Source organism: Diadema antillarum, unplaced genomic scaffold (genome assembly GCF_040938485.1).
Source record: "Diadema antillarum isolate AM-2024a unplaced genomic scaffold, OU_Dant_1.0 scf00000035, whole genome shotgun sequence".
NCBI lineage: Eukaryota > Metazoa > Echinodermata > Echinoidea > Diadematoida > Diadematidae > Diadema > Diadema antillarum.
Genome location: NW_027270924.1, coordinates 2,200 through 146,378, shown reverse-complemented (window position 1 = coordinate 146,378; position 144,179 = coordinate 2,200). Strand labels below are relative to the sequence as shown.

The window sequence follows — 144,179 nt, the reverse complement described above, 5'->3', positions numbered from 1 at the left end:
TTCAAACAGCAATTGTTACATTATACATCACATGAGTCCTGATCTGATCCCTATTATCTAAACTTTGCTGTTAACTCTTCAAGTCTGGGGGAATAGTGTTGCAGAAATTACCTCCTAGTCATCATCAAATTGGCAACTCTGAACTTTACTGTATATCTTGCGTTGGAAAGAGAATAAATAAGTTATGCTGTAAATCATAACTGTGAAAAAATTGAAGGAAAGTTACAACAATTTCCCATTTAAGAGAAAAACAGGAACCCTAATTTTTGAAAATGTGTTGCCAAACTAAGAATCAATCATATCTTTAGCGCACTAAGAGGCTTTTGGAAATTCTGGAACCCTAATAAAATTCATAACTGACTTTAATACACAGGGTTAAAATTAAACTTTACTTTTTCTTTCATAAGTCTAGCTTATGAAGCAGATATGAATAAGTGACTACTGAATAGTAGGGATTATATATGATAAAATGGTTAAACATCAAACCACAGAAAAGTGGGTTTGTGGGACTACATGGATTAAATCAGCATGGAGTACTTCTTACCGTTGGACATTCTTGTGACTTTGGCCATCTTCTTCATCACTGAGTCTAGCCGCGACTCCGTATTTTCCATCTCAGTTGAAAAGTCATCCAGCATTCTGTAAAGAGTGGGAGTGGAGAGACATTGGTCAGCCTTCTTATTGCTGCATACTTAAAGGGATGATATAGTATTGGTTGAGGTGAGGACTCAGCTTTTAATTTTTTTTTCTCAAAATACTTGGAAACCAGACATGAAATGTCAAAGACTATATCATTCTGAGAGGAATTCAAAGTTTATTTGATGAAAATTGTTTTTGAAATGGCTGAGATATCCAAAAACAGAGTAAAACAAAGGGATCCTAACAAAAGGTGGGTCCCACCATTTATTAGGATTGCTTTGTTTTGGACATCTCAGCCATTTCAAAACTGATTTTCATCAAATAAACTTTGAATTCCCCTTAGAATTATATGTCCTTTCATATTTCTTAAGGGGTTTCTCATTATCTCACAAAAAAAAGTTGGAAACTTGAAGCCTCATCTCAACCAACACTATACCATCCCTTTAAAGGGGAATGAAACCCAAATGTATACATGGATTGAGTGAATGCAGCAATATTAGTAGAACTCATCAGTGAAGTTTGAGAATCATAAAAGTTATACATTTCATGTCATACATAAGTTTTGGCACTTTTTTTTTTGTATAATTGTCCATGTTAACGTCACCAAACGTTGCAGTCTTCTTGTTCAGCAATGGCAGCACAGAAACTTCAAAAACTCAAATTGTCTGATTTTCCTCTCACTTTACTGATGTACATGTAGATATATTCTCCTAATATTGCTGCATTCACTCAATCCACATACATGTATAGCTGGGTTCAATTCTCTTTTAATGAAACTCAGACTCTTTTAGAAGAGTCTGACTTAGCAATAACAAAGCGCCACACAATATAATGTTTGGTCCTGTTTTGCCCCCCTAAAAACAACAACAAACAAATAAAACCTAACAAACCCAAATGCAACAAACACAGCAAAAACCAGATTTGTTTGTCTGTATACAAAAGAGACATTCAGCAAAGCACAGAAACCTTTCATGATTTACATTACATTAAACCAGAAGCTTTCAATCAGCCCAATTTGACTATTAAACCTGTCTATAGCGGCCACCCAAGGGAGACGGAAAAAGTGGCCGTTATAGACAGGTGGCCGCTATAGACAGGTAATCCAACTTTGTGTGCATTGTTTACATACCAACACGTATCATCGTTGTATCCTTACATGTACATGTCTGTGTGTACGTATGCACACGTGTGTTTCATGCATTAAACCATGCCATTGTATATGAAATGATTATTGCACAGTAGTATGTGTACTATCTTGAAGAAAGCTTAACACTAGTGCGTTATTATGACTGAATGAGGGATGAATGCAGCGGTGGCGATCACTGAACGTTGCCCGCACGGCTACAAAGCAGAAAAACATATTGAATTATCGGCTCGGCTATGGCTCCATTGGGTTTTTGGCTGCTTTAGACAGGTTAAAATCTACTGTGGGAAGCAAAATTTGTGGCCGCTGACTGCGTTAGACAAGTGGCCGCTGTACACAGGGTCTTTAACAGGGCTTTTCTCTTGGGGGGATTGTTCAGTGGCCGCTATAGACAGGTGGTCGCTATAGACAGGTGGCCGCTAAGGCAGGTTTGACCGTATTACATTTCACACCTTTCTTCAAACAACGATATAATTCCTCAATACTTCCTGTGTATTCACTTAAACTGCTTGGTCTCACAATTGGCTCATCATGAAGTGAGTGTATTTGCCCTTTAATATGCATTTAATGAATATTTGATTTTAAATACACATCTCTTTTAAGCCCATTTTGTAAGTGAAAACACTAGACTTTTAATAACCTCTGATCCCTTGAACCTTCAACTCTGACCCATCAGCTGTTATTTGATTTGTGCAGGTCTGAAAATAAACTGCTCTGTAATGAACACATCACCATGCTACAAAAAGTTTGATGACCCGGAGCATAATTTCCTGCCTGGGCATTTTAAAGTACTTATAGACAATTGCATAATTGCATAAACAGTTACTAAAAATATTGCTGTGTTCCCAATATTCTGCAGTCAACACAATAAGAGCTTTGTCAACATTCAAGGACAACAGAGAGAATTGTGAGACTAAATACACTGGATACTGTTATATCCAGGGAAGTGCACCTCCCTGGTTATATGGAATATTTCCTTCATGGAGCATTGTAATCCATACAGTATATTGCTTTCCTTTCTTGATGAAATAATTAAAAAAAATGATAAAAGTTCTTCTTAACCAATTTCATCATGTATTCTACACCCGAGAATTTCTGTAGTAAAATGCTGGGGCTCTATGAAAAAAAGAAAAAAGAAAAAAGAAAAAAGGGGTGGAATTCAACACATACGCTCCTAGATCTTTAATGAGAAGTCCCTAAATTGAATCTACTCCTGGTAGCATTACAATGACGAGACGTCTTGGGAATTACATAGTAACATTCAATTCACGGTCATCTTGCGACATCATAGCCGCATGCCAGAAATCCCCTAACGTCACATTGCTATCACGCATACGCCGAGAACCTAAACGGAAATATGAAAAAAAAACATATCTTCTCACTTCCCTGCAAAACAAAATCAACTAGAAATGTCGCTCTGGCGACTGGTATGCCTCCGCCATAATGCATGATTTTCCCAATAGGTCTAGATAGTACATGTGGACAATGTGTGATTACATTTTCACAAAATTGGCAAAATATTGAAATGACAAGTTTGTCACAAATGTGTTGAATGTTCACCTTCCTTGACCTAGGTTTAATTGGATGAATAGGAGAACATGTATCTAGGGATTTAAGGACTTTAACTTGACTTTGACCCATTCATACATTTAGGCATTGAGTAATTTTCAAGGTACAGGTGTGGAGAAAAAGTGCAATTTCTGAATTGAATAGTAAATTGTTACCATTTTCATCTGGCCCTTCACCCTAAAATTCATAAGATAATCACTTTCAGGTAGAACATACATAATATGTACTAAGTTTCAAGATAACTTGAGCCACTTCCGAGATATGGAGGATAAAGTTAGTTCAGCACTTTCACTTGATCTTTGACCTTTTGACCTTTGAGGCAAAAAAGAAGGAAAAAAAAAACTTCCAGAGAATTTCTATTAGGTTACACATGCATACACCAAGTGTAAAAAAAAAATAACCCTGCTGGCATTGCATAAATATGAAGGAAATAGTAAAATTTTGAAGTGTTGCACTTGACCTTTGACCCCTGACCTTTGACCCCATGAACTCTACATTCTCTAGATAATCACTTCCAGTCAGTACATGTATATACTATATTCCATAAAGATACCTTGAACAATTTTCCAAGGTACGGAGAAAAAAAAAAGTTTTAATATTCTTACTTGACCTTTTGACCTTTGACCTTTGACCTCATGACCCAAACTTTTACCAGAGAATCTTAATTGGGTAATACATGTATACACTAAGTTTCAAGAAAATATCTTCAGGTATTCAATAGATATGGTGGAAATAGTGAAATTTTATGTATTTGACCCTGACCTTTTGACCTTTGACCTTTGACTTCATGACCCAAACTTTCAATAGAGAATCTTAATTGGGTAATACATGTATACACTAAGTTTCAAGAAAATATCTTCAGGCATTCAATAGATATGGTGGAAATAGTGAAATTTGATGTATTTGACCCTGACCTTTTGACCTTTGACCTTTGACCTCATGACCCAAACTTTCACCAGAGAATCTTAATTGGGTAATACATGTATACACTAAGTTTCAAGAAAATATCTTCAGGCATTCAATAGATATGGTGGAAATAGTGAAATTTTATGTATTTGACCTTGACCTTTTGACCTTTGACCTTGAGCATGTGCACCCAAAAGTTGATAGGCACAACTTCACTCCCTAATACACATACATGCCAAGTTTCATTAGGATACCTCAACAGGTTTTGATAGTTACCTTGTCCACAAAATTCATTACGGACGGACGGAAGGACGGACGGACGGACGGACGGACGGAAGGACGGACGGACGGACAACCCGAAAACATAATGCCTCCGGCACCACTTCGTGGCGGAGGTATAAAAAACTAAAACCTGACAGGAAGTTTCATATAAAGCTTGAGAGGTTTGTTTCGATTACAAATCAAGTGTCGTCTGTTAAAGGAGAGTTTTTGGAATCTGAGAACGTCTGAAAGGGAGTGAGCTTTGCATCGACTCTGCCGTAACCCTGGCGTACTTACACTGCCTGTTCGTCCAGCTCTTTTCCTATCGTGTGGCTCATGTTCTTGAGAATTCCCACGCTGTCTGCCACTCTGTCTATCTGGTCGTCCTGGGCTTCCATTATGATCTGCAGTGGAGTCAACGTATGTTAAAACGAGCAGCGATTAAACAGTTGGGTTCCACCATTCTAACAATACATGCTGAGCTAGTCTCTGGCAACTTGTGATCTGTATACCAGAGCCTCTTAACCTAATGGTATGTTGTTATCCTTTTTCCACTTGTACCATTTTATGTAGAATAAGTACAGAGAAATCTAGAAAACAGAATCACTCTATCATATTTGCCCAATTTCACTACTGTAAACTAGAAATTTTTGCGTGCATTACAATTCGTGAATTTTGCGAGAGCCAAATTCATGAAATTAAATGGACATGAAAGTTCTTGTCCAACTATTATGCATTGGATGCCAATGGCAGTTTGCAAAAATTTCATGCCGCGAATATTTCTTGCTTTCCGTGTATAGTATATTTTACGTCAAATCATATTCAATGTCACTCCAAAGTTCTTAAAACCATAAAATCATCAAAACATCAGAGTTAAATCAACATCTATGATAAAAAGTATTTCAATTAAAGTCATTGTCAGAATCATAGGAATCAGGTTCATTTGCAAACACATTTTTTTTCTTCTGTTTTTTTAAAGGGCAAGGATGAACATCCTAAGACACTAGTGTTCTCACACTGAATAGCAATGACATCATTACATCAAGATTGCTATCCTTGACGAATAAGAAGGGCCTTAAGCTATGACATCAAAGGTCTATGTAAATGTGGGGTGAAAAAAAAAAATCAATATTGAAGTTAATCATCTGGTATTGCCATATATCTCCCGAAGCATGCACACTATAGTGACTGGTACTAGACTACCCCGACTTTGAGACTGATACTCAACGGCATGTCATGCTACATTGATCACAATATGAAAGGTCGCCATACATGTAAAAATTATGACACACACAGAGAAGAGGCGGCGGTCTAGATTTTGTCATAAATAATGCACTATACGTTAATCTCCGGTCAGTAAGTAATGAGTAAATAAATGAATACAGACAAAAGAAAATGATCCTGACATGTATTCTCACACTTCATCCTTTTTTTCCCTGACAGGCATTTCAAGTGAAAAATACCATCACATATGGACTACACTAAGTTTTCTGTAACAATAATAACAGCTGAGATTCTAGAGATCTATTCTAATGCACCATCACCACCACTGCAACAATAAATTATTTACACACAACTCAATGGCCCGAATTCACAAAGGTGGTGCAATTGAAACCATTGACAATTGAAAACAAAGACTGTAGTTTTGTATGGGGCGCCAAGTGTCACATGACCTATTTCGTTACGAAATCAGTCATTTCGTTGACGAAATGTTAACATTACGTCGACGAAATTATCATTTCGTTAACGAAATGGTCATTTCGTCAATGAAATGACTGATTTCATAACGAAATAGGCCCTGCGACACTTGGCACCCCACAAAAGCGGATGGTCTTTGTCCATGATTTAAACCATGGTTTCAATTGTACCACCTTAGTGAGTCCTGGCCATAGGAGAGAGAGCATGAATCTGAACAAATGCAAGACTAAATAACCACTGAGAATTGCAAGAGCACAATAGTTTGAAAAACCATGTGCAAAGAACAATACACAGGATGTTGCACTCTCTGGCTTCCTGCCCACACAAAATTTGTCAACATTGAAAACAAAATGATTGCCGGTAGAGGCTTGTGCTTCAATCAAGCTGATCGGAAAAACATCAATATCCATGCATCTACAAAAACGCAGCTTGTCATTCACAGTATAGAAGATTACGATCATCCTTGATTTCAGATTTGCATCTATGCAAGTGTCATCATTGTGCCGTTTAGTCATGGGATAACAATTTCTGATCAAGATGAGAGATCTTGTCTTTAAAAACAGCTGTCATAAAACAATCTCAGAATCATTTGCTCTTCTCTGTCTGGTCACATATTGCATCTGTCTATTTACACTGAAAATCGCACACAGCTAGTTTTGTTATTACTTACTAAAGAATGTTTTGGTTTTTTTTTTTTTTTTTGGGGGGGGGGGGTAGGTCATCATCCATGGCAATAGATGATATAACATTTTGTTTTAAGAATCAGATCTATTCTAGAATGATAGAAGTTCTTGTGAGCTGAGAAGTATGCTCTATTCAGCAGGCAAAATGGAAACAAAAACTGCAATGATCACTGGATCCACTTAAAGGTGCCTTATCCTGAATTACAAGAAGCAAAACTACATGAACATACATATATGCTATCTAAATCCTTGGATCAAAACATGAAGAGAATGTTTGCTGCCTGCTCACCATATGGTGACAAACATAATGCAAGGAGCATGGTAACTTTTGTACACTACATAATTTGAGAGCACTTTCTAAGAATCTATAAAAGCTTTTGTAAACATCATTAAAAGTCTAGAATGCTTGATGTATATGGCTCTCTTTCTCTCTCTTTCTTTTTTTTTTTCTTTTTGGACAAAAGATTTGTGTGTCATGCCAATGAGAGACTTCAGAGACATTCGAACATGTAAATGTGATTGCACTCCCAAAAGCAATATGTCTCATTAAATTACACAAAACATTAACATTTCATAACATTGCAATTTTGACTCAATGTTTTAGTTCACTGTTACTCTAAAAGTAAAACCTTTTCAGCGTTCTCTTTTTTTTCCTAATGCGACAGCAAGCAAGTTTAATGTCAGATGTATTTCAGCTTCACTGAGAATTGACATGTCAAAGGTAACAGTAGTGAAGTACGTGGACAAGATGCAGTTTACAAAATTATGGCATATTTTTAATTTCTTGCTGATATTCAAAATTGATATTCCTCATCTACGGTAACTTTATTTTTGTGTGTGTATGTGTCCTATTGTTCTACTCAGATTGACTTCAGTCAATTTTAACGTAGAGTGAAGTTTTTATTTTCTTCTTCGCCCAGAAGAGGTAACTGGAAGAAAACCAACCTGTTGCTGCTGGGAGTTGTCATTGATGAATCTCTGGTTGTCATCCTCAGCCTCCTGTTCCAGCCTGCTGTATTTGTGCTTCGGCCGACCCGGTCCATTTGATAGAAGGCTCTGCAATTAGAGAGAAAGAGAGAGAATAAAGAGATATACAGATAGAGAGATAAAGAGACCAAGAGATAGAACAATAGAAAGACAGACAGAGAGAAAGAGACAGAGAGGAAGGTACAAAGTTGTACTGTAAAAGTGGATATTTTCGCGCTCAGTCGGGTAAAGAAGAGTTTCGTGTGTTTTTTAATTCCACAGAATCAAGAATCAACCACTGGAACACATGGCAGGCAAAAATATTCATGTGCTTTTATTTTTACGCTAGTTTGTGGTTGTGCGAAATGCGCAAAAATTTCCACGCTGCGAAAATTTCCACGTTTACAGTAATCGCAATATATGGAAATATTTTCAGTATATTGCAATGTAAAATAAAACTAGAAATGTCGCTACAGGTATGGCGACTGATGCCTCCGCCATAATGCATGAGTCTCCCAATAGGTGTATAGTACAATGTCTTCACAATGTGTGATGACAGTTTCACATAACTGGCAAAATATTGAAATGACAGGTTTGTCAGAATGTTCATTTTCCTTGAACTGGGTTTGCTATAATTGTCTAAGAGTGCAGGTACACATATTTGGGGAATTGAGAATTTTTACTTGAATTCTGATGGACCCTTTTATAAGTTTATGCATTGAGTAATTTCCAAAGTATGAAGAAAGAGTGTAATTACAGTACAATATATATATATATATATATATATATATATATTTTTTTTTTTTTTTTTTTTTTTTTTTTTGGGGGGGGGCATTGAAACCTGGCCTTTAACCCTTAACCTTTGACCTTTGACCTTCTGGCAGGAAATTTCCCGGAGAATCTCCATTAGGTAATGCATGTATATATAAGTTTTAAAACTAATAATGCAAGCATTGCATATACTAGTATATGAGGGAAATAGTAAAATTTTGAGGAGTTGACCTTGACCTTTGACCCCTGACTATTGACCCATGACCCCTAAATTCCCTAGATAATCCCTGCCAGTCAGTTCATGCGTATGTACCAAGTTCCATAAAGATACATTGAACCATTTGCGAGAAAAGTAATATTGCAACATTTCCATCTAACCTTTGACCTTTAGACCTTTGACCTTATGACATGAAACTCTCTCTGGAGAATCTTTACGCAGTAGTACATGTCTACACCAAGTTTCAAGAAAATACCTTCGGGCATTGCATAGATATGGCGAAAATAGCAACATTTTTAGCATTTGACCTTGACCTTTGACCTCTTGCCAATGTCACTAAAATTTCCTCAACTAATTGTCCCATCATACATCATCCTTGGACCGAGTTTGGTGAAAGCTGCTTCATCCAGTTTTGAGTTATCACGTAAACAGATAAATTTTAGGATTTGTCCTTGAACTTTGACCTTTGACCTCTGTCCGATTTCACTAAAAAACTAATCAAGTAATTGTCCTATCATACATCATCCTCAGACAAAGTTTGGTGAAATTTGCTCTATCCAGTCTTGCGTTATCGCGAAAATGGATACAATTTCATGATTTGACCTTGACCTTTGACCTTTGGCCGATTTCACCCTAAAACTTATCAAATAATTGCCCCATCATACTTTATACTTGGACCAAGTTTGGTAAAATTCCAGTCAATATTACTCAAGTTATCGCGTAAACGAAAGCGGACGTACGTATGTACGGACGTACGGACAACCCGAAAACATAATGCCTCCGGCACCACTTCGTGGCGGAGGCATTAAAAAAGTTTCACTCACTAAGTTTACCTTGTTGCCTGATGAATATTTATCCAGGCTTTTTCATGGAGGACTACTAAAATAGAGTATAATGTCCATAAAGTGTGTTACTATCCCACTTGATCAATATGGGGATTTTGTAATGTTTTCAAACTCTACAAATAAACTGAAAACCCAAAATTATCCTTTACAACCATAAAGTTTTTCCTCCCATGTCCTTGGCAAAAACTAATGCATGCAAGCTGGGCCAGACAAAGGTTTCCAATTAAAGATTCACAAGAGGTATATAAACAATGAGTTGAAATTATCTGCATAACTTGAAAGAAGAATCTAGAAAATTGAATAAGATACAAATTCCTGTATTGTATATACCGTAGTGGTCCTGGGCCACTGTAAATATCGAGCCCTGGTATAGCTATGGCAGGGTTGTGGATAAGGCAACTTCCTGTATGGATGGTACTAAAATTCAGCGCTGCTGAATACAATATGTACCTGTCTGGTCTTTTTGTCCTCTCGGGACCTGGTCCCGGGACTGCTCATGTGGTCTTTCATTTCCTGCACCCTGTCCTTGGTCCTTTTCACGAAGAGTTTCCTCCCATCTAGCTCATGGGGCTCGATCTTGAACTTGCGTGGGTTTGCTTCGACAATGCGTGGAGATAACAGAGGGTTAAGGATGCATAGGATTACAATGATATGATATCACTGTGCTCTCTAGCACAGCTCTGACTGCAGACTATAGAGAACATTGAACAGTTCGTTTCATAAAAACACCTAGTTTAAAGGGAACCCAAACCCAAAGAGCAATGTTGGATTGAGTGAAAGCAGCAATATTAGTAAAACACATCAGTGAAAGTTTGAGGAAAATCGGACAATCTATGCAAAAGTTAATGAATTTTTAAAGTTTTTGTGTTGGAACTGCTGGATGAGGAGACTACTAGAGGTTATGACGTATGAGTGGACAACAATATAAAGAAAATCTAAATAAAATTCCACAAAAATTCACTTTTCTAGCATTATGAAAGAGCACTTGACTAACCACTTTCAAAAAGCAGGGGGAATAATTATTACCCTTAACATATGTCAGCATCAAGTTGATGGAATGTGTAATTTTCATGAAAAATGAATTTCTGTGGAATTTTCTCTTTATTTTCTTTATATTGTTGTCTACACATACATCATAACCTCTAGTATTCTCCTCATCCAGTGGTTCCAACACCAAAACTTTAAAAAATCATAACTTTTGCATAGATTGTCCGATTTTCCTCAAACCTTCACTGATGTGTTCTACTAATAATGCTGTTTTCACTCAATCCACATTGCTCTTTGGGTTTGGGTTCCCTTTAATGTTGATTATAAGTCTACTGCAATGGGCATGTAGAATGCATGAATTTTAGCTTAAACATAGACGACAGCCAACAAATACCCATCACTCAAACAAATAATCACAGAAACAGGGAAATAAAAAAACCACCACACGCATGTAAGCCCCTATACTACTCACTTCAACTTGATCCATTTAACAATTGACAGAACATTCAATTTGGGATGCTTCTTTGCTGCATATTCATATCATTCTTCGTTCACATTGGGGATTTTCCTGTTCCTACCCAAGTCTGTAGCATAGTTACATCATCTTTCATGATATGTATGTACAAAGCAGTTGTCGCATTTTGTTTCCCCCGGAGGTGACATTGAAACAGCCAAACCAAAAGTAAACAAATCAAAGCATTACATGTTTTCCTCGGGAAGTCAATAGTCTGCATAAAAGAGAAAAGAACATCTTGCATTCTGTCAAGGATGTTCTGGACTGCTTCTTGCTATGGCCTTAGCTCCCTGCTCAAATAACTTCCGCCATCTGCCCAAATTGTGATTCCTATACTACTGGAGGCTGCTTCCCTACCTCTCCCCTGCCCATGCTTTAGTTTCTGTTGAAGCGGAAAGCTGGGAAAGCACCCAAATATTCTGGTACAGTGCACATATTGGTTCAAGAAAATAGACCAAGTATTTTGATGTTTATAATCCATTTCTTCAAAGTTGCAATTAAATCTATAGTTCTTTTTTTTTTAATATTAGCAAGCTACATTACAGCATGTCACATCTTCACATTTAAGTTGCCAGCCTTATGAGTAGAAAACAAACCCCACACAACAACAAATAAATCTTTACAGCAACTGTTATAGTTTTTCATCCCCCCCCCCCTTCCCGGTTGCTCCAGCTGCATGTTTCAACTTTTATAAAACAGTCATTGAGGGCAAGTTTTAAAGTTATCACTCTAATACCTATCAATGCCTAGCGGTCCTCCCCCTCCCCCCCCCCCCCCCCCCCCAAAAAAAAAAAAAAAAACACCCCACAATAACAACAACAACAAACAAACCCAAAAAATATTGTTCAAGTTAACTATTCAAATAACCCATATTTCACTGAAAGAAACTCACATCCAAGCTCCAAAACAGACAATCCTTTTAACCACAGCGAATGTTTTAGAAAGGACCCCCAGTGAAGCATCGCTACCTCCCTTCCTTTCAGACTACAGAACCCCAAAGTATCCATATGGTCTCTTCAAGAGAGTGCACTGTATAACCATCACACATTCCTACTCTTACAGTATCACAAATTTCCTATTTGCATGGTACATTACAGTATGCAGCTAGAAAATGAAATTTTATGAGTGAATTGACCAAAAGCAGCAGTATTAGTAGAACATACAAACTACAAACAAACTCCAAATTTTATTGTCCAAGAATGGAAATTCATATTGCCCAATTGATCGTGGGCCCGGCAGCCACTGAGCAGCGCCAGATCGACGTTGCTCTAACCTTTTCAACTGTTGAACGGAAACAAGGTAGCAGCAACTCCCATCTTTTAACGTCTTTTGGTATGACGCGGCCGGGGTTTGAACCCACGACCTCCTGATTGTGAGGGCAGCCGCTCTACTCACTGAGCCAGATAACACATAACTGTATCAACAAAGTTTGAGGGATATCGATAATCTGTTCAAAAATTATGAATTTCTAGTTTTGGTGCAGCCATTGCTGGATGAGAACACTACAATACTCTGTGACATTACGTTACCAACTGTAGCAGTCTTCTCATCCAGCGATGGCTGCAACAAAAATTTGACACTTCATACTGGCGTAACTTTTGAACGGATTGTCTGATTTTCCTGATGTGTTTATCCACATATGCATTTTGGGTTTCATTCCAATTTAATCCCCCCCCCCCCAGCACCAATGAGCTAAAAAATCTTATTGACATGCTATACAGACCGACATGTCTCAAATGGGACTGAAAGAATTATAAAATGGGATGGAGGTTAAAAAATTGAGTTATCAGTACTCCACATAAATTTCAATACATGGACCTATACATCCACAGCATCAACCTGAACACACTTTAATGTCACTGACGAGATTGGACTGTGTAAATTACCCGCATAGCACGCACTTTAAAGACAAGCTTTACCATCAGTGTTGACAGCGTATTATGTTTAATAAACTTGCATCAGGGATTGATATGCACTATCAAATGTGCATAACAGCATATTTCATGAAGGGGCAAAGCTGGGATAAGCGTGCCAGTGAACTTAACTACACATTAGATGGCCAAGCAATCAATATTCAGCTCCTCTTGAGTGTTGGTACTCTTTCATACAACTATGTTGTTGTTTCTATTCCCACAAAACTGCTGTTAAACACCTTTTTTTTTTTTTCCTTGCATTTCTATTAAATCTTCCTTTATGAAGATGTACATTGTATTTAGGCTTCGCTTCTCACCAGCATATGATTAAAAAGAAAAAAACAGAGAGCATCTCATTCTAACCTTTGCTGTTCCTTTTTATGTGATAAAACAAAAAATGAAATAACATGCCTTGGAAATGCTGCCATGATATTGTGCCATTAAATAGAGTTCCTGTTTATCAGAGCCCCAATTCAACAGCTGCTACTGTGCAAATTCATTTTTTCCCCCATTCGTTTCCTGTCATGTGGGTTGATATATGATAGAATAATATGTTATCTTCAAACACTGTGTGCACAGCTTCACAGCTCACGAAATACATGACACATTCTCAAACACTGATGTCAGCCACATACGTACAATACATCTTATGGGTACCCTTAATTTTTGCAACACTTCCATGACGTATGCGACGGTCATTATTAAAAAGATGGGCAACGCATTGTATTCCACCAGAAGAGCAATTAACTGTGAAACAGAGTTTATGCAGAACCATGCACATTCTTGCATAGACAGGCAACTATGGCTTTTGTCGTCTTCTCATATGCAGTACATCGAAAAGCCGGAGAAACTCATATCGTGTTTTCAACTCCGCACATTTTTAATTTCGGGCACAATCATTTCTCTCCAAGGCTAAATCTATTTTATTTGAAACCAGTCCTGATTAGTGAAACCATCCAAAATTGAGATCTGTGTTTCGGTCGTACTCACCAGTGAATGAGCAAACACACACACACAGAGTCTTGCCATGTACAAATGTATGGTGGGCAAAGATGAAATTGTGTCTGTGCATAAATCAAACTGCTTTCTACTTCATTCAATCAATTTTTTTTTAAACTAAAGAAGAAAATTAGCCATTTCAGTTTCAATAATAGTCTCCCGAGTCCTACATATCCAGAAAGATACTGTTTGTTGCAAGACATGCAATGTGGATCCAAATCATACAATCCCATAAAAAAGAGGATATTTGTGAATGGGCACTGACTTTCAAAATGCTACATCCTTCACCTCCAAATAGAACACTAATTGTATGGACACTGAGACGGTTGTTCTTTATTTGCGATTAATATTTATCCCCACAAAAGCACTATGATTTAGCCATACTGCCAAACATATGAACTTAATCTCTCTCCTGTCTACATTTCATGCCTGCAGCTGTCCTTCTATCCAAGGGTTGCAAATAACTCATTGGTAGGATATTTTTATTGTTCTATGCTCAACAATCTGTATCTGACTAAATACTTTTATCCTTAAAGGACAAGTTCACCTTCATAAACATAAGGATTGAGAGAATGCAGCAATATTGGTAGAACACATCAGTGAAAGTTTGAGGAAAATTGGACATTTGATGCAAAAGTTATGAATTTTTAACATTTTTGTGTTGGCACCGCTGGATGAGGAGACTACTATAGCTTATGAGTCATATGCGTACAACAGTATAAAGAAAATGTAAAGAAAATTCAACATATTTTCACTTTTTTCACATAATACAAGAGCACTTGACTTGCCTCTTTCTAAGGGCAGGGGGAATAATATTACCCATAACATATATCGGTAACGAGTCAAGGGAATGTGTACTTTTTTCAAAAGATTAAATTTTGTAAATTCTCTTTATATTTTCCTTATATTGTTGTACGCATGTGACATCTAAGTTATTCATACACTGCAGTAGTCTTCTCATCCAGCGGTTACTGCAGAAAAACTTCAAAAATTCATAACTTTTGAACGGATTGTCCGATTTTCCTCAAACTTTCGATGATGTGTTCTTCTAATATTGCTACATTCTCTCAATCCTTATGTTTATGAAGGTGAACTTGTCCTTTAATTGCTTAGGTGTACTCATATTCCAAGCAATTAATTTTTATATCATTTTACCCTCCTATCTAGACATTTTTGGATCACCTGAAATATAACTACATGTAGCCCCCTGATTTTCCTACTCACAAAAATTCTATTTTCCTCGTTCCATTTCCCATCCAACACCATACACTGACATGGAATATTTCATCATGATATAAAATAGAAAGATTAAATGAGAACTTACCTGTTTGAAATTTGATCTTTATTTTACGAGGGAGTTGTAGGAAGAGAATACATTGAGAGACCCGCTTTGCGCACGCGCAGTCATTTTTCGAAGCATCAAATGTGGCTGCTGGATATCTGAAAGATTATGGAGAACTTAGCTTCAAGTTAGAAACTTTGGGAGGGAGAGGAGGGAATGTATTCTCTTCCTACAACTCCCTCGTAAAATAAAGATCAAATTTCAAACAGGTAAGTTCTCATTTAATCTTTCTATTTTACTTCTGGAGTCTCCGAAAGAGACTACATTGAGATTTTGAAGCCCAGCAGCCATATTTGTAAGAAAGATAACAGAAATGACTATGAATTGTCATTTACCAAAAAGGGTAAATTGTTTACCTCGTCTGGTCATTTCTTTAGTAGAGCAGTTGTGAGACACTTGCTCCCATCATCGAGCAAGGGTTTGCTGTAGAACTTTCTGAAAGTCTTTTCATTCGTCCAGCCTGCCTTCTCAAGGATAAACGAAACTGGTAAGTCTGCTCTGTGTGCAGCTGACGTCGCAGCTGCTCTTGTTGAGTGAGCCTTATATTTTGAAGTGTCGATTCCTGCCGCTGTCATAACATCTTTGATCCACCTGGAGATGGTTTGTGACGTAACTTTTGCATGGGGTCTGCGAAAACTAATAAAGAGCCGACGCTCTTGACCTCGAATTTCCTCAGTCCTCCGTATGTAGGCTTTGATGTAGTTGACAACGCACAATCGACGATCTGGAGGGTAGGCTCTCATGCTCAGTGTGTAGCCAGCGTTTCCCGGTCTATTTTGTTTCAGTAACTCGCTGAAATGAAATGTAACTGATGATCCCTTGAGTATCATGTTGTCCAAATTCAGGAGCTGCAACGACTGTGCTCGCTGTGTTGAGATGAGAGCCATGAGCATGCATAGTTTTTTGGTGAGATCTCGTAGGCTCAGTGCATTTGCCGGTGACAGCTTTCTGAGATAACAAAACACAATATTTACATCCCAAGTATCTACATAGCGAGGTCTTGGGGTTCGGAGATGGAAAACTCCCTTCATAAATCTTGATATCAAAATGTTGTTCCCAACTGTAGAGGCACCATCCTCAAGAACTAGGAATGATGCGAGCGCACTTCTTGCTGTGTTGAGTGCATTGTATCCAAGACCTCCTACATGAAAAAGCTCACTAAGAAATTCTAAAACAAACTGAACACTAGAGTGAAGATGGCTTTTCTTCTTACTCTTGCAAAAGTCTTTCCACTTCTTTATGTACACACAATATTGCTTCTGGGTAGAGGCTCTCCAAGAAGCGGCCAAAATGTCCACAATTTCCTTCTTTAGTCCTGTCCTTTCGAAGGGCTGCCGCATAACCTGCAACAGAGAAGATCAATTCGATCATACAAGGGATGTGGTTCATGCGTTACAGGTTGCGTTAATAGGTTCCTACTCCTTGTAATTAGCACTGCTTCACCCTTTAACATCCTTTTCAGCTTAGGAAACCATGCCTGTGTGGGCCAATTTGGCACTACCATTATGCCTTCAGCTCTATCTGTCCTAATTTTTTGAAGACATCTTGGGATGAGACAGAATGGGGGAAAGGCATAGAATTTGAATTCTCCCCAATCCAACGTAAATGCATCTACGGCTTCTGCATTTGGATCTGGCAACCAAGTGACATATCTCTCAAGTTGGTTGTTTAGTCTGGACGCAAAGAGATCAATGTCTGGAAGCCCAAAAACTGAAACTAGTTTGTTAAAGGCTTGCTTGTTAAGCATCCATTCATTTCGGTCACTGAACTTTCTAGACCTGCTGTCTGCCTCAGTGTTCTCACTCCCTGGAAGGTGTGCTGCAGTAACCCAAATATTACGTTCCATGCACCACCTCCAGATGTCTCTAGCTGCACTGTCACAGTCCTTGGACTTAATACCCCCCATGTTATTCAAATAAGCAACTGCTGTTGTGTTGTCTGACCTAAGGAGGACATGAACATCATGTAAAGAAGAGCAAAAGGACTTCAGTCCAAACCCGGCTGCCAATGTTTCCAGGTAATTGATATCATTCTTTCTAGCTCTTTCCATTTCAAGATCGTTCCATCTGCCTCCCGTTTCAATGGACAGATTTGTGGCTCCCCAACCAAGCCCACTAGCGTCTGTACGCAGCTCAAGTGTAGGTCTGTTACGCTTAATTGGTGCACACTCCTCAAAGACATGATTAAACCACCATTTGAGCTCTTCTTTCCCTTCTAATGACAGCTTCATAGGTCTGTCAAAATGGCCTTTGTTAGCTTTAAGGGCGGCAATTTTGTCACGTTCTAGGCATCTGTAGAAAAGAGGGCCATGTTGGACTCCAGGGAAAGTAGCTATTATCTTCCCGATAACATGTGACACCTGCCTGATTGTGGGTCTAGTATTGTCAAGCAAGTCTGAACAGACTGTGATAATGTCCTGCATTTTCTCTTCTGGCAGGGAGATAGTCATATCACCAGTGTGCAGCTTAAACCCTAGGAAAGTGAGCTCTTGTTGGGGTTCTAGCATAGATTTCTCCTCGTGGACTACGAAACCTAGTTCAGACAGGAGATTTGTGGTTGCACGTACAGCCTCCTTTGCTTGTTCTACTGACTCACCGATAATGAGAGTATCATCAAGGTAGCCTAGTACTATGTGCCCCATTTCTCTCAGTGTAGCGAAAACAGGTTTCATGAGCTTGGTGAAAAGTCTGGGCGCTGTGCTGAGCCCATTTGGTAGGACTTTGAACCTGTAAAATTTCCCTTGCCATGGAAATTTCAAGAATTTTCTGTGTTCAGTGTCAATTGGGATGGAGTAGTAAGCATCTCGGAGGTCGACTGAGGCTAGGAAATCTCCTGGGGAGATTAAAAGGGCAGCTGTATGAATGTTATCCATTTTGAAGTGTTGTACGCTCACACACTTGTTCAAATCTGTCAAATCAAGTATTAGTCGTACACCCCCATTTTTCTTGGGTCGTGTGAAAATGTTTGAGAGAAATTCTCCTTCTTCATGACCACATTCTTCGATAACATTCTTAGTCAGTAAGCTTGCGATCTCTCTGTCAATACAAGCTGAATTGTGCTGGTTTGGTTTGTATTGAATGAAGGGCTTATCCCTCCTAGGGGGCATACATGCTTCTCCAAATTCAATTTTGTAACCCCTGATTGCTGCCAAAATAAATGGATCAGCTGTGATTTGGCACCATCGCCTGTAAAAAAGCCTCACTCGACCTCCGACTGCCACTGGAGCTTTCTTTGGAATACATTGCACACACGTACAAATACATTGGGGAAAGCAGGTATGATGATGATGTGAATCGAAACTACCTACCTCTTTGGGTATGCTGGTAGTTATTTCTTGCGCTGCATTGGAGGCCTGTGCTGTGGAGCCTGTTGTGGGGGGCGGCTCGCTGTGCGGGGTGGTGGCTGCTTGCTGTGACCCCACTGTGGGCGCTGACCTAAAAAAGGCCTGCTACTACCGCCGGCTGTTGGTCTGTGTGTTGAGGCAGCTGAACTTGCAGTCCAGCCAGCACTTCTGTATTGTCGCTTGGAGAAAGCAGCTCCCCTGTACGGGTGGTACGTGCTAGACTGTGGCCGCGAAATTGGGTTTCTCATCACTCCTGATGCAGCTTTCTGCTCCTCTTTGAGATCTTTCATTCTCTTTCCCAATTCATCTCCGAATAGGAATTTAGTGACGGGAGTGGAAGGTTTGCAAAGATGAGAGTAAGTGGCTGCCATGTCCGGCTTGATAAGCTCTTTCCTCAACGAATTGAGTTCAAAATTGGCATTGCACAGCAACGCCAATGCGTCCTGCTGTGTGTCAGTCAGCCGAGGTGATGGGAAGGACTGTATTAGCGCGCTCAGGCCCTTCGTCAGCGACTTCTGCACACGCTGTAACTTGGCATCTCTACTGCGTGTGTGTTGCGGTAGGTTATCCCAGATCGGGCCGTTCACCTTCGGTGTAGCGAGGTAAACACAGTTGCTTGGGGCTGGATACTTAGATGCCGTCTCTTCCAACACTTTTTCTTCTAGCGGGTGGCTTATGAGGTAAGTAGTAGAGCTGGCTAAGTCCTCGTCTACCGGTAGTCCTGTATCACCCGGCTTGGCAAATTTTGCTGCGAGAACGGGAATTTCTTGCACGTCTGCCGCGTCTGACGCAAAATCGCCTTCTTCTCTGTTGGCTTCGCCCGTGTCACGCACGTGCGGCTCCCCGCACTGTTGAAAATCAGTTTCCATAGGAATTTCACACTGTCCGGCGCTGTGCGCCTCATCGTACGCCACAAAATGGCGCGATGCCGGTTTCGGCGGCGTGGAGTTTACACTGGGCAGCGCGTCGACCACTTTACTCAGAAGACTTTCCAGTCTCGATAGTCTGTCCTCGACATCCGAGGATTTTTCGGCCGTCTTTGGGCCCTGCTTCGCTTGCGGCACTTTACCCGCCATGTTAGTACCGGAAACCGTGTCCGACTTAACTAGTTTCTTTTTTGGCTTGACTTTTTTGTCTGTCGGAGGGGAACGTTCTTCGCAAACAACGTTGATGCTTCCCACTGCGCCGGGCTTAGCCGGATGATGCAGCTGTTCTTTGAGCTGTTGTGCCTCCATCACCGTAGCCACCGCGTGACTTTCGTGGAATGAGGCCGCTAGAAAAGGTTGTGCTTGCCGCCTTGCTAAGCACCGAATATTCGTTGTACGATATAGGAAGATTGCGGAATCTAATTCCACTAACTGCTGGTTTCTAGAACCGTTAGTACCGCGAAAATGCGATAAAAGATCAGAATTTTCGACTGCGATAAGGGAACTACGTTCGAATACTCGTGCGTAGAAAAGCGATATGACTGCGCGTGCGCAAAGCGGGTCTCTCAATGTAGTCTCTTTCGGAGACTCCAGAAGTAAAATGAATCATTTACTGTCTACCTTTATATAGATGTTGTATTATGGAATCATAAAAAAAAGAGGACTTTAATTAACTAGGGCGGTATCAAACTGCATTCTTGTTATCTGGACCAGTATTGGAATGTGTTACTCACCCACTGTGCAAACACAAATTGCTGCACAGTGAAATTTTCTGGCTAGGCTTACGGGATTATACTTTTAATTTACGATCAGTTTGAACGACTAATTGGCAAGGTCATAATCGCCAGCAACTGGGCTTCACATATAAATCATCTGATTGATCATGACTATACCTAGCATAATTATATGACAAGACTTAAAGGCATAACCATACTGCAGCCCCACACCAAGTTTTCTCTAACCACCTGCATGATACATTCATTACCTGGCCACAGGTTTGTGTGTGTATGAAATTTGCGCACATTTGACTCACTGGCAGAGAAGGGGTTAGCCTTCATTCCTGTGTGAAAAATGAGATGGCCCTGGGGGCATTTTATGAAGCATTTTATGAAGCATTTTGTTGATTTTTTTTTCTTCTGACAAACTGTTATAAGCTACTGAAATCCTTGCATCTGATTGGCTGAGAGCAAGTTCGTCAGAAAAAAATATCTGACATACATTGTAATGCTTCATGAAATGCCCCCCCCCCTTTAATGTGATAGGTTACTGAAAGTATACAGACCATTATCTATGACGTACATAAGAATATGTGAAAATATTAAATGCAAGGAAATGCATACTTGCCAACATTTTCATTTGAGAAAGCGGTAGAATCCAGGATGCCTATGCGAGCAGCGCTAGCTTGAATGCTAATGAAATCTTTCAAAAGCGGTAGTCTACCGCCAAATGCGGTAGAGTTGGCAAGTATGGAAATGTGCTACAGACTTTATAATGCCACATTATATTTTAGTAATTGGGATACCCTGTTAACATTCGACTAGCATTACAATGTATACTCATATTGAACACATAAGGAAATTTAGATAAAAGAGAGAAGAGACCGAGGGAAAGAGAAAAAGAGATGGAAAACTTTTGTAACCTACAATGTATTGTTATCCACCACATCTTCTGTGACGTATCAATCGCATACAAATGGAATTCTGTCAAAAGAGTTACTTGAAATTGCTTTCTTTATTGAACAGAAATTACATATCATATTACAATTTATACTCCTTTCTAAAAATCACTTTGTTTTCCATGATTTTGAAGAAATAAGGAAAGAGAAAGAAAATGATTAGAATTCCTTTGCACTATCAAACACGATGAAAATAAACTGGACATGGCCCAACATGCTCAAAGGATGAATACCCCAAGTTGCACCTGTACAATAATTACGTGAAAGCTGATCAGCCCTCAATGATTAACGCTTCTGGGATCACAACACTACATTCCAAGAGAGCAGAATTTGTATACTAGTGGCAGAATCACAAACGCAGTGTACGAAATGACAGGAAACAAAAGGAAAGAAACGAAATACACTGTATATGAGCTAGCAATGCCGAGAAAGGATATTGATCGTCTCTTCCAGGTCCTCCAGATCCCACTCGATGCTGCGGAGGCTGTTCCGTACCTCATTGGTGGTCCAGTCGTACTCCTCCTTGCTCACGCTGCTGGTGTCCTCCAGCAGCTTGCACCAGCGCTGGTAGAGACCCTCCGACGTCGTCACCGCCTTCTCCACCTCCCTGCCGCGTTTCAAGAAAACAAACAAACAAATAAAACAAAAAAATGAACTGAAACATCAGTGATGTGGTCATAATCATGTAAATAGACTGGTTTCCTCACATATTCAAATTTATGGATGTTCATTCCATCCTGACATAGTAATGAACTATTCTATTAACCTGTATCTCAAAAACACTTTTCAATACTTGGAATCCAGTTTGCATATTTTATACCTAGTTATTGCTACATAGGGTAAACCTCGGGCAAGCTTTCTGGTTGTCAAGAAGAACCATTGTCAGAAAGGTATGCAGAAAATTTGAATATGTCAGTAAACCAGTCTATTGAGATGAAGCGATGATGTAATCATCTCATTAAATTCTTTGAGGGACTTGAACAATTACCTTAAATTTCTTCTTTGAAAAAAAAAAATGAACTGATATGTATTTTTTGCTTTTTGTTTTTGATCACGTCTTTAACGAGAGAGTTGTGAGCTGATGACATAATTTGCATCAAGAGTGCCGCTGATGAACATGCAACCCTGGAGGCAAGTAATTTATGCTTTAACAATGAAGCTACTACCATGCAATCAGTTGTGAAGGTGGAGGCACAACTGGTTTAACATGAGCTATACCTCATTGGACTAATTTTCAATTAACTCTCAATCCTCGGAGCAAGCTCCCAGGGTCATGGCATGAAGATGAGTTCCCTCGGGGGCAATAATATCAACAATGTCCCGAAAGGCAGTCCGTGTCTGTATAATAGTGCAGTTCATGGCCTGTCCAGTTTAAAGGCACAACAGGCAGCAGCTAGGCAGGCAAATAACCAACGACTGGACCTGACCTGACCTGACCGTGGCACCCATTTGTTCTACTGACTTGAAACCGCTATGCCATGATAATGCCCATGTCTGGTGGCAAACCGGAGGCACTCCTAGAAATGTTTGCAGGGTACAAGCACATGTATGTGTGTGTGTGTGTGTGTGTGTGTTTACTCCAAATGTCAACAGGGGATGCAATATGGGTGTGATTCTAGGGGTACAGTAGGTGGGAGGTACACATCAGACACACAATATTTTTGATGTCTGTTTGTCAGAACTGTCAGATTTGCTCAGTCATCAGCAAACTTCAACAATTTACGCAGCGTGCCTTCTTTGCAAAAATGGTACATCTGCTTTGATTCATGGCTAGGCATATCATGCACAGACAAAAGTCTGAGGCAGGACAAAAGAAGGGAATAGGTTTAAATATTGTTTTTTTTTTTTGTCCACCACATTTTGCCTAAGTTGTCGTTCGAGAGCCCCAAGAGATGAGGCAGTAAATTGTACAGTGTACCATGGACCTACCACCAGAGACTCCAACTCTCCCGTTTTCGACGGGAGATCTCCCGCCGAAAACCCATTTTTGCAAAATCTCCCGTTCTCCCGTTTGAGATTTAATTTCTCCCGCCCTGGCTCTTTGTCTCCCGTTTGAAAGGATTTCTTACATATTTCTATCGTACGTTGAAAAAAACAAGCCTTAATAGATAGCACCAGAGAGCATCTAGAACCGTGGGAATTTCGCGCTTCGCACACATCAACTTGGAGTCTCCCGTTTGCTAGGGGTTTCAGGCGGGAGAATCTCCAGATCAGAAGGTACTTTGGGTTGGAGTCTCTGTTCTGCCTACCACTGGTTGTACAAGCACAGTCTCTTAAAGGGATGGTACAGTATTGGTGGAGATGAGAATTTGGCTTTTAACTTTTTGTGAGATACCAAGAAAACACTAGGATTAAATGATATAGCACAGAGCATACCATTTTAAGAGGAATTCAAAGTTTATGTGATGAAAATCGGGTTTTGAATGACTGATGCATCCCAAAACAAAGTAAAACAAAGCAATCGTAATAAAGTGTGAGTCCCACACTTTATTAGAATTGCTCTTTTTTGGATATCTCAGCCATTTCAAAACCAATTTTCTTCAAATAAACTTTGAATTCCTCATACAATTACATGCTCTTTCATATTTCAGAAGAGGTTTCTCATTATCTCACCAAAAAATGTTAGAAACCTGAAATTAGGTCTCAACTAAAACTATACGATCCCTTTAAATTCTGCATCCTGCCTCACTTCTGTCCTGAAATGAAAGCCTCCCGAACAGTATTGACGCAGAGGACTTAAAAGTAGTAAGCATTGGTTGATGTATGAAAATGCACAGACTTTGTATGTCTATAAATTCATAAAATACATTTGTAGACTTCATAAATACTCCACAAATTCCATAAACGCCATCAATTGTCCATTGGATTTCTCTTCACAGAAATCATAGCCATGCTGAAAATATTTCATTATAATATGTGCTATTCAAAGCAAAAACAGATACAAAAACAAAAGTCTTCCTTAGCCTAGAGGTCCCCCTTAAAATGCATTCTTTCCTGGGCAGTTTAAAGGGATCATACAGTTTTGGTTGAGACCTAATTTCAGGTTTCTAACATTTTTTGGTGAAATAATGAGAAACCTCTAATGAAATATGAAAGAGCATGTAATTCTATGAGGAATTCAACATTTATTTGATGAAAATTGGTTTTGAAATGGCTGATATCCAAAAAAGAGTGATTCTAATAAAGTGTGGGACCCACACTTTATTACGATCGCTTTGTTTTACTTTGTTTTTGGATGTTTCAGTCATTCCAAACCCGATTTTCATCAAATAAACTTTGAATTCCTCTTAAAATGGTATGCTCTGTACTATGTGTATATCATAAGTGTTTTTTTTGTATCTCGCAAAAAGTTTAAAGCCCAATTCTCATCTCCACCAATACTGTACCATCCCTTTAAACTCAGCCTCGGCCAATTTCACCCCCACATGCATGCTTGAACACCTAATCAGTCCCTGAACGCTTCTATCCTCTCCTTTCTCTATCCGTAATCAGAGATTGTTGGGGCGCTAGATGGAAAAAGTTGTTATCCAGATTTCTCCGCTCCCCTCGCTTCTCTGAATTCTTCATTGCGTCATTCGAGCCTGTCCACACCCAAATGTTGTCTTCAAGTCTCTTTCCAACACAAACATACCTGTGTAATGTACAGAAAGTACCATACAGTACTTCTGACATTATTTTTAGACTACTTTGAATTATCATAACACTAGTGCATTGTACTGCATCAAAACACAAAGGCATACACGCGCACACAACCCTACACCCCACCCCCACACACATTAACACTGCTCTTTCATGATTGAGAATATTTTTTGAATAGCAGCACATTCCATGTGTACCTACATGTATAGAAGTGATATAAAGGTATACATGTACCCCACACAGCGCAGCAGAGGCTCTAGTGCCTTGCCTACTCTGCATAATGTCTTGCTATAAATAGTGGCCATCTGGCACTTACTGTACCACTAGCAGTTCCTAGCTGGCAATACCATAGGGACAACATGAGGGTTTTTACATGCCTCAAATGGTGTGATGGATTACATACTGGTGTGACTCACAAGTAGTGTTAATACCCACAAGAGCACAGGAATTTCAGTGTTTCTACGCATATTTTTCAGCAAACAGTAGATGGATAAAAAAGAAATATATGAAATTCCTCAAAAATACTTTTTAGATATACAGTGTAAGGAAGAAGTTACAATGTTTAGTGTATACAGTTCAGTAAGTTACATTCATGATTACAATATTATGACATTTAAAACACAAACATGAACACTACGCTGTTAAGTCAAAGTGACACAAATAACTTTGAAACTTATAAATATTCGCTTCAAATAACGGGTAGCTCTGATTTAATGCATGCAGTACTTATTTCATTCAGTCATGACTTTTAAAAAAAAGTTTTTCAGAATAGTCAGATTTTAGTGGAGTCATTTCATACTGACAGTGCACAGTGAATACATGTACCACTTAGTAATCATAATTTGTACATCAGTGTATTTGTGCCATACAGAAAATTAACTATTCTCTTCCCATGTCATTCCACCCTCTACCCCTCAACCACCCCTTTCATTGCACCTTCATATTTCCATGGAAACCATGAAAAGAATACACAGAAAAAACAGGAACAAAAGCAGTAAAATTTTGAGCGTTAACAGGAGATACTATGAAGTTAAGATCACTCTGAAATCATATTGTCATATTTATCTGCTAATATGATGTTTGATGTACTTTTCAAATGCATCATTTTGGCTACATTACCCTTTTACTTTTCTAACACAATATTCCTCAATCCGATTCCCCCCCTTTTTTTTTGCTTGCATGAAATGTCACTGAAATGCCATAATCACCTTGGGGGCATTATCAATGACGTACTGTACATACGTACGGTTGTACAGCTGTAACTTATTCATAATACATTTATCAAGGATATTAAGTTATCAAACATGATCTTTGTCAACAACAAAAAAGTGACAAAAATTCCTACAAACAACTCACAGTAAACAATTTGTACCCGGTTAAAAAAAAAAAAAAATCAATCTATCCATGGAGTATACTCACATTTAAGAAATCTGATAATTTGGTTTCACTTTCTAAATTTTCCAGGATATGAACATGTCTTTCAAAAGGTGTTTTTCTTTCATGATGCCTACAATGTAGCAGCTTGCATTCATTTTTTCTTAATCAGTTATATAACAGGGCATGATGATTATCAAGCTGGCTAATACATTAAAAAAAATGCATAACATATCAGTTGATGAACACTAGTCTTTATCTTTGGGATGAACTGTATTACACATTTTAAAATAATTCTTAAAGGTAGAATTACTGTCCATTGCCTCAAGAACACCAACACGAAAGCCTTAGAGGGTCCCTGCCTGTCAGAATCACAGAAGGCTAAGATAACGAGAGTGTGGAGTCTCTGTCATTCAGGGATAATGTTCCACATGATGTGTAGCTGAATGTCTCAAAATCTTCTTTGCTGGTTTGAAGGAGCACTGGAAGCTTTCTACAATACATGTAGCTCTCTTCTTGGCATGAACCTGTTTGAGTAAACACTTCAATCAAAGTCCAATGCAATCTTCAGGCTGAACTTAACAGATATATCTGGAAATAGCTTAAAAGATCTTGAGTAAAACTAAGGGCTATAACCCTTTGTTTTGTATGATATATAGTGATGCCAGAAATATCACATATTACCTACAAATGTGGTGAATATTCTACCAAGCACAACAAAAAATATCTGCCACACTGTGTTGGTTCCCATGATATTCTTGTGTAATATGATTGTGCCATAAACCAGTACAGACATCAGTAGTGTCAACAATAAACTTCCCCCTCACTATTAGAGTTGGGGGTCTGTTGATATTAATTACGGTACCAAAACTGATCATACACTTCAAGCACTTAAATGTAAAGACTAAGAAGAGAGGTCCGTGGCAACATCATCAGTCCTTTAAAAGGACTTGTTTGGCCAAAGAAGATGGAAAAAGAGGAGAGGGAAGAATGGAGGTGACATAGGGAGGGTGTAAGGGAGGCAAATAGTAACAGTTGAGGGGCAGCTGGAAGTTGAAGTAGCACTACATGTACATGTAGTGGAGATGAGAGAATACGAGACAGGGACAGGTTGTAAGGACGAACAAAGTGAAAAATCAGGTAAAGGGTTCGGAAATTGGTAGAAAGAGAAAGCTGAACCAGGAAGGGGGTGGGGGGGGGGGGGGGAGGAAATTGAAATATCATGGAGATAAGAGCGAGATGCGAAGAAGGATCTTTCATTTACATCACCACATAAACTTACAAACAACACATGAAATGACTACTTTTAAATTGCTATGACTTGAAAATGGAAAGAGGCAGAAATCCATCAGATGCAAAGGATGTCAGCGTTATTTGTATGAGTATCAAGCAATGTCAATGACCTACAAACAGGTAGAGTTTGAACCTCAAAAGGGGTATTCTTTGTAGTGGCTCTGAAGATTTATCTAGCGAGGCAGGATGGTTGGTGAAGGAGGTGGGGTTCTCTGGTTGGCGTCTTTGAGTCACTGGCCCACAGTGAGTGTGACTGGGTGAATTTGAAGGGTGCTATTTCTTCGCACAATATGAGACAGAGAAGGTAGAAGTAAAAACAGGACTTCTGCTGGGCCCTGTTTCATAAAAAGTTGATATGATAGCAACTCTTGCTGGAATGGCAATTGTCATGGTAACAATGAGAATCCAGCTTCCTGATTGGCTGTTGCTATTGGAAGTTGCCATTCCAGCAAGAGTTGCCATCCTAACATCTTTTATGAAACAGGGCCCTGGAATGACAGCATTCAGGACCCTCTGCTGGGGGCGGGGTATCACCCTTATAGGGAACGCAAACCCAAAGAGCAATGTGGATTGAGTAACATTAGTAGAACACATCAGTGAAAGTTTGAGGAAAATCGGACAATCGATGCAAAAGTTATGAATTTTTAAAGTTTTGGTGTTGGAACTGCTGGATGAGGAGACTACTAGAGGTTATGACGTATGAGTGGACAACAACATAAAGAAAATATAAAAGGAATTCCACAAAAATTTACTTTTCTAGCAAAATGAAAGAGTCCTTGACTAACCGTTTTCAGAAAGCAGGGGGAATAATTGCTACCCCTACAGTTTGTATACAGGTACATGTCAGTATCAAGTTGATGGAATGTGTAATTTTCATGAAAAATGAATTTTTATTGAATTCTCTGTATATTTTCCTTATATTGTAGTCCACTCATACATCATAACCTCTAGTACCGGTAGTCTCTTTACCAAGCAGTTCCAACACCCAAATTTCTAAAATTCATAGCTTTTGCATCGATTGCCCGATTTTCCTCAAACTTTCACTGATGTGTTCTAGATACTAATGTTACTGCTTTCACTCAATCCACATTGCTCTTTGGGTTTGCGTTCCCTTTAATGCTGGTAGATCAGCCCTCTGAAACATGATGGTGGTCGGTGCATATGACAACAGTGGAAGGTGAACGACTCCACAGCCAAAATGAATTCGCGGGAAGGATGGCATTTCATACATTGTAGGTTAATTCCAGCCTCTGGAACTGCATATTGGAGATGATGATGATGACACACGCAGGTGCTACATGCATTCCTTGATCAGTGTATTAAAATCTGTTAAATTCTCTTTGTCTTGTATACTGTATATGATGTGCCATCACAAACTGTATAGTCTCCTCATCAAATGATGGCTGCATAGAAACTTTAAAAATTCATAACTTTTGAATAGATTGCCAGATTTTCCTCAAACTCTCAGTGGTTTTCCTCAAACTTTCAGTGCTGTGTTCTATTAATATTGCTGCATTCACTCAATCCACATATACTATATTGTACTACATGTATGTAGTCTATATGGGTAAACTCGTCCTTTATTAAAATACTTACATGTCTTTAATGGAAGCTAAAATGGGATTGATAGCTTAAAATCCCATCAGCGAAGGCTCACGAGGATGACAATGATGAATTGACAGCAAGACTTCCTTACAATGTGTACAAGTCGTATGTCCCCCTCCCATATCTCACCACTTGCCTTCAATTATGTGTGTGGGACTGTCAAAGTACGTGCATCTGTGCTTGTGAACTAGCGAGGGTAGGGTAGAGTAGAGTGGTATGGCAAAAATAGTGGGGTGGGGGGGTGGGGAAGGTACATAAAGTCTTTCGGAAGTGAATTGTCTTAGGGCACAACTACTGCTGCCAGCAGAATTGCAGCAAAATTAGAATCTAATCTTTGGAGCCACAATGACTCGCTCTGCTAACTAGTAACTGTAGATTTATAAAAACAAAACAAAAAACAAAAACAAAAAACCCACAAAAAATAGTCTGCAGCATAAACAATATTTACAAATCATACATGTTATGTGTATGTATGGCTTCCTGGAGACTGCTTTGTATAAAAAAGGAACAACTCATTTGGTGTAGAATCTACTGGTAATTTAATCATACTACAGTGTACACGTAGCAAGTTTGCCACACAATGTTCCCTCCTGGTCACCAAATACTGTATACATTGCATATTTTGCGAGGTTCTTATTTTTGTCAATTTTGCGAGCTGAGTGGTATTTGCAAGTTTAAAAACATGAGAAAATATTAATTCTGATCACGACCTGAATGTGACATGCACCAATACATTTCTCTCGCTACTAGAGAGTTACTGCTTTACTCCACTGTTGTCTAGTATTTAACGTTAGACTATTAATTGTGAATTTAACACTTACAAAATTGTCTGGAAATCTCGTTCGCATACACTTGCTACAGTGTAAATATAACTTATAAGGCATGTACAGTTCTCAAAATCCAGACTCGTTAATACATAATTAATCATTGATCTGCTACATTTAGTGGTGAAAAGCTTTCCATTGACCTGTAGTGAAAGGTTTACAATAGTACTAGTATGGTAGGAGATCTATCTACAAAAAGTACAACGCAAGGTAACTGCGACCAGCCCCAACACGCAGTGTTGGGGCTGCGCATTGTAGCAGACATGATCATGACAGGCGAAGTATAGCGCCTAAAAATCAATATGAAATCGCAAAAATTCCGCAATATGAAGACTTACAGGTGAAGATGTAATGTTGAACACTGACTGCGTTCAACTTTTGGTTCTGGTAATAGTCCCTTTCTGCTCGGTTTGATGAGTTAAATGCGACTCGGTCGAGAGGAACTCGGGAGAACTACATCTTATACAGTAAATGGATTTGAGATTTGTGCGCATGCGCTGGCCATCAAGTCGTGTAGCTTTGTGGCAAGGCCTTATCATAATGTTGGCAAACCCTCTCGCTGTATATTGCGTTGCTTTCTGGGTGGGTGCGCGCGCGCACGCCTTGTCAGAAGGCTAAACGCATTGCGACTCCGCTAGCACATGAATATTTACGTGCGCAGTGTACTGCATACTGATTTCGAAAATGGTGAATGGGATGGGGAGCTAGGACTACGGACCCGTATATGGCCGTGAAAAAAACGTTTTTTCAAGATCATTGGACCAATGTGAACAAGAACAAGGTGAACGTAGGGTATTAATTAGATAAGAATCTTATGTATAGTATAAAAGTACGTTTTTTCCTCGTGATATTCGAAACCTACGGAGGTGCGAAAATCTGTGACAGACTGTGTATGTTTTTCAAGCTTACCGATATAGCACTCTATTGACTCAGGACGCTCCCACAGTGTGTAACTGTGTATACGGAGCGTCCCGGGGTTAAACGCAAGGCAACTCGAGATGAATGTTTCCACAATGGGACAAACTGGCAACTTACTCTTTCACAACAAAAAATGGATCTTCCAGTGACATCTTCACCTTCGGTGTAGACCAATGTCCTCTCCAGTCAGGTGTGTGAAGGGTATGGCTTGGAAGAATCTTCCACGTTAGTTCTATGGGAAATTCAGAAATGCGTCCTTTTATTTTTACCCTTTAGTTCCAGCAGGCTTTCCGTCAGTTCATCAGTGCCAGTGCAGTGGACATCACTCATTAGGATGTCTCAGCAACTCTCCTCCTGGCTGCACTAATCTAAATTTAATGAAAGCGAAAGCTAACATTTACAGTCACAGAAGTACTCAAATTAAGGCTTAAAGTCAATCAACACATCTCATCTCATAAAGATACATAAACGTGATATTTTCTTCAGTTTCGCTGCAGATAACAGAACCCTAAATCGGTGGAACGGACGGAACGATGCTATATGTTGTTGTGCCCTTATCGCAGCATCAATGTCGCCTAAGCTGCCCCGCTGTGTTCCTATGAATTTACGGTCACCGATCCACTCATAAGGACAGCAAACGCCGACAAGAGGATCTGCTTCGTGCCCCTTTCTTTTTGAGATATTACGTCGATCTTCCAACAATAACATCAGTGTATGACCAGATCCATAATTAGTGAGTGACTGTATCCTGGGGAACAAAAATAAAGTTGGAATTCCCCTAAATTTCCCAATGCTTTCCGGTGCGCCAGGCAGTAGTCATGACCTTTGCGATCGAGTACCGTGCGTGACGTATCCGTACATTGATGTACATATCGTACATACATGCACACAATATATCATACGTAGAAATGTAGGTACGTGTAACGTGTTCAGCGTTGAGCTAGTAGCTCGATGTGTCCGAAGATCGCAGATGGCGCTGTTCATCGCAATACGACACACACTAGCATGCAGTGAGTGCAGTAGGATCGACCCTCGACCCTTTCTCGCAGCTCAATCCCAACTGAAACACACAGAATTTTACATACCGAATAAGGCCAGCCCGTGAACCAGTGCAGGATCAATGTGCAATCTCAATGAGCCGGCGAATTAGTGAAATATCGTCATCTTTTGAGAGAACATAACGCTTGATGAGGTGAGATCATTGTTTGCATCGTCTCGTGATCCACAGTTTGTTATCTAACAAGTTAACGAAAATCATGATAAAGTGCTAAATTTACTGGATAGGAATCTAGAGAAGTAAGACAACTCCAGCAAGTCTAAACTAACGTGTTACACTGTTGTAACTGTGAAGACGAAGTGTTATTTACTGTGATCATTGTGACTGTCTGTGAGTGTGAGTGTTATTCCAAAAATCCAAGTATGAACGTTAGACAGTGTCAATCATAACATATCTAAATTTTACACTTGTAGTAGTACTAGTACAGTGACGGACAGTGTAGTGGAAAGTTGGGCAATCATTAGACAGAAAGATCCGTCTGTCAGGAGGAGTCTTTTATTTTTTTTGACGTTGTCACTCTCCGGAGGAGACAATCCCTTACTTGCCAACTCTAACTTGTTACCGCATTTGAATGATTTCATTAGCATTCCAGCTAGCGCTGCTCGCATAGGCATCCTGGATTCTACCGCTTTCTCAAATGAAAATGTTGGCAAGTACTGTATGCAATCCGTGAAGCCAGACGCAGTCTCTGCGGAACATATCCCCGACGACCAGATACAGACCGATTTTCGGTCAAGGCAATCATGCACTTTACGCCTACGGTTATACGGCCCTTTAATTAGGTCTATTGGTAGACGTTTCTACCTGTGACGTGTGCCAAGGTGATATCCCATGAACCACCACGCACTGAGCAGCCGGCGCGGCAAGCTAGTTGTTCTTGTTGTAATGGAAAGCCGTTTGACAAGTAATATTACAATGTCACTAAAGCCCTCCTCGCCCTATGATTTTGACACATCAAACACTGCGTGTTATTGCATGTCTTTGCTCTCTGCTGCAGGATTATCGAGCTACAATTTGCAATGTTACCTCGCTGAAAATTGCCATGGTCGTGGCGCAAAGTTTGAAGAAGTCAGCGATACAATACTTCCATTTTTGAACATCCTAGCTAGATAGCCACATCGATTAGATGTGCAAATATGCTATGTTAATGTCTCCTTCATCCATCTGCTGCCACCACAATTCGCGAGGCTTGTGTGTGTGTGTGTGTGTGTGTGCGTGTACAATGACAATGTAGTGGCTAGGCTGTTCATAAATCGGTAACTGTGCAGGTAGTGGACAGTAAGAGACTGGCGGATCAGTATATAAGCTTTTTGTGGATTCTTTTTTTGTCGAATGTATTTCACAGAATAATTTTACCAAGCTAAGGACAGTGGACATGTGCCCTCTGCAATAGGTTAATTAGTGATCCCCTGCTTGAGATAAAATACAGTATCCAATTTAAAATCATGAATGAAGGATGAAACTTTACAACTGTTGAGTTGCATGGCATGCCATGCATGCACAGCATCTTGTACTCTCTGATTGTGCATGCCACGCAGGGGGGAAGGGAATTAGAGCAAAGGTGGCGTACCATAAGTGCTTTCATTACGCACACACATCGACATGTATACATTGTATGCACACACATCCAACACCAGATCCCACACACCCACCTGCACACAGTACCGGAGCGGAACACATGCTCTCGACCTGCAGTGCCTGATAGGTACTTGAATTCGCATACACTGCTCGATTAGGGGACAATCTTGCACCGATAATAATAGGGCCGTAAAGTGCACGATTGCCGAAAGTTGGGCTTAACTGCAGAAAACATGTGACTGTACTGTAGTTTGTCAACCAACGGCCTATGAAGAGAAGTGCCTGTGACGTCATTTGGTCAGACTAAATCGTATTCGTAGGTTCATTGCTTCATTGGTTTGTAAGCCAGAGACTTCCCCACCGCAGGAAGGTGGTGTAGCAATATCAGAAATAGCCCCAATCGTAGGCTTTTTGGTTCATTGGTTCGTTGACCAGAGACTTTGGCAAAATCGAAAATTTGGCCCCACTGCAGGGCACGTGCATCCAAGCGTAAGCAAGCAAGGTTAGGGTAGTATAGGCTTGTATCTGCTTTTAAAATCTTTTAAAAGTCTTTTCAAGAATAAAAGAAAGAAAGAAAGAAAAATAGAAGGAAAGAAAAAAAAAAGAAAAAGAAAGAAGGAAGATATAGATACGGTAAGAAAGATTGTCGGTTTGTCGGTACGTTGGCCAGAGACTTCACAGTGTAATTTCAAGTAGCTTTACCACCTACTACCCCAGTTTGTAGGTTGTTGGCCAACCTACTGTCATGTATACACTTCGCGTGACGTGGTATTCTACAGACTGTTGTTCCAAAAGTTGAGTCTTGTCAAACTGTTGGATTGTGCATTAGAAACTGTACATTTACAGCATTTGTAAGAGGCTTGCTACAGACAGTGTACTGTAATCAATTTAAAGTACTAGTACATAGCAGAGCCTTGCCCATGCATGGTTCTGACGTCAGCAGTTAGGGGAGGTGTATGTCTATGAGCATGAGACTATGGACGTTGTTGCTTGCAATTTAGTGTAGTTCTAGTGATTTCTAATTCATTATTTTTCCTTAGTAAACTTATACGTGTATTAATACAGACATGGATGAATCAGATGTATTGTGCAGATGATATGGCATAACGAACATGTCATCTCCTTTTCTCACTTTAATGTACCGGTACATTGTATGGTAGTGTCGAGACTGGTGAGAGTTTTAGTCAAGACATACATCCATGGGTAATCTGTAGCATGGTGTAGTTGGATGTACATCAGTACCTCGAAATTGATTCATATAAACATACAATAAATGACAAGTTTTAAATCCAGTGCTCATTACTATGTTGTTAAGTATTGTATTATTATGTATGATGATAAAAAAAAAGATCCTTGTCTATCTCTAGGACTAGATAATCTGTTCTTTCTACAACAATTTGCAAAACTCTGTTCACAATTCCAAAAGGCACATTTCCAACATACACTGTAGGTCATAATTTATCAGAGCTTGCAATGTGCCTCTATTCTGACAATGATGTCAAAATTCTTTTCCTCTGTAACTTGGAATTAAGATTGTAAACAGCAATCCTCTCACAGATTATTGCATGCAGATGTTTTCATGAATTTACTGTCTTCATATATTTTTACACTGTATATCATATGACCTATCATATAAATGTACAAGTAGTTTACTGTGCTTTTTTCTGTGTATCCTCTGCTTTGTTTTTTGTCACATCCAGGTAAAATCTATCTTGTTACGAGCGAGGAGGAAGATGGCCTTGTCGATATTATCCACCTGAGGAATATCCTATCAGTTGCATAAAATAAGTGAGAATCAACAGGTTTTGTTTTAATTGTTGGGACTAAACTTGAGAATCACAGAGGTACCACAATGCCGGCTCCTGTGAATGTGACTGTGAAAGAGAGTGAAGTGGTCAAACTCGTTCTTGACTTCCTCCATTCGAGGGAGCTGTACCTGTCGATGCGATCATTGGAGCGGGAGAGCGGCATCGTGAACGGGCTCTTCTCCGATGACGCGCTGTTCCTGCGCCAGCTCATCCTGGACGGGCAGTGGGACGATGCCCTGGAGTTCATCCAGCCCCTGGAGAGCATCGAGAGCTTCGACTCCAAGACATTCCACTACATCATCCTCAAGCACAAATTCCTGGAGATGCTGTGCATGAAGAGCGAGGACTTCCAGCACCTGCAGATGGAGTTTTCTAGCGAGGAGGTGGTCAACTGCCTCAGTGAACTCGAGCCGTACTGCCCAGCTAAGGAGGACTACAGCTCCTTCTGCTTGCTGCTGACACTGCCACGCCTGACGGACCACCAGATGTACAAGGACTGGAGTCCCAGCAGCGCACGGGTGCAGTGCTTTCAGAGTGTGTACCCCTTGGTGAGCAGGTTTCTGCCCGTCGACAAGTCGCTGGCTGAGAACGAGAGCACAGCGAGCAAGGACCGCCTCGTGCAGCTCGTCCTGAAGGGACTGCTGTTTGAAAACTGCGTTGAGTTCTGCCAGCAGAAGGCCATCAACCGCGATGCCAAGAACAGCCAGATTGTCCTGCGGAGCATGATGACGGGGACCCCGGCCGACGACGCTGACCTCAGCCTGCTGTCATGGCTGCAGAGCCTGCCCCACGACACTTTCGCGACCCCCTTTGAGCAGCGGACGCTGCAGGTGTCCATGAACAAGATCATCAAGCCGAGCACATCCTTCTCGGAGCAGATCATGACCCCGATGACCCCCACCCCGGGCAGCAAGACGAGGATGTACCCGTCGCCCTCGCCCTCCACGCCCACGCTATACAGGGGGCGCCCCTTTTCGGCCACCTCCCGGGCACTATCGCAGTCACTCACACCAAACCTTGAGAGCTTACTCAATCAAGCAAAGAAAAAGGATGACAATGGAACAACTGACCCTGGAGTGCTGTCCAGATCGTTAATGGAGTTCAAGTTATCAGGTAAGGATATATATCAGACAGGTTGTTTTTGCTTTTAAAAGCCCTCTTAGACTGCGTTTATCTAACTTGAAAGAGAATCACACTTCAAAATGCTTTTCGAATGGTGTAACCTCCGAACGTGGTTTAAAACGCGATTCTCAGGGTACCTCAAGAAAACAAACACCATAAATCATTATTGCTATTTTATTTTGTTCTTCAGAATATGCTTATCAAATTCTTTGTTTTGTTATGTTGTGTCTTGATATTTGTATCACCTTAATGTTTGAACTGATTTTGTTTCGTTTCTGCATCTTTGATTTGTTCTGTTTATATATTAGCTTATGTTCCCTCCAGCTTCTCTGAAAAACAGCCTCTTGGCTGATAGAAATCTTGTGCTTGCTGTTTGATATGTTTTCACAAGGAAAGTATCACTGAACGTACTGACAGTGTTTGGTGTAAATTCTTAGTGTAAATGACTATTAATAGAGTGATCTACAAAATTATCTGGAAAAGCTGGTCTCAATTTGGAAAGAGTATTGATACATGCTCTCTACTGTATGTGTGATTACTGTATGTTTGAATCACTCATAAAGCTGGCACTAGTATAGTGATGCAATCACAACTTATGCTTCTGCGCATTGATATTATGTGACCTTATTTTGATTTGTTATTTTATCTTGTAGCTTTTTGCAGCATGGCTGAAGTACAGTAGGGTGCTGTCATAAGTTTGCATCACCTTGTATAGTATGAACATCAAATAACCTACAATGTAGAAATTAAAAGTCATCCCATTTGAAGCACATGCAGTGTAATGTGTACAAGCATTGATGGCTTCAAGGGAAGGCCCATTTTGTAGGACAGAAATGTGTGTGTGTGGGAGGGGGAGGGGGAAGGGGAGGTGGAGGGGGAGGTGTTCTGGTTTGACAAGAAACACAAGTACCTGTACATTGTACATTGTATACATTGTAATGTATGCATCTTGCAAAGCTGATTTTAGAGATAAAGACTTCATGATATCAGTCAATTCATGATTAATATTAGATTAATCATTTATGATGGTGTATCTCGATCATGCTGGATAATGGCCTACAATTTTTATGTTTCAGAGGGAATAGTAGGAATATTATTTAACAAAGATGTGCAAAATATCACATTTCAGGGCAAAAATACAGTGAAAGGAATTTTCTTACTGTGTTAGCTGGAATATTAAATGAAAAAGCAGACCTGTCAAAATTTGATGTAATAGACAAATTCATGTGAAGCAAGACAATTTGGTATTAAAATGAGTCACCTTTTGTAGGGTCTCATTAGGTTCTATGAGAACTGTCTTAAGGATGTACAGTAGCACCTGTATCAAATTTCTCATGTTTTGAATTCTGATTTGTTTTCTATGTGATTATTTCTTTATGATTCAGGCAAAGGCTGTATGATCAAAGGAAAAATTAGTTGAAATCTTTATCTCAGATTCAACAAAGCTTGATTACAATTATTTTGTTGAATTTGATGCCAAATAAGGGTACTGTGCAAGAAATTTCAAGGTAATTTGTATCATTACAGATGGCTGGGCTAGAGAGTTTATTTATTTTGTTGCATAATTTTCCAGCATTCAGAAACCATCTTTTTATACAAGTACATCATTCTTGTTGGTTGAATTCACTTGGTTCTTACAGTTGTAATTGTACCTTAATTCATCATTTGTTATCATACTATCTCCTTTAATACAATCACGTACAATAGTGTAGCCAACTTCTTGAATAGGAGGAAGGTCTTCTGTAAGATGAACAGCTAGCTGTGTTAATTTTTACTATTGCTGTACTTTGATGTTTCAAAGGCTTTTTTTTTTTTATTTGAATGAATGGTTAGCTGTTTTGACTCCTTCAAGTCCTGGGAATATCTTAGAGTAAAAAGGTACTTACTAGCAGGATGATAATCAGAATCATGATGCATACTGCCCAACTCTCTACTCAGAGATCGAGTAAACTGTACACAGAGCTCTCAATATCTAAACCGAGAGGCAACTTGTCAAATTAATATGTCATAATTAGGAATGAAGTCTACCAGGATTAAGATTTGTTACAATTTTGAATCATGGACTGCTGTATCTTGTACATTCAAGTAATACAGTATGTGAAATGGGCCATATGTGCAGTGATATGACTCATTTTGAACAAGAGAAGGCATTTCACTTGCAACAAATGTGCATATGATTATGATGTCTGTGGGTACGCTCAAACTTGTGCACGAACATGGTATGTAGTGAGTTGCGTAGGATCGTCTCCCACGCAATTTAGATACTTGTGGAGCGATAGCTACTGTGTCGCCTTTTACACGTATCATACATTGACCCCCGCTTTCCACAGGTAATAACTCGGCGCGCGAGTCGCTGCCGACCCTCACCGAAGACGTAGAGAAGCCGACGGTCCCTCCGTTCTCCATCAGTAACCCGACCCCGAGCCAGGCTGCGCAGGGACGAGCCAACACAAACACACAGGTGAGTCATCCGCCAGTCGCTATGTTAAAGACCTACGAAGTGCAGTATTTTACACATCCTGGTCTCACTGTCGCTCTCGGTCATGATGCACATGGAAGTTTACACACATCATGTTTGGTATTTTGTGTGTACTTATCCCATTTTGTTGCTGTTGTTGCTGTTGCTTTCATTGGATCATTATGTAATTATATTTCTTTGGAAGATCACACCCCCCTTGCATCTTTCTTTAAACAACTCTGCCATGTCTCTCTCTCTCTCCATCCCTCCCTCATACAATGTATACATTGTACTCTTAAAGGGACTGTACATTACTGGTTGAGGTGGGGATTCAGGTTTCTAACATTCCTAAGTGAGATGATGAGAAACCTCCTGTGAAATATGAAAGAGCATGTAATTTTAAGTAGGATTCAACGTTTATTTGATGAAAATCTGTATTCAAATGGCTGAGATATCCAAAAAAGTGATAATAATAAAAGGCGACAGGCCATGCCTTTTATTAGGATCTCTTTGTTTCACCTTGTCTTTGGATATCTTAGCCATTTCAAAATCAATTTTCATCAAATAATCTTTTGATACCCCTTAGAATTGCATGCTCTTTGACATCTCATAGAGTGGTTTCTGAATATCTCTCAAAACGTTAAAAGCTAAATCCTCACCTCAACCAGAACTATACAGTCCCTTTAAGATTGCATTTTCTAATAAATGACTCTGTTCCTTCTCTCTCTTTCTCTTTCCTTGAACTCTCTCTCATACTATCTTCAGTCGATGTTTTGCTCTCAGTGATGAACTTGTGTCTGTGTATTATGACGATATGTTTGTTTTGTGACCAGCTGCATCCGTCAGCTACGTCTGTACATCTCTCTTGGGACTCTGTGGGGTTGGAGAGGGGGGGGGGGCATATACCTGTATGTACAAGTTGTCACACATACAAACACATTGTTAATGTGACTTCTGCAATTTTAACACTGTTATGAACCATCCTACCAGCATTTTTTTTTTTTTTCACAAATCAGTGCACTGTGCAGTTGCATACATTGTACTTTTATCCTCTGATAATATAATGCAGCATCACGGCTAAGCCTTTCTTTTGTTGCTGGTTGGCCATTCTTTGATAACTGGTCTCTACATAGCAAAATTTGACTGATATACAACTGTATTGTACTTGCATTATGCAGATATATGCATGTTTGTGAACACTTGTTTTGATACACACAAACATGCACATTTGCATCTAAGGGTGCAATTCAATTTTTGACTTGGACTGCTATTTGCTGCAATATCCACTCATATAAAAACATTGACAATGTTCACTCTTTACAACTACACTATACATCTAATCTTTGACTATCATCTTTTTTTTTTTAAATTATTGTCAAGAACATGAATTGTGTACTGCCTGTGGAAATAAAGAGAATAATACTGTCCATGGCGCAGCGGCTTAGAATGTGTCAGCTGACAGATTCATGCAAAAGCTTGAATTTCCTTTCACTGAAGGACTTCCAGAAATAGCATGAAGCCTTATTTGTTTTGTTTTGTTTTTTCTAGTTGATTTAAACACTACTTTCGAAAAAGAATGTTAGGCATACCAACTTGCCAGACAGAAGGGAAGTTGTTTATTTCTGTCTGGCTTTTAGACAATCATACTGATGAGCAATTGTATAAAGTGAGAAAGATCAGTTTGTTTGAATGTACTCTACAGTGTATGTTCTGTAATACAATGGAGTTCTGAAAATTGTTGACTACATACCATGTGTTCATGTTGTTATGCAGCTGAAACTATTTTCGTGTGTGTGCTACAGTATGGAAAATGTTTTGCTGTGAAAGTGGATATTTTTTTTGCGAGTATTTTTTTTTTTTTTTTTTTTTGCGTGTCGCAGGAAAAGATGAATTTTGTGTGCTTTTTTAATTCTGCAGAGTCAAGCGTTAATCAGTGGAACATATAACATGCAAAAATATTTGAGTGCCTTTATTTTTGCGCTAGTTCTGGTCACGTAAAATGCTTGAAAATTTCCACCTACTGCAAAGATTTCCACTTTTACAGTGTATTGTAGGATAGAAATCTATTAGTGGGGCAGATATGTGAAAAAGATGCTCACATCCGGCGGAAAGTATGAAACCAATTTCGACCAATTTTTGTTACTTATCTGCCCTACTATATGGGATACTATGTGCAACAGATGGCAGATGTTTTATTCCAAAGACTGTAAGCTTCAAAATAGAGAGAATGTGATTCTAGGGCATGACATGAAATTTGATGTGTCTCATCCTTTGCAAAGTGTAATGCTGTTCAGACATGATTCATCATGTCTTTTTCAAGCACTATTTTAAACTGACATTGCCCTGTTGGCATCATACGCTAAGATCATTGTGTGTTTAACCCTGGAAGTGTATTATTTTTGGCCTTTCTATCTCTCTCTTTAACTTTTGGGTCTCTGCGCGTTGTGTGTGTGGTACTGTATGTTCAGCGTAGGTGTAAGTTTTCCCCCGCATTTCCTTCGACTGCCTTGTTTCCAATTAGGCATAGCAGCTCCCCATATCCTGTGATGAAACAAACCACGCTAGGCTGTAAACTCATTCTACAGCAATGTGACAACGATGTACTTCCTCGCTTTATAACCCCCACCCACCCATCCGACAGACTTTTGTTCAGTATTTCGTGAGAAAGTATTAGCCTCCCAGTGAGTGATTTTTTTTTCTTTTTTGGTAAGGCAAGGGGGTAGTGGAGGTAGCATCCAGACTGTACAATTTGCTGTAATACTGGATTGCCATTCCACCATAATTAGACAATACTTTGTGAGTTTTGCTTCCTTTGAGCACTAGAGCATAGGGCAAGTGAAAGGAATGTAGAAAAAACATGAATTCACTCAGCAAGCTTTGTTGTCTAGGAGCTATATGTTCTAAATTTTTGGCCCAATATCAACTCAAAATGTCATTGGCAATGGCAAAGAGCATTTTAATGCTTCAAATTCTTGCTGCAACTACTAAACACCAAGTGTGGGATTGCGAATGACTGAGAAAGTAGTGTGTTTTGAAACTATGGTATTGTGTGAATTTTGTGTGAGCACATACAGTGTAGATTATTTCCTGTTTTGAGATCATTTCTTGTTAATCCAAACTCGTATGGATGAATAGATGACACCAGACTTATGATTCAATAGAGCTACTATGTAAGAAAAGGAGATAGAATGGGGGAAAAATTGTGAACCAGCAGTGAGCACACTGCTTGACAAGTATGAAGGTACCTATGTGTACTACTGCTCCAGAACCCAGGGCACTTTGAACATTGCCAGTGAGGATAACTTAATTTCAAGTTGAATGTATGTCCATCTCAACCAATATTCTTTCTTTGTTAAAGCCAAAATTTGTGATTCTTGAAGAAGACAATGCATGCAACCTCATGGGACAGAGGCAGGAAAATGACAGGGAAGAAAACATGTGACTAAATACTAAATGTTGCTGTCATGAATTGCAGTCCTTTGGAGGATTAATGTTGCAGTAAAAGTTCCAGCAACTAATACCAGCAAATTGCCGTTGTGACTCCACAGGGTTGTTGTAGCTTAGGGGGATTATGACCAATTTAGCGGCAGGTGCATGTTTAGGAGAGATAGATTGCCATCATTAAAGTTATCTCAACTTTTTGTAGACCTTGTGAAGAAAAAAAAAAAAAACCCAGAACAAAACATGATAAACACAACTGGGAATGTTTGTCAAAGTATACATTGCAAGAAAAGAGGACTCATTAAAGGGATATGGTATAATATTGGTGGGGATGAGGATTGAGCTTTTCACTTTTTGCAAGATACTGAGAAACCACTCATGAAATGTTACAGAGCATACCAGTCAAAGAGGAATTTGAAGTTTATTTGATAAAAATCAGTTTTGAAATGGCTGAGATATCCAAAAACAAAGTAAAACAAAGAGATCCTAAAAAAAGATGGGTCCCACCTTTTATTAGTATGGCTTGTTTTGGATATCACAGCCATTTCCAAACCAATTTTCGTCAAATAAATGTTGAATTCCTAATGGAATTACATGCTCTTTCATATTTCACAAGAGGTTTCTATAGTAATTATCTCACCAAATAGTTTGAAACCTGAAGCCCGGGGCCCGTTTCATAAGACTTGTCATCAGTGGCAACTGCCACATTTCTATGACAAATTTGCTCTCAGCCAATCAGATGCAAGGATTTCAGTAGCTTGTCACATCTATGACAACTTGTCACTGATGACGAGTTTTATGAATCGGGCCCCAGGTCTGAACCAAAACTATACCATCCCTTTGAGCATCGTCAAAGTTTTACCTGAGCATCTTAGATTCATTGCTGCTATTATGCATATTAAAGATTCATTCATTTGTGTTGTTGCAGTTAATGTTATTTGAAAGAACGGAGAAACACCATAACCCATATAGCATCAAGTTCTATCTACACATGTAGATGTTCTGTTTAATGAATCTGCAATGGGACCCTTCTCACATCATTGAGGTAAACACGAAGAAGGTTCTACATGCATCTCTTAATTACACAAGCATGAGTCTGAATAGTCCAAACATTACAATTTATGCACACAGTGTCATGCATATTTTTGCGCAACTGAAATGCTTGCATTGAAGTGATACAGGTTTTACAAGAAAGGATTACTTCAAATGCCCTCTCCTTTAAAAACAAATCGTCGCTGGGGTGACAAGACCTCGTATCTCAAAAATGTCAAAATTTTTTTTTTAGCTTAATGGTCAAATAATGGGTCAAGTGATGTCTTTGCCAAATCCCAACTGTCTTACTCCAAAAATGAAGCCACCATGACATGTCGAAGGAAAGGCTTTCCCATTCACTATAGTGCTTTGGCCGGCATGTTTTTTTGCTCTCCTGAACATTTGACATATTTGAGATACGAGGTTTTGTCACCCCAGCGACGAAATGTTGTGCAACATTCTTTTGCCGAGGAGAACTTTCTCTGTGAGGGTGATAATCACGAGCACATCTGTTGAGAAGAAACTTCAGCTACATGTGACTCACAATTTTTTCTCCTTTTTTTTTTTTTTTTTTTTTTAATAATGAGTCTAGAGAGACACAGCTGATGTGACATCATGAGCTAATGGAGAATCATTTAAAGGGAGTATAGGGCTATGTTGATTCTTGCTTTGTGTGTATGATATGTTCACCTTTGTAGGTGCTTTATCAAATCATTTTTTATAGGACACTTTTCTGTTTGGCCCTTTAAAATCAGGCCACCTTTAATAAGACAGAGACTGTTAGTTTGCATCATCAGGCACATTTTGACATATGAATGAATGAATGAGCATCAACGAAAACTGCAAAAAGAAAACCTTGTTGAAAAACAAGAATTCTAACTGAGTTTATTTTTTCAGCTTGTGGCGATTGTACCCTTTTTTGAGGTTGTTTCAGTATGAGTCTTCAAAAAATTGTACTATTAAAAATTACCATCGGGAGCAGTGATTAAAAAATGTTTGAGTTATCACATTTGATGCATATATGTTTAGGTCAGTTGTATCACAAAATATCCTACCATATGAATATTTCACAATAAAGCCTAAAATATCGGGAAATAAATACTATTTTTCTTACTATTATCAAACCATAACTGTAAGTGGTTTAGTCTAGAAACAATTTTATGATTATAACTGTTGTGCACATTTTATAATTAGCAATACTTGATATTTATTATAATGATTGAATTTTTTACATTGTTTGTTTCTATTCCAATCTCACATTTTAGAACTATTTTGAAGCACTAATGCTAGGTTTTTGTTTCATCTTCAAATGGCAAATAATGCCTTTAAATACAATGCAGATACTGATACAAATGTAGGACAGTTGCATGCTAAAAGTGGAACCAATTCAAGCTGTTTTTAGGGTTGTGATTATCATGACAAAGTACAGTGTATTTTATACCAAGCTTCATGAAATTAATGTGGCTTTTAGAGACTGTAAGTTTGCACATTGATGACAAATGATAGATTTGTTTAATAAATTGTGTGTTCTTAGTTCATTTTTTTTTTTTTTTTTTGGGGGGGGGGGCTGCTATTTGTGCTAGCTTACATGTACACACAGCAGTAATCTCAAATTAATCGCCTTGGTACACGTGTCTGTGAAAGGGCTGATATATCAAGACTGTCAATATATTGATATTGTAATCAATAAAAAATGTCACAAGGCAGGGCATGATGACGTTTCTTGTGCTTGTGGTATGCTGCCTTTAATGATGTCTACAATTGTGAGTGGGGAACAAGCAGCCCCGACGTATTATCTTCTGCCCTGTTCAGTGCTGTACCAGAATGAGGCACCACACTGAATTCTCGGGAGCAAGTGAAGCTGTTTGGCCTGATATTTGTTCTGACCGCATTCTCGCCATTTGAAGCCAAAATCCTTGGCAGATCTCAAAATGTCAATATCACAAAATTGAGAAAAATTACCAGTAGACTATGAATTCTTCAAACCAAGATCATTGGTCCCAGTACTAAAGGTGATGGCATGGCTGCAGACTTCATTTTATTGTGCAACGAACCATCCATGGGGGTAATATTGATTAGAATACGCCATGACTGCCTCAGGAACAGCTAAATGTAGATGCTTTCTTCGCAGTGCTTGAGATTTTCTGTTTCTTCTCCTCCCCCCCCCCCCCCCCCACCCAAACCTTAGGCAGCATGAGTCAGAGGCTTTGATTTGGAAAGGTCATCCCGCTTGGCGTAATAATACAGAAGATTTGGCAGGAGGGCAGCTCTGTCTTCACCTGTCAGACTCCACTGGCGAAGGGAGCAATGATATTGCTTTCATACAATTTGTAATTTATTCCTTCATGTATTATGACGCATTTGTCGACAGGAAATGAATGTGTTGCTAGGTTATGGAGTACGATGTGAACGAGATGAGTTCCTTTTGGGCAGTGAATGCAAATTTGTATGTCATACAGTATGTCAAGCTCTCCCTTCCACTACTGCTAGTCTCAGAGAAAATGTGCAGAATTGAATGCTTGGGAGTATTTGCGGATAGATCATGGCCATGGTCTTATTTTTGCCAGAGTGCACAGTGCTGCACTGCTGTTTGTATTGGATGATACTAGTATTGCATCGTAAACTGTGCTTCTGTGACATTAGTCATTAGTTCCTCCCCCCCCCCCCCCCCTTGCAATGATACCAGACCATAAAATGGAAATGGTTATTGCCTCATCATTTCAAATTTCTTTGTCATCATCAAGAAAAAAAAAAAAAAACCCCACACACACAAAAAGATCTAAAATAGAAGAAACTCCATATATATGACTGAAAGTGAGATAGTGACAGTGACAGAAGTCATGCATCATGTCAGAGCTATAGAGACCATACCTGATACTCTAGTGGAAAGAACTACATTTTATTTTGCACATTATGAGAGAAAGGGTCTTTTGTGAACATTTTGTCAATGTTATGGGGGGGGGGGGGGGGTGAGGGAGAGTGGAAGGGTGAGGGGAAGGGGGATGGGGAAGGGGAGGAGGGGGGCTTTCATGGATAACATTCTGGACAAAAAAAAACAGAAATAGCTTGTCAGTGTACTCTATGTACATACTGGAGTCATTTTCATTATTCTTTGTAACCATGATGATATCACACTCATTGATGCAGGAAACCTCTTGGCCATATATACACTGTATTTGTGTGTGTGTGTGTGTGTGTGTGTGTGTGTGTGTGTGTGTGTGTGTGTGTGCATATTCTCCTAAAAAAGGGGGTGCAAGGGGATGGGGATGAGTTTTAGGGGGATGGAGAGGGGCAGTATCAGCATGCCTAATATTTACAATCTAATTTCAAGGTCATTAATGATGATGTGTGAAGTTTGCCATGATACCGAACAGTTCTCGCCTTTACCAAGGTGTGTGCACACTTACAAATGTACCACTCTTGTACATCAAGAGCAGAATCCAATAATGTAATCCCCATTACTGCGAGATAGCTGAATTTGGCTGTTTTACTGATTAAGCATTGAAATCATATCTTCCAGGAGTTTTATGACTTTGACATGCTACAGACTTTATCAAATATGTAACCTTTAAACCTGTTCATATTTGATACATTTTGAATGTTTTGAATCCAGTTTGTGCACATACTTTGCTGTGTCTGACAAGTCTTTGGCAAGCTCTTTTGTATGTAGAACCAATGTTTGTATGTTTGTGTATGTGTGTATGGGTGTAAAGGTCCAAAAACAACTTTAGAATGTGGTCAACTGTCTGAGACTTTTGCCTATCCATTGTGGAATAGTATCAAAATATAGTGGTTCAATATTCATTGTGAGGAGGGTATCACAGTCCTGTGAATTATTTTGCAATTTTGAGTATTTTGTTTTGTCGTGTACACTGTATGAATAGTATGGAACCTTTACCAATGATAGTTTCACCATGCACTAGGCCATGTATTATGAAATAATACAGTGTATTAAAATTGTATCTTTCTCTGTGAATGGTGATTCTTACACCATGGTACTATCCTAAATTTTACAAAGCACCCCAAACTCACTGTGAGTATTCATGGAATGTCATATCATCGTTCGCATGGCAGAATGTCGTTAATGCGCTTCCCTGCACATGGCAAAATGTTGTTAACCGTATGCGCACTCCAACAGCCTAGCGACAATCTACCATGCGCAGGGAAGTGCGTTAACGACAGTCTGCCATGCACACAACAATTACGTGTGCAAAGTGTTGATTAGGATATAATGCCACATGGTGCCAGGACAATCTGACCGATTTTGTTTTATCCTCCACACCAAATCTTGATGGCCGTTAGGTGGACGTCAGGAATTCTTCAGCAGCGGCCTACGATGAGTTCCGCCACGACAGGGAGCGGGCCCAGCGAGAGCTGCAGGAGAGGGAGCAGCGTAGGCAGCAGCTGGAACAGGAGCTGATGGGAGGAGGAGGAGGGGGTGGAGGCGGGAATGTTGGGATGAGTGGTAGCCAGGGCAACGGGATGAGGACCACCAGTCCCGCCCATAGCAGCACCGCATCCATCATTGGGCAGGCCCCGAGACAGGTAAGGAGATCATATTTTTATATTTTGTTTATTCCTTCCTTCGTTTGCTGTTGGTTCATTTGTTTGTGTTTCCTGGTGATGCTAGTCTTTGCTGTGATTTATCATCGCAGTGTGTCGGTGCTTAAAGTGTTTTATCTGCTACTGTTGTTATACAATGTATCATTGAATGCATATTGATAGTTCTGACCTCTGCTTGATCTCGCACCTTCATTAATCACTTTGTGTGGTACATGTATTTTGCACATGCCATTATGATGCTGCATTGCTCCCTCCTGCATTCCAGTCTTGATGAGCAGAATATATTTGTTTTTAATATGAAAATATAATCTGTTGCCATATAATTCTTTAAAAGGGTGAGTTTCCTCTTTGATTCATTGCAAGATTAATAACATTTTCCCAAAGTATTGTACATGTACACATGTGTAAAGCATTGCATCGGGACAGGATTAATTTCTTTTAAAACATTATGATCTGCTGCACTTTCTTTTTTTTTCACCATGAATTGAAACAAGCATGTGTCAGCATGACTTAACAGTGAGAGTCTCATATAATACCTTATCATGCAACTACATGCACACCATTATATACATGTAATGCCTTTGTACACTTACACTAACTCAACATTAGACAATGCAGCATGATTGCTGCTGCTATGCTGCTATAAAGTGAGAGAAGAACACCCAAACTAAAATACACTGTGCATCATAAGTTGTTGGCAGCTGTTCTATTGGAAGGAGAAATCCTCAACCCCCCCCCCCCTTAAAGAAAAAGGAAAGATAAATGTGTAGGTTATGAGGATAGTATGGAATCTTGAACATGTGGCAAGAAGGCGACTCTTTTAAAACTCGCTTTTGATAGATGCCATGCCCGTGGGCAAGAAGAGAGAAAAAGTAAGTGACTAAAGCAAACTTGCATTTACCATGTGTAGGTTTTCTTTAGGATGAGAAGGAAATTCTTTATACTCACAGCTACAATGTAGGTGCCTTCTTCAGGATGACAGTTACATGTAAGGAGGAAAATTATGGAAATTTGCCAAGGTGCCTTGTTCAGGACAAGAACACAATATTCAAGGTCATATACAAATACATGTCTATTAAGTGCCTTGTTCAAGGCGAGCTGGCAAGAAAGCAAGAAGGCGACTTCTCTAAACTTCCCATCGTGCCTTGTTCAGGACCAAAAGGCAAAAAGACCACTTCTTACAACTTGCCAAGGCACCTTGTTTGAGACAAACAAGGTGCCTTGGCAAGTTGTCACAAGTTCCCTCCCCATCGTTTAAATAGAGCACAAAGGCGAGTTTTAACAGATCGCTGCCTTGCCCCATGTTTAACTTAAAGGGACTGTACAGTTGTACAGGTTGAAGTGAGGATTCAGGTTTATTTACAATGTGTTTTTTTTTTGTGAGAAAATTATGAAAAACCTCTTGTGAAATATAAAAGAGCATGTAATTTCAAAAAGGATTCAACGTTTATGTGATAAAAAATGGCCTCGAAATGGCTGAGATATCCAAAAAAGCAATCCTAATAAAATTGACAGGCCACAACTTTCATTAGGATCTCTTTGTTTTACCTTGTTTTTAGATATTTCTGTCATTTCAAAACCAGTTTTCATCAAATAAACGTTTGATTCCCCTTAGAATCGTATGCTCTTTAACATTTCATAGAGTGGTTTCTAAATATCCCGCAAAAACGATCACACCTCAACCAGTACTGTACAGTCCCTTTAAGCTTTTGCAGGACAGACAAATATGGTTGTCAAAACATGCCAAGCCCATCCCACATTGGATTATGCAATCATCCAGGGTGTTTGATTTGCTGTGACAAGAGATCATACTCCAGCCTGTCTAGACAGGCCACATCTGATTCCAGTCATCAGAGCATGTCGGTCTGGCCGGCCGGTCGGGTCGGAATATATGTAGAACAGCCCCAGATCCATTTCCTCTTTCCCTCCTGTGGTAAACCAAGGGATGACTTGTGCATACAGAAATATGTTGGAGAGAGAGAGAAAGATAAAGAGAGAGAGGGAGGGAGGGAGTATTACACAGACAGATAAACAGACAGACAAACGGACCGACAAACAGACATTCACGAAGGGGAAAGTGCCAGAGTAACAGTCTGTCGTGAGAAAGGGAAAGAAAGTCCTGACCATATTCGGAGAGAAAAGAAAAAAGTTTGGGGAGAGGGAGGGATACAAGTATCTACGCTTGCACAAAGATCAAATTTCAGAGGCACAGTTTTCAAACCACATGATGAAATTTGAATTATTGGCCCTATTCACAGGCTATGAATATTCATTGTCAGACAGTTCATCATTCATCCACTTTCATCATGAGTTAGAACGATTGAGAGTTGTACATTTCAGTCTTGAAGCAAAACTAGTTCATCACTGCTGTGATTATCAAACTTTTTCTTATTTCCAAATGTTCTACTGGATAGCGAGATATGAAACATGGCAGCATCTAGACAGACATACAATAATAAATTCACTCAAGTTTTCATATAGTATCAGAGACATTGGCACCAATTGTTTTCCTACTGGGTTGGTAGTCTCCCAAAAAGTCACAATGCACAGCTCTCAGCGTATGACCCAATTCCTTGGTGGTGTTGTTGTTGTTTTCCCCAGTGGGAACTAAGGGTGGGATTGGACTGATATTTAATCTCTAGTTGAATGAATGGTAGAAACCAAGAGGAAATAAGCTCACAGTGGTCCCTAAGAATTGCAACAGCTGAAACAGCTGTGTAGATATCATCAGAGTGTTGCGTGACATTTTGACCACATCTTACCGAAAGGGAGGATGGAGGGGGGTGGGAGAGAACTATTTTTTTTTGTCTAGAAGATGTCACAGGAAGTGGTAAAACACATCTGCTGTATCGCATGGTATGAGCAAAGCGTGGTGCAAATGTCCTACCACTTGCATGCAATGTATCGTGAATGTTACATATTGGTGACTGCAGAAGTTTTGTGCTCAGACTGCGTATGTTTCACCCCTGTGTGGTACCTTGCAATTATCCAAGCTTACAGTGATATTTTTTGTTTTATCTTGTGCTGTTGGAAAGAAGGAATTGGCCCCCATAGAGAAAGTTTTTTTTTTAAAAATTGAAGGCAGTTTAACAAGCCACAAATTGATGCGATAATATTGACACCAAAATGATAGCGTAAAAAAAAAAATTAAGAAAATGATTTTTCTGTACTGTGTGGGGATTTTGGGATTTTTAGCATTCAAACATATCCTCTCTATCATGTATGGAAGAGTATTGATAGTAAAATCAAAAATTTTCTTCCCTTGAAAAAATACAAAATTAGAGAAATGTGCTGTAAGAGTTCTTTTGGACCATAATCACAGTCACATGAGGAAGGCAAGCTAATTATCGTTTTTCATTTCATTTTTTTAAAGATGAATACTGACCTTCCAGTGGTTGTACATGTATATGGTTTTATTGATAGTGCAGGCCTGATTATTTTGGTCGTTGCTTTCATTTTGGTGCTTTCATTCAAAATAACTTTCTCTGTGGGCTTGTTGATTTTGCCAGGAGAAGCATGCCCCTGCAATGTATTGTCAACCCAGCACAGCATGACCTGCATGGCTATGACAAATGTAGTGGTAATGGTGTTGTTTGTGTTGTCTCTTCCCCTTTCCATTATGCCTTTCTTCGCACTATACAAAAACCGACCAACCAACCAACAACGAAAAATGTCTGTGGTTAATGGGGACCCCCCCCCCCCTTCAAAAAAAGCAGGTCACACCTCCTAATTTCATCCTTCGTCCTACGAGTTCTGTGAACTCCAGCACCCCGAAGGTGCCTTACAGTCAAATGAACCATACGCCAGAGCCCGAAGCCTCCCCCATACTCAGCAATCCCAGGGTACCCCTGCACCACCAGGGGTTACAGCATCAGCAACAGCAGCAGTCCCAACATGGGCGGTACCAGTCCAGAGCCAGTCAGCGCACTGCCAGCTCCAGCAGTGGCAGCCCGAGCCCCCTCACTCCCACGCGGCAGCTGGAAACGTCCTTCGGCGAGGTCCTCGGACCGGGCGGGAACCTCAAGAATGTCACTTACACCAAAGTGCCACCGCCAACCGCTGAGGTGCCCAGGCCCATCCATCCCGCGGCATCTCACTCGCAACATTCGCCACAACACCACAAGCAACATGATGTCTCCAGGGAATTGAGTCAGCAGTATTACCTCTCAAAGCAGCAGCAGCCGCATCCACCGCAGCCACAGCAACAACCACAATACCCCCTCCCCCCTCACCACCACCAACAGCACCATCAACAGCACCACCACCAGCAACAGCAACCCATCAAGTTTGGCATGGGAGATGCCTCCCCCACTGTCGCCGGGCACCCTGTCAGAAACAACTCCCCCGCGGAGGTGGCTGGTGGGAGACCTTCGCCACAACAATCACCTCGACAGTCGCCCAGACAGCTACCCTGTGAAAACAATCTGGCTATTAAGCCAAGAGCAAAGGTACAAATTGGGGATTGGGAGCCAAAATTGTAGATTAGAACTGTCAGCATAATGTTAGGGGAACTAAATCTTCATTTTGCAATACACAAAGAAAGTGAATGAACCCATTGCCAGAAATGGCTGCCTGGCTTGACTCATACTTCACTATTTTTTCACACATACCGTACAGGGAATGTCGCTGACAAATCCATGTATGTCAAAATCGTAAATACATGGTCGCAAGTTTGGCCATTGTTTACCGGTGTGTTAGTTAAATGTGCATTGCTAGTGGATTAACCTGGCAGAGACATTGACATACAACCCTCAAATTGACTTTATTTTTATGGGGTTACAAGCATCTTATCACGTTTCTGTGCTGATACCAAATGTGATCATCACACAATACCCACAAATGTCACATTTGCTTTTTCCTCCTTAAACGATTTACCTTCTTGTTGTTGTTTTCTTCTTCTCTTTTTTGGCACATGTACCTGTTGGTCTGTACTGGTATAAACTATGCATGTCAGTAGCCCCTGTCTCTTATTGTGTGGTGTAGAATATTAGTCCTCTTTTGCATTCTGAATATATCATTATTTTAGAGAGCATTGATCAGCAATATTGTGTGGTTTCCAATCCAATCGAAAGTGTCCTCCTTTACGCAATTTCAGCAGCATCTGTGTTAAGTGTGCAAAGTGATTTGTTGACCGTATCTTGCATGTCCATATATTCCTGTTTCACAGTGTAATCTCATTTTGCTGTGTTAGAGTGCTGTTTTCTGTAACAATCACATTAAGCACTTTCTTGGTCCATTCAATCTACATGTAAAAACATCTATGCATCAAATATGCAACACAGTTACTTTGACCAAAACCGTCAACTAATTTGCTCTCGCCATCCCCATCAAATTCTTGTCTCCCATCAAAAGATAACTCGACAACTTTTATCCATGGATAATAATCATTTTCATAATCATATCATCCTTCACCTTTAATGCATAATACATCGCACATTTGCAGAGCCAATACCCATCACATTTGCTGGTCTTGCAATGGAATACTATTCTTGGAATTTCCTTAAGTCTCCGTGGTACCAACACAAGTCAGCTCAACATCATCATGAAAACCAGATAAAATCAAGCAAGATTTCCAGAATTCGTCTCTGAATTGGAGATAAAAAGAAATGGACGTACATTTTGCCTGTATCACTGGCAGCATTTTGCCATTTCCCCGATAAACAATCAATTTTTCCTGGCAACCTCCCAGTTGAAGGCTGGTTTGTAAAAAAAGCTGTGCTTTTAAAGCAAACGAGTGCATTCAGCTTTGTGGCATAGGATAAAAAAGTACAACAAAGTGAATAACAGCATTCATCGGTCTATTTTTGAAATTATATATATTTCTCTTTTTTTTTTTAGTTCTCCACACTCAAAAGCTTTGTAGTGATAGAAAACTTTTCCAGTTTGATATGATAAAAACACCACAAAATTAGCCATCAGATAATCACACCTTTAGAAGAAAAGAAAAAAAAAACTGATTTTTTTTTTTTAATTTATAGGTAGTAAAGAATGGGAAAGAGTTGACAACAATGTTACAATATATTGAGAACTCTGAATTTTTGGACAAATCTAAATTGTCATGTATTTCTCTCAAATTACTAGATTCTTTTTTTTTTCATGACTTTATTGTGTATATCATGGTTATGTAATTACAAATCACCAATAGATTTTATTAGAAGGTAATATTACCTATTCCATGCTCTTTGACAACTATCAGCTTATATTTACAAATGGCAGCCTAATCCTAATATGTATCATGTCACTGCTGATTTCTTTTTTTCCTGGTGGCACCGACACATAAACTATCTCAGACTACTAAAGTACCATGTGTACAGAATCCTGCACAGTGTTGAATTTAAAGGAATTGATTGTCAATTAATTTAAATCTGTTCAAAGTTGGACATTGTAGGAATGTTCTGCATTTAGGAGAGAGATTGAATATGTTATGTATGACGTATACATGTAATACATTTTAAAATACTGATAGTTTTCTTTCATCAAAGAAATTTAATGCAGCTATGACCTTTAACCTTGAAACCATTTTTATTCAAACTGTGAGAAAGTAAGAGATCTAAAAATTCAAAAATACACAAACAAAGAAATTGAGACTGTTAACAGTTTAATCAACTCTCAAGATCTGTTCCCTTTTCAGGGTGGTATTACGATATGGAAACCCACTTGTCATGCCATCACCAGCTTGGAGGATGTGCAGGCCATCCGAGCTGTGACCTTTGACCCCACCGGAAACTTCTATGCCGTCGGCTCCAACTCTAAGACTCTGCGGATATGCGTTTATCCCGGGGCCAATGCATCCAGGTATGGTTAAAAATCCTTGTCGTACCAATACTGTGGTTTATGTCATACAAATACTGTGTAAGAAAATACCATGGTTGCTGAAAAATGAACGACAAATAAAAATCTAAAAGATGTCAGCTTGAATTTGATTGAAGACAAAACTCTGGTCATGTCAGAACATTAGGAATGAACTTCCCTTTCCATTTTCAAACTGCAGTATCAATTTCTTGATTTAAACCTACTCAAGTAGCATGCTTGATACATCCTAAATACACCTCGGTAAGTTCAGACAAAGTTCGCCCATTTCACGTGATTTGGTTGTCTCCTTTTTCTCTTTCCCTCTCTTTTTCCCTCTCTTGCCCTATCCCTACTTGGCCAGTGGGGGCAGTGTTCAACAGCCCAAGGTGCTATTCAAGCGCATGCGTCACCACAAGGGCTCCATCTATTGCGTAGCCTGGAGCCACTCCGGCAACCTCGTCGCCACGGGCTCCAATGACAAGCTCATCAAGCTGGTGCGTTTTGACCCGGACAAGTGCAATGCAAGTGGTGAGCCCATAATGCATCTCCTAACTTTCAATCTCTGGATGACGTGAGTGAGATGATATTTCATGATAAACCATATTTAAATGTATATGACTGTAACTTATCATTGACGAATGATTTATGGTATGCCACTTTGTCGCACATAGGCAAAGAATTTGTTCCAGGGTTGGTAAGATTTTCCTAGGCCAGTACAGCAAAACCAAAGAGGAATGAAACAAATTTGTGATTGATACAGGTGGAAAGAAGATGTGGAAATAGGAATTAAACAAAAAAGGAGTTACTCATTACAGGTGCTCATACACTGTATTTGAAAGCGGTTCGATAATCCTTTTGTGCAATTATTTCAGAATTTAGACCGTGGTTGTAATTTGATTAATCCATATCATGGTTCTGATCCAATCATGGCTTGTTGATGCACTTTTTAAACTATGGTTTCACTTGAGACATTATCTGCATTGTAATTGACACTGAAATCAAATTTCCCTGGAGAATATAGGTCGGAAAGACAAACGTTTATGTCTTTTTTCCCTGATCTGGGCTAGGAGTTTGTTTATACATACAACAGATTCTCATAGACAAATCACAATCTTGCAGAAACACATATGTGTACAATGCCATTTTGTATTCTTTCTTCCTTTAACCCACCCCCTCTCACTCCCATTCTTTTCCCCATCAGGACCAGACGTGGACCTGTCGTTCCACGACGGGACCGTGAGGGACCTGGTGTTCCAGGACAGTTCCTGCGGGACGACGCTGATCAGTGCCGGGGCAGGAGACTGCAGCATTTGCCTGACGGACTGCCAGCAGGGTCAAGCCATGCACGCCATGGCTGGCCACACAGGTGAGGCTGGTAGGAAAAGAGGGAGATGGGGGGGGGGGGGGATCCATGTACCCCCTTCCTCCAACTCCCCCTCCTACCATTGATTTTAAAGGGAGACTCCACTCCATTCTCACACTGACTTGTATAAGAAAGAGTAGAAGCAGATGAACAGAACAATGAGAGTTTTATTGAAAATACACAAACTGTACAGAATTTAGAAGAAATGATGAAACCATTATCTCGCAAATCTCTCATTGGTGTCTTAAATGATTCAGCCTCAAGTTGTTGTTTTTTTTTTTAATATATAAAAACTGTATTATACTTGTTCAATCATTGACAGATAATTGTTATATCCTTGTGCTCTGCTCAAAGCAGATGAACACACACAAACATTTGTAGCATTTCTCCCTGTTTTAATGCTCATTACTGTGGACACGCATTTCTTTTGTACTGCTATCGTCCGTTCTCTCTCCTGCAGGTCACGTACTGTCCCTCTACGCATGGTCGGGTAACATGTTAGCGTCTGGTTCCCAAGACAACACGGTGCGGCTGTGGGATGTGCGGACTCCGAGATGCGTGCAAATTATCGGCTCTCCGGGTTCCGACAATGGAGAAGGTAGAAATCTGTCAGTACGAAAACCTCTGTGTGTGTTTATGTTTAGGTCGTATGTATTGGTTGTTGTTACACCTGTAAATTGCACCAGCCTTTTCAGTTTTCAGCAGCAACCTGCGTGTTGTAGTAGTATGCATAAAATTAACAAAATTACATATTAGAAGGCTGGTGTGGAGGATCATGATGAGACAAAAAGTTACTCGGTGAGAAACAGTGTCTTGTTATCGTTTGTATTGTTATTATTATTGTTGCTATTATTATTATTATCATTGTCATTATCATCATCATCATCATCGTCATCATTATTGTTATTATTATTATTATTATTATTATTATCATTATTATTATTATTTATTTATCATCATCATCATCATCATTACTATTATTATTATTATTGTTATTATTATTATTTTTGTTGTTATTAGTAGTATTATTATTATCCTCATTATTGCTTTTGTTATTATTATACAGTAATTGTCATCATCATCATCATCACCATTGTTATTGATATTGTTGTTGTTGATGTCATTGTCATAGTGACAATCTCTTTATAGCCTAAAAAGGGTACTTAACCCGTTGAAGACCGACTGATTTTGCTACAACACGCATTTCCCATAGACACTTGCCTGAGTACACTCGGGTCTCATCCTCATTGGGTTAATGATGACTTTCTCTTTGTGTTACAAACAGGGAGTGGTGCAGCTGCTGTGGCTGTGGATCCATCAGGCCGGCTGCTAGCGTCGGGCCACGAGGATGCCTCCTGCATGCTGTACGACATCCACGGAGGGCGCCCCCTACAGACCTACAAGTCGCACAGCTCGGACATTCGCTCCCTGCGCTTCTCGCCCAGCAACTTCTATCTGATGAGCGGGTCGTACGACTGCACCATCAAATTGGCCAACCTACAAGGTGAGGGGTGTTGGACTCTTATATTTCGTATTTGTGCAAATGTACAAAAGGGCTGATGGAATCTACAATTCAATCCACATCCCAGAAATTATACAGGTACATGCACACACACAAAAAACAACAACAAACAAACATACATATGGGCACACAAGACCCCCCCCCCCCCTCATGCACACACACCCACACACACACAGATACATTTTAATATACTCAGTACAACAGATAAGTTCTTGTTTAACAGCAGTGAACAAATAAGGGTGCTTCAGTCCTCTTGTGTAATGATTACTGTAAAACCAGAAATTTTTGCATGCACGAAAGATTCACAAAATTAAAATGCATGCAAAAGGTTTTGTCTACACAATGCATTTAATGGCAAAGACACTTTGTGAAAGTTTTATGCCACGAAAATAGGCATCAGCTCTGATTTGCAAAAGTGTCATGCTGCAAATGTGTCTGGTTTTACAGTTCATCAGCATCCCAGAAGACAACTAGGATGGAATGAGTTTCTTTGGGCATTTATGATTTTGTCTGCAAGATCCTAGTTTTGCAGTCAGTGATCTGGTCTTATAGCATATCAAGCCAAATTGAACTTTGTATGCCACAAATAGTATACCATCTCAGTACCTGGTATACATGTAACTTGATGATAGTGATCTTTGTTCAGGATGTGATGACTGAGCAGTATTAATGGGTACATATGGGTGATGTGATTTTATTCAGGTAACCACATGGTATCATTTTGTCCATTGATGTCACTTACAATTTGTCTGCTGGTGCCACCTGTAAGTGAAAAAAGATTCTTATGTTGATTAGCATGCCATTTTTCTTGGTTGTGGTTTGTGTTTACCAATCTCTCTTCCTCCACCCCCCCCCCCCCCCACCCCAGGTGACATCACACAGCCGATCCCGACGTCGACGATCGCCGAGCATCGCGACAAGGTGATCCAGTGCCGCTGGCACCCCAGCGACCTCAGCTTCCTCACATCCAGCGCCGACAGGACGGTCACTCTCTGGACCATGGACAACCCGTGACAGTCAGCTGGGATGGCCGGACGTTGAGGGACCGGTAGGATGTTGCGCTTGGCAGGAGCTATCATTGGACAAAATCCAATACCACATAACAAGCACATGTAGGCAGCTTATCGGTAGTGCTAAGCCTGTACCACTGGAAGGGGGAAGTTGCTAGTAATAACACTTGTAAAGGTTTTTCTTTGGCATATCTACACCTCTGCACGATATTCACCCCAAACCAAGCCATACTGAGGGCGAAAATCTTGGAGATTCATGCAATCAATGCAACAGTGCACATCCTGTGTTCCCAGTATACATGTATGCAAGCTTAAGACTGTATCGTATATATTCCATGCACAAACATACTAACTGGAATAAAGCTATGCCTTTTTTCCACTTTTAGTGAGCGGAGAGAAAATACCCTCTCATGTCTTTGCAAAATGAGGATGCAGGTGGAATATAATGTAGCTCTCGATCTTTATCTTTGTGACGTATTGTAAAAGTGGAAGTTTCTCAGTGGTTTTTGGGGGCATTTTGTAGGATAAGAAACCAGCAGGAAAGTAAAAGCACCCAACTTTTACTTTTTTGCTGTTATATGTTACACCACTGATGTTTTAATTCTGCGGAATTTAAAAAAATTGAAATTCATTTTACCCAGCTGAGTGCAAAAAATTCCTCCCGCGAAAATTTCCACTGTTACGGTATGTTGTAGTGACAAACGTGGTCATATGATATCATGCTATACCTAGTGTATCCAACAGCTGTCAGTCTCCACAGGTTGAAGTACATGTTGAGTTCACCTAACATAATAGAACTTTAGTAAAGTACCAACACTATCATGCTGTAAGGTAATATATAGTTATATACATAACGATACCGGGTATATAGATATATATGTATCAACATCAAAGATTTAAATGTTCTTTCACTGTAAGGGAGCTACGATCAAATGTATCAAAATGTATCAAATCTTACTTCCATTTCTAGCTTATTCACAGTGGGTCAAGGGTGGGTAAACCTTGCGATTTAACTCTTTCCGTTCCAGGGACTTTGGACGTTGTGTACAACACTATGAGGTTTTCTGAGCCAATCCACACTCCAGAACACACAGATGGTCAATGTATGACTATCTGTATGACAATTATTACTTCTAGAGTTAAAAAAAATCTGAATCTATCAATACGCCCAGCACTTAGGAGCTTGACAAGCGATACCATATTATACATCTTCTCATTATGTGCTAGAACTGGAATCACAGTTGGAAAAATGCTTGTGTGTACAAACCCTCTTGTACATGAAATGCCAAACTGGAGGCTCTGTGGTTGTGCTTAACTACAGTATTCATTCCCTGTGTCTGACCCACCCCGACTATACTTGCTTTTGGTTTTTGCTTGGTTGGTTTTGTTTGGGGGAGACAGGTTGGGATAGGGAGGTAAAGCTTGGGGAAGCTGTCGAGGCAAATGTTGGTTGTACACGTATGCATGTTACTTATAGAGAGAGGAATGAGCATGGTGTGCAAATAAGTTGTGCCAACCATTATCTCCCATGCATCGCTGATAGTAGCAGTCACTTTATACCAGTTTACCCCAGTGCTCCCCTCCCCCCCCCCATCACCACCACCCCCACCCCCCATCACCACCATCCCCCCCATCTCCACCACCCTGATGTGTCTGGTGATTCAAATGGTGATTGACTCGCTAGCCATGAGAACCGATGTCAGAATTCTGTGTTTCTCATTTACATTTGACAAACAACAGCCTCAGTCGTGATATCTGAGTGCTCATATACTACACTTGTATGGTAGATATTCATGGCTATGCCATATGTATAATGGAACTACATGTGTTATCCCCACAGTATTTCAATTTGTGTCGCTTGTATCCGTGTATTGGAATGATCAGTTATGCCGTAGCGGGTAGTTCTTTGGTAAGAAAATATTTCCCCTTTAATAACACACCAACTTTCTTTATATGATATGTTGCGTGATGTACATGCTTTGATGCATACACTGCCATCTGAGTTCTGTTTCTATGCATACTGGGCTGGAGTAGTGTTCACTGTAGAGTGTTAGTGTGTGAAACCTGTTCTGAAATGTAAACATGTTTTCTTCATAGAAATGTGCACAAATTTGACTGAGACAGCTGCTATTTTGAAGATAATACAGCATTCTTTATGTTATGTTTTAGAAATTCATTTCACATGTTAAGTGCTACATACCACAGTAGCTCTGCTTTCAGTCATAACAGTTTTAAAGCAAAATGTTATCTTTGCCTTCAAAATGTGAGTATCATATAAAAATTCTTCTTTAGTTTTACATTAAAGAAGGGAAATTGAAAAACTAGAAAAATCCTCATGTCTTGTCCCACATCAAACACTCAAAATTTAGGAGTTATGCTGACCTTAATGAAACCATATCAATGAAATAATTATTACTTACAATTTAATCAGAGTGTTCAAGACTAGTGAACATTTCAGCTTCATAATGCAAGTGTCAGGGTAGAGATGCTGTGTGTAGTGCAAAGAACGGATACACTCTGCCTTGTACATAATAGCGTGATGAGGATGTTAAAGGGACAGTTCACCTCCCATTTTGTAAATATTGTCTATCACTGCCACAAATACACTCCACCAACATTAAGGTATATTGCAGCTCTCTTTCACGTTAGTTGGTTTAAGTCAAGTAAAAAGACGTGGGGCAAAAGCGGGTCGCTGTTTGAGCTTTCATCGTTGTGCAATTTGGTCTGCATCTTTCTTCATCAGACTAAAGGTGTAGCAAAGGTTATTGAGAGTTTGATTGAAAGCAAGGATGCCAGTTTATAGCACTTTTTTTTCCTCCATGCATTCAATATTGTGTGCACAAGGTGCGCATCACGAGCGCCAAGTGTGATGTCCCATTAGGCTGGGGTTGGAGATGCTCTCTTGTGCTATCTAAGCCTTATATTTAAAAAAAAAAATCATGAATGACAAACTAACGTTGGGTGGGAGGAAGGCAATTTCTAAGTGGGAGACACACAGCTAGAACAGGAGAGATTCAAACTGAAGCGGGAGATTCTGAGAAAAGAGCCTCAAAAGTTGGACAGGTTGAGTCTCTGTGAATTTTATTTGCGTGGTAATCCTTGAAGCAGAATTGCCTTCTTTGTATTTTTATTACATGGAGACAATGAGGTGAGCAAGCTTTGATTGCGAAGTACAGATGCCCCCCCCCCCCCCAAATAGTAGGACATTGGGCATGATTTTACTTGCCTTAAAGAGATTTCACACTTTGTACTTTGGTGCTTAGGGTGCATTTTAAGCTGCAGTGTGTCCAGAGCAGTTAGGGCTCCTGCCAAAGTGCTCATTCCCCATTGTTTTGGGGTCGATTATTGAGCGCATGTTTCTGTATTAATTGTCAAATCACCCGGCTGTGAGGAAATACCCCTATCATCATGTCTGTCATGAGGGAAGTACATGGACTAAGCAGTGGACTCTTGTGTATATGCAATATCATGAGTCCAAACGTATGTGGGCATTAGAATTATCACAAGGCGATCTTGTGTACTCAATAATGCAGCAGTTGTGAATTTATTGTGAATGAATTTAATTCACAATTTATTAATTTATTGTGAGTGCACAGAGAAATGATATGGCAGGGGCTGCCACATCAACTTTGATTGCTCAAAGAAGTAGTGAATCAGTGTGAGAACGTTTCGTACATTTTACATCCCAAACAATGCCATACGCACCAGATGGGAATTTTTCCACATTTTGTTTTTGTCACAGAGAGTATTTAAAAGCAAAATGGTTAGTAGGGATGGATTCACGCCAGCAGCTTTCTATAACTCATAGTCATTTATTCTAGCATTGGAGAAAATGCCCGAAATACCAGACTTACGACCAGTATCCAGTGCTGCAATGCATTCTTTTGAAACCTTGATGCTGACTTGCCATATGCTTGCCATCCAGGATATATTGGTACAGATACATTGTAGGAGCCAGTATGATGTAGGTCACGGAAAGATAAGCTGCATGAATTTTGTAGAGGCAAAATTCATCATCTCACTTTTTTTTTCTTTCTTTACTGCAGTACCAGCTGTTTTACTGCTGCATTGTGTAGGACAGATGTGTGTTCTGATGTATTGGTTTAAAAAATGATTTCATATCCCAAATGTGTCAAGTGAGTAAATCTTAAAGGGCGGCGGTACCTGCAAATTCATAGATTTCCTCGTAGTGCTTTCACAGTTAAAAACAAGTTTTTTAACTCTATGCTCGACTGCAAACAAATTGTAAATCTTGCATTTACATGTACATATGTGGTCTTTGTTTGTACATGCCTGGGCCTGTATATTACATGTATAAAAGACAAAGAGAACTACTTGTAAATTATATGTATATTGTGTCTCGGAAACTTGGTGCAGTCATGTTAATGCCATTTGAAAGTTTCTGGGATAAACAATAACTAAAAAAAAAACATGAATGAAAGGGGAGGAAAATTGTACATACAAGTATGTCATAGCATGATAGTGCTGATGACCGATGGGCTATTTAGTTTTTATTCTTATGTGCTGTAGCACATTGCAAACATGCATGGCACAGGATGTTTCAAAAGTTATGATAGATATAAAATAAACTTGCTAGGGACATATGAATCTATTCATGAAGGAATTCACACATCTAAACAGATATATCCTTATAGCTATATAGACTTATAACCGTGTTCACTCTCTCTCTCTCTCTCTCTCTGTTGCTGAAATGAACATGCATGCATTTTGCATGACGATATAATGGACTATGTATGGAGTACTGTAAAACACGATATTTTCGCGGCATGAAATTTTCGCGAATTGGAGGCGACAGCCTTTTTCGCGGCATGAAATTTTCGCAAGTTGCCTCTAACATTCAATGCATGTAGTGTAGACAAGGACTTTTCTGTGCATTTTAATTTCGCGACTCTTGGCTCTCGCGAAATTAAAATGCACGCGAACATTCCTCGTTTTACAGTATCCACCAAGTTTTTTCTTGATATTCAACTTGAGTGATGTTTGGTATATTGTTTCTTCCCACCACAACCTCTTCTTATGTACAAGGCTTGTTTAAGATAAATTTGACTAGACAGATTATCACTATCATAACCTTTTATTATTATCCCTGTCATTGTTGTCTTCGTCATCATCATCATCATCATCGTCATAACCATCACCATCACTTTTGTCATACCACCTCCACAATACTCATCATCATAATCATCATCAAAAACACACCAGTAACATCCTCCCCTTACTCATCGTAATCATCATCTTTGTCATTATCAATATCCTGTGAGCCCACTGATGTTGTGTAGATAATCAAACAGATGTATTTTAGTGGGGATCACTTTGGCAGAATATGAGATTCCCCCACCCCTAGATTGCTGACTGTAGAAAAAAGACAAAACGCAACAACGAAAGTGTAACCAGTGGGAGCTCATGCAATATATATTTTCGTTTCGAAGACTTGGGTATGTATATAGAAATATTATCAGCGTCATCTGTGTTATACAATATGTACATGCTTGGATATCTTGTGTGAAACTTGAATGTCGGCCGTCACTGTGAATTACATGCCAAATATGTGATCAAATGTATCATACACTTTAACTGTGGTGAAATATATTTATATTGAATGTCGGCACTGCGTGTATGAGATGTAGACAGGAGCGAAGATAGGGTTTGTATGAAACCGATGCAATGTTTAGGCCTACTATCATTTTGGGTGTATGTTCTTTCAGCTTAAACAATGTGTGTATGTTGTCCCTGAGAATCTTTGCATAAGTGTGCATATCAGTGTCATGTTCGAGATCTTCAGAATCGTGGTAGATATTGGAGAGAGTCACCTGATGAAAACAAACAAGCAAAAATGGATGGTCTGTATCGAAAGAGATGTGTACATAGGTCTGTACGGAGTTTGAGGGCCCGCCTGGTTCCAAAGTCGGATGCAGTCGGATTATTTTATATAGGGCGCTTTGTGTCACACATATTCAATGTATTGCTAGGTGAGATCTCATATTTTCAAAAGTGGCGACATCAGTGTATTCTACTATGCTTTGAACATACTTCATATTGTGTGTGTGTGTGTGTGTGTGTGTGTGTGTGTTTGTGTGCAAGGGCAGTTACAAAGGGTTGCCATGGTTTCTTGAAGATAATCCAGTTGAAGTGGAGAAGAAGAAGCTGCAGCTGGAACAGTTTGTGTGTTTGTGATTGCCTCATCATTGTACGTTGTGAAGGTCTTGGCAGCACAGGAATATATATAGTCAGTAATGTGTTTTATCAATGGTGGTTGTACATGTAGATCACCTTTGTCCAAGTGGCATTTCATGTTCATTGAAGCCTGGACCTTGAGGCATATCGGAAGAAAATCAGTGCAGTTTATAGTAGACAAGGTTAAGTGCATGCCATGCTACAGACAGACAGACACACATGCACACACCTACACTAAATTTATGAATTGTGTCCTTGGCTTGAATGCTGTCATTTAAATACATCTGTATGCATGTTGTACATGAGCCTGGCTAAGTTTGAATGAAATATATCTAAAATGCAGACTGGTTTCAATCCGCCTGTTTTCACCTGACATTGTATGTGACAACTGTAGTCATCATTGTGAAGTTTAATGCCAAATTTGTCTTTATTAGGTTGTCTGATTGAAGGAAATGATTTAAAGGATAGGTTCAGATCATATGAATGCTTCTTTCAGTAAATACATTGTGATCATTCAGTGCTTTTTCACTTGTGTTCTGTAATGTGTGTCTTGGATGTACACTCTCTTTCATTGCACAGAATGTCAGCGAATATATATTGCACTGTACTTGGTGCATAGATATAACTTGGGGCCCTGCATCGTAGAAATGTATGCAGCAGTTGCTTGCCGAGAATTCTCGGCCCCTGCTCCAACTTGACCCATCAGAATAGAGGATTAGATGATTAGAGATTTGTTGCAATGTGTAGCAAATGATTGCTATGTTTTACGTTGTGGAGACTAGCTTTCAGTCATGTACCTCCAAGTCCTCAAGAATTCACTTCATCTTCATTTTATTTTTTAATCCTTGTTTTATGTGACTGCGTCTCACATTTGGGCCAAACAATATGCTTTCTAGCGGTTCTGGATTTGATTTGAATCGGTCTTTTTGTTTTTATACTTCGTGTACATTTTTGTTTTGATTTGTTTTGTTTGAAATGCCTTTCTCTGCTTTATGATGCTGATTTTGATTTCAAGGAATTGTGTTGCAAATATTGTGTTGTGTATTTTTATTTATTTATACAGTATGTTGATTTCCAAACAGGCATTAAATGCTGGCAAATGCTGAACTGTACGTCTTGTGTCCTTTGTCTCATTTGCTGTAGATACACTTATCCGTACAGATTCACAGTCGAGTAGCTCACGGCTGCATGTACATTGGTATAACCAAGTAGTTACAGACAAACTGGTGGCTTCAATCTGGATTGATAGCGCATACAGATGCCTACAGGCATATAATAATGGCAGGGCCCTCTGGTAGAGCAGTGGCAACACTGAAGAGGCTACCCTGGATAGATAAGACATCGCATGTACAATGTACTTTGTTGTGGTTGTTGTTATTGTTGTTTGTTGGTTGCTGCTGCTGCTGTTGCTGTTGTTGTTATTATTATTACAGAGTATATATCACAGACAAAGATATGAGAATGAACTCCTTGTAAACTTGCCAACATCCATTTTTATAACCCAGGGTACAGGGCTAAAATTAAAAACAAACAATTTAACAAAATGCCTAATTTTTAGTTGTAAACTGGGGTACCACACACCGCATCAAATGTCGAGAATGCTTGATCTAGTCATTGGCAGATTTCTACTTCCTTCGTTCACTTTAAACCCTATTTCTTTTCTGTTTTCATAGCTTCATATCTACATAATACACTGTAGAGACTCTGATAGCATGTAGGACTATGCCTCTCTCATGTTTGTTTGTTTTGTTTTTCAAACTAAAAACACTAATGCCTGTTCACCCCAACTAGGCCGGGGGGGGGGGCCCTCCGAGGCCCCCCCCTCAATGTTCCGCGCGACATATCGCAATCGCAAAAAGCTATTGCCATGACGTTTCATGACTTTTTTCTTTCGAGTCTCCCGCATCTTTTGACACCAAATTTGCAACGCCCGGGCACGAGGTTCCGAAGTTACGCATAAATATGTACATGCATGTCAGACCAAAAATTGCTCAAAAACGTGAATTCGTGTACAATTTCAATGCAAACTATGCTTACAGGCAAATTTCACAAAAGCATGATTATTTGGGTGTTTTATTGATTAAAGTCAATGAAAAACATATTTTCTTGTTCGGAGCGATGTCGCAGACAAATTTCATCGAAAAAACAGAGAAATACATAAGAAATTCAAAAAACAGTAAAATACTTAAGAATTTTTTCTGATATCACAATTTTTTAAAATTACATTTGCTAAGGACACTAAAAACAATATTTACACAAAAAATGTGCCTGTTTTGAGCTCATTTTGTGATTCATACCATCATGCATCATTATGCATAAATTGTGAAAAATTAACTTAAAGGTATTTCAGATTACATCATAGGCAATGTGTGTGCCAATTTTTGTTGCGATTGCGCGGTCAACGGCCGAGATCTAGAGGGGGGGCCTGGGAGGCCCCCCCCCCCCCCCCCCCCCCCCCCCCCCCCCCCCCCCCCGGCTCTATCAACTACATTGTACCTAAATAGCCCGGCCTAGTTAGGGTTAAACAGTGCCTTTACTGTGCGCTGAGAGTGATTGACACTAAGGAGGGTTTTGGTTAATTTCGACCGACTTATGCCACAGCATTTAAGCCCTTACGACCCAAATAAAGTGTTGAATACAACCACTTCGGAAAGAACTTACTCAACATTTTTTTTTTTTTTTTTTGGTCTTCCTTTTTTAACACATGGTTGATTCTTGTTCAATAAGAACAGCAAACAGCTGTTAATTTTTATATAAACAACTATTTAAAGGGATCGTATAGTTTTGGTTGAGCCTTAACTTCAGGTTTTTATCATTTTTTGGTGAGATAGTGAGAAACCTCTTATGAAATATGAAAGAGCATGTAATTCCAAGAGGGATTCAATGTTTATTTGATGAAAATTGGTTTTGAAATGGTCGAGATATTCAAAACAGAGCGATCCTAATAAAGTGTGGGACCCACACTTTATTACGATCGTTTTGTTTTACTTTGTTTTTGGATGTTTCAGCTATTCCAAACCCGATTTTCATCAAATAAACTTTGAATTCCTCTTAAAATGGTATGCTCTGTACTATTTCATAAGTGTTTTCTTGGTATCTCGCAAAAAAGTTAAAGCCCAATTTTCATCTCCACCAATACTGTACTACCCCTTTAAACTTAAAATTAACAGAAAACAAAATGATGCCCCCTGAACCCAAATGGGAGGAGCTTTTGTAAAAAGGAAGGTACATCGTCACAATTACTTGTACTGGTTTACACTTTGGTAGTTTTTTTTTTTTCTGGCTTATCAGTGAACATGTGACTTTCATACTCTCCTTCCACATCGATAACAGCAAATATCCAAAACACTTTTTTTTTTCTTCTGACTTTAAAACCCAGGAGGTACTAAGTAAGCTCGCCTGGGCCCCCTTTCATAAAAAAGTTGATATGATAACAACTCTTGCTGGAATGTCAATTGTCATGGTAACGACAAGAATCCAGCTTCCTGATTGGCTGTTGCTATAGGAAGTTGTCATTCTAGCAAGAGTTGACATCGTAACATCTTTTATGAAACGGGCCCAGGTCACCTCCTTGCTCAAACTAAACAAAAACTGACTTTTCAAACAGCAGCAGCAACATTGACAACACACACACACACACACACACACACACACACATTTAAGAGAGGAACCAAGAGTACTTGCTCTTTTTGTAAGGATACATGTACAAAATTTTAATTTCACATCTCTCTTTTTTTTATACAAGGAAAAAAAAGAAGAAATGATTTTCAGTACAAATGCCTAGGGGGATCACCTCCGTGAAAGGAGATTATCTATTACATATCTGCATTTTACAGACACATACTCTGGACAGGAAATATTTTTATATTTACAATATATATGCAAAAAAAGAAATGAATGCAAATTCAAATGTTTAAATCAGTTCCTATACCAACAGTTCATATCTGCACACTCATTCATATATACTTGTTTCTTCTATGCTGTGTTCTCGATATACATGGTAACCAAAAATATGAATAACACAACAAAATTGAATACAATTTTTTCAATAAATAGTGGAACCACACCGCTACAGAATATCAAGAGAGCCACTGCCTTTTACTTTGACACAGTTGTGATTTGTGCAACTCATCTTTCTTTATGAAGTTGGGACGTGTGGAATCGAGAAATATGAGCATAACCACAATATGCAAAATGACATTCCATTCCACAACTATCATATGCAATAAAAGAGGAATGAATAGGGGAAAAAACAGAAGAATGAATACCCAATCTACAATTTTAACTAATACCTTTCATAGCATTACCAGGAAAGATGTATTCTGAATCTGCAAGTGAATAGAGAAATACACGTTGGTCCTTGTCGCAGTGTCTCATAATTACACAGTACCTTCGGTACCTTAAGTGTGACATCATAGCCATTCGTTGCCATGGAAACTGATTCTACGCAACCCGACTTAGCCTGAATATCTGCAAACACAACGGTTGCTAACCATGCTCGTTTCCAGACCGCCCGCCCTGAGCCTTGTGAAAGGATAACCTGTTTGTATACCAGCACTGAGCTACCAGGTACAATATTAACACAAGACTGTGACATCATTACTTTTGTACCCTGATTGGCCTTTTCTCAAGTGAAAACGAAGAAAAAAATAAGAAGCAATCTCATGCCGTGGGCCTCTGCGAGGAAACAACCTCAAAGCGCTCATATTGAGCGGGGCGGAGGTGAGTTTATGGAGTACAGGGTGTGTCAGCAGCTGGAGAAATGTTTCTCTTCTGCTCATCTTTGCAGTGTGGACAGCAGGGTATACGAACATGCAGGTTTCTCTCTGTGGTTTACATTGGTCCTACTCATGATCCACAGTACACTATTTAAGTGAAGTGATGTGAAATGTATACACTATGGCTTCATACATGTCATGTCTGAATACCGCCTACAGGTTGACACCCCCCCCCCCCCAAAAAAAAAAAAAAATCAAAAAACAAAAACAAAAACAAACCAAAACAATTCACACAAGATCTGATTGCTACCTTGGAAAAAACAACTTTTGAATACCTAATTTTTGTACATGAATGCTACAAATTATTGTCCAGATGTTGTTTTTTTCTTTTATGACATACATTTTGAAGTATTCATCAAATACTGAGCATGCTCACTTACGTAGACTTTTAATAGGTACATATGAAATTGAAATCTGTTAATAGTCTCTGATTGGTGGACACTCACACACAAAATTGATAATGGTTTTACTCCAGAGCTTTTACAGATAATTAAATTTTTGCATTGCCCCTTGGAGGCTTAACGCAGTTTAGCAGAAAGAGTATAACACCGGTTCCCCCCCCCCCCCTCAAAATTTCCATTACAGTTCATGCAAAATGGCATCGTTACACCTACAAATATCAAACAATATGTTGGATACTTGCTAATAACTGCTGGTGAAAAAGCAAGGGTATTTTTTTTTTTTTTTTCCCCATACAAATTCATAAATCCCTATTTCCCCTTGGCCTATCACGTCAACATGTAAGCCAAGAAATGCATGGAGGCCAATATTGGGTTAACATTTTGAGTATATATCATAATTTCATTGGTGGGTGCTAGTACTGTCAAAAAGCTACAAAAAGGACTTGACTCCATACAATCATCACTTTAATCATTAAGAAAAAAAAAAGGGAAAAAGAAGAAGAAACCTAAAGACTCAATGTCTCTCTGGCGCTCTCTGGACATGATATATACGGAGCTGAACAAGAGAAACAGATTTAACAGGGCTGCAGAATTTTCTTCACATAGCAGTCTCTCGTGCAAATGCTCAATACAATTCTGTAGTCAGAATATACTTGACAAATAAAAAAAAACACGTCGCTAAAGGTGAGAATGAGAGGGGTCGGACACCTCCTCTCTCTCTCTCTAACACACAAACATCGTACTGAGGATTCTTTTATACACTCTGGTGTGCTAATACTATTTCATCGTTTGCTGGAGATGAATTGAGGTGGTTCGCCACTTATATGTGTCATCGTCCTCATCAATATCACTAGCCACGCAGAGTGGCTTACATTTTGCATGTTTAATGGAGGGAAACGCCATCTAGCTATGGCTCGCAAAAAATGTGACGGCACACTCGCCGCCACACGTTTTTACAGTTTTGTGTGAACCATTCATATACAACAAATTCACACAGCCATATAAATACCTTTAAATTCTTCTCTTGTTACCTGCAGGACATGAACAAATGTACAAAAATAATGGAAACTTTCGTTTGCTACAAAACACTTGCATTTCCATGTATCTCCTGTTTCTTCACACCTTTCTATACATGTAAGAGTACTGGCAAGTTTGGAGGGATATATAATAATATTATATATATGTATATATACATATATGTATGTGTGTGTGTGTGTGTGTGTGTGTGTGTGTGTATGTGCAAATATAGAAAACAGAGGACAATGTATGAAGGAAATCACACAATCTTCAAATATCAAAGACTTTATGCCTACAGGTCCAATGCATACACACAATTCCACCTACCAAGAACAGACTGAAAAAAATAAAAAAAATAAATAAATGTACGAACGGCCTGGAATTGACCTCGGTTGACCCCTATGTTGTAAGAATGCACCTTGCTTAGTGTAATCGCTGCTACAAGCGGCTCCCGACACCAAAGCCCACCTATCGAAGTCTGTGTCACGGAACAGTACACTGTTAGAAACACAATAGGCATTGTTCTGAATGGTCCATTATTGCCATAATACCACACACACATTCTAAATTGTGCATACCTGCAAATCTTAAGGCAACAAAACCGAAAGTTGACCACATAGGTTATGGCATCTAAATAACATGGATTTGAACAAATCAAGAGTTTTTTCTTTTCAACCACTAGTTATTATTTCCTGAAAATGAAATCTTCTCAAATCCTTTAAACTTAAATAATGAACAACACATGTCACCTACATTGAATGAGAATGCTGCCATCACTTGCAATCTTGTGGTCCTGTTCCAGTTTGGGGCAGAAGGAGACTGCACAATCACAACCTTGTGCCCGAATATTCCGAGGACTTGAGTGTAAAAAATATACTCATTTCAAGATGTGACAAATGATATTCCTGCCTGGACAAAGGACGGTGAATTTGCCTTGTCCCACTCACATTCCATAGCACAGATTTGAAGCTGAAAGCTGTTATAGAAATTCCCTCTCTGCTACAAGCAACTAGCACCTGCCCAGTTCACATTTCAAAATAAAGATATGAAGTTTTAAGTTAGGAAATTCTCTCTCTGATACAGGTGAACAGCCCCTGTACCATTCATATTTCAAAACAATGATTTAAAGCTCACAACTAAGAAATTCCCTCTTTGATACAGGTGAATAGCACCTGGTCCCGTTCATTTAAAAAAAAAAAAAAATTGAAGCTCTAAGCTAAGAAATTAACTCTTTAATACATGTGGATAGTGTCTGTCCTATTCACATTTTGATACAAAGATTTGGAGCTTGATACTAAGAAATAACTCTCTGATACAGTTTGACAGCACCTGTCCCATTCACATTTCAAAACATAGATCTTAAGCTGCAACGCACAAGTTCCTTCCCCTGGTACAGGCGGCTTACTCCCGTCCTGTGTACATGGAAGCAAGATGGGTGACCCAGTGAGCATATCTTTGGTTTGTATGAAATGCCCCCAGGCATTACCCTCTCCACTTCTTTTTTTCCCATCATGTTAACCTTCTATAAGCACCCTCCTAGGAATACATAGCACCGACTCAAGATTCAACATGTGTCACACATATCAGAGCAACAAAATAAGAAACGAGGAAAAGTGAAAATGACCACAAAAAAAAAGAAAAGAAATTATGAGTGTGAATTTGCAGCAGTTAGGAGGGCACCAAAGGACGTTTAACAACTCGAAGTTGAAGCAATAGCTACGACGACATACATTCTTGGTTAATTTGTTGTTTTGTCAAGCTTCTGGGCATGTCTATCTTATGATGCTCCACCAGCCTAGAATGCACATGGGGCCAGTCTTTGTAAAAATTCCCCATCCACCTGATAAGAAGAAATCTAGCTTGGATATTTCTGAAGTGTCACATACAATACTAGCAATATACCCTTTATTGGCTAGATGGGGAAAAGTGTGCATATTCACTGCAAAGTCATATCCATCCTTTGTTCTATCTTGTCGCAGGATCGGAACATAACCGCATCACACATGTCGCCTGCCTTCATGGACTGCCAAACTTTGGTTTCGGCGCATTGCGGAGCAAACACTTCTGGAGGGAGGAAGACGCGTAGTGCAGCCTCGGTGAACTCGAAGGGGTAGGTTGGCGCAGATGCGATTCATTCCCAGACGCGAGCTGGCGCGGAGTGGAGGGGGTATTGGGTCCGTACCCGTCAGACACATTGCGACATCACAGGGCTCTGGGAAATTCAGACGTCATCTCTCCTGAAAGCAGGGACGCATGGGAGGGAGGGGGCGAGTTCTTCCCTCACAAGCTCTTTAGGCTTCGTCACGTTTCCATGACAACATAACGCACCTGTCATGTGTGGAGAAGAGGAGAATCACACACACACACATGCCTCCTTGAAGGGTGATGATTTCTTGACAGGTTTCGTTGTTTACATGCACCCACTACGCCGCTGTCAATGACACACACTTTAACAGACTTATCGTCAGCAGAGGTGGCACTAAAGCTAGACCTCTTGCTGTTCATTCAAATTACTGAAAAAAAAAAGCAGAAGAGAGAAACGTCTCTGAACTGGAAGCATATTTTGTTCACACAAAGTTGTTCAAACGTCCTCTATACAGAAACGTCTTCCCAATACCACTTCTCCTCCCGAGTTCTCATCTGCAAGTTCTTCATCCCTTCTTTCAAAGTATCTTTTCTCTTTTGGGGGTTCATTGTAGTACTTTAGCACCAATCAGCGATGTAGTTGAAATCCTTAAAACACTCCTGCTCCTTGTCGGTCAGCGGCCTCGGGTCCTTGGCTGGCGTCAGGACCGGGTGCTCTGATGTGAACTCCTCATCAAAGTTACTCACGTCCTCCGCGTTTTTCTAGAAGGCAAAAACACAATAAAGAAAAGATGTAAGAGATCACTGTCCCATCACAAAAATTGATATTTCTACCACATGCTTGATGATCTACTTTGAATTGAATGTGAAGAATTTGACAAGATTTCATAATCAATTCATCTAAAAAATCCTGCTACATTACCATAGCACTTTTATTTTTTTTGAAAGTGAATTTCGATGTAACAATTTATCAAGTGTTGAAGGGTCAGATGCCTGATGATCACAATAAAAAAATGGATGGGAACGCTTTCGTCTTGTATCATCAAAATTTAGCTTTTAATCATTCTAGCATATTCCTATATAAATTTTTAGTTGCCTAATGCTTTGAAAATCATGACTATAGCTCTGAAAAAATATAAGTCATCATCATTGTCACCACCTGCTTCATACATTCATCATCAACATCATCATCATCATCATCAATATCATCATCACCATCATCGATATAATCATCATCACTACCATCATAATAATAATAATCATCATCACCAACAACACCACCACCACCACCATCATCATCATCATCATCACCATCATCCTAATCAATATCATCATCATTACAACAGCAGCAAAGATTCATAGCACTCTTTAAAAAGAGGATGCACTACAATGTACGAGGAGGGAGATGCTTACGATCTTGGGGACAAACGGTGGTGTTACCCGTCTCATCAGTAGGTCATCCCAGTTCATACTCTATCGGTGGAAAAAAAAACAACCAAACACATATAAACAAAATGAATAAATGATCAATGATTAGTGCACACGGATGACATGATTACTGATGCAGGTATATAATATAATGCACAGTCACAAGAAGTTTGAGGATGATGAAAGTGTGGGAACACACTGAACAAATTTCATCATCAGGTGTAAACTGAGGGGCAAGAAATATGAGCATTACATTGCAGCAAGTAATTAAACATAATTGAAGTGTGTGTCCCCTGTTACTTCTATTAGCTTTGAAATTGAGAAGTTTGTGCCTGTTGTTTTCCTCATACTGCTGCTGGTAGCTTTTGAGGCAGATTCAAGTAGAGTACTTTTCTTCACACACGTCTGATAAATTACATTTCATATATGGGGACACAACCACTGGTTTATGACTGAAATACCAATAGCATTTTCATATCATTCCCAAGTAGATTACACAAAGGCTGAAATATGTTTTGAAACAACCAATCCCCAGCATTGTGAAGGAAGCTAATATGGAGAACTAGAGTTTTGAACATGTATAACTCATCCCCCCTCCCCAAACTTGACTATCAGGTGACCCTATGGTCACTCTCTCACCTTGAAGAATGCCTGACCCTTGATGTCCTCAGCATCTCGCTGGCTTGACCCGAGTCTCCTCATCGGGTTTCTCCTCAGTAACTGCGAAATCGAGCAGAGATGAAGGGAATCACATTTGCGAAATCAAAACCATGCTCTCACACTAGACAGATTAGCCTATAATCGAGGCGGAGGGTGCAGCTATTGTCTTTGCTGTAACGCTATCAACGTCTGATGCGGTGAGATTATTGTCTTTGCAAAAGCAGTTACTAGTGGTGTGAGAGAGAACCTAGTTGAACCTAGTCTATTTTTTTAGCTACTTTTAATGTCCATATGCATGAGTAAAATTCCAGTGAAAGTGTGGTTTTTGTTTTCTTCTTGCATTTACTCACCCTCCTCATGATGGCGATGGCCTCGGTGGAGAGGAACCTCGGATACCGCACCTCATCGTTGACGATGCTGTCGAACACCTCCTCCTCATCATCCCCTGGGAACGGAGACTGCAAACAAAGGAAGCAAAATGACATTTTAACCCTTTCTGTGCCAAGAACTTTGGACAATGTGTAAAGGGTTATGGGGTCTTCTGTGCCGATCTGCACTCAAAAGCATGCAAAGGGTTAATTGATAACCCAATGCTATGGATCAGACACGTTCATTTCATTCATTCTCTGCTACCACTCCACTCACTCATTTCTTGCTTGTTTCATTTTCCTTTCCAAGAAAAACAGAGATGAACCTTTTGACTCATACAGAGACGCAAACTCTGCACAAAAGCTGTGATATTATGGGCTTTCTCATACAACATATTTTGTTGCATCAAATCCTAATTGTTACCTATGATTACGAGTGAGTTATCGTTAAAGGGTTTAAAGGAAATATCAAACTGAAAATTCTTTACAGAGCAAATCATTCTTTTTTACCTCCATTCATTCATTTCCTCACTCATTCATTTAACTATTAATTTATTCACTGACATTTTTGACTACTGATTCCGTTGGTGACTTATCCGTTCCTCCATCAAACACTTATTCATGTACCTGGTATTCACCTACTCATTCAACTATTCCGTCACTTACTCAATCACTCACTCCCCTTATTACTAAATCACTCATTCATTCACTCACTAATTCATCGATCCATTGAATCATTGATATTATATAGTAAGTGAGTTGGGGGGGGGGGGGGGGGGTGGAATTTGCTCCTACCTCTCCAACCAGCATCTCAAATATGAGCACCCCAAGGCCCCACCAGTCCACGGCCCGAGTGTAGTACGGCTCCGTCAGCACCTCGGGGGCCAGAAACTCGGGCGTCCCGCAGAAGGTGCTGGTCCTGTCCCCGTAGCCCATGCCCTCCTTGCAGAGCCCAAAGTCGGCGATCTTCAGGAACCCGTCCTGATCAAGCAGGAGATTGTCCAGCTTGAGGTCCCTGTGGAAGACACAGAATTGTTGGAGGGAAGAGAAAAATATTGAATTCTTGGCCACTCTACATTACCTGCATTCTGAAACATCTATTTCTTCTGTAGTGCATACAGATGACTCTCGTTATTACGAAGTCCTAGGGACCAGCAGTTTTCCTTTTTTACATCAAAATTTTGTTATAGCTGAACAAATGATGTATGTACAGATATAGAGATAATAATTTTGGGACCTGGATTTTGTTATAGCTGTGCTTGTTCTAGCGGGAGCACACTGTACGTTCGCACACAAAGCTGAAACTGTTATTGTATAGCCTCTTCTACTTCAGGAGTGAAACACAAGTTTCAAAATGCTAGTTGTGACCAAAGCTGTGATAAATTGGACCCCTTTATATGTGGCTCAAACACTAATGGAACTCACCTGTACACAATCTTATTTTCATGTAAATATTGCAAGCCCAGGACGACACATGCTGAGTAGAATCTGCAAATGGTTGAGAAGAAAAAGGGGGTAAATGCAAAGGTGTTATTAGGCACTCTCCGGAGACAAAGAGTCTAGTGTGACCGTTAAAATCTACGGTCCCACTTGAATACTGCCAAAACGATTACAAGATGATTTCACCACTGCAAGCTATTACGAACCACTAAGTGTTGTTGCTAAGAACCATTCTTGCCATGAATCACTGTCCATCATCACAGTTTTGAATAGCTTGGTTACCACCTCCCAAACACTCTGGGAATTCATCTGAAGTGTGGTCCATATACCAATGGATGAGGAAATAGCAATAACTGCATGTCGAGGTTTCGACATTGTCCAAGTCATTCCAGGTACCAAATCATCCATTTATTGTAGTTTTCATGTAAGCTGAGGTTTCATGGCACAAAAAGGTCTCACTCACCCCTAAGAAAAGGAGTAGGAACTTGTGTGATATCAATTTGTTCTGCAAACAAACTACAAAAGAGTTATTACATTTAGAAAAGAAAAGAAATCTGTTGTGAGTAGATGTTTAACTTCTTGACAAACATACACTCCCATAGTTTTGCATGAGCAATGGGACGGCATGTACTAGAATTTATTGCCATGATATAACACTCGCCGTTCAACAGCTGAGATTTCACAGAATACTTACAACTTGTGATTTCGAAACATGTAAAACATGTCACATGATACTGATTACATCACATTTGAATAATATGTTGTGGGATCTGTTCAGAATGAACTCATCCCCACAAAATCTCCTACTATGCCCGGTTACTGCACTCACACTGTCCTCGTCTCAGAGAAGACGTCATTGTGTATGTGCATCATGAGGTCTCCGCCCATGGCGTACTCCATAACGAAGCAGGCGTGATGCGCCGTCTGGAAGCAGGCGAAGAGGTTGACTAAGAACGGGTGCCGGATAGAGTTGGCCGCCTCAAATATCCGCTTCTCACACATCAAGCTTCGAAAATAACATAACAAAATTGGTGAGGAGTCACATCACAAAATATACCGACTTAAACACTGTTCAGTATTTCTGGATCAATTTCGTGTGGCAACTACAGAAGCCCTTTAACTCTAATCAGGCTGGGGGGGGGGGGGGCAGAATCCGCCCCCTCCGACGTTTCGCGCAATATCTTCCCAGCGCGATAAGCTCCTGCCGCGATGTTTCATGACTTTTTTCTTTCAAGTATCGCGCAACTTTTGAGACCAAAATTGTTGTGCCCGCGCGTACCGTTTTGACGCGACGCCCGTTCGAAAAAATTTGTCAACCCCAAAATTGCTCCAAAACGTGATTTTGTGTACAAATCCAATGCAAATTGTGTTTTTTCAATTAATTCACATAAAAATTCATATCTTGACTTAGAATGGACAAAATGAATTTATTTTAGCATAAAAAAGCTTCGAAAAATGTCTGTGACAAATTTTAGCCAAAAAATAAACAAAAGCAAAAGGTCGAAAAACAGAGAAATACATAAGAAATTCAAAAAATAATCAAATACATAAGAAATTAATTTCGATGCAGATTTTTTTTTATCCTATGTCTCAGGAGAATGATACAAGAAACATTTTTAAAAAGAAATTAGCTTAATTAGAGCATTAATAAGTGATTTAGAGCCCAAAACTGATCTTATGCATAAATTACAATAATTAATTAATATAAAATATAAGAAAAATTTTCCGGAGAAAGCAACCATACATTTTGATAGTATACGTCGCGGGCGTCGCGTGTGCCGATTTTCGGCGCGATCACGCGTTCCATAGGCGAGATCTGAAGGGGAGGGGCGGAATCCCCCCCCCGATATAGCATAGCCAAAAAAGCCCAGCCTGATTAGGGTTAAATGCTTATTCAAGCAAAATATCATATAATTATTGAATTTCAGTCCCCTCCAAAAGACTCTGGAATGAAGAAGTGCCTTGTCTATGGGCACAACTACTGCTGCTGGCAGCCTTGAATCAGGAGTCTATTAAGTGCATGTATCCCGATGTTGTGAAAGTAGTCCTGAAAGGTAGATTATTACAGAGGAAAAATAAACTGCTACCTTTTTCCCTCACAGAGATTTAAATGCTATCTAATTAAAAATATTTTAATTATGCTATTTAATTAAAGAATTTTGGGTGAGAGAACAACTTGGCTAATCCTCAACAGTTCATTTTTATTCAGCTCTAACTTAATATACCCCTTGCAAAATCACATATGTATTTTAAAACTTATAATACATATCTCAAAATGTGCCATCACATCAAGAGAGTCACCTGCCCTTACTCATACTTTCCTTTCAGGTAAAACACAACAATGCATTGCAAATATCATCTACAGCTGTAGCCCAATAAGAAGTAAAAATCTCTTTCATAAAGCACGACTTCATTCAATTCTCTTAGAGCATGGGAAAAGATTTCATCATCTTCTGGGGCTATCTCCCCTCCCTCCCCCCCCCCCCCCCCCCCCCCTGATTACTACAGGTGAACAGTAGCTTCTTTCCAAAGAGTTGTGTAAAATAAAAAAATCTCTTCCACTAAGTTGCACTTCATCTCATTCTCTTCGAGCACGGGAAAACATTTTGCTCTCCGCCATGACCATCCCCCGTCATCCTTGATAACTTCGCTAGCAAAAATTCCTTTCAAAAGAGTTGCGCAATCCTTCATTCAGACGATGGGAACCGTCGGGATGTCCTCTCACTCACCTGTCCACCTCTTCCCTCGCCACGACGTCCCGCTTCTTCAGCGCCTTGATCGCAAACAACTCGCCCGTCGTCTTGTACTCGGTCAGTAGCACCTTGCCGAAGTGGCCGCGGCCGAGGACGCTTATCAACCGGAAGTTGTCCATGGTCATCAGCGTCCTGGGATGGTACAAATGTGGTTTGTTGTGATTTGTTTTGTTTTTGTTTAGGGATGAAAAGAGAGAAGGGAAAAATTAGTGAATGTACAATCTTGTTAAAAACAAAAGAAAAGAATTCAAACTAGTTTCATCACAAGATTACTTTTTGTACTGGATACATCATATTTCAAAGACATCAGTGCTTGTGGGCTTATACAAAATTTAGGAATTTAGAGGAGGAAAAAGAGAAAAGACGAGGAGAAATAAAGGCATAAAATGCAAAGAAAAAGAAATTTGAGGAAAAAAAAAAGAGGAGATGAAAAGAGGGGAAATGAAGGAAAAGAAAAAGAAGAAAAAGAAGAAGAGGAGGAGGAGGAGGAGGAGCAAAGGAGTGCACATGATAAGCAGCTCACCCGTCATCCATGGCTGAGATTTCTTGTCCTTTTCTCCCCTGGCTCTGTGGGGCGAAGGTGGGCGATGACCTGGCATCCGGTGGGGTCATGGGCGTCCCGACCTGCGGTGACCCCGACGGACTGTTGTTGAGGAAGTCGAACGAGGACAGGACATCCTGTTGTTTGGTAAGACAGAGACTGAGGTATTTAGACATGAACAGGAGTTTGATTTACTATGTTATACGTCAACTGAACACATCAATTGTCCTCACATGACAGTACTACATATGCATGCATGTGTGAGACTATTATCAGAGCTGCCAACTTTTGTAGAAGCCTTTCAGTACTTTGATGGCTGAAAATCAGTAATTTGCACCTTTTTTGAGTGAAAATCAGTAATCCTTAACAGTGTTATAGAATTTATCACAGACAATGATTTCTAAAATCAGTAATTTACTTGTAACCTTCAGTATTCTTGTGCAATTTCAGTAGAAATTACTGAAAATCAGTACAAGTTGGCAGCTCTGTATTATGAAGACATTGCTGACTACAGCACTGCCAAACTTTCAGATTATCTTAGAAGTATAAAAACAGGTTATTTACACAGAAAAATGATAAAAAGAAGATTTCTGAAGGTGAAAGAGAAGAATAATGAAGAGAATAAGTTGCAGGGGAAGAAGATACAGAAAATAAAAGAACAAGAGAACAAAAAGGAAGAGAAAGCAAAAAAAAAGAGGAGAAGGAGCAAAAACCTTACGCTGTACCTTAAAGACTGGTCCCGGGTCAGCTTGGGCAGGTGTCTATGGGAAACATAACGACGCTGGGGTGACAAGACCTTGTATCTCAAATTTTGGTGAAAATGACTTTCTTTGATTAAAGGGGATGGCTAGTAACTGATCAGTGGGAATGCTGGAGGATGATTGTTCCCATCCTTGTGGGATTCATTTTAGAGTACACTATATATCTATTCTTGTGTGAAAATTATTTGCTTCAGAATGGTCTCATATTCAAGTAATGTGCAGTTTAATGTTTCCAGGTAAGCGTCCCTGGTCAGTGACGGGGCATTAATCTGCACATTACTTGAATATGAGACCGTTCTGAAGCAAATAATTTTCACACAACAGTAGATATATAATGTACTCTTAAATAAATCCCACAAGCATTGGAACAATCATCCCTCAGCATTCCCACTGATTCCCACTGATCGGTTACTAGCCATCCCCTTTAAGGGCCAGATAATCAGTTCAGTGATGTCCTGTCCAAATCCTAGCTTTCTTACCCCCAAAATGAAGCCACCATGACATCTCAAATGAAAAAAAAAAAGATTGATATAGTGCTTTGGCTGCCATGGTTTTTTTTTTCTCTCCTGAACATTTGACATTTTGTAGATACGAGGTCTTAGTTACAGCATTGTCAGCTCATCCTAAATAGGTTAATGACTAATATTGGAAAAAGAATGAAATTATAAATCACGAAAGATGATCCCACAGGAAATTGGAATGGGGTCCTGTGAGGCAGAGCACTATGTACCTGTATCTCCAACCCAGCAGGCCTTTCCTGAGATGGTGACGCAGCCTCGCCCTCGGGTGTGCCGTTCCCTCTCGACCCCGCGGAGTCCCCGTCGCTGAAGCTTAGCCTCTGGATAGGGGGGCGGGGCCGGGCCGCCGTCGGTGGCGAGGTGCCCGGGCCCTGGGACGAGATGTTGGCTGGGATCGCTCGCTTCATGAGGCGCCCCCACGTGGCCACGTTGATGTTCATCTGGCCCGCTCGCAAGAAGTTCTTGCCTGAAGGTGAAGCGATGAAAGAGGGAGCTCTTGTTATCAATCTAATTTTGATTGAATTATTATCATAACAGCGATCCATTGTATACTTTGATTTTAGTAATATTTGCTCAATCTCTTTAGCACCTTGGTTTTCTAATTGGAGCCCGTCCCTCCCATCGCTAGCATTACCCTCCCTCCTCCCCCCCTAAGAAAACAACCCATCAACAATCGAATCATATCTCTTAACTTAATTCTTATCCTGCACAGAGAATACAAAAGCCATTTTTATTCTTATCCCTCTGAAGCAACAAACCAGCAATGAGAGTATTTCTAATTATAAAATGCTGCAAAAGGCAGAGAACATTGTCAATTTGTCACTATACTACAAAAGCACAAGTCACTTGCAGACAGAGCTTATGTAGTCAATATGTCTCTTTAATTACACGATACTCCGTATGTTGAAGATAAGTATCACAGTGTGGGATGCACAAGACACACATGGGTGGGGGAGGGGGTGATTTATGAGACATTAGTCTGGTTCTTGGAACACCTCTACTCACTGACACATCCTTTCACAAAGAATCTCCTTTAGTGGTAAAAAACAAAACAAAACAAAACAAAACAAAACAAAACAAAACAAAACAAAACTCATCATTCTTGGGAAAGGTTTTCTCTCCCTGTAGCTTTTGTTGTTGTTGTTGTTGTTGTTGCTGTTGTTGTTGTTGTTTTACTAGAAAATACATCTCTGGCATTCCATCTGAGTGCAAAGACACTTCTTGATCCTTTCCACTTGCATGCACCAAAGGGTGATATATGAGGGAGGGAAGTGAAGCTATTTTAAGATGAAGGCTACGGGGTCAAGAGGTGTCACCGTTACATCATGTGCTCTGCTTCTAGCTCGCAATTCCCCCATGTCATTATACAATATTCCACTTTACAATGCCCCAAGAGAACGTGAGGGACGGAGTGAGCGAGATAGAGAAAGAGACAGGGAGAGATAATGAGTGAAAAATGAGAGAGAATGATTGAGAGAACGAGAAAAAAAAGGAGTGTTACAGAGAAAGACGGTGTCCCAGCTAGCTGCCCCAATTTCCCACAAGCTATCGTCTGCCCCCGTATCAGTCACGAAACGTGACTCTCGAATCAAATTTGCCCTCATCTCGCTTCCCGATCTGCCGGCAGTAGATACAGATCTTGGTTTTGAGGTTGGCCAGCGTCATCTTGAGGTTCCAAATCTCGGGAGTGCTCGGGATAAGCCACCCAACTCTACTTAGCACTGCCATGGTACAGAGTCATTCTATTACGATTCTCATGGCATGGTTACTCAACAATCCCAACTCATTTCAATGGCACGAGTTTTGTGAAGCCACTCCATTCAAGGGAAATGAAACCCGAGTATACATTTGGATTGAGTGAATGCAGCAATATTAGTAGAACACAGCTGTGAAAGTTTGGTGAAAATCAGAGAATCCATTCGAAAGTTAGGAACTCTCGAAGCTTTGGTGCAACTATCGCTAGATGTGAAGACTACTACAGTTTGTGATGTCATATATGAAGAACGATAGAAAGAAAATATAACGAAAATTCAACAAAATTATTTTTTTTTAACGAAAAGTACACATTCCCTCGACTTGCTACTGATGTGCATGTAAGTTAAGGGTGATTTTATTCCCCCTGCTTTCTGAAAGAGGTAAGTCAAGTGTTCTTTCATTATGCTAGAAGAGTGAAAATATGTTGAATTTTCTTCATATTTTCTTCATATAATTCTTCATACGGGACCTCACATACTAAAGCAGCCTTCTCATCGAGCAATGGCTGCATCAGAACTTTAAAAATACATATCTTTTGAACGGATTGTCCAATTTTCCTCAAACTCTCTCTGAGGCATTCTAATACTGCTGCATTCACTTGATCCACATTTATATTTGGGTTTCATTCCCCTTAATTTAGGATCTTAAATTAAGAACATTTCAGAGCATCTACGCTTTCACAGAAATGCACATTGCTGCATAGGTCAGGTGCCCCAATGCACAGAGAGGTTACTCATCTGGTAATTTGTAGAAAGTGAGGATGATGTCTCCATGACAACTGCAGATGTCATTCACAGCTGATTGGCCTTCATTTACCTGCTGCCATAGCAACCGCAAATCACTGTGGCTTGCAATTGTTGAGAGTATCAAATTGTGTCCTGCTGCCATAGCAACCAAACTCACTGTGGGTGGCAATTGTTGCAAGTATTGCATTGTGTTTTTATTGATTTAAGAGTCTGACGGCCACTACTCTGCAGTGGAACTTAATGCACGCCTCTACTCTCAATGGACACCGTATTAGGAAGTACACCATCTACCACGACTACAAGAACACTTGTGACGACACACTACTCAGAGAGAAAACAAAACCTCATCAAGGAGAAGACAGCATCTCTGAACTTTCACTTTTGATCACATCCCATCGAGAGTACATTTAAGTTTTAATTCTCGCCACAAGTTTCCAAACACTATCTAACAACATTTGCACTACTTCAGGCATAATCATTTTGTCTGTTGCATTTCCTTGCACTTGTATGATTTACTTTTACAGTCTTACCCATATGGTGCTACTTCTGTGCTAATAAAAATTGCAGCTTTCAACCTGTGCAATGTTATTGTTTGATTGATTGATTGATTGATTGATTGATTGAGTGATTGATTTATTGACTAATTGATTGATTTGATAATGACATCCTATTAAACACCCAAAGACAGGACGGTGCGTATCTTTTTTTCTTTTTCTCGTCTACAGACCACCCATACGTTTGTTATATGGACATGTCCTGGGTTGGATGAGCACAATGGGAACAAATGGCTTGGCCAGACTTTAAGTGAGACTATGTGTAATGAGGCAAGGAGAGCTGGGTCCGGCCAGTACTGCTGCATTATGGCGCACTGCTGCATTACTGCGCACTAAATTGAATCCCCAGCCCCGCCAATTTGGCGACGGGGCACTCACTTCATGGATTATTGGGTGCTCTAAAATCTTCCTCACCAGCCCAGGAGAACAGCACAGCATATGCTTTACCATTGTTATTTCCTCATCCTAGTATTGCCTGCTTTAAAAAGAAAATACTACTTCCCAGAATGTACAACTTTTATGTACATTGTATATATTCCTATATCACATACATATATTCATACTCAATGCTACCCTAACAGATTTCATTCATTTACTGCTACGTTTATACTTCCAGATGCACCTACAGGCATCATTAACAACTCATAGCAAGCCTCCTTCACCGTCTTAACATGCTTGCCGACCATTGAACCCAACAAACAGTTACAAATGGGAGAAAAATTTACCCTTTGCCCCCCCCCAAAAAAGAGAATCTTACTCACTCTTGGACAATTTATGATCAACAATTAATGTTCTCCAAATATCAGAACAGAGCTTCTTCTCTCTTGAGACAGAGAGATGTTCCTATCAAATGAGAACAGTCAACAGGTACGCATGTATGCCGAAGTGGCAGAGTCCCTCTTTTAGCCCTCTATGACTGCGCTTCAACATTGTGTTCAGGTGGCCACTAAGGACAGGTTTGACTGCATAACAGTATTACAATGTATAAATTCATGTTTAATACCTTTGTGCTTGGGGAAGATTTTTCTCTGCCTCCTGAGCTTGGTTTTCCTCTCAATCACCGGCGTTGTGAACGTAATCTGATACAGCAAATCAAAACAAAACTAAAATCAAATGTGGGAAAAAAAACATGAGAGAGAGGATGTTTATGACAAGGAGCAAATATTTTTCCTCAGATTGCTTACAATACAAATACTCTCCCGCTCCTTTCCACTTTCCTCTCATAACTGCACAGGTTTACTGTAAGACCAGAAATATTCGCGGCATGGTACAGTGTATTTTCGCAAATCGAAGCTGCGGGCCTTTTTGCGGCACAACATATTCCCAAAATGCTACTGGCGTTCAATGCATGTGGTGTAGACAAAAAACTCTCGCATGCAATTTAATTCCATAAAATCTTGGCTCTCGCGAAATTTGCAAAAATTAGAATGCACGCCAAACTTTCTGGTTTTACAGTGACATGATTTGGCGTTTACTCTAGAGGTGGCATATTTTCGTGATGTGTTTATTTTGCCAATTTTGTAAGTCCACTGATATTTAATAAGATACGAACAACTCACAAAAATATTGTAATATCGAGAAACAGATGCACAGTATTTATTGTCACAAATGTTAGGAGTCACGAGTATCCTCTGAAAAGGATGTATTCCATCACAACAGTTCTCAATCGTGAATTCAGCTACCCACAAAAGTGCCTTTGCAAGCCCAAGTTCGCAAAACATAATTCTTGTGAAATGTATATCATGGATATATTTGTTCTAACACACTTGTTCATAAAAATAACAAAACATCTTAAAGGACAAGTTCACCTTCATAAACATAAGGATTGAGAGAAAGCAACAATATTAGTAGAACACATCAGTGTAACTTTGAAGAAAATTGGACAATCGATGCAAAAGTTATGAATTTTTAAAATTTTTGTGTTGGAACCGCTGGATGAGGAGACTACTACAGCTGGTGAGTCATGTGCGTACAACAGTATAAAGAAAATGTAAAAGAAAATTCAACATATTTTCACTTTTTTCGCATAATAAAAGAGCTCTTGACTTCCCTCTTTCTAAAGGCAGGGGGAATAATATTACCCATAACATTTGTCGGTAACGAGTCAGGGGAATGTGTACTTTTTTCAAAAGATGGAATTTTGTGAAATTCTCTTTATATTTTCTTTATATTGTTGTACGCATGTGACATCTAAGTTATTCATACACTGCAGTAGTCTTCTCATCCAGCGGTTACTACACACAAACTTAAAAAATGCATAACTTTTGAACGGATTGTCTGATTTTCCTCAAACTTTCAATGATGTGTTCTACTAATATTGCTACATTCTCTCAATCCTTATGTTTATGAAGGTGAACTTGTCCTTTAAGTGACATACCAAACCTCATTTGTCTGCAGTCTAAACCGACATAAAATTTCGCTTTCAGATTACTTTTAGTGTCAAGATGCTGAGAGTCAAATTTCATCACTTTTAGCCATCAACGCATCCATTTTCTCCTGTTTAGGTCTTATATGTCTTATGCCACAGTTCAGGTAAAAGGGTTCACTTTATAGGGGGAAATTTCTCTTGATGTCAGTGATCAGTGTTTAAAATGTGTCACTTGCAACCACTCAAAACTACAACTGAATGCTTCTCTTTAATCAAACGTTGGGGGGGGGGGGGGGTGTCAATCGTCAAACAAACAGACCCAACAGATACATCAGCACGCATACAATCACCCTGCAGGTCGGCATAGAAAGTATGGAAATGAGAAAAGAAAAATGAAGAAGAAGTCCAGCTAAGCTTTCCTATTCATTGATACATGCTGGAGTACTCATGACCTCAGCCTCAATGACATAACAACCAAGGATCGTTGTGACGTTGGTTTCTGTTTTTGGTTTACAAAGCTCTCGCCCCCTTATGAAGGAAGACTGCAGAATGCCAGAGAGAGTCTGCACATTTTTCATGCATTTTTCACTCCCGTCTTTTTTTGAGAGATAATCTCTCACGTTCTCTCTGTCTTTCTCCAAAAATATTGTTTTTCAATTTCTGACAGCGGTCAGAGAAAATTCGCAAATCAAATTGTTGCCCATATCACAAGCCTAAACTCATGTGAGTACCAAAATTACTACACCCACAAGAGAGTAATTCCTATGTAATACAATGCTGTACAAAGACTGGTTTGGGGGATTACTTAGGACTATTTACGATGAGAAAGTCAAACCCTCGACAGTTTATATACTTCGAGGAAACAAAAAGTCAGGCCATCTCGTCATAACTGCGCCAACAGAGATGAGGAGATGAAGAATACATTGTCGATGTAATGACTGTCAAAACAAAGATTGTACAGCAATAAAAATTCAATAAAGACTTGCAACGTTACACTATATCTATCCCCTGGTATTGGCTGTCAAACATTTGCACATCAAAATCACAGTGGTAACAAAGAGCAATCAAAGAGATGTTACATGCATCTAGATAGGCAAAAACAAAAATGATTCCCAATTTAAGGGGGACTTTTAGATTCTTTTTGCATGGACATGAAGAAAAAGTTCGATTTTGATTGATTGATTGATTGATTTATTATTATTATCATTATTATTTTTTTTTTCAGGGAGCCCCCTGCAGGGGGGGAAATACTTGTCAGGCTAACAGAGGAGAGATAATAATTGCAGGAAGAACAGGGGAGATAAGACTGGTCGATCTCCTCACCTCTGCAAAGAAGAGGCCGTCGGGCTCGAGGTGGAGACACATGCCGTGCCGCTGGTTGTCCAGGAAGTCCTCCAGCCGCAGGAACTTGACAGCACAGAGCGAGCGCGAGTCCTTCCATCTCACATTGATCTCCAGTTCTCTCGCCTGGCCATGCATAAAAAAATAAAAAATAGAACAAGGAAAAAATGGATACCTGCCATACAAAATAGTATTGTACCTGTCATTTCTTTTCATTTCATTTATCCATTTTCAGCAATAACACCAACAAAAGGATATGTACGAAACATAAGACGCTGATAAAACACAATCTGTATTCTAGAGAAGTCAAAATATAGTATAATCACAGTGTGATAGGTTTTAAAGCAAAGATGCATGATATTTACTTGATAATCAAGATGCATGATATTTACTTGATAATCTTGAAACTGCTGAAAGAGCATTGCATAATAAAATCAAATAAGATGATGCCACCGATTACATAAGCACTGGAAAATTTGATGTTCTTCTAATGAGAGAGAGAATTTTTCTCTCCTCCTTTTTGCTCCTCTGCTTTGAGCTAGAACTCTTGTCTTCCTCACTTTCATTCATTTGATTTGGTTTCTTTTCTGATAACAAGTACAGCCAGCTGAATTTCACCAGTCAAAGGGCGGTTGACCCTTCAACAGTCAAACTACAAACCACCATCATGAGAAAGAAGTCATCGATGCTATCAAAGAAAGGAAATGTATCGCATCCCTCTGGATGATTTCAAATTTGCCGAGGCCTTACTTGTTACCCTTTCCCTACAATGTACATGTCATTCTTTCTTTCATAAATTTTCTACTGATTACAAAACTTTGAAGCATTTTACCAGTAAGTATTTGCTAAGAATATTATCAGACAATCATTGCTGACCTTCAACAAACACAGAGGACTAACTTTTTTAAAAAACACTTTCTTCAGTTTCAACTGTCTGAGAATTTGTATACAATTTCTCTGAGTATTGAACATCAGAGATCAATGTTTTCATTTACAGCTGCGTTGCCATCAAAGAAGCATTTTCAGCATTGGAAGCTGCTAGCGATCAAAGAAGTTTTCTCGTATCAAATACCAATTTTCAAGAAAGCATTTGTATCACAGGTATGACACAAACAAAAGACGTGGGAGGGGGAAAGGGGAGACATTATCATCCTGGAGGAAAAAGTTTTCAAGGTTACTGACGAGAAGATTAATTTCCTCTCTTGCATCTGAGACCGTATTTATCCACCGCTAACCTTTGCACAGACTATTGATCGCATCTACGCATACACGCACGCACACAGAGGCAATGTTTTCCACTTTGAAAGATCGTGGATATGAGCCCAGCAATAGCTAGGGTCAATATACTTCTACAGTTGGTCAGCTGCAAGTACATGGCCTTGTGCGCATCGCTATTTGAATCAGACGTAATGACCTCATGCCCCTACCTCCCTCTCTCTATCTCTCTCTCAGCCTACAAAATATATTTTTGTTGTTGCTTTTTATCCCATCATTGTATCAGCCTCTAGGTGTAACCTGTGCGTCATGTCATTTAATAAAGTGAATTATATTCCTATGCGTCTCTCACGCTAAGACACACCCTCATCCATCTCTCTCTCATAAATATATTTCTATATTTTGTAGAGTACCTTATATCTAAAGCGGTACACTAGCACTGGTCTGACGGTCCAGGACCAGCAAAAATCACTGTTGGATCAGTAACTTTTTCAGGAATGGACCAGTAATAAATGGAACTAGAAATGTCGCTATGGCGACTGGTATGCCTCCGCCATAATGCATGATTCTCCTAATAGGTCTATAGTACATGTCGACAATGTGTAATTACACGTCGTTTTCACAAAATTGGCAAAATATTGAACATGTTTGTCACAAATGTATCGAATGTTCACCTTCCTTGACCTATGTTTAATTGGATGAATAGGAGAGCATGTATTTGGGGATTTAAGAACTTTAACTTCGACTTTGACCCTTTCACAAGTTTAAGCACTTGAGTAATTTTCAAGGTATGGAGAAAAAGTGCAATTTCTGTATTGAACAGTATATTGTTATCATTTTCATCTGGCCTTTGATTCATAAGAGAATCACTGTCAGGCAGAACATACATAAATATGTACTAAGTTTAAAGATAACTTGAGCCACTTCCGAGATATGGAGAAACAAGTAAGTTCAGCACTTTCACTTGATCTTTGACCTTTTGACCTTTGACCTTCTTGGCAAAAAAAAAAAAAAAATCCCAGAGAATCTCTAGTGGGTTATACATGCATACATCAAGTTTAAAAAAGATAATCCTGCTGGCATTGCACAAGTATAAGGAAAATAGTAAAATTTTGAAGTATTGCCCTTGACCTTTGACCCTGACCTTTGACCCCATGAACCCCAAATTCCCTAGATAACCTCTGCCAGTCAGTACATGCATATATACTGTGTTCCATAAAGATACCTTGAACAATTTCCAAGATACAGAGAAAAAAGTAAAATTTTAACATTTCACTTGACCTTTTGACCTTTGACCTTTGGACCTCAAGACCCCAAACTTTCACCAGAGAATCTTAATTGGGTACTACATCTATACACTAAGTTTCAAGAAAATATCTTCAGGCATTGCATAGATATGGGGGAAATAATGAAATTTTAAGCATTTGACCTTGACCTTTTGACCTTTGACCTTGAGCATGTGCACCCAAAAGTTGATAGGCACAACTTCCCCCCCTAATACACATACATGCCAAGTTTCATTAGGATACCTCAAAAGGTTTTGATAGTTACCCTGTCCACAAAATTCATTACGGACGGACGGAAAGACGGACGGACGGAAGGACGGACGGACGGAAGGACGGACGGACGGAAGGACGGACGGACGGACGGACGGACGGACGGACGGACAACCCGAAAACATAATGCCTCTGGCACCACTTCGTGGCGGAGGCATAAAAACTGGATACCTACTGGTCCGACAGACAGGTCTGACTAGTAGTAAAAAATGGGTTGGTGTGCAGTCCTGTTATATCCTATGACTGACTGCATCTCTTCGCTGTGCCGACTGTCTATGTGTGTGACATACAAAGTGTACTTCTAATAAGGCAGAACTTTCCTTTGAAAGTATCATCTGCTTTCAAACCACTCACCTTGTCGAGGTGCAGCAGGAACTTCTGGTCCCAGCACTGGTTGCTGATGGGCTTGAATGGTGTTTGGCCAACTTGCACATTGTCTAACTTGAGGACAGCACTGATTTCATCTGCAGGGGAAGAAAGAACATTCTTGAGCATCTCCATGAATTTATTAATCTATGTCCACACTTTCAGCCAACATCTATGCAATGTAACAAACCTTTCTTCTTTTATTTCAAAGACAGAGTAGAGAATGACTTTGATGGTCTAATACCAGTTCCCTGTACTAATACTGAAGATTGATCTACTTGTCAATATGAACAGACTGTACAAGGCAACCGCCTTGGTGGGACGGAATCTTGTTCTGTAGGGTCGCAAACTGATTTTGGTTCTCATTGGCATATCTTTTGTCGTTGTTGTTGAGATGTTGCAATAATCAGAAAAACTGTAATACTCAAAACATGAAAAGGCCAGATACGATGCTTTAACTGTGACAACATTTACAGACATCTGTGGGCTGATGTATTGAGGTAGAATGATATGGAAAGTATGAGGGCAAGAAGAGAAATGTTTGCCAATTTGATGACGAGAGGAGTGAACACACTAATGGATTTCATGCACACTCTACGAACAAGGTTCTCTTGCTTGATGAAAAGCCACAAGTGCCTTCCATACTCAATTCTAACTCACTGACCTGGCAAAAAAACAACAACAAACAAACAACAAACAAACAAACAAACAAACAAACAAACAAACATAAACCTGATATGCATGAACTATATGGCCAAGATCTCAAAAAACATAAGACGGAAAATTCACGAGTGTCTTGTTTTTGTTGCAATATTACATTTTTGCAAACACAAACACAAATGCACACACACTCAGCTGCCACAGCTAATGACAACAACAACAACAACAACAACAACAGTAGCTGCACACACTTCAACACAGCATAAATAGCATGCTCCATGTGTAGGTAACACCTGTCACTTTTGCGCTCATAGTCATGGCAACATGCCGAAGATTAAATGACAGCCCTTGAAGTAGTCGCATATTAATTTATCAGACACTCGAGCAAATGACCCCATCAAAGTTTGTGAGCACATGACAAATAAGGCCTGTCTGTTTAATATGCACACACTCTGAGGCGCTAATGGAGAGTGACACAGATACGACATTAATGCCAAGACCGTGCTCAACAGCTTCCGCCATAGATAATGATCTACTGCCGATACACAATAATTATAGCTATCAGAGTAATGAAATGAACATATTTAGCAAATTGCTATGACATTAAGCCCTCGAAAAGAACAGCACTACTTGGTGATTATATGTAGACTTAACAGAGCATAGGCACATTGTACAGCTCATTGTATTCACTTTGTGTCTACACAGATAAATACAGGAAAAAATTCTTTTCAAAAGTAATCAAAACTGAGGTGTGAGATACTGTATGTACAATGTAATTTTGCATTCTTGATAAAAAACAAACAAACAAAAAAACAAAAACCTGCATACGATATCTTTGTATTTTAAAAGACGTGTGTGATTACTGTATACGCTATAATTTTCGCGTACATAAATATTCGCGAATTGCCGCTGTCACACATTTTCGCGAGTGGTTAAATTCGCGATTGGGGGACCAGAGAAAATACGAAGTGGCAAAGAAAGTGTGAATTTTCAACTTACTAGCAAATAAGAATGATAGTAGTTATACACTGCATGAAAAAAACTTACCAAACTCTGCGAACTAGTAAGTTAGAATTCAACATTTTTGAAGTGGTTAATTCCATCGCGCTAGATTTCTGACGAGTGGTCCCCTTGCGATAATGGATTGGCTCTCTACAGTATTCGTAAGTATAGACGTGGACGTGCTGTATGTACGTAAACAAGCTTAGCCAGTATTGTCTGTTCAGTAAGCCGCGACATGGTATACTAGTACTGAAATATTTGTATCATCAAGGCAAGGGATTCATTTTGAAAGGTAACATTTTCGCGTGTTGTTAATTTCGCGAATAGCTCCCGACTCGCGAAATTCGCGAAAATAAAACCCCCGCGAAATATATAGCGTATACAGTATTTACTTTCACTCAGATAACTCTTGCTGGAGCATGAAGAGGTACATGTAGCTGTTGACGGCCTTAGATACAGCCTCCTGCTCCAATCTCGCGACTTACCAACCACGCATTCCATATAATGCATGCACACACTCACATACAAACACACACAAACAAATACATAACTATCATTAACAATGCAGATTTATTACAACCCAAGATCAACTGACATGACTTCAATAGCAGGGACCTCTATGATAATGATGGCGACAACACCTCGTCCATTTTTGCCGCAAAGTATAATTCCGGCGACACTGCTCCCAAGAATGCTCTCGAAATGAACATGACGGCAATAAGCGTCCCCATTCCAATCAAATGGCACTTATTAATCACAGCTCTGTGCACCGTGTTCCTTGAGACTGTCGTCTTTCTCTTTAATGTCACTTGTGAGGCCGAATTTGCAGGCACCCACTGCATTCCAGTTTTTATGTTCCCGAAACATCTGGTAGGGACACATAAACACAGATTACTTTTTTTAAAGCACTTTCTTGAAAAGAACAACAACTGAAAATACAAATGGCCCTAACCCTTTTGGGGAGCGGGACTGATAAATCACACTAATCGATGCCTGTCTCCAGACATCAAAGGTCATAGGTCACATCAGCGAAAAATGGATACCTCTTTTGAGGACCGTGCGCTGAAGAATCTTCAGATTTCTCTTCTACCATGGGGAATAATATGATAAGAAAAGATACACTCGTGCCCAGTCAATGACTTTAGGATATTATTTGTCTCTCTCAATTGAAGCTGTAGGCTCCTGAGTTGCTAATCAAGCACTAGCAACAACCACACCCACCCACACACACACACAAATACACAATATACACACACCCATACACACATGCACACCAAACACACATAGTATATCAGAGAATAAGACAATGGGCATGGATATATTCTTGTTTAAATGACGATTATACTGATCTGCTCACACTGTCAGCTTAACATTAAAAAGGAGAGGCCAAGTTGTAAAATATCCATTCCACATTTTTATGCAGACTATGATAGATGAAGTGAATTCGAACAGACAATGGAGCATAAGTTCCATAAAGTTGATCCATATGAAAGATATAGTACTCTAAACTTTCAAATTTGCATATATGTGGTATTCAAAGAAGAAAATAAATTTAACAATTGCATTACTTTTGAATATTCTAACTAATTTTGATAAGATCTCTTACATTCTGTTTGATTTTACATCTATTTGTATAAGAACCAACTTGACCATGGTGGGGAACTGCACTCGAAGGGGGATAATAGAAAAGGGCGTGGCAGGGCGCGGCAGTGGATGACACTCACTTGATAATTCCTCCTTGGTACTTGAGGAGCGGTGGCTGTTTCTGTTGTGGAAGGAGGTCTTGCCCCGCAGAAGGCCCCCCTTGCTGCCATCGCTGGGGCTGTGGGCCAGTGAGATGCTGTTCCTGGCCCGGGTCTGTATGGTCTCCTGCAGGTCCTGGCACCCCATCAGTCGCACCTCCAGGACGCCGGTCAGTGCCGCCGGCTTCGGGAGGGGGTTGTCCGACTGCAAGGGGTCATTTGAAGGTGAGAGGATTAGAAATGACCTACTACAACTACTAGAACTGGTTACAATGAAAAGCTAAACTACAAACAAACAAGCAAAGAGCAAAACATCACACAAAGATAATGTTCAGTTCCACATATTCATATCCATGTTGGAATCTAATCATGGTTTGTTTGATTTTGGGTTGTTTTCTTGTGGACTTTTGACTTGAATAGTTCATATAAATCAGATGCTGAATACAATGTATACATACAACATGTATGTATTCCAACATTCAGAACAACAAATGCTGTTAATTTCTCCCAAAATCTTTCCCAAGAAGATCTTTGCTGCCATGAAACTGAAATGATTTATTCATACCTTATCAAAAGTGGCATGGCTTCAAGATCGGACTCTATGTACATGACATTTTTGGTGTTTTTGTTTGTTTGTTTGTTTCGGGGTTCTTTTTTTTTTGTTATTGGGGTCTCCTTTCCACTCAATGCCAATGCATCTGACTGATGAGAAGCACATCCCACAGATATGTCCAGCTCAATATGGATGCATCCTCTATGAAGACTACCAGTGATGTAGACTCGACAAAAGCAGAACTTTATCTGGAAGGATAGTCTTTGTTTAAGACTGCATCCAATACATATAATACTGACACTATTCATACAAAATACATTATTGTAAAGTGACAACTACCTGTAATTATAAACAGAAATGGTACGGAAAAGACTTCTTACAGCCTTGGACCACTAAGAGTACGTAACATTTATACAGTCTGCAATAATCTAGGTGTCACATGATGGAAGATGTGTTCTAGGAATGATTTCAAATGAAAATTGAACCCACTAGGTCATGCATAGTGTTTACGTCTCCCTTCAAGACTGCAAGCTCGTAAATCTTGAAAATGACACTATCAATGTCAAGGTCATTTGTAGTTTGTTTTGCTCCATTTGCAGTCCAGTAAAAAAAAAGAAATGATGCCCAATTTTCTCATGAAGGATTTGCAGACAAGCCAAAGCTCACATTCTATGTATACATGCACCTGGCATGCAAGACTTTATATCACAAAGCAGGTCATAGCCAACATCTGAACTGCAATTTTGCTGACAGACAGTCTTTTCCAAACAACCTGTCAGAATTACATCAGGCCAAAATGCCAAGAGGTTAAAAGGGGCCATAAAGATATTCTCACATTTCCTACCTTATAACAAATTTTTAAAAAAGGAAAGAAAAGGAGGAAATAATTCATATAAAATGGAAAGATTTGTACGTTTTCTTTTATCCTTAAAAAAAAAAATTATATAAAAGAAGTAAATACTGCATGCATTAGATATCACATAAAATATGCACAAATATTTTGTGTTTGCGTCATCATCAATGGTTAAATCATGGTTTCCTTTTCTTTAAAAGCGGGTATTGATTTACGGCAATCAAAAGTAGGCGTCTCAGCATCCCATGTGTATAATGAGAGTAAGCTGTCATACATGTGTCACATTTCACTGGTCAGCTGTTGAGTAGGCAGCGAAGCAGCCTCGAAAGCGAAACTTGATCGCACTTCCGCTAAGTCGAATGCCAGATAATGTTCGAATCATGTACATGCATCTGATGTTGCTATTCAGACTGAGCACTCGATACTGCTCTTTTCAGTGACCAACAGAGATATGCAATGACAAATGCTTATTTGCAGAAATCGAAATTTCACTCTGACTGAAATAAGTTTGATCAACACCTGCAAATACATTACAGGATAAAGTCATTATTCCTGACACCGTTTCATTGTTATCGCCCATTACTGAACCAAGAAGATAACCGTAGCCGAAGAAATACTTCTACGTGGCCATGTGTGCGACACTCTCCATTCATTGCAAGCACTTTTGCAACATTTTGAGCATACGTTTCATCATTTGACTTCTGTTACTTTTTGCTTTCATTCTATAAAATGAATAATACTTTGATGCTGTGTGATGAAAGTATGTTACACTGCGTGATCCAACTCGTCTTTACACTGTACAGACTTATTTGTGGTCTTTTTTTTTTTTTCGCTTTCAATTAGATACTTTACTCCGACACTCACAGGACATCATCATTTAGAATTGAGCCAAAAAGCCATTTTCGCACTAACAGATAAATGACTATTTCGGATCTACGTGTATGTAAGGAGTTGATGAACTTCATTCATCAAGCAAGAGGGCGCTATTCCTTGACTTGAAAATGAAGAAAAAAAAGAGAGAAAAGTTTCGCCACGATGAAGCGTACCTGAATCTTGCCCGTCTGGAGCTCTTCTTTGATCTGTGTGACCCGCGGCTGGTCAGCCGGTAGTTCCTGGATCCTCTTCTCCAGACTCTCACGCAGGACGTCCAGCTTGTGGCTGGACTCCAGTAGACCTTTCTGTGCCTGCAGAAACAAGAACGGATTCAGTCACAATATTGATCATCTAGAAAGACACTGCAACAAAAATATAGGGTGAAAATTATATCTATTGGACAATTCACACCGACAGTGAAAAGTTGTGACTTAATAAATGTAGCTACATGTATACCTTGACAAATGATAAGTTACTGTGCTTTTAATCAAACCATCAGCATATTAAACCTAAAAATTGCAAAACACAGACTTCTAATTGTCTCACTTCAAGTGCAGTTGGCTGTCATGGTTTATGAGGAAAAAGCAATACCATAGAAATCTTGGACAATTACAGTTGTACCACATGACTTTCACTAGCTATGGGTTATTTGCCACAGCCGCATGAATCCAGCTACAGTATCGTTTCAATAACATTCATAGTCCCACAAAGACTGATGAGTCAATTGTGTATGTGCAGCACAGTGGCAAAGACTCACAAATTTTTTTGAGATCAGTAATATCAAAATTGTATGTTTTTATCGCTGTGTGCGTGAAATGTCGCAGGGAACTCAACAGTTCAAATAGTTACCATATGACAAGGTCTGGGAAATATTTTTTGGGGTGCTTGTCCATGATAATCACACTTCATAACATTATTTGGTCAAAGCAGTGATAGTCAACAAGAAGGGTGAACATGAAGCCATTGCATGAAATAAGCACAATTTTCCTCTTTTTTTTCCATTCATAGGAATCACAGTTGTTCTCAAAGTTGATGTACAAGGACCTCTTCAATTATTCCTCCAAGCTCTTTCTCTACGAAGACAGGACCCAACAAAACATTTATGGATCTTACACAAGTGTTTTCTGTTCCCAAAGTCATTATTGAGAAAAAAAAAAGGGAGTGTAAAATCTGCTCAAAATAAATAACTTCTTGCTCTTCCCAACAGGACTGGTAACCCCTTCCATGCAGTATAATATTCAAAAGGTTCTTTCATCTCCCCATTCTACAATAAGTGCTCTTTTTCAGAGATTGAACCACACTGAACCTTCTTGAGATTGAGTGAACCAATTGGCATTTATCAAAAATGCCAAATGTATTGTATATCGTCTGTGCTAACAATCACCAACATGCTCACAGGATGAAAGATTGCTGTGGTTTCTAAAAAGTGAACTGGAGATACATGTCGGCTCCATCTCGTTTGGCAGAGAAAGGAAAGAGGAACTAACAAATCAAAAGCCACCATGTGGAGCCATGCAGGTGATCGCTTGCTTACACACGTCACACTCGTGTATTTAAGAGAATTTTCACATGCAGAGAGATGTACAGCAGACTACATCTGTCACATTCCTGAACCCTGTGACCCCAGGTGACCTTTGACCCCTGAAACTCTATCTGCCCTGCACTTTCCAGGGGTGCTCTACATCACTGTCACTGGGTAGAAATATATAATGGAGCAGACTCCAGGATACGATTCTGCCACAGTTGGTCCAATGAGGCCTGCTGTAGTGCCACACAAGGTTTCTCTGGCAAACATATTTCTATTCCACTGTAATGTTTCCACTTTCTTTTCTTTTTGTTTGTTTGTTTGTTTGAAGGGTGCGTAAATGGTGCACCTTTCTCATAACAATCCCAATCAATTATTTTTTTCTCCAGAGCTGGTCTGGAATGTGTGTGTGTGGGGGGGGGGGGGGGGGGGGGAGGGCCAGCGCATTGTGTCCAATTTCTCTAAACGACAACAGCATCATGTTCTGATCCTCTGTTTATTGGAAAAGGGGCCCCCTCATGTCTGCGCTGTACAAGCTTACTGTTCCTACTGAAGCTCACAATACTTCATTCTATATATACACACATGATATACTTGTGAACATATCGAGCAGACAGCTATGTTGCGGAAGTGAACCCCTGTATGAAGAGTGATGTCTGACAAATCGATAAAAATGGAACCTGCTGATCGGAGGACGACTGAGCAAAATCAGATGCATGGATAAGAATCATTTCATGTGCACAGACCACACATTATTAGGGAAGGGATATTTATTCTCACTAGCGTTCTACCGCGGGATCCCGCAAATTTGCGGTAGGACGATTTGCCGAACTTGTAATACGCGCTGAACGTTTTTTTCCTCGCGCAGCGGCAGGGGAAAAAAATCGTGCGGAGGAACGCGGTAGAACGCTGATCGTCCTGCCGCGGTAGACGGGCATGATTCATTCTTCGTGTGCACGCAACTACGGGCAGATACTGAAGTGGTGCACGCACATCCTTTCCCCGTCGATCGGATACACTCTGTGGCACGACCTTTCTAACGTTTGATCAGGGAGGTGGAACCCTTCCACCTCCCTGGTTTGATGCATGCACGATACACTCGTACACTGGCGCTGAAAATCTAGTTACATGTATCATGTTGTAGTGTACTGTATTTGGGCGGCTCGTGTGTTTCACGCGGGGTTAGTAACGGTGCGTTTCAATTTTTGAGTTCTCACGATCGTATTAATAAACATTATACACTTTCTTTCGATCTCAACATCAGCAAAACTGCGTTTGACTTGTTTGCACTTTACGAATTCTTCAGTTTGAGCTCTGTCACAGCACGATCATGACAAAGTTTTGTCAAATCTTTCGAAATCATGCTCAGCAAAACTGCGTGTGATTGGCTACAAATATACAATCTAGCAAATTCTTTGGGCTCTCTCCAGCACGATCATGACATTTTTTTATCTAATTTTATCTTTTTAAAGTTTTTGTTCGATCTCACTTTCAGGAAAATTGCGAGTAATTTTTTTTTTCTTTGAGTTTGTACAGTACGATCATGACATGTGAAGTAAACTTCAATCTATCACACACTTTCTCATACTAGTAGTAAAGTTGGGCAAGCGTTTTGGAACAAGGAAAGAAATGCTTGACCGAATCGGGCAAGCAAATTATTTTGAAGTCATCCTTTTCCCCCACATTTTCCCTGAGCTCCAATATCAATAAACTCATGAAAATCGAGCATACGGAAGCCCTAAACTAACGACTGTCTAGCGCTCCTACGCAGTTTCAACAACTTTCTAACACTTACTTTTCGATGAAACACGAACACTCGAGAGATCGCTATGATCGGAAGTACGAGTAGTTATACAATGTACTTGAATATTCCATTGCAATTTGTGTGTGAATAGTATTCCTTAGTGACAAAGCCCAATATTTTGGCAGTAAAAGTAGCCACCAGCAGAGGATCCTAGGAAACTGCCGTTTTCTGCTCGCCGTAAGCTGTTTGCAGGCGAGTATAGGTGACCCCCCTCGTAAACAGCCATACAGTAACTGTTTGTGCACCACGTGTCTGTAGAGCTATAGAGCACGCAGCGAATTCGGAGAAACAAAACAGAACGCAGTCACGTAGACAAAGTTGTGAACACCAACTTCACCAAGAAGGAAAACATGAAAAATCCCACGATGGCAAGGTGCCAGACTTGGGGAAGGGTGAGGCGGTAGAATAGAGAGCATTCAACAAAGGAAACCGCGCGCACTGGTGCATTCCTGGAGGTTATTTACAGTCTGGGGCCTGGGGGACCCGGGATGGACAGGTAAGGAAAGCAAGTCGAAGACCGAGGGCGAAGACCAAGGATGTCAAACATTTAATAGTTATTAATACGATTCGTATCACAGGCTATTTTTTCTTTTTCCTCTCATTTCTTATCTGTATGATCTTTCATTTATCGGTAAAAAGAAAAAACAGTAATTGATGTCAGGATTCAAATAACTTGTTTTTGTGTGCCTTATTTTCTTTTCTATTACATTATATCTTACCTGAATTATCACCACAACAACAAAACAACAGTAACTGTTCGTTTCTCACAGTTCACAAGCCGAAGTTTTTTGTTTTGTTTTTGTTTTGTTTTTTATAAAGAAAAAAAAATGAAAGAGAGAAAAAAAAAGTTTTGGTTTTCCGAAGGTTCGCTTTACCAAATATGAAAAAATAAGAAGAAAAGTTAAGTAATTTTGAAGGTTTGTTGATTCGAAAGCGAAACACAATGTGTAATTCTGAAGATTCTGCAATCCCGAAACTAATAGGCCATAAGTTACGTACCACGCAGACCTATACATGAGAGTTCGTTCTAAGATTAACAAACTTTTTTTTCAGATTTACAAACCCTGGGGATAATGCCACATTAATATTCGTATTTACGAATCCTTACATTTTCTTATAAACAAACATCTGGAGATTTTGCGTGTTTTATTTGAAATAAATGAAGTTCATGAGTTCGACACTAGGTAAAAACGGCTCACGAGTTCGACATAAATAAAAACAGCCCACGAGTTCGATGGATATACAACACGGGATTTAATGTGTCGGTCTCGTAGGCCTTTTTTGCTCACGTTAAATGGGTTATTCAAATACCGGTTATTGATTTGCTAAACACAGTCACGTGATGGAGGCACATTGTTTATGTTCGCCCATGGGCCGAACATTTTTGTAATGCTCTCCCATGGGAAAACATTTTCACGTAAGAAATGACAAACGATACCAAACGATTGAACGATCATATTTTTCACGCAATCGATAGGATAAATTTGCCTATTCCGTACAATGTGAAAATTAAAGCAGATGATCATGACCGATAATCGTAATGCGTACGAAAGTGTGATAATTTGACTAACCCATAAAGGCCTAATCTAAAAGATGATGACTTTTGTTGTCGGGAACATGTACCAAACATTCCACCATCAGGGTTTGAAACACGATTTCGGGAGGCTGTAAGTTCCTCGACTTCGTCTCGGCACTTATAACCTCCCTCAATAGCATTTCAAACCCTTCGGATGGAACATTCGGTATTTTCCCTCCCCCGCCAGTGGACATCATCTATGTCGAACTCAGGGCTGTATGACTCGTGAGGTGTATGACTCCTGGACTGTATATTATGTAAATATGACTCGTGGGTGTTGGTATCGTGACGTAAATGCACCCGAAATAACGAAACATCAGAATTTCCTTTCAACGGAATAATGCATACCGTGCCTGAAAGAAATCAACCATTCTAAACCAAAAGATATGTGTACTTATTTGTTACGATTATATTTCCACGTTTTCTATACCTCCTTGTAAGGTATCACTCACTGCTAGAAATACTCCTCGATAAAAAGTAAACTATGTCGAACCATGTAGTTAACTTATCTTGCCTCAAAGATTTTGTCTTTTCTTGATTATCCCTAATAACCAGAAGGTTCGATAATAAAAAAGAAATAAATATATAAAAAAATGAGAGGAAGAAAGCATCAAAGGTTCGTTCATTTGATAACGAAAATTGATTCGGTATACTGCAAGTTCGTTTATCAGAAAAAGTTTCGTACGACGTGATTCATTCTCTGATCAACGAATCTTATTTCATTTCCAGAGAAACGAAACTTCGGAATAATGCCACAAGTCGGATAAACGAACCTTGTTGATTATTTTCGGATTGACAAACTTCTATAGTCGGCAGTGGGAATCTGCGTGCATCGGATTTGCAATAACGAGCCATCGGCATAACGAACCTCCTCCTTCTTCTTCTTCTTTTTTTTGTCGGAAAATGAACACCACGCCTAGAAATCATCGATAGTGTCGAATAAGAATGAAACTGATTTCTTATATTTCAAAGATTATTCTTTTCTGAACTTTCTCCCAATGCCCGAATAAAAAGAGTGGTTTTAGAGCGTGTTGCTCTGAAAGTACTTTATTCCAAAGGTTCGTGAATCCGAAAATGATAAATGATATGGCCTGTTAAATTCTCCGAAGGTTTGCCAATCCGAAATGAAGGTTCGATTTTCTGATGGTTCGTTAGTTCATAATTTATATAATATATATTTATATAAGGGTACTATTCGTTATTCCGAAGGTTCGTTAATCCGAACATTTGTGGCGTTATTTCGAAGGTTCGGTAATCCAAAAATGAAATAGGGTTCGTTATTCCGAAGGTCCGTTGATCCGAAAATGAAATAGGGTCTGTAACGAACCTTCGGAATAACGAGCTTTTATTTCATTTTCGGATTAACGAACCTTCGGAATAACGAACCTCATTTCATTTTTGGATTAATGAACCTTCGGAAGAACGAACCTTTGAAATAACGAATCTTCGGAACAACGAATCTTCGGACTAAAGAACCTTCGGAATAACGAATTGTAACCATGTATGTTGAAAAAATGGTGTTATGTTGCTGAGGCGCATGTTAACACATAATAATTACAAACACAAGAACACACGATTCACAAACTGGAATACAATCGTAATCTCTATTTGTGGAATTGATGAATTTTATATCTACTCCTGACATTATTGTGATGAAAGAAAAATATCTGCTTCTTTGAATCTCTCTAAAAGAATCGAGTGAAAAATATTCACACTTAAAGGAGTGAATACAAAAAAAAAGGGTGAATTTCGAGTGAATTTCGAGTGAAAATGTTCATTTTCACTCGTTTTAGAGTGACCTCAGCAGGGATCACTCCAAATTCTTCGAGTGATCCCTGAGGTCACTCCAAAATGAGTGAAAATGAACATTTTCTCTCAAAATTCACTCCAATTTCAGACTAAATTCACTCTTTTTTGTATTCACTCCTCTAAGAGTGAATATTTCCACTCAATTTTTTTAGAGAGTACGTGTGTGCGGAGATGGGTTAAGATGATAGGTGAGTGGTCGAGTCGCGACTTGGTAATGTTTTCATCAGCGTATACTCCATTACAAACAGTTAAAAAATGGAGATATCAAGAAATGAAAATTAAATGAAAACACGCACATACCCGTTTAAAGCTGACAGAAGGTTCGTTAATCCGACACACACAAATTCCCTATAATACCTAGAGAATCCGAAAATGAAAAAGGGTTCGTTAATCCGAGCATTTGTGGCGGTATTACGAAGGTTCGTTATTCCGAAGGTTCGTTAATCCGAAAATGAAATAGAGTTCGTTGTTCTGAATGTCCGTTTATCTGAAAATGAAATTCCTTCGGGATAAGGAGCTTTGTTTTATTTTCTGATTAACGAACCTTATTTCATTTTCGGATTAATGAACCTTCGGAATAACAAACCTTATCACTTTTTTTTCGGATTATCGAACCTTCGGAATAACGGACCTTCGGAATAACGAACTATACAGTCGGCAGGCGTAAATTCACACACGAATACACCATATACACCAAGAGACGAACTGGAATATAATCGTAATCTGAATATGTGGAATTGATTTTATCATTATTATTTTTCATTTTTTCCTCTTCCTCTCCCTTCTTACGAAACTGTGATGATGAAGAAAAAAATAATTTCTGCTTCTTGTTTATAGGTTACTTCATTATTCCACACTAAGTTTGTGTGCGAAGGTAAGGTGAGGGGTACCGAGTGGTCAAGTAGTGTCGGGGTCATCCAACGAGACATTGGAGTAGTGCATACAGATGAGGCTTATAAATATGTCTTACGGTATTTTTTTTTTAAAAAGTGGACCTTCCAGACTTTTATTTTATATTTATTTATTTATTTACAATGTATTTATTTTTTGGGGGTGGCGTATAATGTATACGCACCCTATATACTTCCACCCCCGCTACAGGCCTGCTGATCCTGATCATCCTCTTTGAAATAATGGGCTGCGTGTTCCCCTTGTCATATCAGCCCCTTCTCATCATCATGTAACGATGACCCCCCCCCCCCCCCCCCCCCCCCCCGTCTTCGCCGCAGGTTATTCACTGCTGTATAAGTTTATTTTAATTCGATTAAAGAAGAGGTATAATATATTGGGTGATTTTTTTTTTCATAGCAAGACACTCACAAACAACCTTTATGAAATGTTGAAGAACATACAATTCTAAGAGGATGATGAAAATCTGTTTTGAAATGGCTGATATAAAAACAGTGTAAAACAAACGATCGTCAAAGTGGGTCTAACTTTTATTGAACTGATTTATTCCACCTCCCTGATTGATATCTCAGCCATTAAAAAAACAATTTTCATAAATAAACTTTGAATTCCTCATAAAATTATGTGTTCTCTATTATTTCATTAGAGATGTCTCATCTAAAAGAAAAAACATCTAGTCCCATCTCAAACAAAACTGTACCATCCCTTTATCGAACCTATCCCTATGGAATAATGAACTGTCGGAAAACTCCACAAAGAGTCCGGATAGAATTCCGCAAAATACTAGTACGTGGTGGCCATATTTTACTCTTTCTTTACAGACCGATCTGCAATTCCAAACGGTAAAAACAAATGCCAGTCCCTTCCAGTCAAAATGGGATGATGTTCGTTATTCCGAAGGTTCGTAATTCAAAACAAATTTTCATCAAATACAACTTTGAATTCCTCACAGAATTATGTGCTCGTAAGTAGAAATTAGTATGGACGTACTCATCAGCTCCAAAATTCGTATTTTGCTCTAAGAATAAAGATTCCTATGTTCAGCGTTCATTGATTGCTTTATGTTATACCAAGGACGCAATATCTGATCTCCAAAAGCTTCGGAAGGGGGGGGGGGTGCGGTAACTCCAACTGCCTTTCAGGGGAGGGGGATACTTTGATCTTCTCAAGCGAGCTTTTGTGAGAGCGAATGCAAAACTTTGTTGGGTATTTTTAATTATCGTTTACTATAAAACATAGACATGCGAGTCAAGCTTTAACTTTAAACATCACCATTTCCGAAGTATATTATTCCAGTTTCTTTTCCCCTAACTATAATCTGAAAGTCTGCCACATGCGTGATCGCTAAACGCCACGCTTTGCGTGGATGTGCCGAAGTACGAAACGGTTACAGCTCGTTATTCCGAAGGTTCGTTATTCCGAAGGCTCTTTAGTCCGAAGATTCGTTATTCCGAAGGTTCGTTGCTCCGAATTTCATTTTCGGATTAACGAATCTTCGGTATAACGCCACAAAAGTTCGGATTAACGAACCCTTTTTCATTTTCGGATTAACGAGCCTCTAGGTATAGGGAATTTGCAAGTTTCGGATTAACAAACCTTCGGAATAACGAACAGCACCCATACGAAACATGTGGTTTCACTCAATTCAAAGGAATGAGGTTATTGCAAGTTCGATGGATCGAATGCCCCTCATGACTTAGTTGAAGAAATCAAGAAGTCTTTTACGAGCAAAGAAATAAAGAAAATGAAGAAAAGAAAAACCCCGAACGAAAGTTGCTAGCCAAAAAATATAAGTAAAATTTAGTGGAAATTTACAGTATATGTATATATATACTTATATATATATTCTTTCACAGGTGAAGTTCCTTCGAACTTTGAATAGGGATACGCAGTTTTGAGGGGCATGAAATTGTGTCATGATTTTGCTGTCTAATCGGGTACATGTAGCTCTCAATAAGCATGCGGCTGCATAACATTCTCGTAGTGAATTTGTCTCGGCAGACGAGACCCTTCATACTAGTAATATTTCTGTAATTCCATTTTTGATTGAGTGATTAATCAATCCCTTTTATAGTTCAGTGAGCATTAAAAATACTGGTATTCAAGTATATATAATCGACTGTTCGATGTTGTCTAGTATGGGCCAAAAGAAAGGCTATACATAATCATGATGTGTTGCTTAGAATCATGATCTTTGCCAATTACAAGCTGTCGATCGATATTTCCAGGCTTTGTAATACAGTGCACTCCCGTTATAACGAACACGGTTATAACGAAATTCCGGTTATAACGAAGTAAAAATTTGGGCTGCAATAACATCCACTCTATGTATTTCTATTTAGGTGATACGCTATCAGCGTATCACCTATTGTGATTGCCAAAATTTCTCTTTTTTTTTATTCTTCTTTCTTTCTGCCACATTTTGTGTCGTCAATATCTCAACAATGACATTACGGAATAACATGACATTTTCAGTCAACATGTCTCATGACAAAATCTAGCCACAATAAGGTTTTCATGACAGTAACATATCTATGACGTCATCTAGGCGCCATTTTGTGATTTTCGGACCTTGTCACATGATCGATCATAACTTCATAACTGGATATCATTTCTGTATCATTTTCGGTGGACATAAAGTTCAGGTCACGCTCTATCTTACTTTTTAACGCTAGTTACCCAGGTCTTCATTACGCGCGCGTTTGCGCGCGTCAAAATTTTAAAAGGCTCAAAACGACTTCCCAATGGGAAATCTCGAAGTTTCAGACAATTTTAAGCGTTTCAAACATTTTCTCGCGTGCGCGTCCGTCCGCGCAATTTCGCGCGCAGAGGGCGTAAGCAACATGAAAATGCATTTTTTTTGACTGATTTGGATTCCTGATACTTTGAGTAACAATATCCATTGATTTCCGATCGATGTTGACCTATAACAAAGAAATGCACTGGCGTCAAAGTTGAAATTCCGCGCGCGCGTCTTTCTGCAAATATAGTGAAAAAACATGTCTTTGTTTATTTCGGCATAGCTCTTTAAATCGTCCATTGACCCTATATTTCTATTGCATATTACAAAAGCATATGAATTGGAAATAACGTTTCAAGTACCAATATTGCCAGGAAAACTCATGACGTCATCATATCATCATCTGAAATCAAAAAAGTGGAATTAATTTTTTTGAGGTACTGTTTCTGTCATTCATTTACTCGTATCTCTGTTGTTTAAGCTCAATATTATCCCAAATTCAGATATGTTGTACTTTGAACATTTGCCTTTTAAGTCCATATCATGCTTTTGATATTTGATGACGTCATCATACCTTAAATTGTGATTAAAGGTAAAGACGCAAAATCGGACAAGTTTACGTGTATTGTCTATGGGAGGTGAGTTTTTTTTAAACCATGCATTGACTTAACAACGTTTAAGCACCTTTATCTCAGCTGATTTTGTTTCATTTCCTCTGAAACTTAAGTATGTTGTAGCTGTGACAATAAGCTGCAGTAATCATGCATTTTATTCTTTGAAATCTCCTCATGAGGTTGACAATTTTGCAATTTAAAACTGAAAATGAGAATGGAATGTGGACGAAACGATTCCTGATTCATCTTTCACGTACATAAATCTACGTTCCTCTAATTTTCTCGTCGAGACGTATGGCCGAGTGGTTAGAGGCGTCGTCTCAGAAACGTGAGGTTGCACACGTACGGGTTCGAACCTCACAAGAGCACGAAAGAAAATAATTATTTTTTTAATTTGTTTTTTCTTCAATGGAGTACTACACCTTCGTCCATGTAGAAATCACGTTCGCATGTAAACACAACTATACGCACACACTCACATAGTATCCCTTTGTTTTGCGTTGGAGACTGCATTACTTCGACTGCTGCAAAATTTTGCAGGCTGGGCTTTTCAAACTGATTTACAATATTGTAATAAAATGAAATTTGTTCATATCAATTCAGTAACACAATGTAGTCGTGGTTACTTTGTGCTGATTTATACATGGAACAAGCTATACATTGTAAAAAAGGTATTTGAATTGTTCCTTTAAGTCAGTCTTCTGTATTGATGATTATTTGTCAATTAGTGGTTTTTGTGGAGTTTCAGATAGTGATAAAAAGTATAGATGATAAGTACAGCGATAATTCCTACAGTTAGTTCAAAGTTGTGTTACAGAGGTTTGATACATACATTTAGCATTGTGTGTGTGTGTACGTGTGTATACAGGTTGGCCATATGACACATTCTAGACAATTAATCTTAATTAATTAGCAAACGTGATCAGCTATGGAACTGAATATGGTACTAATGTATGATGTTAATGATTCTAATTAAACTGTGACGAGTTTAAAGGGATAGCTTAACTGTGTGTAAAAATAAAGCAATTATAAGGAAATTTTAGGGGAATTTGATAACCATGCCTATAATAATTTCATACAGGTACTAATAGCTGCCTCATGTTCATGTGATCGATCGTGATGTCAATAGCAAACTGACAACGTACGATGAATATGTTATACATTGAACAACTTTCAAGTCCATATCGTTATTTTCTAATTTGATGACGTCATCATGCTAGAAAGTATGGTTAAAGGCGAGATATCGAAATCAGCGAAGATTGTACGTTATGTCTATGAAAGGGGATTTTTGTTTTTTATCCATGCATTGACTCGATAACGCTCGAGCACCTTTACCTCACTTGATTTTGATTTCCTCTGAAACTTAAGTATGTTGTAGCTGAGACAATAAGCTGCAGTAATCATACATTTTATTTTATTTTTTTTAATCTTCTCACCAGGTTGAGTATTTTGCAGCATAAAACTGAAAATGAGAATGGAAGATGGACGAAACGATTCCTGAGTCATCTTTCACATATAAGTTTACGTTCCTCATATTTTCTCGTCGAGACGTATGACTGAGAGGTTAAAGGCGACGTCTCAGAGACGTAAGGTTGCACACGTGCGTGATTAAAGGCAAGGTATCAAAAACCAGCCGATTATAGGTTTTATGTCTGCGGGACGTATTTTTCCCAAGTTGCCAGAAATGGCATAGCGACCTCAGTCGTTACAAGGCCGCTTTTCCGTCTAGCAATGCAATAGATGTTCACACGGCCACGTTTAATAGTTGAGTGGGCATTGACTTTCCCCCTGTTATATCTATACATTGTTGTGTGTATTTTTTTTTTGTCTTACCATTTCCGTGGATGACCCGTGGCCGAGTGGTTACAGAAACGGTTTGGCATGCACGCTCAATATATTTTCAAGGTGCCTATATCACATTCTTTTCTTTGTCGATCGCAGATGACCGTCATCTGATGACCACAAGCGTATCACCTAACTCGTCCTCAATGTGACGAGTTTTCATGTCTCGTGTTTATTTGTTCGGTTATAACGAAATTCCGATATAACGAAAGAAAACTGCCGGTCCCGAGGACTTCGTTATAACGGGAGTCCACTGTACTAGTACTTGTACGCTGTTTATTACCAGAAGTGCGCGCATTCTTTCGTCTAGCACCTGGAGTCTGGCAACTGTTTTTGTGGAAAATGCCCACAAGTGTGTGTGTGTGTGTGTATGTGTGTGTGTGTGTGTGTGTGTGTGTGTGTGTGTGTCTTGGGGGGGGGGGGGGGGTCAAGTTTCTTCTATCCGAAGAGACTGCATACGCACAATCAGCTCTTCGCTTTTATTTTACTCTCGTCAATGTTTTTTTCCCTTATTCTTTGCTGGTATAAATAGCATTCGTAATTTAACCGAAAATAAAAAATCAAACGGTTGGTTATTCGGCAATTCCATCCAAGTTGTAAGTTAGTTTATCATAAAGAGCAATACATGTACATGTAGGCCCTACTAGTATTTGACAATTACAACAGTGAAAGAAATGATCAAATTTGATCCTGAAATTTGATCCCAATGGCGATGTAGAAGAGAGGGAAACGTGGCATATGGAAGGATTTTTTTATCATTGAATTTTAAGAAAATTACAGACCACCAGTATATTTCATTTCGTCAAAACTATATCGTGTTTTTGTGTTTATGTCAGTGCGTGTATGTGGGCATATGTTTACTTGCGTGTTTTAATTCAACTCTCATCGTGTAATATCCAATAATTATAATTACAGCAATCTGCGCATCCATCCCGAGAAAAAAAAAAAAACTGAAAGATGTAGCATCTCCTTGCTCAAAGTCTTGTACTACGCCTCCCCCTCCACCACCCCCACCCCTCGAAAACCAACCTAACATAGTGTGTTTGAAAACACCGCTGTGCTTCTCAAAAAAAAAAAAATAGTAATAAAAAATAGAGAAGAAAACAACTGTACATTTCGCGTCGTAACGTGTTGATTGCACGTCGGTCTCCCACCACTCAAAGAACATCTTACATGACACCGTGGGAGCTGGAACATGAAAGTTGGGTTCTTCCCAGGAACGCACATTTTGAATGACAGCACGTGGTTATTGCGCACCTCGCATTGGACACATACTGAGTAGACTTCTTCTGCATGTGTCCAATAGATCATGTGTTCACAGATTCTTGCAGACTGACTTGATTACAGTTGTTCTCAATCATATTGTTATATTATGCTGTTAATAGCCTGCAGGGAAAACAACAGCGTGTTTGAAATGGAATTGTTGGGAATATATCACAGGTTACTACTGATTTGAGAAGAATTTGCTTTCCTGTCTTCCAAAGTGGTATGTACAGGCAATCTCCCCTAAAAGCCTAACCAATTTAACGTAAAATCCAGCGGTTTTCTTGAGATTGCAACGGTATTTTAGCACCAGCCGATACCCCTGTACTGTAATGATAGGGAGATCAGGAACGAAATTGCACATCGTTAAATACAACCTTGGGCGTCCTTACACACGGAATAAGTTGCCCGTCGAGGCGTGGTAAATATTCTGTAGGTGTATGTACCATTATATACCAGATTAAGAACTAATTTCCGTAAAACAGTATCCTGACAGTGAAAAGAACTGCCGTGTCGGTAAAATAATGTCAATGTGACGATCAAGCTGTAATAAAAATGTACAAAATACAATCTACAAACTAAAAGAAAGACATGATATCACATTCGTTCATCAGAAGTGAAATTCATCCACCAAAATCTACGTCTAAAGGCGAGTCTAAGCAAGGTGTGTGACCGTGGCACATGCCGTACGTATGTGGTAACAGTTGTCAAAATGCAGCTTCACGATGTCCTTTTTGTGACTTGTGTTTTGTTTTGTGGGTTTTTTTTTTCTTAACAAAGGAGCTTCGATATTTGAAGCTCACTTTTCCCATTGGCATTTTAACATGTCAAACGTTGCACTCTCGCTATTCAATTGCCTGACAAAGAATACTATGAGTCACGAGTAGATTTTTTTTCAGTGATTTCGTTCATTTATATCAACACAAGACTCGCGAATTGTCATGTCACATTATATAGCTCATTTCACTGTCGTTAAATCAGGATTCAGGTAGTCTAGTAGACCTACTTAATCATAATCACTTCATCCTTTGATGTAAATTAGGGCCTACACTTTATTTTTGAGTGATCCCGATAGAATAGTGTCTCAGCTTGAAGATTGCTCGACGATATTTTTCCACCTCATTTGTGATTAAACTGGCATCCATACGGCCACAAACGATTTCAAGTCGTGTAATTCTAGTCTTTACGTTATAAAAATCGCCATACGCATCGTAGTACACCCAGCTTCTGGCTCTCGTTGGTTGCGTTGCTGCTCGAATTCTCACTTCTGTTGATTGGGATCACACGGCGTACAACCAAACCGGGCTCCCACACACACGCACAAATCACGAAACGTGACCAAAATGTGGCGGTAGAACGCGGAGGGACGCCAGTCGTCCTACCGCGGTAGGACGATTTCTCTCTTACAGAAAAAAATCACCAGCGCGCACATCATGTCAGATGCGCCTATATACGCGTAAAATCGTCCTCGAGCGTTCCATGCGTCCTCCTGCGGTAGAACGCTAGTGAGAATAAATATCCCTCCCCTTATACACAATGATGAAGGGCATCTCAAAAGTGCCGACTTTGGTTATGTGAATAGTGATGTAACTCACACAAAATTCATGATCTCTTTTATTCTGTATCAAACCCGGACCAAAATTCTTGTTTTGTTTTGTTTTTCTCATGATTTGTGCATAGGAATAGACTTCATATGAAAGAAAAGAAACCATAAAGTACCCAGACAATGCCACAGCACATTTTGTTTGGATGCTGACAATGCTGAAACAGTCATAAACTTCCTCATATGAAGTGTTAAAAACAAATTTTGCCCACATTTTGTTCAGCTCACCTACTGCCTTCACACTGTCTTAATCCACTAAATGTTTTCAATGCTTTGTGAAGTTAAAAACTTTCACATCACATGCATTTTACTTTCACAAATCTTGGCTCCTAGCAAAATTTGTGGAAGTTTCATGTGCACACGAAAATGTCTGGCTTCACAGTAACCAAATTGATCCCGGATATTTACCTCAGCCAGCCCCTTTTTGTCGGCAGTCTTGGCATTGTTGTACATCTTCAGGACATTCTTGAAGCCGTCAATAAGGGCCAGTTCTACCTTGTAGTGGTGCCGCAGCTCCTCCACGCGGAATTCGATTGGCGTCAGCTGCAGCTCGACCGCCGACGTCCGCCTGAAACCTGCGAGATGGAAAAGGAGTACAAAAAAAAAAAGAAAAGAAAAGAGAGAAGAGAGTTAAAATGGCCGCAGATCCGATCAGACGATCTGATTTGCAAACTCATACCCATGATCCACATTGCATCAGAGATCGGCTTTGAAAAAAAAAAATATGGTTCAAATTAAGAATGGTTTGACACTAATTCCTCTTAAATCTTTGTGGAACGAATGCATAACAACCTCAGACACAGCATCTATGCACATCGACAGTTCCTTCTTATATTTTTATGATATTATAAACTAATATCTTTTTCATGACTGAACAAGATTTATCACAGATACTACAAGAAAGCTGCACGTCTTCCAAGACCAGGGAAGATGACTCTTTCACTCAAAGTAAAAAAAAATAAATAAAAAGAATTCTGATATTTTCATTTTACTAGGAAAGCAGTGCCATGGTTCTATCATCTAGCAAAAGCTATTAAAGGGAAGATAAACCCTAAAAGCAATGTGGATTGGGTGAAAGCAGCAACATTAGTAGAACGCATCAGTGAAAGTTTGAAGAAAATTGGACAATCTATGCAAAAGTTATGAATTTTTACAGTTTTGGTGTTGGAACTGCTGGATGAGGAGACTACAAGAAGTTATGACGTATGAGTGGACAACAATACAAAGAAAATATAAAGAAAATTCTACAAAAATCCATTTTTCATGAAAATTACAAATTCCGTCAACTTCATACTGACATATGTTAAGGGTAGCAATTATTCCCCCTGCTTTCTGAAAGAGGTTAGTCACTAGTGCTCTTTCATAATGCTAGAAAAATGAATTTTTGTTGAATGTCCTATATTTTCTTCATATTGTTGTCCCCTCATACGTCATAACCCTTTAGTAGTCTCCTCATCCAGCGGTTCCAACACCAAAACTTAAAAAATTCATAACTTTTGCATCGATTGTCCGATTTTCCTCAAACTTTCCCTGATGTGTTCTACTAATGTTGCTGCTTTCACTCAATCCACATTGTTCTTTGGGTTTACAGTACCTTCCCTTTAAAGATAAAGGCCATGGATCCCAAAGGTACTTTGCACTTTTGATGTGCACTTCGCACAGCAAAAAAAAATTGTGTGCAATTCAAAACTTTTTATTTTCACTTTCATGCAACATGCAAAACAACCCTTGGTATCCATAAGTCAAATGGTAGGGGGGAGGGGGGGGGGGGGGGACACCTTGACTCACTGTTTGATAATGTTATTTGCTGAAGACTGCCATTCCCAGACAGAACTTAAAGGAAACCAAAACCCAAAGAGAAATGTGGATTGAGTGAAAGCAGCAACATTAGTAGAGCGCATCAGTGAAAGTTTGAGGAAAATCGGACGATCAATGCAGATGATGAATTTTTAAAGTTTTGGTGTTGGAACTGCTGGATGAGGAGGCTACTAGAGGTTATGACATCATGTGTGGACAACAAAGAAAATATAAAGAGAATTCCATAAAAATTCATTTTCATGAATATTAAACATTCCATCAACTTGATACTGACATATGTTAAGGGTAGGAATTATTCCCCCTGCTTTCTGAAAGCGGTTAGTCAAGTGTTCTTTCATTATGCTAGAAAAGTGAAAGCATGCTGAATTTTCTGTATTATTTTCTTTATAATTGTTGTCCACACATGATGTCATTTAAAACTTAAGTAGTCTCCTCATCCATCGGTTTCAACACCAAAACATAAAAAATTCATAACTTTTGCATCGATTGTTCAAAATTCCTCTAACTTTCACTGATGTTTTCTACTAATGTTGCTGCTTTCACTCAATCCACATTTCTCTTTTGGTTTTGGTTTCCTTTAATGTGGAAATGGGGCAAAAGATTTGCACCATAGCACTACTCATCCATACAATTACAGCAAACACAAAAGCAACAACACCCATGAATACATTATACATTGTACATGCATTCTCATCAACATAGTTAATTCTCACAATATCAATGAACGTTTCACTAAGTTCATGTAAAGTTTAGTAAACTGCAGTCAGCTACAAGATAGTTCTCCTACACTCTCTTCCAAAGAACAGAAACTCATAACTTCGATGCATTGTAATATACAATGTAAATTTATCTGGAGACCGCCCACACATTTTAAGCATAATTATTTGGCAGATTGTTTCACATTTTGAAACTAAATCAGCTCTTGATTGAATATAAATCTGCAAGGAGGAAGCAGAAATGACATTGGTGGTCAAGTGGTGTCCACATTCCTTGGTGTTGATGATTCTCGCTCGAAATATGGCCAATAATGACACTAAACTTCCCTGTTGTGCGATATGTGCCACTCCCACATCAATTCTGACTTTACAGAGATCCACTATCATAAACTCAGCATAAAACAGACAGAACAGCATAAGTTCATTCAAATCTGATATAAATTTAAAGTGGGATTGCCTTGGAATTTCAGAGCATAGCACATTTTCACTATGAATGAAGCAGCGAAAAGATACTCAGAAATGGGTATGGTAGTGATATCCTTGTCTCATAGTTATAAATCCTAATGGCCTTCACACTGATCTTCACAACTTTGTTTTTGTTTAAATGACATTTTAAAATAAGTAAATATCCATCATATTTTGTATACAATCATTGTAGAGTTTTACCAAGTTCTTCAATACCAAAATAACTCTCTCAGGGAGGGGTCTGTTTGCGATTGTTACATAATTGGACCAAAACCATGCATTTTCTATCATTTTCAATACACTCAACTAGAGAGCTGTGAGGCAATTACCACATTGATCACCTCTTCTACGATTTGCATGAAGAAGTAGTGACATTGGATATTGCAGTTCTATCCAAACAAGTGAGTCTTTGAATACACATTCAGTTTAACTTTTGTACTTCATATCTACTGTAAAGAGGCTTTAATCATTCATGATTCTGTTTAAAGTTTCATTCTACTCTGCAAGTCATTTGATATCACAATGTACATGTATCCTTTGTATGGTTTTTTCATATCTCCACTAAAAAAAAAGAAGAGCAAAAAATTTATCAAATTCAACTGTGAATGAAATTTCACTGCTATCATAAATATGTACTCAGGTATTGATAACCTCCCTCACCCCCCCCCCCAAAAAAAGAATAGAATAAAATAAAAATAAATTAAAGGAAAGAAGGATTTTTAAGATTGCATTAATGGTAGATGCTTGGAAACCCTGGTTACAAAGTCGCGATCACATTATAACCATGGCCTCCAGGCAGCTCCTACTTCACTGGCAACTCAGAAAGGTCGAGCAATCGATGCCATGGACTGATTTGGCAGTTCTCTCCCTCTCTCACTCTCTCCCACATCCAGCGGGTACACCTCCACTGATCTAACGATCGACGCCGGTGAAATGCCGCACATAAATTGAGCTTGGTACCCTGCTCAGTGTGATGCCACCATTGCAAAGCACCCCTAGACTCTTCTTGAAATGTCAGCGGCCAACTCAACAAAACACCCAGCCTAGACATATCGAAGGGGGGGGGGGGGGGGGGGTTAGGGGGTGGAAGACACACACACACACACACACACACACACACACACACACAAACACAGTCCAATCCTAATGCTCAGCACACTGAACATTCCCTTTATGCAGATACTTCAAGCGTACAAAATTCATCTTACCCAACCGAGTGCGAAAGATTTCTTGTGCAAAGATGTCAGTAAAATTTTTCAGTGACAGATTTATACATGTGGCAATCCTAACTGATGGTGTGCATCTGCAGTCTTTAGAAGTAATTTGAGCAGTGTCAAAATGAAATCCTTTTGCCACTAACACACTTAACACCCCCCCCCCCCCCCCCACCACCACCACCCCACTAAGCTACATGTAGATTAGGCTTTGGGGATTAACAGAGAAATAATTAGAAACATACAATGTATACGGCAGACTTTTTGCTCCACTCAAAAGATTTTGTTTTCCCTAAGAAGGAAAAGGAAACAAAAATGAACAAATGTGAATCATCAACTCTCTAATTATTTTTTCAGAATGCTTTGCTTCAAATCTGATCTACAACTGATTTTTGTAAACTGTAGATGTGCTTCACTCCTATGGAAAAGGCAATTTCTCTACGGGAAAAGGCAATTTCTCTCCGGCAAAGGCAATCTCTCTACACTTTGTCAAAACTGAAGTTTAGTTTTGGTTTTGTTTGTGTTTGCGTTTTCACCAACGAGTAAGTGGGCAAAAGGGTCTGTCCTCTGAAGACTGTGTGTGCGTATGTGTGGGTGTGAGTTTACAGTCATATAGCATCACACAGCAGTTGCCAAAACAGCACTGGTGGAAAGGGGGCTAACACTGGAATGCACTGGTGGGACTGAGCAAAATCAAATTACCACCATTCTTTCTGCCTGCTGTTTGCTGCTACAAAGGGCTCGTCTTCTATATACAGGGCCCTGAAGATATGCAGTACCAGGTGGACAATTTATAGTCTCATAAGATAGCCAGCAAAATGAAATAAGCGAAACGAATATTTTACGCCGGCCATAACTACTGTTTACTGCAGAAGTTCTCTACCAACCCCCCCCCCCCCCCCGTAAAAACAAACAAACCAAAAACAAACGAACAAACAAACTAACAAACAAACAAACAAACAACATTTTAAAGAAAGTATTGCATGGGATGCAAAGAAATACACTTGCTCAGATTTTGCATTCTATGAAGTACTGCGTTGAAGCTTTGTGATTTACACGAACTGGATTTTCTGTACTCAGTTTACAGTCGCATGAGATGTCGACGCTTGTATACTCGCTGCTGCATGCAATTGCATCAAAGCTCTGAATACTTTAATTCACAAACAATATGCTTTGGTGGACATAGACCCTACATCTCACAGTTTGCTGCTCTACAAATAAGAAATCAGATATGATTCACACACTGTGATGTCCTGATTTCTGATGTGTCCCACAGTCGTCCAAAGTCCATGCTGAGAGTGGCGGCAATAGGTCTGGCACCCGATTATTCAAATACACAATTTCCAAAAGCACTGTATACAAATATTTTGACTTTACGTTGACCTTTTCAGAGGTCATGTGGGGGTCACATAGTGGAGATATCAATCCCCCCTCCCCCCCCCCCAAAAAAAACCTTCTGTTTTTCATTATACTTGGTGCAGACAGATTATCAGGATGAACTACGTGTGAAAGATTTACGGTTTCATCAAGATGATGATAAATAAAAATACAATAAGAAAGAAAAAAAACCACAACTAGACGTCCAATGCCATAGATTTTGAAGAAAATGAACACAGTTAAAAATTACATGTAAAGAACATGTGAATATTTGGAATTAACCACAAACTAGTTGAATATTTTAGACACCACTGACCACTACTGTTCATCTATTGTTCACTTTGAAATAGAACTGCGCAAGGACTAATTATACAGTTGGAGTAGGTCTGCATGTTATTATCAGTGCGACAAAAGGCACGTACCATAACTGTTATAGCAGTTACGTTCAGACGACAAGCCCTAACCTCGAGGTTAGGAAACCTCGAGGTTAAGCTCTTACCTCCTAACCTTGACGTGCGAATCTTAAACGCGAGGTTACGAAACCTCGAGGTTAAATCACAAATCGTGTTGTGAATGTAGGACCTACTAATACAGAATATTACTCCTGACTTTCAAGCATTCCCACTTTGAAATTTGGACAGGAAAATGATGAAAAGAAAGCAAACTCTTTTTCCCACAGTTTAAAAAAAAAAAAAAATCTTCCTAATCAGGCATATCACCTTCTCTTGCAGGTTTCTTGGTTTTGCCGTTCACGATCTGATCAGAGTAATCTACATGGTGACAGGACACGAGTACTACCATTGCATTAGAATAGCACCATGTGTCATGTAAATATCACCGCCTAATTCAAGAGTAATTCCACTGTATCGTATACATTCACAGGGTTATCAATGTTGTTGTCTTCATGATAATGAAAGTAGTCACTAACCCCCGTAATCTTCGCTGTTTGCAATCACACCCACTGTCTTGTTTTTCTTTTCCTCTTTTTTCAATAACGATGCATGACCTGTTTTTGGTTAAAATACTTTGCCAGGAAAATGTCCTGATTGGCCACAACCGCTGTAGGATGACCTCTTAAAACCCTCATTGCACTGCTCTGGCATGGATTCAATTTCTAATATTAAAGGATGATTGAGGGCAAATATTGTCAAGAAGCTAAGCTTGGCTACTGCACCCAAAGGTACGGTCACGGTCAGCCCACGCACACTTTCATTTAAAAAAAAAAAAAGAAAAGAAAAATGGATGTAACATCAAGCTCAGATCAAGATAGAGCAGTGCAAAAACAAATGTAAAACCCACTGCTACACTACAATGTACATGTATGCATGCAATTTGTGTAATTTTAGCAAAACAGTCTATTCACATTATAAACGATGGAGGGTGTGTGTGTGTGGGGGGGGGGGGGCACAAGAGAGACCACAGAAGTCAACACACATGCAACATAGATTTTACAACTAAATTCTGTAGCTGGAGTATCCACCACCTGTTCACAGGAAAGGGAAAGGGGTGTGATGAGGTTGCCAAACTCCATTTTTTATCTTTTTCTTTGTTGTATATTTATATATAGGACCCTATATTTTTTTTGGGTGGTGGTGGGGCAGGCAAAGCATTCAAGATGATGATTTTAGCAGAATCTCTAGAAGAGAGTATCCATCTACTGCTCAATTGAGGACAATTCCACTGCCTGCCAAGTTGACAGTGAGATGTTATGCCATGAACAGGGTTGGTGCAATGGTGGGTAAGTCGGGATTGCTACTATGCAAACAGTTTTTTTCTCCACGATGTCTGATTAATTTGCTTGAGTTCATCAGAAAAGGACTATCTTAGTAAAAGGCTTCCAAAAAAAAAAAAAAAAAATTAAACTGTCGAGGACTTTTTTGGGGCATTATTTTCACAACAGGAGAATTTATTGTTGGCATATTGCCATGTGCTCGAAAAAGGTTTGTCAAACTACGATTATTTCCTGACTTGGATGGATCATTGATAACGACCTCACAGGGAGAGAAACAGGAATACATTTATCAATGATCATCATGTGTTTTTTCTATGTTATCCTCTAGTATTATCACCCATACTGCAGAGTCAACTGAAGTGCGAATGAACCCCCATGGGCCAGTGGAAAGGGAAGCGGGCCAGACAAACGCCAAATTATACACAGATAGGCTCGCATTATAATCGCCCACCAAAGGTAAAGTAAGGAGCCTATTTCTGTGAAAACGGGTTTATCATAACTTAGGACTCCCTTCTCTTTCAAGGATAGGGAGATAATCTGGTGCAGGATATCACAATGTCATTTGAATTCCTGAAACACTGATACATTGTCAGACAGGGATAGCCAAGTTTCAGTATTTGTAAGAGACAAAGACAAGGGTGACATTACAGTACAGTGTATTTGGAATCTACAGAATGTATCTCTAGCACTCACTTGTTATATTTTTGTCCCACAGACACTGTACTGCTTAAATGTTCAGTGTCAACTCGAATTACATACTGTAGCAGCAGTGCAACAAAGTCTTCAAATATAGCCAGGCCATGTCAGAGTAGGAATTCACCAAGTTTTCATGCGTTTAACACTTACAATGGCTGCTGGTATGAAAAACAAAAAAAGGATCAGATTGAAGATCTAGATTTGTTGTAGAAACATCTACAGTGTACTTTTAAAGGCCTTGTCCTCGTGATTTTGATAGTCTTTTGTCAGGGTGTGTACCTAAAAGAAAAATTGAAGATCTACTGGCAGTGGGATATGCCAATACTGCCGCCTAGAGTCCACTATTCCAAAGGCAACTGGTGCGTTTGTCCCATATTAATATCCATAAAAATTCTGTTCCATCCAGCGAATGAATTGCACAGACTCTCGTTAGTGTTTAAAAGGTTCAAAGGCTGAAGACATATTTGCTCACGCGTCATTCTTAACGCTTAAAGATTTACCTGACACCTCACCTCTTGTATCTCTGAATAGTTTTTAAGTGTCATTAATGTACAAATTGTACTACAAGTAAGTGCTTTGAGTCATTGAGAGCAGATTTTTATCCCAATTAACCCTTTCTGTGCCAGAGAATTTGGACAGTGTATACAACACTATAAGGTTTTCTATGCCAGTCGGCACTCTGGGCATGCATGGGGTTAAACAGAACAGCCATTTAAGAGGCACACAAATATGAAATTTTATGGGAAATGTTAATTAGAAATCACACTCTGTTAATGGGATTACCCCATTAACCACAGCCCATTATGCTCAGACCATCATATCATTACTGCCTGCAAAATGAAAAGGAATTCATCACTCAGTAATGCTATCACAACAAGCATCATAAATTCTCATCATCTTTCACATTTCAAACAATGTTTTCAATATATGGTACTATGAGACCAAAGATACACATACTTTGCGGACAAAATGTAAAGGTGTAGGCTCTACTGCACATAAGCCAACTATGCTGACTTAATGATAAGAAATGCATTTGAGTCACCACAGAGAATGAAAAATGTGATAGTCATATATGTCACTGATGATGGCAACAAGCTAAATTTACTGCTTAATTTCTCTTTTTCTTGAACATTTGAGTATGAAACAACAGTCAAAAAGTATGCCACAGAATAAATCATCTGCATGCAAAGAGGCACGAGTTCCCGAACACCTCCTCTGATGTACATACGAAGAATGAACAGAAACTCAGATGCATGTTATGATAATCAGCACAAAAGCATCATTCTTTTCTGATCTGAATTCTTGCTTTGTGTAGCACAAAGCAGCCCTCTATTAAACTCTAAAGATATTGAGGTTTCTGTGTGTACATCAAATCAAGTTTAATACTGTCCTCACACATGCAACCAAACAGGAAATCGAATGTGGACGTTAACCCAGGTAAGGAGAGAGGAGATCCAAGTTAATGCACTTAGGTAAGGCCAGCACCCCTGACACAACCTCCAAGGCCCGAGTCAACCCAAATAGTTCAATCCACATGGAGCAGTCAAGCTCAAGGTATGAAGACAACAAATCCAGGGATTATCCCAAGATTGCAGAGAGCAGTGAGTCAGTTTGGCTAGCTGCATTTTCATGTTAGCTCTTCAACAACTTTTCATCGCATAACTCTCTAAAACTGACTAGATACAAGTATGTCCCCAAGAAAAATTACAATCGGATTTCTGCATTGCTAACTTTCAAAATAATCTAACAATTGCTAAATGCAATTTCAGCGTATGAAACTATAACTCCTTACCTTTATCTTGCAGAAAACCTAAATCCAATCTTCCATGAGTTAATAATTTCATATCTTTCCTTAAAGGACAAGTTCACCCTCATAGACATGTGGGTTGAGTGAATGCAGCAATATTAGTAGAACACATCAGTGAGAGTTTGAGGAAAATTGGACAATCTGTTAAGAAGTTATGAATTTTTGAAGTTTCTGCTCTGTCACGGCTGGATGAAAAGACTAGTATAGCTCGTGATGTCACATGAGTACAACGATATACACATGTAAGGAAAGAATAAAGAAAATTTAACATATTTCCATTTTTCTCGCAAAATAAAAGAACACTCGACTTCTCTCTTTCAGAAGGCAGGGGGAATAATATTACCCTTAACATACGTCAGTAGCAAGTCGAAGAAATGTGCACTTTATACAAAAAGTAAAGTTTTGTGAAATTCTCTTTTTATTTTCCTTATATAGTTGTACGCATGTGACATAATACACTGTAGTAGTCTTCTCCTCCAGCAGTGACTGCGCAGATACTTAAAATGTGTGTAACTTTTGAACGGATTGTCCAATTTTCCTCAAACTTTCACTGATGTGTTCTACTAATATTGCTGCATTCTCTCAATCCTTATGTATATGAAGGTGGACTTGTCCTTTAATCATTCATTTTCACACTTTAGCAACACTCACAAACTAAAAAAAAAAAATCTGTTTCCTTTTTGATGTCATGAATTAATAGTTGAAAATGAAAAGAAGCAAGCAGTCACTCTTTCAACAGAGATTTTGTGCCAGAACACAATGAACAACTGTGTATTTGTATGGTGTGAACACAATGGACAAAACTTTGAGGGAAGGGATTCCTGACATGCTCTACAAAATCCCCATTTCTCTGTATTTTTTAAACTACTGAAGCAAATCCGATTGGGTTTTCTGTAGATGTAGGTAACAAGTTATAGTTTCGTACCTTGAAATTGCATTTTTATAATTCACAATTTTGAAAGCTACTGTTGCAGAAAGTTCAATTGTACATTCTTTTGGTACATTCAAGGCAATAGTTGTTTCAGCTCCTCCTTTCTAATTTCTTAGCCTATGACAGGATGGTTACAGCTCGTTATTCCGAAGGTTCCTTATTCCGAAGGCTCTTCAGTCCGAAGATTCGTTATTCCCAAGGTTCGTTTTTCCGAATTTCATTTTCGGATGAACAAACTTCGGAATAACGAACCTTCGGAATAACGCCACAAATGTTCGGCTTTATGAACCCTTTTCCATTTTCGGATTAACGAACCTCTAGGTATAGGGAATTTGTGTGTTTCGGACTAACGAACCTTCGGAATAATTAACCTTCGGAATATCGAACCTTCGGAATAACGAACAGCACCCGACGGGATGGTAACATGATGAAGCTTGGGTCAGATGAGAATAATAAGGAGCAGAAACCTAACGAGAAACTACTTGGAGTACCGTATTAAATGACACCAACAACCAAGGAACCAAAAAACAAAAACGACAACATCAGCTGAACCTGACAGTGATCATCAGAGTGTAATCGGATACAAGTAGGTACAGGATGCAAAGGATTTGATTGCCAGTGAAGAATTTGACACTGCATGATGCTGTCAAGGTAGAGGCTTTGCTTTTGTTGTAAACATATATTCCAACAGTCCCACGCAATGCACATGTACAATGTACCAAATAAATACTGGGGTATGGTGACCTTTGCTTGACCAGTAGAAGCCAAGGTAATAAAGAATGGACATAAAATTCAATATCCACCAATAGAAGAAGGTCACAAAACATTGAATACAATTTTGCAGAATTAATACTCAGAGGAGTCATGTCCAGGCCTGGCCATGTCAAAAGAGCAGCAAAATAGATAATTACCACCAAAATTACTGCACACTTCAGTCAGTTCCATATTTTTTCTTTTTGTCCTCTTTTTTGCATCACCTGTTCCCTTTATTCTCTTCAGCTCAGTCTTGAGCAATCTGCTAATTTCTCCAACAAATAGGCCCAGAAAGTGTGCGTCTTTGGTGTTTACAAAAAATTGGTGTGTGTATGTATGCGTGTGTGTGTGTGTGTGTGTGTGTGTGTGTGTGTGTAGTGTGTGTGTATGCTTAAAACATCCATTGCTCACAATTTTATATTACATTTGACAGCAATTAGCCTGTTTCTCCAAGGGCACAACTAATCAAAAAGAAGGGGGGGGGGGTCTGTATCTGTATTTCTCGTTACCATGTACCACAGACTATTGCACATACAATGGCATTCTCAGCCTTCCCCATCATTTGCCTTCTACTTCGCCGAGAATGGGCCAATGATTGGTGTTAGTCTCTCCGCCAAATTCTCGCGCCACCGGGCAGCTAGCGGCATCGTCGACGGCAGAGCAGGCGGCGAACGAGCGAGAGACGAGCAATGTCTCTAGATGGTAATGAGGGCAAATTTGACGCTACCGCAACAGCTTAAGACGCAATTAGGCGACAATGGCGAGCTGCCGTAGGAAATTGATGAGGAAGCGAGTGCCAATGTCATTTGGGACTAGACAACAGACAATACAGTATGAACTATGATCACACATAGTAAACCACAAACACACAATGGTAGACACAAGAAGATATTCTTGTGAGTCTCAGGTTTACTAAACATCTTCAGGCCTTAATATTCTACTCCCTTGGTTATAAACTTAACTTTGATGAAGATACTTGTAGCAACACCAAACAAAGCAGAGAGGGAAAGATTCATTAGAATTGGACAAAAGAGAGAATTTTTTTTTTTAGGTTTCAGATTTTCAGGAAACAGAGATTATGAACTGCCATTACTGCTCACAACTCTGCCATTGGCTGGTCCATGATAATAGTAAAAAAAAAAATGTTCGAACTTTGCAAGATTTAGTCTCCTTTTAAAGAAACATGTCATCACTGCTATTAAATCATCGTATCTTTTTGTACCGCTGAAACAAAATTTAATGCTATAAATGTAATTTCTTCTTCTATGGCTAATTCATTTCTGGAAAGGAAATTCAGTTAGGGTGTATACCAACAATATGTGCAGATAAAAAACAATGAATCATGCAAATATGATTGAAATAAAAATGAATTGCTTCCAGCGACTTGTACTGCCATGAAGAATTTTGGCAGCCATTAATTTGTTCTTTTAAACAGAATAAGGTGAATAACATGATGAGTGAGGACTCAATGGCTGGTAAAACAAGAGAAGCCTCCATGGGTATTGAACTCCTCCATGAACTTGTAGATGGTATCAATGATTCATGCTAAGCCCGGAAGAAAAACAAGAATATCTCAGCTCTCCCTGCGGATGCATGTCTGGTTCTCCGAATTCTAGCTGGAATCTCACCACAAACTGCAGCGGTGAGAAACTCAACCAAACTTCCTAAGGCACCATTTCACAAAACTGAATGAAAGTGGGTACAGAAGAAATGCAACCTGCTCTTCCAAACCTCATCCTGGAGCTGTCCCATGGGGCAAGCTCAACGTGGAAACACTGATAGTCTCCACAAACATTGTGGATGCCATGGTAACAGGCCACCTCCATAACAATTTTTGTGGATATATGGCTGGGAGCTAGCCTTTGGGCATGAAATATTTACCAGTATAATGTGTAAGAATATTTGTTGGACATGGATAAATGAACAGGTTTCACAAACAACAAATTAAAGAATGTTTAGGCGTGTCTTCATCTGGCCGAAGTTCAAACTAGTAGGCTTTTTTTGCGGTTTAGGAAAAACGCCCGATATTATGAATGTGCGTCTTCATCAGCTCAAAAACAGCTCGCTTGGGAAATTAGACCAAAGTTGACGTACACCACTATGCGTACTTTGTATCATTAATTGGCTCGACTCGCTCAGACACATAGAGCTCTGAGGGCTCACAGTGCATGGTTCAAATGATAGGATCGAGAAACTTTTCGGCTGATGGAGACGCAACACAATTAGCATGCTAATTCATAAATTGGCATGCTATTTCACAAACTAGACCAAGATTTGGGGGAAAAAGTTTCCCGATCAAATAGCATGCTACCACAAAATGGCGCGCTATTTTGAAATTTTGGTCTGATGAAGACAGGCCTATTGTAGTGCCTACAACTGCAGGTACATTGTAAGCAATCAACAAAAATAGGTCCAAGATATTCTACTCTCTCTTCTACAAATCAATTGTTGGCTTCTCGCAAATGATACACCAATATATATCCTTGTAAACATAATTGTGCAGACGTCATATTGCTACATGCACTTATCAATACAGAAAGAGTTAGTGATATTTCCCTCCTCCCCCCCCCCCCCTTTAATGTTACAAAGGCTGACATACTTGTGTTATGGGGATGGGGACAGGCATGGCACAGGTACATGAACTTTTTCTTAAGTTATGCATGGCCCTCTCGCATACTCACCAACTACACAGATATACATGATGATCGGCAGTAGCAGTCAGATGTAGAAAGAATAACAATTTGCTGATTTTCTCTGGCTGTTACCCAGACGACGAAGAAAAATTCACATCAGAAAGTCATCAGCATGATGAAAGCTTCATCACAGCGGCTTCCGGCATCAATATCAACTTTCCTCGCAACACAAGGGTACGGAAATGATGAAAGATCATTTGAAATGCAGACAGACATGAGAGAGAGAGAGAGAGAAGGTTCCAATATTCATCAATATCCTCCAGAAATGATTACGGGGAATCGCAAAGTGAGAATGACTTTTAGCGGCATCCACTCTGCATCACAGAACTGGTACCAAGCGCATGCAGTCAATCAAGTCATCAAACAGCGGGCAAATGAAGAAAAACTGAAAGACACGCAAACCTATCCCAGGCCTGAGATTGCGTGGCAATTACCATCGCCTCCACATCAAGAATGCATGCCGCCAGAGCGCAAGATACGAGAAATTCAAATTCACGCCCTCCAGTTCGACAGCCTGCGATCTTCTGTGGTATCAAAATGCGGCCACTTTATTCACAGGGAATTCCACTGGTCAGCATATGCCAAAGCCCGCTGCCATGCCCCAAACATGTGCTCCACCGTCTGTTTCTCCGCAGTAGCTCTCCGCTCTCTAGAGTCTAGGCTTTCATCACAGGGAATTTAACCCAGCTCTACTACATGGTAGTAATCCCTCTTGCCTTTGTTTCACACCTGCCCAGGCAGCACTGGTCCACCCTCTGCAGCACCTCAACACCAAATGGAGCCAGAAGATGATGATGCAAAGATGAATCACCAAACACACCAGCTGTACACTAGATCCTCCTCCCCTTCTCCTCTTTTCCTCCTCCTTCCATTCCTTTATCCCCTTTGTTTATACTGGACTGATAAAAACAGAGCACAAGGGAGCCATATTAGATCACAACTACTTGGAAAATGACACACATGGGTCCTTTATCAAAGAAGGGGAGATGTGGGGGTGGGGTGTGGGGAAGGAGACCCTGCTATGGTTGTGGTCACCAATGTCAACAAAAGTTCATCCACATAATGCCCAGTTCTGTTTTCTGTTGCCTCTTGAAATCAGGACAGAGCTTGATAAATGAGACAAGTGTTCAGTCTGGCTGGAGACCTGAATAAAAATGGGAGACTCTCTATTTGTGCTGCCTTCTTGAGGAGCCAATAATCAGACTTTCCGATAAATATTGTTTACACTCCCTGGTAGATATTCCATCATTTTTGCAAGATGTGATGCACTTTCCCCCTCCATTGTGTAGTACAATCAATTTTTTACAATGAACACAAAAGTTATCCACGACAGAGTTGCCAAACATGACCCCTGTTCAATCACACGGTTGCTACTGTTGACATGTTGGATGCTAGTTGCAGGTAACTGAGCATGCAGATGCAACACGTTGCAGCAACAGATCTGCAAGTGGCAGCTGTACATCCACACTCAAGTGTCCCGATACATGTGTGCACTTTTCCACCACTGTTACTGTCTGGAGAGGGTAGATCCACAAGTAGCATTCCTGCGCTCAGCATTTAACGATCAACTTTCAAAACTGTGGAACTGGAATCAGCTCAGCAGAAAAAAACAACAGAACAAAACCAAAATAAAAACATGTCGGAATTTTCAGCATCTCTGTCAAACCGCTGTAACTTCATTATCCCAGTTTGAAAACATTTTTCACTTCAATGCTCTGTAGGAGAGAAAACAAAATCCAGCAGCACAAAACTTATACCGTATGGATCAATTTCAATGATATCACTGTCTGAAAAAAGCGTATGACCACAGTCAGTGGGTTACAATCCGTGAACAGTGAATGCCTGCAAACTGATCATATCGAACAGAGAGTCAAGTGTGAGAAGTTGTAATCTGTGATTTGAGCCCTAAATCTGAATATTATTGCCTGGAGGGGTTGAAAAGGTTACGATATTCTCTTGGGTTTGAAGAGGCCAGGAACTACCTCACAAAGACTGCCTTTGTGGGGCTTTATTGTGAATCGAAAGCACACAGTCATGTGACCTCCAGATCACTAGTCTCTGCCCTGTTGGGCAAGGAATGACCTTTGCCCCAGTACAGCAACAGTACAGCTGTACTTTGACAAGCAGCAGTTCACAAGTGTGCATTGACTTGGCAGGATTAAAGGGACTGTACAGTACCGGTTGAGGTGGCGATTCATGTTTTGAACATTCCTAAAGCCCTTTTTACACTTGTGTTTCTTAACCCCGTACTTTCTCTGACCCAGGACTATCGTTAGTCCCGTACCAATTTTTTCAGCTTTTTACACTCGCCGATAAGTCCCATACTACTTGTCCGGGGCTAAGGAGAAAAGTGACCTTTTTACACTCGTATTTCTTGGTCCGGTACTTTCCAAACCACATGAATATTCATGATTACGCTGTGCATTGTACACGTACACGCACGCACCGGCAGCACTTGATTACCTCGTTTCTGATTGGTCAGTGGGGGTCGGACTTCGTCTCCGTCGCTTAGCCCCGGATTATTTTTTCGTTCTTTTTACACTCACTTGCTTGGCACCGCAATTGCGGTGCTAACCCTGCTATTTTGCAGGGCCAGATAGTATGGGATTATCGGTGGGGCTAGCTCACTATAGGGCTTTTTACACTTGTAAAATTTTGCTTAGCCCCGGACCAACGGTGGGGCTAAGGGGGGGGGGGGGCCTTAGCCCCACCGTTGGTACGGGACTATCCTTAGCCCACTTTCTGTTTACACTCGTTTTTGCCAAAGTGGGCTAGCCCCACCGATAGTACGGTACTATCTGGCCCTGCAAAATAGCAGGGGTTAGCACTGCAATTGCGGTGCTAGCACCGCAATTGCGGTGCCAAGCAAGTGAGTGTAAACAGAACGAAAAAATAATCCTGGGCTAAGCGACGGAGACGAAGTCCGACCCTCACTGACCAATCAGAAACGAGGTAATCAAGTGCTGCCGGTGCGTGCGTGTACATGTACAGTACACAGCGTAATTATGAATATTCATGTGGTTTGGAAAGTCCGGGGCTAAGAAATACGAGTGTAAAAAGGTCAGTTTTCTCCTTAGCCCCGGACAAGAGATAGTACGGGACTAATTGGCCAGTGTAAAAAGCTGAAAAAATTGGTACGGGACTAACGATAGTCCTGGGTCAGAGAAAGTCCGGGGTTAAGAAACACAAGTGTAAAAAGCCCTTTTGGCAAAAACGAGTGTAAACAGAAAGTGGGCTAAGGATAGTCTCGTACCAACGGTGGGGCTAAGGCCCCCCCCCCCCCCCCTTTAGCCCCACCGTTGGTACGGGACTAAGCAAAAATTTACAAGTGTAAAAAGCCCTATAGAGTAGGGAAGCACCTGAATTTTCATTGGATACAGTTGATGTACTTTGGAACTACAAAAAGAATGGGAAATACACTGTAAGTGTGTGACTTTGGCCATAGTACAATATGTAAACAAACTGCAGTGCCTGATAAATGAGACTAACAACCCTTAGGGGCAGACAGTTATCCTGACCCTAAATTGGATCAAAGGTCACAAATTCCCCTCTAGCCATTCTCTGCTCCCCACCCCCCCCCCCCCTCCCCCACAGACAGACAGACAGAGAGACACACACACTGGTACACACACAGCACACTGATCAATAGGAATATCATTGTCAAGACCATATAAATATTTGTGATGGATCATGCTGAACTTCGTAGTCCAACAAAGAAGCTCCTCCGTCCCCTAAAAGTGAATCTCACTTTTATATTCTTCTTTAAAAAGATTTTAAAAATGCTTTGCATTCATATTCGGATTGGAATGCACAATACTCCTAAGAACTAAATGGCATCAAATTCCAGAAGGTCACAAAGACAACAGAGTACAACCCCTGACCTAAAAGAAATCAGACCAAAAAACTAAACAAAAATTGGGCCATTGAACAGAACCAACAGAGTACATTTTGTAAATCTATAATGAGGCATCATATACGAATGGGCACTCTTCTGCCATTTCTGGTTATATCACAAAACTGATTTGTATTTAACAGGTCTTTTTCCATTGGTAAATAATAGGGTGTCCCTCATTTCACATACTTATAAGTTTTTCAACATTTCTCACTGCCTGCACCAAGACAAATTTACCATGATCATTCAGCTCAATACACAGGCCTACATGTCAGTTTTCTTGTCCAATGATGTACTGAAACTTAAAAATTCATAACTTCTGAACAGACTGTCTGATCTTCCTCAAACTTCACTGATGTACGGTGTTATCTATTAATAAGGCATACAGTCTGTATTTCTGCACCCACTCAATCAAAATATGTAGGTTTCATTCTCCTTAAATGCTTGCATAAAACCAATACAGATCATACAGTACCATGTAGTATCCTTTGCACAGATGCAATACAGATCAACAGATCTTCTTGTTTGCATTTTATAATTCTCTCCTAAAGAAACAAGCCACGAAATACAAACATTTCATTCTTGGGTTTGTTTGTTTTTTTTTTAAACTGGAAAATCACACAATAACGTTACAAAGTAATGTGCTTTCTCCGAAGCCAAATTCTATGCACCGAAAGACTACTTCACAATTGTGATACAAATTTGTAGCATCCAACCATATCAGAATCAGTCTGTTATTTGCGAGTTTATGGAGTAATTTTCACCACTTTTTTTTCCCACAAGTGGGAGGATCTGACCCGATGGTTTCAAATTATATTCATTCCTCCACAGAAATTCCACACAAATGAACAGCTGTAGCCAAGGCAACAAATACTTGTCTGCAGTACACAGTATTATCTTTTTATAACCACTACCAGACAGAGGCACATCAACCCTCTTAGCACCAATATCTAGAAAATTAATGCCACTGTGATTGTATAGAACAAGTTGGTGATGCTATTACTATACCTAGGACATGTTTGTTTGAACAAAACAGAAAATGAAAAGAAAAACAAAACCACAGGATAGTCCAAAGTTGAACAAAATTTTGATTACAAATAAAAGAGCAGATTTTGAAAGTGTGACCAATCAAACAGAACATGACAGATACACATATGTGAGCTCATCTTCTGTTTGCCCTGTATACAAAATGAAATAAAACCTCTCCTTTTTTTTTTTTGGTTATTGACGACAGAATATACTTTTTCATGCAGGGATTGCAAAAAGAAAAAAAAATATTTACAATGATTGTGTCAAGTGTACATGTATTATTAGAAATTTACTTGACGAGAAAAAGAAAATTTCTTACTGCACGTATTGCAGTTTTTAATTGCATTTGTATACAATCTCCATTCTGTCCTTGGCAAAATTTCTGCCTCACGTGATTCATGTTTTGCTCATATTTATTTATGTCCTTCTGCATCTACATGTAGAAGATAATCTCATAAACTACGTTTTTATCGTTCATCTTCTTCCCTAAATTGACTCGAGACATGCACACAACAGGACAATATTGTGGGGAGAAAAAAACACCCCGGCTATGTTTCCTCTTTGTCAAGTTGAACTTGACAAGAACCAGGTTACCAAACAACCTGCGCTTATGTATCACTCGATATCCGTATCAACACTGCATGAGTCTCAGTACATAGACTGTAATACAGGGAAAGCTGTCATTGCAACTCCCTGTTTTAAAAGTAGTCACCAGTAATCCAAAGGAAATATTTCAACCAATTTTACATCTTAGTTGCCCAATCGGGCAACCAAGTCTGGTGGCCGGACATCAATTTTTAGTGGCCCCAGACCACCGCTCATATCGAGCTCTGCTATTATTAGCCACCATCTCCAGATATCTATGGCTATTTAACCATGCAACATAAAACCAAAAGGTCAACAATGTACATGTGAAGATAGAAATGATTTGCATCTCATTGGCAAATTGTTGAATACATCTACCACCCCCCCACCCCCACCCCCCACCCTCCCCCAACTGCTCAGTAGCAACAACCAAGCAGTAGTCTGATTTCAGGCTGCAGGCTGTTTTTCTTCCCATCACCACTCATTTCAAGCAGCACACTGTGTAGACAATATCTATTAATACATGTAGTATGTACTGTACTGTACATGACAGAACCAGTGTTTCATGTTTATAGGGGACACATAAACAAAATTGCCTTGTTGCAAAAGAAAAATTTTCAAGAGGAGGATGAGTTATCACGGTCTTTAACAACAGGAGTGTGAACCATAGAAGATCTTGTGGGTGCTAGTCTTCACCGAGATAACACATTTACTGGTGGGGAACACAAAGTTTACTAGCCTGGGAAACAGGCTAGTATCCACACATCCACTTCGGCACGAAAGATCCAGAAGAGCAAAGATCCCAACACCGAATTGCTGGAAACAATGCCAAATCTTCCTGCAGCTATTTACTACTGCTTTGTTATTCTCATGGTCTGGTCCCGAAGTCAAACGCTATGGCTGAGTGGAAGCATTACACGGTGTTGTGAAAAGCGCACTGAAATCATTGTAAACTACTACGGGTATTGCTAGAACTGTAGCGAGGCCAGTCAATGGTGCTACTGCTTTAATACTTCAGGACAGGATGTTTTTTCTCCTTGCAGTACATACTGTACAGTGTATCTTTCACTCTGTATATTGCATAGACTATATACTGGTATCATACATCATGTAAATGAGAAAGAGAGGTTTGAGGGAACACTATGATGTGTTTCAAACAGCACATCATGTAACTTTTAATTTGCATGCTCCAAATGTTTGTACAGCAATACAGGCTGCACACACAAACACACGTGTACATTCACATACAGCTTCAATGTTCACAAACTGCAAAGGCTGAATCTACAAACAAATTCTACAAATGTTTGCATATTATGCTTGACGTGCTAGCACGCATGACACCTTGGCTTTTGAGTCGATTGCGTAATGTATTCCTCGTGAAGGTTACACAGATGGGACCCATATCTCGAAGTGGAGGCAAACCGTTGTAAGAGAGGCAATTCAAGATTGCAAAGCTGGCAGATGAGCCAATGCATGAGATCTCCACAGCTATTTCACGTTTTCTTTCATGCACTGGTCACATTGGGGAGAGGGGAGGTGGGGGGGGGGGGGAATCATTTGAAACTTTCCAACACAACGCGAGTCCACCAAGAGTTCAGTCAACAGGATATAGACGTGCATGTTATGTACATCACAGAACCTTCTTCACAGGAGCCTACAAAGGTAAAGCCCATGGAATATCTGCCCCTCTCATCTCCTTCCCCTTCTTTTTCCTCTCCTCTGATTACTTTAAAGGGATGGTACAGTATTGGTGGAGCTGAGGATTGGGCTTTCAATGTTTTGCAAGATGCCAAGAAACCACTTATGAAATAGTAGAGAGCATACCATTCTACGAGGAATTCAAAGTTTATTTGATGAAAATTGGTTTTGGAATGGCTGAGACAGCCGAAAACAAAGTAAAACAAAGCGATCATAATTAAAGGTGGGTCCCACATTTTATTAGAATTGCTCTGTTTTGGGTATGTCAGCCATTTCATAGCCAATTTTCATCAAATAAATGTTGACGTCCTCTTGGAATTACATGTGCATGCTCTTTCATATTTCAGAAAAGGTTTCTCATTATCTCGCCCAGAAATGTTAGAAACCTGAAGTTAGATCTCTACCAAAACTATACAATCCCTTTAAACCATCTTTTTTTTTTCCTCTGGGAGAATTCCAGCAGTCAGTAAACCTAAACAATTTATGACATTATTTATCATCTCTGCAGCAGGACAGCCACGCCTCTTGGCAGCAGAGTCTTTGCTCCTCACAGAACAAGAAAAAGTTCTCTATTCAACGATTTTCCCTTCACACTGTTGTACTGGGGAAATTAATTTTGCATACAGGCATCACATGTAATCCAGTAGTATGAAGTAATGACTTACTTTATAGACAGTAATTGTACAGGCAAATCTTGTGAGAGTAGCTGTTATTTAAATGAACACAGCAGCAACTTTACATTGTACCTGGTGATATTACAAAATCAACAACACTGAACCAGATATTGACATAATTTCATAACCAGCAAGTATGTAAATATGCATCTGCATAAACTTTAAAAGCTGCAATAAATCATTCCATAATTTCCCAAGAGACATTTTTATTTTAATCAACAACAACAAAATCAAATCACCCATTCAATTTTTTTTCAGATGAAAGAAAATGCCTGTTCCATTCTACATGCTGAGTCATATGTAGGCCTACTGTAACTGCAAAATGTATTTTACCATGTCATTATTATGTATATATCCAGGATTAAAGACCGTTTGCTTTGAGGCATGTGCTTATCAAAATAACAATGCATTAGCATCAAAACATGTCATGTGTTGGTTTCCTCAGTTTGCATTTGGCTGACTCGTAGCTGGTGAAACAAGATGTCATCTGCTATAAATATTGCGGCAGTTTGTGTGTTTGTCGGACGATAAAGGCAGCCTCCGTACCAATTCTTGTCTAATGATGAGGGTTCCTGTACACACACATTTCTCAAGATTTATTCAAACCCCATGACAGCAGTAGGGAAAGACAATCATGTACAGTTACAGAAGCATGTATGAAGGTGGTCTGAAAATGGTTTGAACTATCCCACACTCCAGAAGCATCAGTTTTGTAGTTGGCAGCAGAGATCATCAATAAAAAAAACATACCTTTTATTTCACTTTATACATGTACCACAGTACATGTGACAAAACTTTCTGACAAAACACACTGTCAGTGAAGGCCAAATTATATTACTCCAGGACAATTGATAGAATTTTATCTACTTTTTATGTTTGTTTTATTTTGGTTTTTTTTAAATCAATCAATGTTTTCCTGGCTGATATGAGTGCTGGACACTTTGTCCTGGCTATCATAACCATGGGCTTTGCTGAAGAACATAATATACACAGTACACTGCCTGTTTATCATAAAGATTTATTTGGACAAATTTCAGCAGTTCATCCTACCTGTTTTTTTTCCATTCAAGCCACGAATTCGTCAAGCCATGAATTCTTAAATCATGTCAAATGACTCCCACCTGAACTTGATTTTAGCATTAAAAATGAATAAATTAGAGTAAAAATATTGGGAACTCATTTCACACTTCAGTAAAGAATCGCTCTGAAATGTGCAAGTTGGTGATACAGTACTTTTTAGGAACAATTTCTTGCATAAGTTTGTATTTATGCCAATTGGTACCAGCTCCTCAAGTCCGTGATGTCAAATAGAGTGACTGCCTTTGTGGCTCCATTTGATGCAATTCACCGAAAGCTGTCATCCAAAAACCAAAACACTGCTATTCTTTCGACATCACCCCGAATGTAAAACATAGACACTAGAGTCTTGTGGAATGAGTACAGTAGGAATGTGATGGCTCAATTACTGTTCAGAGTTGTTTGCACAAAACTTTGCTGATAGGGGGCTACTTGGTATCAAAGTACAAACAGGTCAAATTCCTCTCTTGCTGAATAGTTAGGCACCAACTCTTGAGGTACAGTTGTAAATGTTGACAGCAAATTATGATTGTTCATAATCTTTTTAATTCTTGCAAATTCAGATTGAATAAGGAAGTGCTATACAGCAATGCACCCTTGCGCCATCGTACAAAGGCATTACATTTACAAGTGCTCAAACACTTTATTCCCCCTGTGCAAGTTTAATACCCGTATGTAATTTAAACTGAAATGTTTTAAAAAGCTAATCTTTCATTTGAAGTAATCTTGAAAAATATCCTTTTTTTTTTTCTTTTTCAGAATGTAAAACGAACACAGTCTTCACACACACACATGCAGGGAATCTTCTAGAAGTATGCAAAAGGAACACAGTTTATGCAAGGAATCTTCTAGAAGCACAGCTCAGATAAACATTCTGACAACTTTTCTCAAGGCTCCCTTTACAGTTTTTAACTTGTCAAAAACTTGATTTGAAGTGTATTAGAATCATGTTTCTCCCACAGGTTTCTCTAAACACATTTCTCAAATCACTTTCATTCCGGTTTGGAGGCATTTTCCTATCAAGTTTGCTTGACTCTGGGTGTGAGTGTGCAATCTGTACAGTTTGACCTTCAGAATACAAGTGAGGAGGTGGCATTTATAGCATAACCTTGTTTTCATTTCACCTACGTGTGGTATGCAACAGATAGTGTACATACTACAGCACATAACTTATCAAGAGTTCAGCTTTTCATTGACAAGCCATGGAAGTCATGACACAGCTACTGTATGGAATGTCATCATCACACAGCAGGAAAGCAAGGAGACTCTTAGCTCATGGCATGATAAAAGATGCTCTTCAAAAGTGTGCTTACACACCAATAAGATATGTAGACTGAAACCCTCTTGAATTCCTTCCACAGAGAACTTCACTCAAAGAAGGTGTGGATGCAGTTACCATGACGATGTCAGTGCATACACGTGTGATTGGCATGCACATTCCTCATTCTGTCTGTATCTCCTCTCCCACAGCCACTACCAAAAGTGACTCCACAATGGAACTATTAAAAACTCCAAAACCAAACTCAGCTCCTCAATCAAACTCACATTCACCACTCAAACTCAGCTCGTCAATAAACAAACTCGGCTCCTTATGATAAACAAACTCGGCTCCTCAATAACAAACTCAACTCCTCGAATGCACTCACCCATGTCGGAGACTTCCCCCTGCTCCTTGTCGGAGGCGTTCTGCTGCTGGGCTTGCTGGGCCTTCAGGATCTGCATCCGGATGAACTCGATCTTGGTGCGGCTGTCCTGGAGCATCTGCTGCGCCTCGGCCAGCAGCTTGCGGTCCTTGGTGGGGCCGTTCGAGTACATGTGGATCATGTTCTCCGCCCCTTGCTTCACCTTCATCTCGATGTCAAGCTGCTTGGTCAGGGCGGCGATGCGGCTGTTCTGGGGTGGCTGCCGCAGAGGAGCGTCATTCTGGTCCGGTGACAGGGGGTCCAGCTCACCACCTGTATAAATGCAGGAAAATGTCAGAAAAGTTTATTACAGAAGAAAAGATTTGTGATAAACTACATGTATTATGGCTCTTGATTTAACCCGTTTCATACTGAATTCTGAAATCCCCACAGACTTTAATACACAGACCACCAGGTTCCCTACGGAATGGGTTAACAAACTTTGATCTCGATTTTGCATTCAGGAGAACACTTTGATTCCCTTCATTGTTGTCATTGCATTTCTTGTGATATTTCTTGTGAGTTGATATTGTACATGGTAGGTTTACCTTTGCATTGACTGCACATTGCACAGTGAAGACTTTGCTACCTCCTGTGGCTGTGATTTTGTTTGGGGTTTTGGTTTTTTTTTTTTAAAGTGCATGTCAGTATTAGTTTTCAACATCATTTCACGCAGTGTTGTGGAAAAGACAGGTTTTGTGACTTCAAAAGATGTCAACAGGGTATAGAATGATATATTCATGACAGCCATCGCGAGACAATCTCCTACATAATCCCCCCTGTGCATATCCCAGTGAGTATTTTTCCTCCACATGCAACAAGAGCACTGAGAAAATGGACCTTCAGACTGCACTCTGCTATACAAAGCATTCATTGGATTGGTCGGTTAGGTGAATTATACATTTATTTGCTAAATCACACTTTTTCCTTTGAAAGTCACGAATGTATCAAATATTTTCTTTGTGACTCAGCTGTGAAATATACAAAATTATTATGGATTGATTTGGCAATCACACATAAGATTTGTCTTCATCACAGACAACCACAGCCATCTACGATGGGTGAGTTTCGACAGCTTGCTTTGAACATCTTGCTCATTCAAACCCTCTTGTGTAGATGATATAATGTTACACATGCCATGCCTCTGCATTGAAGGGGCCTACTATTGTATGTACATGTACATGAATTAAACCCTGCAGGATCTGTATGCACTGTGGCTACGTGTCTGAAAGGAATGACATATCAATCAGTGCAGGGAGAGGTTCCCATGTTACCACTGTATATGTTCTTCTATGAAGGAGTCGCCAATTCCCTGTGACCGCTTTCCGAAGAGGATATGGAGTATGCCCCGAGGGGGGTGCGAGTGTACGTAGGAAGCGAGCATTTCCACTCGAGGCCATTCTGAAATTGAGGAAATATGTGAGGATGCTTTTGGCTCGCCTTAAGACAGCTTCTTCAGATTCCAATCTCAGATGTTCTGATGTTATCAAAGCATGGAGTGTCTTTCATCAAGGATCTCTGGAGGTCCCCCCCCCCCCTCCCCATCTTGCCTCACCATACGGGAAGGCGTGCGAGAGGGTGATGGCAATGGGATAAAAATGACAGTAGATTTCATTCAAAGTATGATCCTCGGGCAGAGTGGCCTAGAAACATTCCCTCTGCCAGCGACCGGCTGCTAGAAAAGGTTGGGGCAAACAAAAAGAGAAATGGGGAATAGGATCATCCCCACACACAACCTGCCCCTTTTTTAATGGAAGGGGGCAAAGAGATAGGGGGGGGGGGGGGAGGGAAGGGACAATCCTCTATTGTGGCAGGTTCCTTTGAGGTCGGCTTTTTGTCGTGGCTCAAAAATGAAAGAAGACCATTGACAGGGGCTGGTCAGGACACACTGTACGGCTGCCATCACATCAGTGGAAGAAGTCCACAAAAGGGTTTCCCAAATAGTGTCATTCTGGGCATTTATACATTACTATTGACGGCTTGTGTGTGTGTGATGGTGTGTGTGTTAGGTCCTCACACTAGATCTACACTTTGAGAATACAATGTACATGTAGGTCGAATTGTACTTCCGATGCTGTGTTCTCAGTGTCTCTCCTTGCATACAATATCAGTACACTACACTTACAATGTAAGCCTACCTGTTGAGGAGGACCTTATTTTGCTACAATACGTATTTCCCAAAGACACCCACATGAGTGTACTCGCGATAAGTCTTCAATGGGTTAAAGGGCAAACAAACCCTGTATTCACGTTGGCTTTTCAACATAGACAAAAAAAAAAAGCAATAAACCAAAGTAAAGAGCAGTTTCATTAAAATCATAATATGAAGCATTATAAGGTTTGTAAACTCGCACGATTCAAAGAAAGAAAAAATTGTTCATCTGAGCACTTAGTTGTTCCTACATTTCGTTTTGATTGCAGACATTTCTAAAGCCACCTTGAATAGTGAAACTGCCACTGGTGCAATATCTCTCATTGATTTTGAAATGAAATGGGTAATGCAATTGCACATTTCAGAAAATAAATATTCTCATTTCTCTCTCAAACTGGCAAGTTTTTGTAAATTTCTTTCTGACTTTGTGCAGATTTAATGATACAAACAGCTCCATTTGATCTTTGCCCAATACAAGACAAGCAGTGAAATGCAGTGGTGTTAATTTGATGATGCCATGATGAATATAATTTATGCGGCATAATTCCCCAAGGACATGACATCTTAATATGTCATTTTGCCTTTTCACGATTAACTTGACATTTCCCCTCCCAACTTTTCCACACCCCGGGTTAGCAAAACTAATTGATGTTCCTAATACAGCCCAGATCGTCGCAGGCACTTAATTTCGGAAGCAACCGCAGGACCGTCTCTTCAATTATTGCCCTCAGTCGCCGAAAACCCACAGACGAAGAGGTCATGCTCCTACGTTCTTATTAGCTGGTGGTAAAATAAACTAGCAAATCCTCTTCATCAATGCGGATTATTACAACAGGATTTGCCTGTTCTCACAACTGGCACAAAACTACACAAGTGCACAGAAGTGAATTATATGCATCACATTTTCTTAGCATCCAAAAGACAATAGCCTCTCGCTGTTTTTATACCAATTTTTTCTCACACTAGCACAATGAAGGATTTTTTTCTTTTTTTCTACGAAAACAGAAATAGACTCAAAAGGCAGATAGATATTTCTAGACCATAAGGTTCATACTGCCAATACAGATAGGATACACTGTAAGCCCATTATTTCGGTCACGACACAGCTTTATTGTCATTGCATTTTCTGCAAAATTAAAATTTCTGTAGCTATTCTTGGCTATCACGAGACTGCATGTGACCTGCAATTTGATAATAAAAAATTACATCAAGTTGGCATGAACAGCAGCACTTCTTTGCTTGGTATGAATTACAGTGTATTCCATAAAGGAGCAAATATAATGCAAAAGAATATCACATATGGGTATACACTGTACATTGAAACATAAGAAGTTGCACATGAGTTTACAATAGGAAGATACAGATCCCCTTGAAGAATGCCTACTGTACATTTGTGTAAGTGTAGATATGCATGTACATGTACTTCCCACTATCAATGTCTTCATGCTTAACATCTCTACGAGACAAGGGTTTATTGAGCACCTTTCACGATTTGAATGTTTCCCCCATGAGGATGCATTATTCACATAGCCTGATCAATAAAATCTATTATTGACATGTGGACGTTATCCTTTCTGACATGAACACGGTCAGATGATCACGCATGGACCGCCAATACTGGCAATTGCGCAAACACGGCACGGCTTGTTTGTGAACATGATTACATTCTTGTATCCTGCATGAATTATAAATACATGTGCACTGCATAGATCAACCACATAAGGTCAGATATAAAGAGATGTGTGTTGATTTGACGGCTGCCTATGGAGCAACACTCTTTGTTATCTCTAGGATGGACAAGTATTGATTACGGTTCTTTTATCTGTTTTTTATAACTGCTTTAATTGGAGTTACATGTACAGTGTAATAAATTTGACAACATCCACAGGAATTTTGCCAAGCAGCTCCAGTGTCATGTCCAGTCAAAATTTTCCTAGTAGCACCCACCTGATCATAGCACCCACCTGCTGTATGCGGCCACTGAAAAATTCCCCCCCCCCCCCCTTCACAAGAGAAAAGCCAAGACCCTGTGCATTACAGTCACCTGTCTATCGTGGAAAGCAGCCACCAATTTTGTTTCCTGTGGTACATGTAGGGGAAAGGGGGGCAATTTGAGCCCCGGGGTAAAATGAGCCCCCTTGAGGAATTTTGCTCACTGCTCTAATGTGCCAGGGCCAAACTGGCTACTACTTTGTGGTATGTTAGTCCACTATCTCTGCCACAAGTTGCAGTATAATATGCACCTACATCCTATTTCATATGGCAAGGAGGAGCAGTTAAATACATAGCACTAAGGAATTTCATCTCGAAAGTGGCATGTCCACTTTGGAAAGATCAGTACTCTATCCACCCCTTTGCTTCAATTATTTGTATTCTTTGTTGATTGTGTTAAGTAGCCATAGTATGTGCAAATTATAAAATAATTCTAGAGAAAATCATTTTGATTTTGTGCCTGGATGTGAATGTATGGAATAGTACCCCGTGGGGTAATATGAGCCCCCTCTGTTATGTATGGACGCTGTGTACTGTGAATAATGGATCGAGTATTATATTTTAATAGAATTTATGATTTTAATTGAATGTTTCTTGAAATATACCTGAATAAGAGAAATGCATGTAATCAAGCCCACATTTAAAGAGAATACAGGTGTATGTGGCCCTACAATAATAGGATGCATCTTGCACTAACGTATTTGTGCCATTATTCGGTGTATTGGAACATTGGGTGAGAGTAAGAAAGAGTGAAGAGGCTAAAAGAAGACTGTAAGGAAAGCAGAACAGAAAGAATCAAGAACAAAGGAAAGACAGGGATGAAACAGAATATTTTTGATGAGCCAGTGGAACTTCCACTAAGTGACAATGAAACCCCAAATGGATGACAATGAAGTCGAAAAATGCGAAGCATGTGGTGAAATTGATGATACCATCAACTCAAGTTCATTGGTTGTTATCTCTGTCCAAAGTTATTTTGCAGGGGTGTTGCTGCTGTGGCATTGATCTCTCTTTAGTTTTAGATGTTACAGCAGTTTTTTGTAAGCAATTATTGCTAACAAATCATATAAAACAGACACTATGCATTGTGTGACAACACTTACGGAAATAGAACATGGTGGAAACACATACGCTATGTCATTAACATTGCTTTAATTAATGTGGTCATTAATTAGGGGGATATTAAGCTATTAGCAACACTTTTATACTCCAGAATACTTATGAGAAAAGCAAAATTCATTACAGTTTGTTACAGAATAGAAATTGATTAATTACAAATGGTTTTGAAAAGGGGCTCATTTTACCCCATTTTCATGGGGCAAAATGAGCCCCTTGTTGTAGTTATTAAACACCAATTAATATGCAAATTGGAATAGCTGGTATCATAATTTCTACATGGCATTATTCAGCCTATCTACTACTATTACCTGGGGTATTATCATGCTCCAGCATGTTTTATTTATTGAGATATTTTTAAAAATGTAAAAAAGGGGGCTCAAATTGCCCCCCTTTCCCCTACATCTTGTATTTACCGGTGTAGTGGCCACAGACCAATTCAGAGCTAGAGCCAAGCTGATACCGGTAATTCAGCGTGTTTTTCTGCTGTGCAGCCGTGCAGGACATGCAAATAGCTCAATGATCATCACCCTCTGCATTCACCCGTAATTTAGGCATAGAATAATGAATATAATAATAATGAACTCATGAAAAACTTGCTTGCTGAAACCCCTGCACGCTAGCAGTAGCAGGACTGTTCAATGCATGAAGCATGTGCAAGTATACACATCTACAATATACATAGTACATGAAGGTATTTACCAGAGGCTCCAACTCTCCCGTTTTCGACGGGAGATCTCCCGCCGAAAGCCCATTTTTGCAAAATCTCCCGTTCTCCCGCTTGAGATTTGATTTCTCCCGCCCTGGCTCTGTGTCTCCCGGTGGAAAGGATTTCTTACTTATTGCTATCGTATGTTGCAAAAATAAGCCTTAGATAGCACCAGAGAACATCTAAAACCCTGGGAACTTCGCGCTTCGCACACATCAACTTGGAGTCTCCCGTTTGCTAGGGGTTTCGGGCGGGAGAATCTCCAGATCAGAAGGTGCTTGGGGTTGGAATCTCTGATTTACATGTATATTAGATAAACCTGCATGCAATGATGATACAATGAAATGTTTGATATTAATT

At 39.6% G+C, this 144,179-nt stretch overlaps 4 protein-coding genes across 4 annotated transcripts in view; 1 reads left to right on the top strand and 3 right to left on the bottom strand.

Annotated features, from left to right (window-relative positions):
* The window catches only part of LOC139744085 (syntaxin-6-like), a 32,715-nt gene extending 842 nt beyond the window's left edge, over positions 1-31,873 (bottom strand). Inside the window, exons 1-6 of the mRNA XM_071654546.1 lie at positions 31,169-31,873; positions 21,836-22,005; positions 10,150-10,307; positions 7,846-7,956; positions 4,817-4,923; positions 545-639 (exon numbers count right to left, since the gene is read on the bottom strand). Coding sequence (XP_071510647.1) covers positions 545-639; positions 4,817-4,923; positions 7,846-7,956; positions 10,150-10,307; positions 21,836-22,005; positions 31,169-31,203 — 676 coding nt within the window. The 5' untranslated portion in view covers positions 31,204-31,873. The remainder of the gene's footprint in view (positions 1-544; positions 640-4,816; positions 4,924-7,845; positions 7,957-10,149; positions 10,308-21,835; positions 22,006-31,168) is intronic.
* On the bottom strand, positions 15,473-20,298 carry LOC139744075 (uncharacterized). Its single transcript, XM_071654536.1, has one exon. It carries the CDS (start codon positions 20,030-20,032, stop codon positions 18,782-18,784), a length of 1,251 nt encoding a protein of 416 aa, XP_071510637.1. The 5' UTR covers positions 20,033-20,298; the 3' UTR covers positions 15,473-18,781.
* Positions 31,874-35,485: 3,612 nt separating the features above from the next.
* LOC139743685 (WD repeat-containing protein 47-like) lies at positions 35,486-59,087 on the top strand. Its single transcript, XM_071654147.1, has 10 exons — positions 35,486-36,607; positions 38,947-39,077; positions 47,850-48,092; positions 51,827-52,558; positions 54,742-54,905; positions 55,264-55,430; positions 56,104-56,268; positions 56,726-56,863; positions 57,551-57,769; positions 58,656-59,087. Exons 1-10 carry the CDS (start codon positions 35,539-35,541, stop codon positions 58,799-58,801), a joined length of 3,174 nt encoding a protein of 1,057 aa, XP_071510248.1. The 5' UTR covers positions 35,486-35,538; the 3' UTR covers positions 58,802-59,087.
* A 13,050-nt stretch (positions 59,088-72,137) lies between these two features.
* On the bottom strand, positions 72,138-138,118 carry LOC139744065 (serine/threonine-protein kinase N2-like). Its single transcript, XM_071654523.1, has 17 exons — positions 137,815-138,118; positions 113,420-113,586; positions 97,500-97,637; positions 95,030-95,252; positions 91,632-91,741; positions 88,489-88,632; positions 85,801-85,876; positions 81,955-82,208; positions 80,446-80,600; positions 79,899-80,054; positions 77,999-78,175; positions 77,155-77,217; positions 76,525-76,744; positions 75,712-75,819; positions 75,341-75,421; positions 74,687-74,746; positions 72,138-74,035 (listed from the first exon to the last, which is right to left on the bottom strand). Exons 1-17 carry the CDS (start codon positions 138,017-138,019, stop codon positions 73,892-73,894), a joined length of 2,481 nt encoding a protein of 826 aa, XP_071510624.1. The 5' UTR covers positions 138,020-138,118; the 3' UTR covers positions 72,138-73,891.
* Positions 138,119-144,179: the final 6,061 nt, after the last annotated feature.

Bases quoted from the DNA above. Each gene is read 5' to 3' on its own strand.
- LOC139744075 (XM_071654536.1), bottom strand. From the start codon at position 20,032: ATGGAGGCACAACAGCTCAAAGAACAGCTGCATCATCCGGCTAAGCCC.
- LOC139743685 (XM_071654147.1), top strand. From the start codon at position 35,539: ATGCCGGCTCCTGTGAATGTGACTGTGAAAGAGAGTGAAGTGGTCAAA. The intron at 36,608-38,946 runs GTAAGGATATAT...CGCTTTCCACAG, and splicing joins AATGGAGTTCAAGTTATCAG to GTAATAACTCGGCGCGCGAG. The intron at 57,770-58,655 runs GTGAGGGGTGTT...CCCCCACCCCAG, and splicing joins CAAATTGGCCAACCTACAAG to GTGACATCACACAGCCGATC.
- LOC139744065 (XM_071654523.1), bottom strand. From the start codon at position 138,019: ATGAAGGTGAAGCAAGGGGCGGAGAACATGATCCACATGTACTCGAAC. The intron at 95,253-97,499 runs GTACGCTTCATC...GACCCCTTGCAG, and splicing joins TCCAGACGGGCAAGATTCAG to TCGGACAACCCCCTCCCGAA. The intron at 77,218-77,998 runs GTGAGTGCAGTA...AACCATTTGCAG, and splicing joins TTCTCTGAGACGAGGACAGT to ATTCTACTCAGCATGTGTCG.